This window comes from Cupressus sempervirens, chromosome 9 (genome assembly GCF_028749045.1).
Source record: "Cupressus sempervirens isolate cs-2001-9-10 chromosome 9, ASM2874904v1, whole genome shotgun sequence".
Taxonomy (NCBI): Eukaryota; Viridiplantae; Streptophyta; class Pinopsida; order Cupressales; family Cupressaceae; genus Cupressus; species Cupressus sempervirens.
Window position 1 is genome coordinate 520,921,250 of NC_143126.1, and position 142,500 is coordinate 521,063,749.

General features: G+C 34.2%; 1 pseudogene; it reads right to left on the reverse strand.

The window, feature by feature from the left end:
- Positions 1-2,713: 2,713 nt before the first annotated feature.
- Positions 2,714-46,047, reverse strand: LOC149539638 (kinesin-like protein KIN-14G pseudogene; annotated as a pseudogene).
- Positions 46,048-142,500: the final 96,453 nt, after the last annotated feature.

Sequence of the window (142,500 nt, forward strand, 5' to 3'; positions counted from 1 at the left end):
ATTCCAAGGGTTTTTTAGAAGATTGATCTATAACTCACATATGCATTGCTAGAAAAATATCAAAATTTGGAGTTCTTTAGTATTTCAAAATCTATTTCTAATTGTTCTTATTTCAATTGGATCAGTTGTGTCTATAAAGAGAAAATTGGTGCCCTAGAAAACTATTATGTCCAATTTCTATTAGTTGTGATGATAACTCACCTTTTTTTGTTAAAATTAGATCCATGTGAAGGTTTCTAGTGGTAGATAAGGTTGAATATGCTTTTGAGAGGTTCAAATATTCATCCCCACTCATTGGATAAAGGTCTTATATTGTTCCTAATGTTTGATCACAAACGTCACTGTCAAAGCTATCATAAATAGTGATAGAGATAATTGGAAATTTCTCTTTCATTCATTAAAGTTTCCTATTAGTTGTGGTTATTTTGAAAAGTTATGTTTGATTCCCCAAAGAATTGGATACTTTGTACACAAATCCTAGTCAAGAAGATGCAAAAAAAATGATACAATGATGTCATGACAATGCCACGTGATCCCATGTCAACCTTGTCATGACCACTCTAATTTTGGATATTGATCATAATGAAGTCAACTCTTTTAACTATTCATTTAATTCTTAAATAAAATTTATTAGTTCAATTAAATTAATATGTGAGTAAAAATACCTCTACATGAGTGGTACAATATCCACACTCACTATCTAATGTGAACATCAATGATCTAGCTGAGAACTAATGCACATGCATAATATCCCATGAGGTAGTCATTCATATAATTACAAAAAAAATTCAAATGTAAATTTAATACATACATTTGGATTCATTGAGTAGAGTAAAATGGAGCTGACAGATCATTACCAGTGCCAACAAAAACCTGGCCTTTGATTTTGAACATAATAAATAAGTACTAATTTAATATTTATCATTTATTTATGACATACGATCAAAACTAGTAAATATAATTATAAATATTTACCTATGTATCAATGCAAATTGTTCATTTAGATTTACATTAGTCATCTTGCTAGTATCTTCATCCCTATCTCAATCAACATCGCCAAATAAGCAAAGAGATCCACATGACCAATAGATATGGGGTCATCTAGACTGGCCATGTTGACCCTCCCTTAAAGGAGTGGTACAATGAATGAAAGTCCAAGTTAGAGCACTAATCATGCCTAGGATGTTGCATCTACATGTTCCTTCACAATGAAAGAAACACTAACATGACCCACATATCATTGTCTCATAGGTGCCCTACATTCATTAGGGTCATAATGTTTCCTCTAGTTATCAAATGAAGACTTTCCACCTTTACCTTGAGACTCTAGAATATTAAAATACTTAGGCACCTCCCCAAGGATGAACTCTTAATACAATTTCATTAAGAAATAAATAGAAACCTAATTATTGTTATAGGGAAAAACATCAAATACCATCCACTATATTTCTCACAAGTTATTTTTTATGTTATCATTGATGCACCAATTAATAGAGAACCTTCTAGTGGTAGTTTAAAGTGTGTCATTTTCACGTAGTTTCTAAAAAAACTTTCAAATGTCATCTTTTTTAATCCTTTACTTTTTAACACACTCATGATAATTTATTTTCATAATAACAATTTTTTTCTCTTGTTTTATTCCAGATATCAAGTTGCCCACTAATCAAATCTATATGAATCAAACTTGTTTCAAGAGATTCTTCAAGTTGTACCCTTTTAGGATTTGATTGAACTGAACTTTTTAACTTCCTAGCAATGCTTCTAATTTGATATTTTGGTTTTCAATTTTATTTTCTTGTAACAAAACACTATCCAAGTTCAAATATTTGATAATGATCTTAACAAGAATTTTCTTTTGCAGACTATTAATAACTCTCTGTTGGTTAACAATTTGTCTTCCCATTTGATTTGCAATCTTTGACTCTTCTTAACGCCCAAGGTGAGAAAACAAGAGAATGTCACCAACAGATGGGTCAACGTATCTTGCAATTGTTGCCCTCTGAATTTTATAGGTACAACTCCCTGATAATATTAGATATTCGATGAATTTGTTTTTATTTATCACCAGATACTCTGAGCAATGAATTTAACTAAATTACTTTGTCGACACAAGCAATTCAGGCCGGATAAAATGAAGATAATCTATAACCCTCAGTAAAATGTCGGTTATAAATCATCACATGAGTTTAAAATCTAACTAATTCTTATCCTATTTTATAAATGCTTAATCTATTGAGGAAAATAGTAGAAAAATCATACATGAAAAGTGAATGGAATCACCCTCACTGCAACCAATAACATGAAATAGAATTCAGTAGAAAATTGCAACTTCACATACAATTGTTCCATCTATTCAAATGCAGAATGAATTTCCGACAGTACAACAAACATGAAATAAAGCTAGCAACTAGAATTACTTTGCTCCAATACCAAGTTTGCCCACCTGGCGATCCTTTTTTACACCAGTATATATAGAGAAGTTCTTATCGTATGGCATATATGGGAATACATAATGTTTCAAATTCCAGAATTTGAAAAGTTTGAAATTTGAAACATATGAAAATACAATAAGAAAAATTAATTCTAATATCATTAATAACTTTATTCCCAATATGACATATCGTAGACTTATCCATTTCTTCCCAGCCTCTGCCCATGACCACTACGACTGATTCCTCCATTATTGTTGACGCCGGTTTTTATTTTGGCTTCTTCAGTAGGCAATGGGGCCTGGTATGCTATGATAGTGGAATCCAGCTCCTTTTCTTGCTAATGCTTTCTTCAAGTTATCTACCTGTTCTTTAAGCTCACGGACTTCTGCGCTTTCTTTGCTTACACGAGCAGCACCAAGTTTAATGGTAGGGAATCTTGAAGCAACTGAGTCAACTTGCTGTTTCGATATGGTACATGTGAATTTTTCTATGCCAGTGATGCAATCACATCTCCTAGAGCTGAAAGAGACTTGTTGATGTGTTGGGCTTCCTTCAACCGATCTCGAGTTACCTCAGATTTGCCTACCCTTTCACTTCTAGCGAGGTTGACTAAATGTAGGCAGCTATGAAGGGTGCATTTAGAAACACAATCCATCACACAAATGGAACAATTTCTCGAACTTGTGAGAACAGATGCTATGGTTATTGAGGGCAGTTGAGCTAATAGTGCGATTCTTTTAGCCAATATTCATCAAGTCTAAGACATCAGATGTGGAATTAACTGGCAAAACACTAGCATCTGGTACATTAAAGCTTTTGTGTCTATTATTTCCAATATCTAATTTCTTGTGTGAGGCATCTGTGCCAAGAAGATCCCTCACTTGTTCATTGTATATCTCTATCATTTGAACAGAAACCTCATACTTTGTCAAATCTTCCCTCTTCTTAGATATCTGGAAAAGATCACTAAATGCTTAATAGTTGACACTTATCTCCTTCTCAGAAGCACCTATTGGTCCACTCATGGTGTGTGTTTTCCCTGATCCTGTTTGACCGTAAGCAAATATGCAGACATTATAACCATCCATTACAGATCTGATCAATGGCTGTGTATCTAGATAAGCATCCTCTTGTGTTGCTGAGGGTCCAAAAACCTTACTAAAATTGAACATCTTCATGGCTTCTTTCCCAGGCTTTGATGTATTGAATATAACAAGTGACCACTCTTCCCCATAAAATCTCGCTGTGCTTTGCAAACCAGAATTGGCTGCATGAGATGGTCTGACTCTGCAGTATACTGTAATGTTACCTTTGAGGTCTTGCAGGGCATTATAAAGGTTCTTATTTTCTTCAACAACTCTAGGATATCCAGAAGCAGAAATGGAAAGGCGTTGGACCTCATTTCCAGTAACTCCCATTGCTTTTGTTGTTTGGTCTGCATTAACTGTACATCTTCCCTTGTTTTTTGTAATATAACTCATATATCCGTGACTTCTTTTCTTTGTGCCTCTAAACATATTTGAAACTCCATAATTTTTACCAAATGTTTTTGCATTGTTTTAGACTCCTCAATTTCTGATTCTGTAGAATTGGAACATTCCCAAGACTCTTGTTTCTAAATTTTTTTATCAGTGAATGCTTTTCTTGCTTTTCTCTAAGAGTTACAAAAATAAGATTCATGAGTGTTTCTGTTGAACCATTAAGGGTAATTGAATTTTTGTAGTGAAATGCTGCCACATTTGTATCAATTGGTTCTTTTACAAATAGAGCATTTGCAACTATGTAATAACCACTTATATCTTGATCTGTTGTCATCAAGAAATAGCTGATAAAAAAAAATTGAAATAGTGGCTATTCCAACATTGGAGATCCTGAATCAATACGTGCTTCTTTATCTTGAGAATATGAATTAAATAAACTTTTGTCAATTTGGTATTTTTCAAGCTTTTTGTTCTATGATCTCCTTATTGATGTTATGTACTGAACAAGATATTATATGCGTGCAGCATAATACTCGAAAGAGGCAAGCCCAAAATCTTTTCCTTTAGAATGAGATGATAGAGATTCCATACCACATTTTCTGATATATGTAAGAATTGCAACCAAATTACCTCCACGTGAGAACATCATCAATAGAAATATGATATCCTTGTCGGATTAGGAGCTATAACCTACCCACGCTTGACAACACTTAAACCAACCCACCCTGGCAAATAAGTGAGGGGTAAGAGGAAGGGAAATCCGACAAGGATAGCCTACCTATGAAGGACTTAGACTTAGACTCCAGACTAACTTGACATTTAAAAAAATGATAGGTGACTTTTAGTCAGGCAACACTCTCATATGCTAGGAGAGAATAATCATTGAGATCTATTAGAGCACAGGTGGTGCTTGAGATTTCTCTAGCTCCAATTGGTGATTTCCTTATTTGCAAATTGATTTCTTAAATCTCTTCTAGGATGCTTCCCAATCTTTTGGGACAACCAACATCTGTAGACTTGTAATCTTAAGAAGAGATACCATAGGGGAGAATACTAAGAGGGGTTGGGGGATAAGGGGGAAAAGGAGGTAAGGGGGCTACCACCTGCAAGGGGGGGAAAGTGAGAAAAGGAGGGGAGGGGGTAGGGAGGAAAAGGGAAGGGTCCTCAAGGGGGAGGAAATAGCTCCTAAGTGGGGGAGTGGGAAGGGAGTATGGTTAGGGAATAAGTCATGGGGAAGGGGGGTGGTAGGAACTTAAGAGGGGGCATAGAGAAGAGAACCAACTATAGACCAATACATGGTGATCCAGGTTGAGGCCCAATAGAGGGACCAAAGTCCTCTATGCCACCTCCTTAGGAGAAGGCATAACAAAAGGATTCTTGGGGTAAGCATTTGAAAGGTGGCCAATTGTAGACAAAAGTTGATAGAGTGACATAGAGATCTCATACTCTAGAAGTTGAGACACAAAACCCAACCTAGACGTGAGGACCACTAAAATAAGAAGCATAGTTGCTCGGACCACCAAAATGCAAAATCTTGCATAGATAAAGAAGGATCAATTTTGAGTCACAAAATCAACACCAAGGAACTCATAAAATGATTTTTATATGCTTTCTAGAACCTCTTCATCCCAAAATTCAAGAGGAATCCCAAGGAGGCAGACCCAGGTGGAAATAACACTAGCAAGATGGGTCACCAAGTTAAACCTCTAGCATCATTTACATTCTTGTAGGGGAAACTCACCTAGAAACCAAGGAACACCAGTGAAGATAAAGAGAAAGTATTCCTTTAAGGAAAAAGAGAAATATAAGAAACCTTTGGGAAACATAAACACTATAATTGAGCCTTTCAATGCCTAAGAGGACATGACCCATTTCCTAACAAACACTGTATCTGGTTGTAACCTACCAAACTTACTGACTAACCTGTTAGCAAACCTTGCAAGGTTAAATCATGTAGATGGATGCGTATCCCATCTACTAATTTAGTGACTAAGACACCACCTTGGAGAGGTTGAAAAAAAATTAAAGTAAAATAAATATTTTGTGATACATGACAAATTTTCTAGAAAATGAATGCAAGACTTTTGTTGTCAAACTTAAAGACTTTTTTAAATTGAAGACATAAATTAATGTAGGATACTATAAGAAAATTAATCATAAAAAAATGTCTCTCGATTAAAAATTATTTCAAAAGCCTTTGATGAAATGATAAGAAATAGTGCTGCTAGAAGAAAAGGAGAAGTAAATGTAGGCTGAAGCGACCTGTTTGCTACATAATTACACGATTTCAATTATGAAGATTTACTTAAATTACATTGTGAAGGAATATGAAGAGATACCAGTCATTCAATTGGGTGACCATATTTTGAACACATTTGATCCTAGAATAAGTAGTTTTTGTTGAAAACAAATTTTAGAGGGATGATATCGATATAAAAATAAGACGGCGAGTGATTGAGGTAAATGAAAAATATATTAAAATAAAAGAAGCAAGAGGTGAAATGAAGGGAATAAAAGTGGTTGGAGATAGATTGAAAAAATCAAATAAAAATAAAAATCATCTAACATTCTAACCAAAAAAAAAAGGTAGAGAAGAACATTACTAAATGAACAATATTGGTTAAAAAATAAGGATGATAAAGTTTTTAAATTTTTTTTGATGAATTAGGGAGAGATTGATTAAAAATTGGACAAATGCAATTTGTGCGACCAAACTATGATCCCAAAACCTACACATAGATATCTCCTATCTAGAGGGAGTTGTATATTTTTATGGAAACGATCACCTTTGAATGGGGTGCATTGGTTAATTAATAGTTTCTTGACTAATCAAGTCGGCCCTCTATGAATATTTCTTAAGTAGTTGTTGATCTTTCTAAAATTAGGTCACCTCTCCATTAAATCATTCATGTTATTTATCATTTTATTCTATTTTTAAATTTTGGTTGCCTTTCCTTATTTAGTTTTTAAGGTATCATTAGTTGTAATGGTTGGTTGAGATTTGTTCTTAGTTTCGTGGGGCATATAATTAAAACATTTACATGTAATGTTAATTCATCATGTACTAGCTTAATCACTCCTTTATCATTCATATTTAGGCTGTGACCATTGGGGCTTAACCAATATTTTTACATGTTCAACCATTAGAGGTTCTTATATGCTTAAAAAATCAACTAGTTAAGCATTTTTCCCTCATTGTCAATTAAGAAGAGCATATGGGAGATCTTGAAGTAAATCCCAACATGCACAAAGAATGTCTTTATTTAGAACCATGACTGGTCTAATATAACCTAAAAGACACTTGGCTAAGAGTTGACTGTCATGCCAAAAAAAAAAGGAAAAGAAAATAGAAAAAAGAAAATGGAAAGTTAAAAAAACATGAAACACACAAATTTATAATCATTGAATAAATTTATTAAAAAAACCCTTGTCACCAATTACTAACATAACCAAAGTACCTAAAAAATCTACACTCATAGGCAGATGTTGATGCACATAGAAGGGAGATGAAAATGATCTAAATTTCATGTCTTTCAAGAGAAAAATGCAGAGAAAAATTTGCACACATATTTTGAATAAAAATAGAAGGTTTTTTTATTATTTAAATAAAATAAAATTGCCAAATTATTTTTATCAAATCTTACAAAAAAAATATAATATGTAGATTGAAATGACTTTAAGAAATAAATATAATATAAATTGAAAGAAACAAAAATCTAAAATTCATAGAGAATATTTGAAAATGTTAGAGCTCTTCAATCAAAATTTGTGAGAGAATAAAAATCTATAACCATTTGTTTACATGACAAAAGTTAAGATATTTAAAATTTAAAAGAAAATTCAACATAAAATGATCTAATATGAAATTTAAAAAAATTTAGAACCTCATAAAAAAATAAGTATGCAAATTTAACATAAATTAATCTAATATGAAATTAAAATGCTACTATTAGAAATAAGAATTTTAAAGGATAAAAGCAAATGCAATCCCCTTATGACATTATGAATGATACAAACTAAGTGAGTGAGTAAGTGTGTGTGTGTGTGTGTGTGTGTGTGTGTGTGTGTGTGTGTGAGAGAGAGAGAGAGAGAGATTCATTTGTGTTGTGTTGGTAAATAAGAGAGAAGACATCAATTTGTGTAGTGTTGAAGAATGAGAGAGAAGGCTATTTCCTAAATAGAGATGAGGAGAGGAGTTACATGTGTAACTACCAATTTAAATAATTTTGTCATTTATAATAAGTGTGTTTGAAGTTTCAACACGTTCTCTCTTAGGGTTTTTTTACTATGAGTATTGGCCTTGGGCAAGGAGACCCTCTCTCTCCCTATCCCCTATCTATTCATTATTGTGGTGGATGTCCTAAGTAGGAACCCAAATAGACTCAAGATCTCAAACTCTATTCATATTGTCAAAGGTGCCTCTAACATTACACCCTCTACTCATGAGAAATTTTTGGATGATACTATCCTTTTTGAAGAAGCAATCTTAATTTGAATCTAATTCTTGGAAGTCGCTCTTAGCTAACTATGCCAAGTTATCTAGTCAATATATCAACTTTCATAAGAGTAAGCTTTTCTTTTTCAATACCCCACAAGACATTCAAAGAAAGATTTCTACTATGTTGGAATACCAAATCTAATGTTTACCAGATATTTTTATTGGCCTACCCTTTTTGCCGAAGAAACCTGGCCTTCTATACTAGAATATTGTCATCGAGAAATTTCAAACAAAACTAGATGGACAAAAAGGAAAACTATTAATTTTTTGGGGAAAGCTTCTCCTCCTTAAAGCTTTCCTCCAAAGCATTTTAGTTTACCTCATGTCCTTTTCCTTAATGCCTAAAAAGGTGGAAAATTTCATGGAGAAAATTCAAAATAATTTCACGTTGTCTAGAGTGGAGGAAAAGAGAAGCATTGGCATTGTCAATTAGAATCAAGTGTGTAAATATGAGGAGAATGAAGGCCTTGGTATCAAGAATTTTAAACGTATGAATAAATCTCTAGTATCTAAATTAGGCTAGCTAACCTTAGAAGGAGCTAAAGAATAGTTTAAATCTTAAGGGTCAAATACTTATCTTATGGCCCTTTCTATTTGTACCTTAGTAAGAATAACTATAATGGAGCTCTATCCTTTGGAAGAACATATTGAAAACTAAAGGCTTGATTAGAAGATTAAGTAGCATTCAAATAGGAAATGGAAGAACATGCTTATTTTGGGAAGAATTATGGAAGGATGAGGTTACTATCAAGGAGGTGGTTTATAACCAATGACTGGTGATTGGTTAAGGGTGAATGTGGGTGAGAAGGTGGAAAACTACCTAGAATGTGGAAATCACAAGGCAAGATGGAAGGACTTAATTATATTTTGGAAATGATGTAGGAGCATCATGGGTTTTCTTGGTAACTACTTTGGATTTCTTGGAGGAATTCTTGGTAGTTTCTTTGGAGGATACTTGGAGTGTTACTTAGTTAAAGAAGAGGTGCTCGATGGTCTTGGTAGTGTTTGGCCGTTGAAGGTACTCGACGTGCACTAGGAGCTTACTGATGCTTGGTTGTAGTGTTAACTGAGTATTAAGTTGTTGTGTTGACTAAGTCCCAATGTTAACCAAGTTTAGTGTTAACCAAAAATATTAACCAAGGTTACAATGTTAATCAAGTGTTCCTTATAGCTATTGATACTTAGGTGGTTTTTTGGTGCTCGATCATGTCTCGATTCTAGCTTTGCCCAAGTTGTCGATGTTCAGTTTCTAGTGTGATATTACAAACTTGAAAATTAATTTGGTTGTATTTAATTTTTGTTGTAAGCTGACTTGTGGCTTAAATGTTCATTTAATGCAAGGGTTTATTTAATTTTTAATCTTGCCAGGTCGACTTGTGTATTAGTTGGGTATAAGTAGGGGGTCTTTGGAGTCTTGAGTCATTATTGAGCGTGGGATCCAACATGGAGAAGATGGAGTAGCTGAGTGAGAAAAGTTTTCCTAAGTGTGTGGATAGAGAATTGAATGTAAGGTAGTTTACACCTAGATCTTGTGTAAAGTTTGAGAAGGGATAGTAGCTAGGGCTTGGGAAATAAGGAGTTTGCTTAGTGGGCTTGCGAGCACAAGTTTAGATCTTCCTTGGAGGTTTCTACCAGAGTGTGGTTCTAGAATAACTAAGTTTTGGGGTTGGATCTTGAGGGATCTTGCATAACTGTTATTGTAATTGCTATTGTATTTGGCCAAAATTTGGAAGGCCTTATAGCCAAACATATTGCATGTCAATGGTTATTTTATGAATCAAGTATTGTGAATTGGTGTTAGATCTTGCAATGATGTATTATTTATGTTGTGTGGTTATTTTTTGGGTTCAAGGACATCTACTTTGTGGAGTCTCCTACCTTGCATTGTGCTAGATGGTATTAAAGCACAATTATTTCTAAGCATGTAGACAGATCACCAAAGTTGAGGTAGTTTTCACCAAGACCTTGGGTTGGAGAAGTTGATCTAAGAAGATCTTGAAATGGTTAATATTATGGTGGATTGTTCTTTTTAGAGCTCTAGATATATTGGTTGTGAGGTGACAGATCATGGTTCTGACTTGCAATTGAAGAGGACTTGTAGATGGATTGATTGATGCAAAGGAAGGTTGATCTTGTTGGAGCATGATCACTGAAAGTTTGTGTGATGTGTATTATAGATATGTGTTGCTAAACTTTTGATTTTCTCCTGGTTATTTGAAGGAGGTGACAAGTTGTGATTTGACTTGCAAACAATTCAAGTTTATCACAAGGTGTGTGGTAAGGATTTATTGCAGAGGCTTTGCAAAGATCTTGGAAGATGTCTCCAAGAAGATTGGACTGTTGGATGATTGAAAATTTCCATGATGTGGTGGAGAAGAGGCTTTCAATGATGTCATCTTAATTGGAAGCTAGATTAACTGATCAAGTTAAGGAAGGAAGGGATGGTTGAGTTTCAAAGATATTTATGGAGCTGGACCTACCAATCTAGAAGAGAATTGTTTGGCTAGTTAGAAGAGTTGTTCAAGAATGAAGGCAACACGGCAAGGTCAATGAAGAGGTTGGTTTTGTTGATCATTTTGTCGAGTCTGATGCAAAACCCATAGAGAAACTTGTGGTTTTTTCTAAAGAGGTTCCTAACCTTGTCAATGCTAGGATGGAGATTTGTTTTCATGATTAGTCGGTTGAGTCTGACATGGAAATTGCATAGCACTTGGTTGTAGACGATCTCATTACTATTAGTCATCTTATTAAGAGAAATGAGATTATTGGTGATGGGAATTTGGCATTTGTAGGTGATGTTGCTAATGTGAATTTGGTTTTGGATCTGCATGGTACTATAGATCTATATGTTCTTAATTTTTCTGATGGTGTACATGGATGAGTATTTGCATGTGAATCATTATGTTCTGTTTGTTCCTAGGAGTGACATTACTAATTGGGTTGTTGAGATTGGGGATATTTTGGAGTTTGATAGAATGATGTAGATGTGGGTAATTTATAAATTGGTTTTCTTGTTGTTTATGGAGATGAAGATTGGATTGGATCTTTCTTTGAGCATCAAAGTGTGGGACATACTTTTCTATTTACCTAGGGAGTTTGATGCAAGAGCATCATGGGTTTGCTCAGTAACTACTTTGGAGTTCTCAAAGGAATTCTTGGTAGTTTCTTTGGAGAGTACTTGGAGTGTTACTCAGTCAAAGAAGAGGTGCTCAACGATCATAGAGGTACTTGGTCATCGAAGGCACTCAACATGCACAAGGAGCTTAGTGATGCTTGGTTGCAGTGTTAACCAAGTATTAACTTGTCATGCCAACTAAGTATTAACCTATCGTGTTAACCAAGTTCAATGTTAACCAAGTTTTTAGTGTTAACTAAGTGTTCCTTATAGTTGATGATACTCAAAAGTGGTTTTTTGATGCTTGATTATATCTTGACAATCAATTTGGTTGTATTTAATTTCTATTTTAAGCCAACTTGTGGCTTAAATGTTCATTTAATGCAAGGGTTTGTTTAATTTGTAATCTTTCTTGGTTGATTATAGATTAGTTGGGTATAACTAGGGGTTCTTATTAAGTCTTGAGTCATTATTGAGTGTGGAATCCAACATGGAGAAGATTGAGTAGCTAAGTGAGAAAATTTTTCCGAAGTGTGTGGATAGAGCAATGAATGTGAAGCAGTTTACACTTGCATCTTGGGTAAATTTTGAGAAGGGCTAGTAGTTGAGTCTAGGGAAACAAGGAAATTTCTTGGGGGATTGCAAGCACAAGGTTAGATATTCCTTGTAGGTTTCTAACAAAGTGCATATCTAGACTAGCTAAGGTTTTGGGTTTGATCTTGAGGGATCTTGTGGAACTATTATTGTAATTGCTATTGTATTTGACAAAACTCACAAGGTCTTATAGTTGGGTACATTATATATAAACAATTATTTCATTATTCAAGTATTATGAATTGGTATCAGATCTTGCATTTTTCTATTGTTTCCACTATGTAGTTATTTGGTGGGGGCTAGGAAATCTCCTTTGGGGAGTCTCCTACCTTGCACTATGCTAGATGGCATCAGAGAATAGTTGTTTAAGACTGTGTAGATAGATCATCAAAGTTGAGGAATTTTTTACCAAGACCTTGGATTGGAGAATTTGATCTAAGAAGATCTTGATCTAGTTAATATTGTGGTGGATTATTCTTTCTAGAGTCCTAGATATATTGATTTTAGGTGGCTATTCATGGTTCTAACTTACAATTGTAGAGGACTTGTAGATGGATTAATGGATGTTAAGATGGAAGGTTGATCTTGTTGGAGCATGGCCCTCCAAAAGGATTTTTGCAAAGGTTTTACAAAGATCTTGGGAGATGTCTCCGAGAAGATTGGACCCTAGGATGATTGCTAATCTCCATGATGTGGTGGAGAAGAGGCTTTCAGTGATGGCATATCGATTAGAAGCTGGATTAACTGATTAAGTTAACAAAGGGATGGTTGAATTTCATAGATGTTTATGGTGATGGAGTCTACTGATCTAGAAGAGAGTTGTTTGGCTGGTTAGAAGACTTGTTTGAGAATGAAGATAACGTGGAAAGGTCAAAGAAGAGGTTGGTTTTGTTGATCAATTTGTGGAGTTTGATGTGAAACATGTAGAGAAACTTTTGATTGTTTCCAAAGAGGTTCCTAACCTTATTAATGTTGGGATGGAGATTGGTTTTCATGATTAGTTGGTTGAGTCTGACATGGAAATTGCATAGCACTTTGTCGTGGATGATTTGATTATTATGGGTGATCTTATTATGAGCAATGAGATTGTTGGTTTTGGGAGTTTGGCATTTGTAGGTGATGTTGCTAATGTTGATTTGGTTTTGGATCTACATGGTACTATAGATCTGTATATTCTTGATTGCTAATGGTGGACATGGATGAGGATTTATATGTGAAGCATTATCTTCATTTTTTTCCTAGGAGTGAGCATGTTGATTGGATTGTTGAGATTCAAGAGATTTTGGTGTTTGACATAATGATGTAGATGTAGGTGATTTCAAGATTGATATTCTTGTCCCTGATGGAGTGGAAACCTTTGGTGAAGATGAAGATTAGATCTGATCTTTCTTTGAGCATCAAAGTGTTGGACACACTTTTTCACTTTACCTAGGGAGTCTGATGCAGGAGCATCATGAGTTTGTATAGTAACTAATTAAGGGTACTTGGAGGAATGCTCGGTAGTTGTTGTGGCAAGTACTTGGAGTGTTAGTCAAAGAAGAGATGCTTGATGATCCTAGAGGTTCTCAGTCATTGAAGGAAATTGACATGCACTAGGAGATCAAAAATGTGTGGTTGTAGTGTTAACCAAGTATGAACCTTTCGTGTTAACCAAGTATTAACCTATCATGTTAACCAACCACAGTGTTAATTGAGTTTGCAGTATTAACTAAGCTCACAATGTTAACCAAGTGTTTCTAATAGTTGTTAATAATTAGAAATGGTTTTCTAGATGCTCAATCATGTCTTTGTTCTAGCTTTGCCCGAGTTGTCTATGATCGGTTTCTAGTGTGAGCTAACCTTGAAAATTAATTTGGTTGTATTTAATTTCTTTTGTAAGTCAACTTATGGCTTAAATGTTCATTTAATGTAAGGGTTAGTTTAATTTGTAATCTTTCTAGGATGATTTGTGGCTTAGTTGGGTATGAGTAGGGATTCTTGTGGAGTCTTAAGTCATTATTGAGTGTAGGATCCAACATAGAGAAGATGGAGTAGCTAAGTGAGAAATTTTTTTCTGAAGTGTGCCAATAGAGTGCCAAATGTGAGGCAATTTATACTTGGATCTTGGGTAAAGTTTGAGAAGGGCTAGTAACTGAGGCTTGGGAAAAATGAGATTTCTTGGTTTTCTTGTGAGCACTAGTTTAGATCTTCCTTAGAGGTTTCTACCAGAGTGTGGATCTAGACTAGCTAAGGTTTCGGGTTGGATCTTGAGGGATCTTGTAGAACTGTTATTGTCATTGCTATTATATTTGGCCAAAACCTAAAAGGCCTTATAGCTGGGCACATTTTATGTAGATAGTTATTTTATGAGTCAAGTATTGTGAATTGGTATCAAATCTTGCAATGTTGTATTGTTTCCACTATGTGGTTATTTTTTGGGGGCTACGACATCTCCTTTAGGGAGTCTCCTACCTTGCACTAGGACAATAAAGTCCAAAGAGATGCTAGAAGAGTCATGAATATTAGTAAGGAAGTGGTCACATATCTTATGGATGTGCTCCCTGATCCTAGTCTCTATAACCAATTCTAAGAAGATAAATGGATTGGATATATAACATAAATGACCTTTTTCTCGATTAGCTCTGTCTATAGGGTGCAAGAAGACAATAATGTTGGAGAAAAATTCTAGAAGAACATTTGGATTTATAATGTACATACCTAAAATAAATTTCTTTTGGTGGATAGTGGCTCACGAAAAAATCCTTACACTTGGTAGTCTATCTAGATGTGGTATGAAGCTAGCTAATAGATGTGCTATTTGTGAGAAGGATGCTGATTCTATCAATCATCTATTATTACATTTCTCTTTCATTGTTGAGATCTAAAATCTGGTGCTCAAGGATTGTCACTTATCCATGGTGTTTCCTGATCCATGGTGTTTCCCAAAATTGTTAATGGTCTAATGATTCAATGAGCAATTTCTCCTTTCTCTCACCCTAAATCTATTAATGATTTGATGACTCAATGGATGATTTCTCCTTTCTCTCACCCTATCTCTAGTAATACTTGGGAATTAATTCTTCCTATTGTTAACTGAGGTTTTTGGAAAGAAAGAAAAAAATGATCTTTAGAGATAAGAAGAAGGATGTTTTCTCCACTTTCCAAATCATCAAAAATATCATTAGAGATAGTATAAGTTGTACTTACTTCCCAAAGATCCTCAAGTTCCCTATTTTTCTAGACCTAAGGTTTAAAAAAATTACAACATTAATCAAAGTTTGATAGATATTAATTGGCAGAAGATATGGAAAGGGAAAAAGTGCTATTGGATCATGCCTGAAAGGGGATGGATGAAATGTAATGTGGATAGATGTTCTAAGTTTCCTAACCCAGGTATCATAAGAGCTAGAGGAATTATCAAAGATTAGAAATGTGAAATGATCCTTGGCTTTGCAAAGTTTCTAAGAATAAGGTTCAACAACTATGCTGAGGCTATTGCAATGTGGTTTGGCATTAAAAATCTATAAGACTTAGAAGTTGATAACATTGAGTTAAAAGGCGACTCAAAGCTAATTATTGATTTACTTCTAAAAAAATTTAAGTGTCCTTGGAGAATTTCCTCAATTATTAGTAATAATAGAAGATGACTCTTATCCTTTAATAAAGTTACTATTAAACACACCCTTAGAGAAGAGAATAAAGTTACTAATTATTTGGCCATGTGGGGAGTGAACTACGAGGAGTGGAAGATGGTGACTCAAATGGAATGCACACAAGAGTTAAGTCTAATTTTTTAAAATAATAATAAAAAATATTTTGGCATTGTAATATGAATAACAAAGGTGATAGGTGGATCTTTAAGCTGCCGAGTCATGAGGGTTCATTTTCTAAGACTATTAAAAGATGTAACTTGAATGAGCCTTTGTTGAGTGTCAAGCTCAATAAATGCATCAATAATGAAAAAGTTTAAAAGCTTAATAAATAGTTCAAAATTAAAGTTATTGGTTTTGAATTGGGGGTGGTTGTTTCCTCCATTTACAAAGTGTAGAAAGAAATGGACGAAGAATCTTATTTTGGGAATGTTTTCATTCTGATTTTTTTGAATTCATTGTACAAGATGGACTGTTGTTTAAGGGCAACCAACTATCTATTCACAAATGTAGTTGGTGCAACCAGACTCTGAGCCCAAAACACACACATAGATATCTCCTATCTAGAGGGAGTCATACATTTTTATGGAAACTATCACCTTTGAATGGGGTGCATTGGTTAATTAATAATTTCTTGACTAATCCAGTTGGCCCTATATGAATATTTCTTAAGTAGTTGTTGGTCTTTCTAAAATTAGGTTACCTCTCCATTAAATCACTGATGCTATTTTTTATTTTATTTTATTTTAAAATTTTGGTAGCCTTTCTTTATTTAGTTTCTAAGGTATCATTATTTTTAATGATTGGTTGAGATTTGTTCTTTTCTTGGTAGGGCATGCAATTACCACATCTACATTTTATGTGAATGCAACCAAATACTAGCTTAATCACTCCTTTATCATTCATATTTAGGTTGTGAACATTGGGGCTCAATCAATATTTTTATATGTTCAACCATTAGAGGTTCATTTATGTTCAAAAAATCAACTAGTTAAGCATGTTTTCCTCATTGTCAATAAAGAAGAGTATTTGGGAGATCTTGAAGTAACTCCCAACATGCACAAAGAATGTCTTGGTTTATAACCATGACTAATCTGATTTAAACTAAAAGACACTTGTCTATGAGTTGACTGTCAGGCCAAAAGAAAATAAAGGAAAGAGAGAAAAAAATGCAACTCACAACTTTATAATCATTGAATAAATTTTTTTTTTAAACTTCTCACCAATTACCAGCATAACCAAATTGCCCACAAAATCTACACTCATAGGTATGCGTTGACACTCATAGAGGCGAGACAAAAATGATCTTAATTTCATGTCTTTGAAGAGAAAAATGGAGAGAGAAATTTGCACACATTTTAACAAAAATAGAAGATTTTTTTAGATTTTAAATAAAATAAAATTGTTAAATTATTTTTGTTAAATCTTACAAACAAAATTTAATATGTAGATTGAAATGACATTTTTTATATATATTTCATATCAAGAATACAAAAGAACAACAACTAGTGAAGAGTATCAAAAAATAGCCATTATGGTTGTCATGAACCAGTCAACAATATTTTGAATGTCAAAGGAAAAACCCAAAAAGAATTACATAACTTCAAAGATTAGATGATCAATAAAAATAGGACTAAGAGCTACCAGTCTTCATCACTGGAATCCGAAGTGGTAAACCTCACAGGTGAAGGTATTGAACTAAAGGTTTGTTTTTCATTCTATGGAAGCCATTTACCTTCCTCATGAACCTTCTTCAACAGCTAAGATAGTGGGATGTTGAAGACATCCTCAGGCTACTCCTATTATCTGCCAATCACAAATGTAAAGTCATAATGCAGATCCTTCTTGGTAAGAATTCCTTGTCCATCTTCAAGAAACTTACAGAATTGATCCTCCTTTAACTTGAAAATTGCCATGACCTATAGGACAATATCCACTTGGATGAGCCTCATACGAGACCTAGTAAGCACAACTCCAACCCCTTGAAATATATAATTATTCCTAATTTTTTAAATATGACAGATAAAACAAGAAGATAAAATAGGCCAGAACACATTGAGAAAGCTATTATTGTTACAAAATTTTCCATAAATGATGTTCCCAACAAAAAAATTAATCCCAATAGTGAACCCAAACATATGCCAAACTTGAACTTCAAATAGACATTCAAAAAACACATGCATAATATATTCAGGCTGAGTGCACATAGAGCACCTTTTCGGCTCTCCACCTAGTTTAGAGAAAGGGAGTTCATTAAGTAGGAATCTCTAGAGGAAACATAGGTCTCTTCCACATATTGACAAGCACTTTTTTCCATTCTACATGGGGCAGACAGAGGTTCCAACAACTATTAAGGTGGTTGTTAGTGAACAGATTGTCCTTCGAGAAAATGCATGCAAATCTGACCCCGAATGCCCAAATGAGAGGACAAACTAGCACCAACAGTTGGATAAGTTATTATTAGATTAATAACATTCCTCTGAATTTTATTGGGTATAGATCCCCATGCAAGATTTACAGTGAATTAAATGTGGGTGCTTTTACCAGAAAGCACGAAAGGATATCAAATATCTATCCATAAACACAGAATAGATGTGAAACCTAAGAACTAAAAAGAAAGGAAACAAAATAAAATAGATTACACAAAGTTAATCTGTTGTAAACTGCATTACAAAGGACAAAAGACAATGAAAATTTTCATTCTCCTGAGAAAAGACAAATCAAAGCTTCCAGAAGATCTTGATATCAAATGCATTTAGAAAATAGCACATCTGATGCGCTTAAAGAAAACTGAAAGTTACAGCAACATAAGCATCAGTGGAAAGAAAACTACATAGACTCAAAGTTCTAATTTGCAGATGTCTTTCAAACCTCCCTTCTTTAAGATGTAAAAGACTACAAAGATCCTATTACACATGCATCAGAAAATGAAAACCATCTCCCCTACATTACATTTCAAAATCAAATTCCTCTTTAATCACTAACACAAATTTTAGCAAGTAAAGCTCTGTTCTACTACAGCTCCAAAGTCTACATTCTTTTCCCTTAGGATTGAAAAATCTCCCCTACTAATAGCACACAGTCTGTAGCTTTCAGAAGAAAAAGTGGAATCCCCTGTTTCCTCTGCCATTGGCTTATTTAACCTTTCTTTTCCTGTGGCTTTTCAACTTCATAAATGATTCTTGGTCTTCTCCTTTAAGCATAGCATCATGTTTTTAACAAAATTCACCAGACCCCCATGACTTCATTTACTTTTCAGTTATTAAAACTAACCCGTAACCTTCCATCTTTCATGTTGGGCTTATAATATTTTATAAGTTTTAAAGTCATGAGTGACTTTAATTCACCTATCATTTTAAAGATGTGCAGATGCTCCTTTACACAAATGACACGTCAAATCTTTAAGATGGGTGATGACTCACCATTCTTAATTTGATAAATACGTGGAATATATCTTCCTCCTCATTATCTTCGCTTAATTCACCAGTACAGAGACTTCATCTAGCATAGTTTATAAGACTTTGAAGCATTATTTATATGTCATATAATATTTCCATCATACGTTTCCAATAATATCATTCTCTTTGAAACCCATGGATGGCATATAAATATATCACCCAATGCTTTTAAATTTATTAATTTGCACTTCATTGAATGTTTACCACTTGGGAAATATTTCTCCATTGCTAAACGTGACCCTGAGCTCTTCTCAATTAACTGGTGTTCAAACTGATTATGAAAGCACGAAGGCTTGTTTGGGCATATGATCATGGTGAGAATAATATGCCATCTCTTATTTTGGGTAACTCCTTCACACTACCACAGGACACGCGGGCTTCCATCCTGAAATGCTTACTGGTTCTCGGCATCTTCTCATTCTAATATCTCTTCTAGCATTTATCATTCGTTCCACACATGTCTTTCATGTCTGCACACACGTTTGTGGAGGAGAAAAAGTATTACAAATTTGAAAGTAACATCAAGGTGACCCTTCACCAAACTTGATGAAAAACCCGAGCCACATAACTTGTATTAACCTCCATCGAAAATGATCTTATGCTTTGAAGGTGGGGGGAAACACCTGCGGCTTCTAATACTTTCGTGCATGCTTGATGGCGTATGATGATGACAAACATAATATGTTGTCTTTCGTTTGGTGACTCTTTCACATTGCTACGAGTCCTGTGGGTTTGGCTCTTCATTTACTTTGATCATGTGCAATCTACTGAAACTCAGGATTCTTTTCGACAAGAGGTTTTGTAGACAGCGCCATCCTATCATAGCTACCTTGGATTGCTAGGCTGGATTCTTCTCCTTCACTTCATGGTGTTTAATCACAATATTGACCAATCGTTGCTTCAGAAATCATCTCCTACCTTCTCTATATGAGAAAGAGAAATCCTTGGGACAAATCGGTCTGATAAAAATAGTGAATTGCCAAGTTCACGCCTTTTGATTTTTCTACTGCAACCTTATATGTGGGAAAGCAACATGTAATTCATGGAAATTGGAGCTTGTGACGACATTTTTAACCACCCATAGAAATTATTACCATGAATCGAGATGCATCTTTATAATGCCCATGTCTAAGCATGGATTCAAGAATTTCCCCACGTGTATACATGCGACTAAAGTCAGATCTGTAAGCTCTTTGCGCATTAGATGAAAGGGGAGCATGGGTTACATATTGCTTGGCAAATGTATCTGTTCTTTCAAACATGATTCTTGGGTCTCCATGATTCTGGTATTGTCGCCTTGACTTGCACGAATGGGCCTGTGATAGATTCCATTATTATCCAAATGTTGATATTTCCTTTAGGGAGGTCGATGATCTTCAAAAAATCATAGCTCTTGGCCATCCAATATCAAGTCAATATAAGACATGGTCAAAATTCTTCTATGGCATTATAGAATGTTTATTTTACAAGAGAAGAGTCAATCATTGTCATCTAGGCTTGATGAACCAGACTGCATTTTGGAGCACTTCAATCCCTAAATTGTATTTCTGCAATTTGAGTCTACATTCAAACCTTAGACTATTGAACTTTTCTGAGTTGACCATTCTGCACTCTAGGCCATGTGTTCAGACTATGCTCGTATTGGACCTATAGGATAGATTACCTGAATCTTTGAACCTTTGATCTTTGGATCATTGGAACAAATCTCCATTTTGATCTGCACTTCTGCACTTTCTCAAAACTAATGAACTAACAAAATTTGAACTTAGATTATGAATCTACAAGTTGAACCAGTGAACCACCTTGTGCCTCTGAACCCTTTGAATTTAAAACTAGAGTGAGAATTAAGCGCTTGAAATTTGACTCTAATAACTAACAAACCATCTTGAATCAACTAAGTTCAATTGAACATGAAATATTGAATGGGGCTAAACAATGCATATGAAGGCCACCAAAATCATCTAAAATATTGAGATTACTAAGCCGCCAAACTGGATTCTGAGTTTGTGAAACTTCCTATGTACCCTAATACCGAATATAATAGTTTCAGCACTTTTGAAGTTTCGCAGCTAAATCCATCAGATCGAGTCTTTATCTTGTTTTGCATCTCTGCATCTTTTGAAACTATTGAGCTAGTGGAATCTGATTAAGCTGACGAAGTCTGAGCTTGAAACATGAATTGAGATTGAATTCGGGTACTAAACTGAACATGGGTTCTGAACCTTATGAACTGAAAAAATCTGCATTTCAAATCCAGAATCTGAACTTCGCTTGTATTGAACTTGTTGAACGAATAGTTTGGACTATTAGACCATTTTGAACTGCCTTGAACTGTCGAACTACTTTGAACCGTTGAACTACTTTGAACTACTTCGAACTTCAGTTCGAAGTGGTTCAAAGAGGTTCAACCTATGAAACTGAAAGTTTAAAAACTGAGACCACCTTGGGTACTAACAGTGGTCTAGGATGATGGAGTCTAAGGTGAGCAAGAAATATATAGTTTTAGATTTTACCATGTGCAAGGGAGAGGAATCTGGATAGCAAATGGTAAAGGAACATGAATTAGAACAACACTTCTCACCCAATCCAACCTTGACCACTATTCTTGACAAAATAGAATAAGTTTTTTTTTGAGACTCTTCCAAAGAGAATTTTTTTTCAACAAAACCCAATTAGCAAGCCTTCCATTTGACATAATGTCACTAGAAGTTCTAACTCCTAGACCAACCCACTTCTTAGCCAAACACCCTTGCAAAAGAGTCAAGGGTTTACCACTACTCTTAAGATTCGACCAAATGGAGAAATTTCTACGAGAAATTTCTACACCAAACATTACCTTTTTCCACCCTTTGAACATCCCCCAATAGAGGTCTAACATACACCCAAATTTTTCGTAAAGCTTTGAAAACATTGGACCTAGGCACCCTTGTTTTACAATCCAAAGCAAGAAAGTCCAAAATATTCCACTCCTTCCAAGATTTAGCACCTCAGAGATAACCCTTACTAAGGTTATTCCATATGAGAACCTTCCATGGCTTCTCCCCAACAATGGCTTTAGTAATCCACTTAGCTTCCAGAGCAATGCCCTGTAATCTCAAGTCCTTCAGACCAAGACCCTCCTAGCCTTCTCTTTAATACACCACTCCCATCTAACTGCATGAGTCTTATAAGTCCCCTTACCATCAAACCACAAGAAATCTATGATGATTTTCTAAATGTAGGAAATTTTATTTACATTAAACAACCAAGCCAAGGAGAAATATGTGGTGTAAGAAGAAAGAATATTTTGACAAACCTATACCCTTCCTACTAAAGATAGATACCTTTTATTCTGTTTGCATAGTTTCACATTGATCCTATGTTTCAGCCAGCCCCACATGTCATTTATATTTGGGTTAATGGCAAAAAGGATGCCAAGGTATCTTACAATATGGCTAGGACCTCCCCAACTGATGTCATACTTACTACACCACCCAAGAGGAGATAGATCCCAGTTTAAAAGTAGAGACTTAGCCACTAAGATTTTGCTACCAGAGACCATACAAAAGAAGTCCAATTTTATCAGAAGCCATCTCATATTATCCTCCTCCAATATAAATAAAATAGAAGTGGCATCCACAAACTAAACATTAGAGATTTCTTTGCCATTAGGAAGGTGGGGACCATGGACCCTTGGGGAAAGGGAATCATCATGAAGAAGATAGTGTAGTGTCTCAGTTGTAATGATGGAGAGTGATGGGGCTAGGGGACATCCTTGCATGATGGACCTAGAAAGCCCAAATATTGTGACTTGAGCCCATTGACCTCCACAAATGCATTGGCATCCTTCATCAAAGTTTTCATTATAGAGAGAAAGGAACTAGGAAACCCCAAGGCATTCAACATCATGTAGATAAAGTCCCACTCAATCCTATCATACGCCTTTTCATAATTCTAGACGCTCAAAAATTGTTCGCATCTACAGTTTCATCACTTCTTCATACTAATTTGTCCCATTTTCTCATTTTACTAACTCTGATCTTTTGGCCAAATTGACCATATTTTGTCATTTGTATCCTCTTTCACATCAATTTCATGTCAACTCAGAATCATATCAAATCAACTCAAAACAATTTCAAATCAACTCAAAATCACCCCAAATCAACCCAGAATCACTCAGATTCAATCATAATCAACCTGAAACATATCAAACATCTCAAATCAATCATCATTTATCTTATCCTAGGTATTTTTGTGGCTTTTAGTACCTTGGAAACCTATCAACCTATCAATCTTATCAATTTGACCTTAGTACTATCGTGGCTCTCAGTGCTAGGTCAAACTATCATTCATGTCATTCAATCTTTGACGTTGTGGAGGCTTTCAATGTTAGATCATGGCATCATCAACCATTTTAATAATATTGACAGTGTCTGTTGATGTTATTATGATCAAACCTTATCAATCAATTTCAATCTTGTAGCATTTACAATGTTAGTTAAATGTTACATATCAACCAATTCATGTCATGTGTCCTTGGCATGTTATCAATTTTGATCTATCAATCAATTTGACCATGGCTTTGGTCTATCTATCATCATCTTATTTGATATCTATATCATCGTCACATTTTCATCAAAGGATATGGTCCCATTCATTTAATCAATTTGGCCAATCATTTCCTAATTTTTTCTATAGGATTTAATAACCCATAATTTAATCCTATTATTCTTTCTAATTATTCTTCCTAATTATCATCCTCAATTAATAAATTTAATTAGTTAATTGATTTATCATTCGAAAACCATGGAAATCTACAATTTCCTAAGTTCCATTTTCCATCATTAATTCCATTTTCTACTAATTCTTATTTTTTGGAATAAAAGGATTTTTAATTAAAATATTCCATAAAATATTACATCATCGTGACACTTGCATGTGACACCTCGTGGATTCTTCTTTGACACTTGGATAAGATATGTCATAACCAAATATTCTTATTCTCTTATGCATGTCTCTATTTGGCTTATTTGCCATAGATTCTTGGCTTTAAGTGGGCTTGAGGTGTCTTATGATGCATCATAGATCTTCTTTCACATTTAGCCAAGTTTGACTTCCATGTGTCATAGAATCTTACAATTGGCATATTTTTTCATACGCATCATGGATTCTCAAAGGAATCTCTTGCCACATCACATATCTATGGGTGACAAATTCAATGCTCTCACCCTCCATTTCAATTATAAAATGGACACCCTTTCTCTCATTTCGAATCTTAATGCTTAAGTCTTGAAAATCCAAATTCTTGAAGTCTTTGAGTCTCCACTTCTTTGCATTTACACTTCTTGCTCTCACACTAAAATCACACTTCTAGTATTCTCATGGAATTATCCATATCATAGGCTTTTGCTTCAATCTTGTGTGCACTATAGGCAAATTGGAGCTACAATCATTTTGAGAAGAAAGAAGGAAATGGGAGCTACAAATGAAAAAGGGGGTTTCTATTGCTTTCTTTATTAGTTTGGCTTTCATGGTAGACTAGTGGGTGCTAATATATGATTATTGAGTTTTGTGATTTTCTCATAGTATGTTATGCATTTAACCCATTTTCTTCAGTCATCAAGGAGCTTCTATCATGGGTGTGCATCCATCATTGAGGGGAGGTGACATTACTTCTCTTCCTTCATCTTCCTATAAGGATGCTTCATCATCTTTGGAGCCTAATTCATTTTCATACATGGACATGTTTCTTTGTTTGCCACCTTCTTGTGGGCATTCACCAGATTGGTTCATGGCATCTACATTCATCAAGGACATGTCAACATATGAGTAGACTTCGAAGGCAACATCCACAAGATACTACATATGGATCCCTCTTCCATCTTCTTATCCAGAGTGGGAAGCATACTAGGACCTATACTTGGTGTATCTTCTTCCTAAAGGGAGAAATATTGTTTGTCAATATTGGATTCTCTTTTTTCTTCAAGCACTTATCATTTGGAGATCCTTCACTAAGGGGGGGGATTTGATCAAGGGATTCTCTATTGTATATGTATGATGTATGTCATAATGGGGGGGTCTTGATTACTCCATCCATTCATACATCTTTCTTTCTTGTACTTCTCTTTCTCCATTTGTAGAGGGATTTCATTGCATTTCCTTATATGTACATCATTTCATTTGTACATGGGTACCTAACATGGCCTAGTAACCAAGACCCAGTATGCATTTCATCATAGCTTTTGTGAGCTTAAGTGCATTCCCCTAAGTTGCACTTAAGGGGGGTGTTAGTGTAAATAATTATTATTTACACTTTGCTTAAGTTTACTTAGGTTAAATGCATTAATTTATTATTTATTAGGTTAGACACTTAGGAGTTTGCATACTCATATGAGTTGTCATGTTGACAACATAGTTGTTCACACTCTAAATTAAGCACATGGTGTCTACAACATAATTTTACATGACACACCTTTATAGGATTATCCTCTGATCATCACACTAACTCTTATGTGTAATGGATGATAATCCACTCTTGGTGGGCATGTGCTTAGTTGTGAGGCTTATCTTATTGCTAACTCCTAGCCATTCTAGATGCATCTTAGAGGCCTTTATATACAGGCACCTCTAGTGTACTATATAGTCGATTGAATATCATATTGTTATTCTGATCTACTCTATTGGTCTATTTTGTGCTAGGTATTGTGCTTCTTGGTCTTGGGTGAATTTTTACCTAAGGCAAATTCTTACATGAGTTAGATTACTTTTAGGGTTTTTTGGACTTACAGAATTACTTTTGATTATTGGATTGATATCCTGTTTGGGACTTGAGACTATCTCCTCAATGCAATAGAAGTGGGCCTTTTTGGGTTACCATGCGGTTGGGTGGTAGTGTTTTTTACTCTTACCATTGAGATCTGTCCATTGATACCGTGGCTGGAGTTCTTTGTCTGCTTTTCCTTTCATTTTATCTTTGTGTATTATGATGGATGGTTATATATTTATGATGGATGAATTTTACTTATTGTATTGTATTTTTTTTATGGATCCAAAAGGATGATGTAATCTACTTTTATAATTGTATATTCTTTTAGCCTTTCATACCTTGTGACATGTATAGTGGATGATTGAGCATTTCGAACTTTATTGCCAAGTGGAATTTGGAACAAATGTATATCATTTAAATGGACTTTGGACTTTTAATTGTTCTTTCATGTGGATGTGTTATTTATTAGACTTAGTATTAATTAAAAATTAAATGTGACTCAACATCTTGGGATCCTTAAGGAATGTAATATTTTATATTTTCTATGTATGATTGTATGTTATTAGTTTCGCTACTCTATGTTTGACATGTATGTTATTCTTTCTTTAAAAAATATGTTTGGAAAACTTAGTAAAAATTTAGGTTAATTCTTTTGGATCCCTTGGCAGGGTGTTACAATCTAAGTTCAAATATTTAATAAGGTTCTTAACCAGAATTTTTTTTGTAGACTGTTAAGAACTCTCATAGGCTAGGAGACAATAATCATTAAGATCTATTAGAACACAAGTGGTGATCTAGAGTGATTTAGCTCCCATTAGTGATGCCTTTTGCAAACTGATTTCTAAAATCTCTTCCAGAATGCCTCCCAATCTTTTGGGATAACTAACATCCATTGACTTGCAAGTTTCAAAAGAGAGACCACAGGGGACAGTACTAAGAAGGTTTGGGGAGAGGGGAAAAATGAGCTACAAGAGATATCACCTACAAGGGGGAGAAAGTGAGAAGAGGATGGGAGGGGGAGTTTCAAATAGAGGGAGGGGATAGGGAGGAAAAGGGAAGGACTTTTTTAGGGGAGGAAACAACTCCTAAGCATGGGAGGGGGAAGGGAGGATGATTGAGGAAGAAGCCTCAGAGGAAGAGGGGTGGTAGGGACTTGAAAGGGGACATAGGGAAGAGAACCAACTCCAAAATAATACATGATGATCTACATTGAGGCCCAATAGAGGGACCAGAAACCTCTCTAGCCATCTCAAGATAAGCCATAATGAGAAGCATAGTCCCTGAGATCACTGAAATGCAAAATCTTGAATAGATAAAGAAGGTCTGACGTTGAGTCACAACATCAACATGGAGGAACACACAAAATGAGTTTTATATTCTTTCTAACACCTCTTCATCCTAGAATTCAATAGGAAGCCTAGGGAAGTAGACCTAGGTGGAAACAACACCAGCAAGATGAGGCACCAAGTAAAACCTTAGGCACCATTTACATAGTTACAGGGGAAAATTGCCTAGAAACCAAGGAACACTAGTGAAGATAAAGAGAAAGTCTTCCTTGAGGGAAAAAGAGAACCATAAGAAACCTTTGGAAAAAACATACACCGTAATCAATCCTTTCAATTCCTAAGATGACATAACCTATTTCCTAAAAAATATTGTATCTGGTCTTATCCCACCAAACTTACCAACCAACATGTTAGCGAACCTTGTAAGGTTTGTGTCTAACGGTAAATCCTGTCGATGGACACACATCCCATCTACCAATTTAGTGACTGAGACACCACCTTGGAGTGGTTTAGGCCCAATACTATAGCCAAAAATGGATTTCCAATCCCCTTAGGACTAGGATTGAAAATCACCGACCTCTGGGGAATATGCACCGGGGTCTTCTCACCCAAATCCCCAACAATTTTAGGGAAAAGTAGAGCTAAAATATAAGAAGCATGGGAAAAATCACCAATAGGCCTCTTGCCTTCATCCTCTAAAGACCCATCGAAACCTTATTTTGTTGTATTGAGCCCCTCCATGTTTTTATCCACACACTTTTTAAATGTCTTTAGCTCCTCATCTAGCTAGCTCCCACTCAATGATTGTTGAGAATTTTTTTTAGAAAAATTAATAGTTATTTCATGCAAATGTGTCTAATCTTAAGTTAAACCTTAATACCAAAAATAAAAGGGTAAAAGAGAATGAGCTTTAAAAATTAATAACAGTAAGGATGAATAACATTTATGAGCTACATGTCATTAAAACTTTGTTATTAAAACAAGCTAATCTTTATTTAAAAAAATTTTAAAGAAAATTTATGTGTTGACAACAAATTATAAAAGGTTGTACTTTGATAGATAACGTATAGTTTGTTATAAATTTAAATGGAATACAGGTATTATTATTTTTTGAAGGGAAACTAAATTCAAATTGAATTTTCATGAGAGAAAAAAATTAAAGTAAAATAAATGTTCAATGATACATTACAAATTTTATAGTAAATGAATGCAAGACTTATTTGAATTGAAGATAATAATTAACATAGGATATTATAAGAAAATTAATCATAAAAGAATGTCTCTTGATTAAAAATTATTTCAAATTCCTTTGATAAAATGATAAGCAATAGTTTTGCTAGAAGAAAAGGAGATATAAATGTAGGCTAAACCAACCTATTTGCCGCAAAACTACATGATTTCAATTATGAAGATTTACTTATATTGCATCCTGTTGTGAAGGAATATGAAGAGATAAGAGTCATTGAATCAGGTGACTATATTTTGAACACATTTAATCCTAGAATGGCCACCTTGAAACATTTGGTGGTGGTCTGCTTGTTTTCATGTCAAATCCTCAATAAACTAATGTTGTAGAAAAAATGTATGTTGAATCCATGACTTCCTACATGGAGAAATAATCATGATGTTTGGCTTCTTATTTACAATAATATAAAAGGGAAATGGAAATGCAATACTATCTGTGAAAGACTTGAGCAGAAGTAGTATCAATTAGACAACTTAGAAGAATGTCAAACACAATCTCTATGAGAGAGGCCAAAGAGGAAACTATATGACCTGTGCTAAATAGTGTACGTATGTGATCAACATTGTAAAATTTATTTCTAACAAAGAAGAAAAAAAAAAATTAAAAACATTTTCTTCAAATGTTTTCCTTGTGGTATCATTGAATATTTGTTATATGTCATGTCTTGACACATGATGAGATATTGTGTTGTATTTACTTATCTACATATCTCCTAAGGGATTTACCACTCCTTTTTATTGCTTAACATTGCTTTTATAAGGTCCTTTCAATGTGGTGCAACTTAATACATGTAGCACAAATTTCCTCCTTCTAAAGCACACTCCATTTTCTCTCTTGTAGGTCTACCTAATAAACGTGCTCAATTACACAAGGTCTGCTTTAACTATTTTATTCTAAATCTATTTTTCTTTTATTATCTTTGTATAATAGTTGATTTCAATAGAAAATATTTAATACATATAATTATATAAGTATCCCATAAAATCAATGAGCAATGAATGTGATTTTGTGGAGTGTTTGCCAAGAATTACTTGCCTCTAAATAATGTATACTAACATATTGTGAGTATGATCTTAAAATCATGCCTAATAACTCACAACATTATGTAGAAGATTGCAAAATGATGATAAGAAAATCCCCATTCTGTGGTTCATGAGTATATTAATTATGAAAAAATATAAAAAATAACTTACCAATTGATGATAATCAAACCCCCCTTCAGTGTGACCATTCTCTCAACAATGCCTCTTAGCTATTTTGATTTTGATTCTTCTCGTCTTTAAGCCATTACAATGCTTGCAAGGACAATAACATTTGTCATTGTTTGCTCTTTGAAAGTTAGACAACAATCTAGCAATTGTCTCCCTATTTTGATCAAATTCCCTTGTATTATCTGACATGATCCTTCTTCATAAGAATAACTTATTCGTGTTGTTAGAATTCTTTAGAATAACTGAGAGGGGGAGGGGGGGGGGGGGGGGGGGGGGGGATGTGAATCAGTTATCCAAGGTCCAATGATGTCCAATACAACTTTTTCTACAAATCCTTAATGGCACATAACTGAAACCATCATGCATGTAATTGAACATAAAACAACCATGAAAAGTAAACATGCATCACACCATAACACTAAGGATTTGATAACCCAGAAACCCTCCAAGAATAAGAAGGTAAAACTAGAGTGGCGATGATACCCACAAAATAACTGCGCAATTAATTTCAACCACTTCTGATGGTCTGCCTTGTTAAAGGCTACAATACATTGTTAAATGTGACCTTTTTGAACGATTTAAGAACATTCAACTTGGAATGTCACCCTGTTAAAGGATTTACATAGAGCTGTTAGGCTCACCCAAATCCATGGGATTTTTAGTCACCTTCTCAAAAGAATCTTTCATCCCTCTCTAAAGATCTCCTATCCTCCTCCTAAGGATCTCTTTATCCTTCTCTTGGGGATCTTCTATCCTTTTCCTGAGGCTTGTCCACCTAGCTGTTAAGCTAACCTAGCAATGTAGGGTTTCAATATCTAATACAATGATAAGAAAGTATTAGAAAGGTTTTGACCTAATACAGATTGAAATCCTAACTGTGCAAATTTCAGATCACTCTTTAGTTCCTTTCTTTGGTTGTAGGCTTTTCTCCTTTGTAGCACTGACAGCTTGTTCACCCTTCAAGATCTGTCTCCTTAAGTTCTTCCACTCATTATGCCAATTCAATCTATGGTCACTTGATCAACTCAGAGTGTTGATGCTCTGTTCTTACTCCTCTTGGCTTCTTCACATGATCACACTTAAGACCAACTCCCTCTCATGCATGCACACTTGATCACTGACTTGTAGCTCCTTATAAAGAAGTTATGTTGTTGATTTCCCACTCAAATCTTCCTTTCAAACTTTAGGGTTTCAATGGATTAGGTAGGATACAATGTATTTTTCCCATATCTTGTTTCTATCTAGAAATTTCATGATAAATCCATTAGCATTTGACAAAAACATTTTACATAGTGTGTTGTGCCACCAGCTCATCATTCTTATCTTCTATCTAGTTGACAAAATTCTAGATAACTATCATGTCAGCTCAAATCTGGCGAATCTTTGACTTTTCAAAATAATGTAGCAACTCGACATCATTGGTTTATTGATGCTCGACACCTTCTGTATTACTCAGCTCCTTAATGTTATTTACTGGCACTCGGCACCTGTATCTTGCTCGGCACCTAAAGAACTTCTATGTTACTCGACACCTGATCTTCACTTGGCACCTGAAGACTGCTCGACGTCGAAAGATCACTCAACACATACTAAGTTGTACTTTCTTGGCTTCAACTAAGAATCTATTCGACACCAACTAGAACTTAGTTAATCCTTACATCATGTGTCTCTGTGTGTCCATCCTCTGTGTCTTAGAGTATGTCATCAATACACTATTTTATCAATGGCTTACCTGATCCTTATACTTCATTACAACATCATAACATCAACCTTTCTCTAGGTACTCTAGTTATATCTTATTGATTTCCATCTCTTTGTCAATCAACCAATTGATAGTATTTGGATCACTAAAGCAATTATCATTCCTACAAGTAGCAAGTTTGACATCAATGACAAAACAATGATTGAAAACATTCTTTACCAGTTCCATTATTCTTCATTCATGATCTTTTCAATCATTTCCAACAATCTCCCTCTTTGGCATTGATGGCAAACCAAATTAATCAAATGATTAAGCTGATCAACTTAGTTACCACCAAAATCTTTTTTTTGCTTCTCCCTCTAGACTGTTGCATCCTTACTCTATATTCCTGTTCCTTCGTATATATCTCCCTCTTTGTATTCCTGATCAATTTCTCATATATCTCCCTCTTTGACATAAATGTCAAAGATGTAGCATCTTCAACATGCTAAATATAAGCTTTGCATTTTCATGTTTTCTCCTTTTGTCACCATGCTTCTGACTGATCTGGAGTTTCTACTCATGTTGTCATCCTTTGCATCAGTATTGATGCAGGGCAATTTCTTTGTTCCTTTAGACTACTTGAGTTAGGGGCATTACCCCCAACTTGCCTCTAAGATATTCATAAGCATCCTTGGGCAATGGTTTGGTGAAGATATCTGCAATTTGTTCCTTTGAGTGAATGTACTCCATCTTCACTTGTTTGTCTTCCACCAATTCTCTAACATGGTGATACTTGATTGCAATATGCTTGGTTTTTGCATGCATTACTAGATTCTTGGATATGTTTATAGCACTTGTATTATCACAATACAGTATCACAGGTTTGGTTACTTCTTCTTTCATTCCTTTCAATAGATGTTTGAGCCACACAATGTTTGTGCAATTGACTGCTACTACCACATATTCTGCTTCTGCAGTGGACTGAGATGTGCATGTTTGTTTCTTACTAGTTCAAGTAACTAGCCTTTTACCTAAGAATAATGCTCCTCCACTTGTGCTTTTCCTGTCATCAATGTTGCCTCCCTAATCTGCATCTGTGTATGCATTGAGCTCAAACTTCTCATTCTTTTTGTAATATAGGCCAAAATCATCAGTTCCTTTGAGATACCTCATCATTCTTTTTATTGTTATGAGATGATTTTCTCTAGGATTGGCAGAGAATCTAGCCACTATTCCAACTACTAGTGCTATGTCTAGTCTGCTATGTACAACATATTGTAGTTTTCTAATCATGGATCTGTACATTATTTGATTGACTTCAGTTGATTCATCATTTTTAGATAGCTTATGTCCTATTGCCATTGGTGTGCTAATAGGTTTGGAGTCTTCCAATCCAAACTTCTTGAGTATCTCTTTGATGTATTTTGATTGTGTCACAAATATGCCATGTTTTAGTTGATGTACTTGTAATCCTACAAAGAACTTGATTTCTCCAAACAGACATTTCAAACTCATGTTTCATTTTGTCAACAAAACTTTTGCACAGTGTTTCCTTTCCTCCAAAGACTATATCATCCACAAATATTTTAGATACAAGAATATCCTTACCTTCTTCTGATTTGATGTACATGTTACATTGTCATCAGTTCTTTCAAATCCTATTTGCACCAAATAGTTGTGAAGTCTCTCATACCAAGCTCTAGGGGCTTGCTTTAATCCATATAGAGCCTTATCCAGTTTACATACCTTATTTTTGTTCTTTTCATCAACAAAACCTTCTAGTTTCTCTATGTAGACTTCCTCTTCAGGTATACCATTCAAAAATGTGGACTTAACATCCATTTGATAGACTTTAAATCCTTTGAAGGCTGCATATGCCAATAAGGTCCTTACTCCTTCCATTCTAGCAACTGGAGAAAAAGTTTCTCCATAATCTAGTCCTTCTTCTTGTGCATATCCTTTGCAAACTAGTCTTGCCTTGTTCCTTGTGATTTCACCATTTTCACCTAACTTGTTTCTAAACACCCACTTAGTTCCAATCACATTTTTGTCAGCTGGTCTTGAGACTAAGGTCCATGTCTTGTTCTTCTCAATTTGTTCTATTTCTTCTTTCATAGCATTATACCAGTCATCATCTGTTATGGCTTCACTTACTATTTTTGGTTCCATTTTACTGAGTAGACGTGTTTCACTTCTGATTCTATTCCTTGTCATTGGTCCTACCTCTTTATTTCCAATAATTTGATCTGCAGGATGATATCTTTTCACATACTTTGCCAATATAGGTTCTTTCCTTGTTTGCATATTATCTCTTTTAGAATATGAATCTTCATGTATATTTTCATCAGACATTTGTTCATTTTCTTCTTGTTGGTTGTTCTCAGAGTTTGAATGAGCATTTTCTGTATTCTGCAGCTTGGCTTTTGAATGTGTCTGTTGTTCAGCATTCACTATCTGTGATTTGGTAGATACTGGATTCTATTGTTGATTGTCATTCTGAGTTGCAGCTTCACCATTATTAAGTATACCTTCATAAAATTATACAAAGGTCTTGTATTCTTCTGCTTTCTTGGTGTTCTCAACACTTTGAACTTTTGCAAGCTCATCAAACTTCGCATTTGTGCTTTCTACTACTTTTTTAGTGTTAACATTCAAGCACTTATAAGCTTTGCTTCTAGTAGAATAACCAAGAAATGTGCCTTCCTCACTCTTTGCATCAAACTTTCCATTCCTAGACTCTTTATATATATAGCATTTGCATCTAAATATTTTGAAATGTTTAACATTAGGAGAATGCCCATACCATAATTCAAAAGGTGTCGCATTTGTACCTTTCTTGACTTGAACTATGTTGAGTGTGTAGACTACAGTACTTATAGCTACTCTTCAGTACTTGAGTGCAACATTTTTCTCCATCATTAAGGTCTTGGTAGAGTCAATAACTAATCTATTCCTTCTCTTAGCTATACCATTCTGAGTTGGAGTCCTAGGTGTTGATGTCTGCCTTTTGATTCCTCTTTCATTGTAGAACTCTTCAAATTATCTTTATGTGAATTCACCTCCTCTATCAGATTTGAGACATTTTAGGCTCTTTCCAATTTCTTTCTCTACTCTGGCCAAGTACCATTTGAACATCTAGAATGCATCTGATTTTAGTTTCACGAACATGACTGTCATCATCCTTGAATAGTCATCTACAAATAGCATTATGTATCTGTCACCTTTGTATCTTTGTACTTCAATAGGACCACACAAGTCAGTATGAAGTAGCTCTAATTCTTCATTAGAAGTATAATTCTTTCTTTTGAAAGTTGACTTGGTCATCTTCCCTAGTTGGAATTGTTTGCACATGATGTTATCAAGTTTCTTCAACTTTAATAGTCCTCTGACTTTCTTCATCTTGTTGATGCTTATCAGATTGTCAAAATTTACATGACATAGCCTCTTGTGCCACAACCATACATCATCAGTTTGAACTATGAGACAAGAAGCATCTTCCATATCAAGGTAAAACAAATTACTCTTAGTTTGATCACCTTTTCCTATTAGACTTCCTTGAGAGTCATAAATCTTAGCAATTCATTTTTCAAATTCAACCTTACATCCTATGTTGCCTAACTATGAGACACTTAACAAGTTATAATTTAGGCCTTCAACATAGTATGCATTATCACATGATATCTTTCCAGTAAGCTTGATACTGCCTTTCCCTTTGATCTGACATGGTGCATTGTTACCAAATCTAACACTATTTCCTTCATATTGAGTAAAGGTAATGAACTTACTTTTGTCTCTAGTCATGTGATGAGAGCATCCACTATCTATGATCCATCTATCATTCTTGTTCATGTAGGTTACCAGGGTAGTTGCTTCATCTTCATCTGATTCATCTTTCATAGCCACATAGACTACTTCATCATCATTCTCGTCAGAGTCTTCTTCAACAATGTAGCATCTTTTGCCTTTACCTTTGTAGTCCTTGTTGTCCTCTTTCTTGTTCTTGAAGTTTCCTCCATCCTTGTAATTTTTCTTTTGTGTGCATCTGGCTGCAATGTGACCGACTTCATTATAGTTAAAACAAATGATTGGTAACTTAACTTTGAATTTGCCTCTTCCTCTGTGAAATCTTCTTGCTAGTAATGCTTCCAATTGGTCTACATCATCTTCATTAGTGTTACTATCATTGGATACATACTTTCCTTTTCCATTATTTTTCTTTGTTTGCATCTCATCATTGTCTTTTATTGTCATCTTGGCTTTGAATGCAGATTCAAAGTTTTCTGGCTTGTAGTTGTCAAAGTTGGATAGCTCAAAGGTAGTGAGTCTTCCAATTATTCCTTCAAATGATAATGCATTGCCTGGTACACACCTTAGCTCTTAGATGGCTGATACTCTTATAGCATAGATAGGAAGAAAAGTTCTAAAGTATTTGCTACATACTGTTTCTTCTGCTAACTGTCCTCCTAGGCTTCTTATGGCACTAACTACTTCCTTCATCCTTGCACCATATTGAGAAGCATTCTCTCCTTCTTCCATTTTCATATCATCAAATTTTCCTCTTAGGCTCTCTCTTTTAGCTCTCTTGACATTGTCATCTCCTCCATAGATCCTTGATAATGTTTCCCACATTTGATGTGAAGTATCACATCCTTTGATGTCATCATACTCGGAATAGCTTAGTGTTGAAGCAATATCTAACATTGCTTGATTGTGCTCCTTCTTCCTGCTCATGTCATCTATAGTGAGGGGTCCTACAGGGTCTACATGATCAACTGTGATTAAGGTTTTTGCATAGTCGCCTATTGATCCAAGATGTAGCTTCATTAGACTTTTCCATGCAACAAAGTTGTCTTTGTTTAGCTTGGGAACTTCTCTCTTGGACATCTTGATCTTCCTGCTGCTAGTACCTTGAAGCAAATCAGCAGTGGGCTCTTATACCAATTGTTAGAATTCTTTAGAATAACTGAGAGGGGGGGGGGTGTGAATCAGTTATCTAAGGTCCAATGATGTCCAATACAATTTTTTCTACAAATCCTTAATGGCACATAACTGAAACCATCATGAATGTAATTGAACATAAAACAACCATGAAAAGTAAACATGCATCACACCATAACACTAAGGATTTGATAACCCAGAAACCCTCCAGGAATAAGAAAGTAAAACTGGAGTGGGGATGATACCCATAAAATATCTGCGCAATTGATTTCAACCACTTCTGATGGTCTACCCTATTAAAGGCTACATCACATTGTTAAATGTGACCTTGTTAAAAGATTTAAGAACATTCAACTTGGAATGTCACCCTATTAAAGGATTTACATAGAGCTATTAGGCTCACCCAAATCCATGGGATTTTTAGTCACCTTCTCAAAAGAATATTTCATCCCTCTCTAAGGATCTCCTATCCTCCTCCTAAGGATCTCTTTATCCTTCTCCTGGGGATCTTCTATCCTTTTCCTGAGGCTTGTCCACCTAGATGTTAAGCTAACCTAGCAATGTAGGGTTTCAATATCTAATACAATGGTAAGAATTAATAGAAGGGTTTTGACTTGATACAGATTGCAATCCTAACTGTGTAGATTTCAAATCACTCTTCAGTTCCTTTCTTTGCTTGGCTTTTCTCCTTTGTAGTGCTGACAGCTTGTTCACCCTTCAAGATCTGTCTCCTTGAGTTCTTCCACTCATTATGCCAATTTAATCTATGGTCACTTGATCAACTCAGAGTGTCGATGCTCTGTTCTTACTCCTCTTGGCTTCTTTGCATGATCACACTTAAGACCAACTCCCTCTCATGCATGCACACTTGATCACTGACCTATAGCTCCTTATAAAGAAGTTATGTTCTTGATTTCCCACTCAAATCTCCCTTTCCAATTTTAGGGTTTCAATGGATTAGGTAGGAACATTGTATCTGTCCCATATCTTGTTTCTATTTAGAAATTTCATGATAAATCCATTAGCATTCGCCAAAAATGTTTTACATAGTGTGTTGTGCCACCAGCTAATCATTCTTATCTTCTATCTAGTTGACAAAATTCTAGATAACTATCATGTCGTCTCAGATCTGGAAAATCTTTGACTTTTCAAAATAATGCAGCAACTCGGCATCATTGGTTTATTGATGCTCAGCACCTTCTGTGTTACTTGGCTCCTTAATGTTACTTACTGGCACTCGACACCTGTATCTTGCTTGGCACCCGAAGAAATTTTGTGTTACTTGGCACTTGATCTTCACTCGGCACTTGAAGATTGCTCGCCACTGGAAGATCACTCAGCACATACTAAGTTGAACTTGCTCGGCTTCAATTGAGAATCTGTTCGGCACCAACTAGAACTTAGTTAATCCTTACATCATGTGTCTTTGTGTGTCCATTCTCTGTGTCTTAGAGTATGTCATCAATACACTATTTTATCAATGGCTTAGTTGATCCTTATACTTCATTACAACATCATAACATCAACCTTTCTCTAGGTACTCTAGTTACATCTTATTGATTTCCATCTCCTTGTCAATCAACCAATTGATAGTATTTGGATCACTAAAGCAATTATCATTCCTACAAGTAGCAAGTTTGACATCAATGAAAAAACAATGATTGAAAACATTCTTTACCAGTTCCATTATTCTTCATTCATGATCTTTTTAATCATTTCCAACACGTGTACCCTTATTGAGTTGGTTATAGTTAATGCTTATATCTGCACATATGGTTTTGAAAGAAACATTTGGTGTAAATAATGTGTATATCTACAATTATATTTGCACATATGGTTTTGAAAGAAAAATTTGGTGTAATTAATGTGTAAAATTTGGTGTAATTAATGTGTATATCTACAAAAATATTGGACATGTTGTAGTTAATGTTTATATCTGCACATATGGTTTTGAAAGAAATATTTGGTGTAATTAATGTGTATATTTATAAAAATATTGGACATGTTGTACTTAATGTTTATCCACACATATGGTTTTGAAAGAAACATTTGGTGTTGAAATAGTATAAAAAAATTTACAAAATTAATGTTTTACAAGAAAATGCACCCGAAGAACTGTTAACTTAGAAGCAAGAAAATGGTATATCTGCAAAAATACTGGACACATTATTTATATCTACACATATGGTTTTGAAAGAAAAATTTGGTGTAATTAATGTGTATATCTACAAAAAGATTGGACATGTTGTACTTAATGTTTATATCTAAACATATGGTTTTGAAAGAATCATTTGGTGTAATTAATGTGTATATCTGCAAAAAGATTGGACATGTTGTAGTTAATGTTTATATTTGCACATATGGTTTTCAAAGAGAAATTTGGCATAATTAATGTGTATATTTGCAAAAATATTGGACATGTTGTAGTTAATGTTATATCTGCACATATGGTTTTGAAAGAAACATTTGGTGTAATTAATGTGTATATTTGCAAAAATATTGGACATGTTGTACTCAATGTTTATATTTGCACATATGGTTTTGAAAGAAAAATTTAGGTAATTAATGTGTGTATCTGCAAAAATATTGGACATGTTTATATTTGTGCATATGGTTTTGAAAGAAACATTTGGTGTAATTAATGTATATATTTGCAAAAAGATTGGACATGTTGTACTTAATGTTTATATCTACACATATGGTTTTGAAAAAAAACATTTGGTGTAATTAATGTGTATATCTGCAAAAAGATCAGACATGTTGTAGTTAATGTTTATATCTGCACATATGGTTTTGAAAGAAACATTTGGTGTAATTAATGTGTATATCTGCAAAAATATTGGACATGTTGTACTTGATGTTTATATCTACACATATGGTTTTGAAAGAAACATTTGGTGTAATTAATGTGTATATTTATAAAAATATTGGACATGTTGTACTTAATGTTTATCCACACATATGATTTTGAAAGAAACATTTGGTGTTGAAATAGTATAAAAAGTTTTACAAAATTAATGTTTTACAAGAAAATGCACCTGAAGAACTATTAGCTTAGAAGCAAGAAAATGGTGTTGAAATAGTACAGAAAGTGCTTGACATGAGAGCTCCGCGAGTGAGGGTGTTGACCAATCTTAAAAACTTGAATGTTGAAATGAAAGCTATCGAGAATGAAACACATATGCCCCTTGTCCTCTATCCCCTTCCTCTTTATTCCTCTTGTTTGTAACTCCTTGTCACACCCTCCATTCTTCTTCTTGTTTTCTTGAACATTTGGGGAGTCGTTCACATGATTTCTCATTAGTTCATATTTCAATCAAATTCTTTTCTCCAACTTAGCCATCTATTGGTTTATCCATGTGCGAGTGAATGGTGTTAAACATGAGTCATTATTGCGTCAAAATTTCATCTTTGTTTAACCAAACTATAGCAAGAATTACATTCTTTCTTGTTCTGTCATGACCAACTTGGAAATAGCATCTGCATTTTCTTAAACTAGCATATCCTAATATCTTAAGTGCTAGTTTCTTAGGATTTTTTGTTTCAAGAATTTTGTTGGTTTTTCTATACGTTCTTTATCTATTTTCTCCTTTAAAACTTTGCGTACATGCGATCTTTAAAGAAAATACATTTCTCACAAGATCATTACCCTCCAATTTATTGCATTTAAGATATTAGGATTTGTCATGATCACCTTGGAATTTTTCATGTATTGCATGTACATTTGCTTTGCCATTGCTTTTAAGAGTGTTTCAAGGTTGGAAACCACTTCAACATCCTTTCCATGGTTTAGAGGTAATGTCATTGTGGCAGAGGCTTATGTAAGGGAGTCAGCCTCATGATTATGCCATTTACATAGAAGTAAAACTTTCTTCTTCAACTCCTTTCACTCAAATCTTGACTCAAGTTATTCTTCCAACAGTGAGAATAACTACTACAAATTCTTGGGAGCCAAGGGATCCTAAACCTATGCTACATTTTCTGGAGAGATGGGAGAATTTACTACTGAATTTAGTACTTCATAACATTTTGGATCATATAGTGATGCCCAAATAAACAACAACAATAGATGCTTGTGATCCTGACAAGGAGACTATGCCAATACATGCAAGGTTACATCCTTGGCTTCCATTGTTGGGCCATCGTATGGAGCCTTTATATTTGACCATTCGTTATAATTTGGGGAACACACTTCATGCTTGGCATGTAAGTGATGCATCTATATATGCAATTTTATCACCTTGAAAAATTACATTTGATCCTGCTAGCTAGGAACAGTTGATTGTTTAAATTATTTTCAATTGAAAAATTATTTCTCCATCTTCAAGTAACCTAAATCCTTGCTTCTCCTAGCTGTATTGTTTCTCTATTGTTATATATTCTATAATAGATTTTCAATTTCTTTCTCCATATTTTTATGATGCATAGAAAAACCCATATCATCTTAGGATAACACTAAAGAAAGTGGTTGAAAATATATGAATAAAGAACTCAAAAAGTATTTCAACTAAATAAATAATTTGTGTTTCCAATGTTATTTATGAAATACTAAACTAGCTAATCATCATATAATTACAACGATCAAAGTATGCACAAAGTAAGATCTTGGTACACAAAATTTCAACAAAAAAATAGAGGGAACAAAATTCAAATAGGGAGTCATATAGTATCTAACTATAATTATGAATTAAACATAATATCAAATACAACCTTGTTTACAATGTAATATCATTCTGTGTATTTTTTTAGTCCACGCCAATATCAATAACCTTGTTTTTACTATACAAAGTTTTTTTAAGTCAGTAACCTTTTTCTGTTTTAATTTGGGAAGTAATCCCCTTGAATTGGGCATACCATGTTTTCTATCCAAGTAGTATCAGGACAAGCACAAACAACTCCTAGAATTGTTGTTCATAGACCTAGTGGATATTCATGCACACCCAATTCTAAAGATGCCACCATTAGATATCTTAGTTTTAGATAATCATATAAGAATTTGGGTTATGGTGCTCAACCTATGAGCACTCTAAGCCTTATCTTATCCTAGATGTCAACTAGGTACGTTCTATCAGAAAAAAGACTTAATCCCCACGTGCCTTTCAAGAATCAATTACATTCAACATTGAGATCATTGCAATTATTTTTATTAATGGTGGAATTTATTTTTTATGATCACAAAGGAAACTATTGGAGTGAATGTGTTTCTTGATCAACATCAATAAGCTAGAGAGTAAAAACTCATCCATACCCCAAAATGACAAAGGAAATCAAAGGCATAACAAAACAAAAAATGGAGTATATCTTAGATGTAGAAGATCACCTAGCATTTGGTGGAGCTAAGAAAAGAGTCCAGGGTTGATAAAATTGAACTAATATTGCATAGCTCATGCTTTCAACTCTATTTATTTTTCTATTCAACAAAATAGGAAGAGTTTGTATAGTAAAAATATCATTCTGTGCATTATGTGTATTTTTTAATATTTTCTATGATATGTTTCTATAAAATTTCTTGCGAACTCTACCCATTTTTCATGGTCTGTATTATTTTTGTGTAGGATCTTGAAGTAATTCACTTAGCACAAGTTGAGTGAGTTTTATTGTTTTATTATTTAGATTTCTGAATATGTATGTAGTTGGATCATTCTTTCTATTGTGTATATAATATGTAATAAGCAACTTTAAAAAGATCCCTTTGAATATATAAAGACATACATGTTTAGAAGGAAAAAAAAAAGAACATTTACATATGTACCTCTTCCCTTCCTAGAAGAAAATTGTAGAGAAAGGGCACGTAGATCACTAGGGCGCACCACGACAATGAAATTGCAGAGCAGGGACATGACACAACAATGAAATCGCATAGCAAGCGCATGACATGACAATGAAATCACAGAGCAAGGGCACAACAATGAAATGCAAAGATCACGAGGGCACAACAACCAAATGCACTGATCACAAGAGCCATGACAACTTTCACAACACTACACCTCTTTCACACGCAGCTATCCACAATCAAAATCAAATAGGAAATGATTATCATGTTTTCTTTTTTTTTGGTTATGCTCGTGGGGGCGTCAATTATAATTCCAATGTCACTATTACAAGGATGTCGAGGACAATTGCAAAAATAAAATAAAAAAATCACCAAAAATTACACTGCCATCACAATTTGAACCCAAATGTTATAGTACAACTAGTTAAGCACATTTGCCTCATTGTCAATAAATAAGAGCATATGGAAGATCTTGGAGTAAATCCTAGTATGCACAAAGAATGCCTTGGTTTAGAACCACGTGACTAGTCCAATTTAAATTAAAAGACACCTGGCTAAGAGTTGACTGTTAGGCCAAAAACATAAGAAAAGATGAAAGAAAAATGAAAACAAAAAGAATAAAAAAACATGGAATACACAAATTTATAATAATTAAATAAATACAAAAATAGAGCTTCTCATCAATTACCAACATAACCAAAGTACCTACAAAATCTACACTCATACGCATGCATTGATGCACACAGAGGGGAGACAAGCATGATCTAAATTTCATGGCTTTGAAGAGAAAAATGCAGGGATAAATTTGAACACATATTATGAATAAAAATAGAAGGTTTTTTTGCACATTTTAAATAAAATAAAATTATCAAATTATTTTTCATTAAATCTTACAAATGAAATCTAATATGTAGATTGAAATGAATTTGAGAAATAAATATAATATACGTTGTAAGAAATAATAAACTAAAATTCATAGAGTATATTTGAAAATGTTAGAGATCTTTGATCAAAATTTGTGAGAGAAAAAAAAAATTTAACCATGGGTTTACATGACACAAGTTAAGATATTTAAAATTTAAAAGCAAAATTAACATAAAATAATTTAATATGAAATTAAACATAATTTAGAACCTCATTAAAAGATAAGAATGCAAAGTTAGCATAAATTAATCCAATATGAAATTAAAATGCCACCATGAGAAATGCAAGAAATTTTAGTTGTACTAAGAGAGCCAGCAAAGAGACATAAGAATTTGAAAGGATAAAAAAAAAGGCAACCCCTTTGTGACATTATGAATGGTGCAAATTCAGAGAGAGAGAGAGAGAGAGAGAGAGAGAGAGAGAGAGAGAGAGAGAGAGAGAGAGAGAGAGAGCATCCATTTGTGTAGTTTTGGAGAATGAGAGAAGGTTATTTCTTAAATAGAGACAAGGAGAGGAGTTGCACGTGTAGCTGCTAATTTTATCAATGTTTTAATTTATAATAAGTGTGTGTGAAGTGTCAATAGGTGTTCCCTCATGGTTTTTTACTATGAGTATTGGCCTTAGGCAAGGAGACCTTCTCTCTTCCTATCTACTTATAATTGTGGTGGATGTCCTAAGTAGGAACCTGAATAGACATAATATCTCAAACTATATTTGTGGTGTCAAAGTTACCTCTAACATTGTTCCCTCTACTCATTAGCAATTCGTTGATGATATTGTCCTTTTTGGAGAAGCATTTGTATCTCAAGCTAATGCTTGGAAGTCATTGTTAGCTAACAATGCCAAGTTATTTGGTCAATATATCAAATTTGATAAGAGTAGCCTTTTCTTTTTCAATACCCCATAAGACATTCAAAGAAACATTTTTGTTGTATTGAAATGTCAAATCCAATGTTTACCAAATATGTATCTTGGCCTACCCTTTTCGCCGAAGAAACCTAGTCTCATTTACTGGAATAGTGTTATTGAGAAATTCCAAAAGAAACTAGCCAAATGGAAAGGAAAAATATTAAGTTTTGGAGTCAAGCTTCTTCTCCTTAAAGTTGGCCTCTAAAGCATTCTTGTGTACCTTATGTCCTTTTAATGCCTACGAAGGTGACAAATTCCCCACAGAAAATTCAAAATAACTTAATGTGTTCTGGAGTGGAGGAAAAAAAGATGACCCTTATCAACTAGAATCAAGTGTGTAAATCCAAGGAGAATGGAGACCTCAGTATAAGGAATTTTAAAAATATGAACAAAGCTCAAGTCTCTAAATTGGGCTAGCTAACCTTGGAAGGAGATAAATATTGGTCTAAAATCTTAAGGGCCAAATACTTATTTTATGGCCCTTCCTATTTTTATCTTAGTGGGAATAACTCTAATGGCATCTCTATCCTCTGGAAGAACATATTGAAAACCAAAGGCTTGACTAGAAGAGGAAGTAACATGCAAATAGGAAATGGAAGACGAAACTTATTTTGGGAAGAAATATGGAAGGATGAGGTTCCCATCAAGGAGGCGGTTGACAACCAAGGACTGATGGACTAGTTTATGGTGAATGTGGGTGAGAAGGTGGAGAACTACCTAGAATGGGGAAATGACAATGCAAGATGGAAGGACTTAACTAGATTGTGGCAAGTCGAAAGAGATTCTAGAAGAAGTAGGAATATTAGTAAGAAAGCAGTCACATATCTTATGGATATGCTCCCTGATCCTAGTCACTTTAACCAATTCCAAGAAGATGAATGGATTTGGAGATATAAAATGAACAACTTATTCTCGGTTAGCTCTACCTACAGGGCACAAGAAGACAATCTTGTGGGAGAGAGATTCTAGAAGAACATTTGGATTCATAATCTACAACCTAAAATAAATTGCTTCTAGTGAGTAGTGGCTCACACTTGATAATCTATCTAAATACGGTTTGAATCTAGCTAATAGATGTGCTCTTTGTGAGAAGGATGTTGAGTTTATCAATCATATATTGTTACATTTCTCTTTCATTGTTCAAATCTGGACCCTTAGAGAACAGAAGAAAGCTACTAACTATTTGGCCACATGGGGAATGAACTACGAGGAGTGGAAGATGGTGACTCAGATGGAGTGCATGCAAGAGTTAAGTCTAATTGTTTTAAATGATAATAAAAAAATATAATGACATGTAATAGGAATATTAAAGGTGGTAGGTGGATTGTTAAGTTGTTGAGTCATCATGGCTCATTTTCTAAGAGTATTAAAAGATATAATCTGAATGGGCTTTTATTGAGTGTCAAGCTCAATAAATGCATGAATAATGGTTTTAATCTTGTTGGTGTAAATAAGTATTTACTTAATACACTTACTTAAGTTTACTTAGGTTAATGCATTATTTAATTATTTTGCATTATTTTATTATTATTTTAGGTGAGACACTTAGGAGTTTGTGTACTCTCATTGAGTTACACAACTCTAATTATGCACATGGTGTCTACAACATAGGAGTATGCATCATTCACTGAGTTGTCATGTTGACAACACAATTATTCACACTCCTCATTTAGCACATGTTGTCTACACCACTAATTTGCGTGCTACACCATTGTAGGCTTATCCTTACATCATCGCACTTAATCTTGTGCTTAATGGAGGATAACCCATATCTGGTGGACATGTGCTTGGTTGTATGACTTGTCATGTTGCTAACTTCTATGCATTCTAGAAGCTCTCCTAAGGCCTTTATATGCAGGCACTCCTACTGTACTCTCAACTAGTTATTGAATGAATATCATCATTCTGATCATACTCTATCTATTTTGGTCTACTGTGTGCTTGTGTTGAGTTCTTTAGTTCTTGGGTGAATTCTAGCCTAAGCCAAATTCTTACATGGTATCAGAGCTCGGGGAGATTATCATCACTAGCCGTTCAAGACCATCATCTTGCTTCAGCACCATAGCCCGAATCCGGAGTATCGCTACCATCAGGAGCATCTAGAGCCATATTTGACCTTGCCATTGCGTCTGGAACACTAATTCAGTGAAGATTGACTATAAATTTGGTGAAATTTGATTGTGAGGCAAAAAAATTTGCAAATCATAACCCAAAGGCCCCGATTTGCAGATCGGGTATGATCATTTTATTGATTTGCAGATCAGGTATGATCATTTTATTAATCTCATGAAGCCAAAAAGTACTTCCCATATCGTTTCATTAATCAAGCTTTGTTGTGCAAATCATACCCCATATCTTTACCTGTTATTTCCCAAGGTGGTTGGTAATACCAATATCAGATATTTATGGAGGTGAGTTGGGAAGTGGTCTACTCAACTGAGGCTTTAGATGTGGCATGTCATCATGATTTATCACATATTTCACATTGATGGTAGAAAGAAAACCCAACTATGTGAAGTGGTATGAAACAAAGATTGAAAGTAAGATTTGTGACAATATTTTAGACCTATTAATGATTATGGCTTATCTTTTGCGTCACCCTTATTTGGAAACATAATTTCCTTCTATGTCCTCTAAGTTGGACTCAATAATATTCATAATCTTTAGTTGTTAGAGGAAGGTGCCATGATGAGTGACATTGCAGAGAATACCATGAGAGACCTGTTGAAACATGTTGAACCTAGAGACTATAAAGAGCTGAAGTAGAATAAAGAAACTTGGGGATATTTTTTTAAGGAGGGTCTACATTTCTATATCCAGGCCATAAAGGTTCACAACATTGTTCTCTCCACTATGTTTGTTGATTCTTGGAACAAAGGACCGATGGAGATTGGTAGTATCAAATTTGTGGTGATGCCATAAATCATTGGAGAAGCGACAGGCCTAGAATGTGTTGGTGTTAGAGTGGAAAGGAAAGGTACGTTGGACTATAGCAAATTTAGGTATAAGTTCTTTGAAGGAACAAAAGAACATGTTCATGTGAGTTCTAGAAATGAGTATGATAGGATCTCTATCCCTAGCCCTTTTGGTGCCATTTTCTACTGGTTAATCATGTATTTTACTCTTGTAGGTCGTTACACGACCTATCATGGTTATCATTTTCTATTGCTTAATATGCTTAGACATGGGGAAAAAGTTGACATTCTATTCTTCTTATTTTCCCCTCTAGTCAATAGTATTATCCTGGGAGAAAATCCTCCTATCCACCAAGGGCTCATTTTTTTCCTTTATCACCATATTTGTGCTCATCGCCCAGGTTTTAGTAGATGTATCTCGCCCATAGATAAACCCATAACCCCTAGAGCTCCTAATTCCTCAGTGGTTATCAAAGAAATCTATGCTGATAAGCTCCAATTGGAGTTCCCTCAAATTTTGGATAACCCTCATCACACTAAATCTAAGATTTTTTTTAATCTTTGGGACAATCCCTTTTTATCGAGGCCCCCAAGTAGGGAAAACATGCAGCTTTTACGAAATTTTTTAATTATTACATATGCAAATTATTCCATCTAACATTTTTAACATTAAGAGGATGTCATAAATACTGTAGTCTAAAGATTCTTTATCCCCACAGATTACTAATTTTCAATATGGGTCTAAATTTCACTATGGGCGCTCAACCACACCAGACAGTCCTAAGAAGAACAATCTAGACATAAATGCATCATGAAACTAATCATAACTTTTTCTGTAATAAGTGTTACCTAGTGGCTTCTGTTTGTCTTATGAACAAGTGATTACAATAGTATATTGCTTACGACAAATAGATTAAGTAAAATCTATCTACTACCATTACTTAAACAATTAGAAAATATAAAAATCTTGTATGGCAATTCGCAAGAGACTAACACCAGTTTAAGTAGGAGACCAGCTTTAAACAATAGGTATGTCTAAGAGGATTTTAGGACAGTTTTATATGGTAAATCGAAAGAGAATATATATCAATATAAAGGTGTATGTGGTTAAGTCGTTGGGTCTTCATAAAATCCCAAGCTCAGATTCTTCCAATCATATCCCATATTGTGTTCACACAAACTAATGAATGATTATCTTATTTTTATGTGTTAAAGAGATTTTTGTTTTCTTCAATATGTTTATTTTGATTTGAGTCAAAGAGAAGTCTAAATAGAAACTAACAAAGAACATATGCATCTAGAGAGTTCGAGTCATATATGCATGTAACAGTTGGTCTTGATGGAAACAAAGCACAGAGTTAATGTGTTGTCATGTTCTACACAAACATTCTATTTGCTTCGCTATCTTGCTCGCCCTATTTTCATTTCAGATTCTATAGTAATAAGTCCACCATATAATCATAATAGAGTATATCTTACGTCAGATCATGTGTTAAAAGAGTTAATAATGGATGGGGCCAGGTAAGGGAAAAGGGTTTAATGAGGATGTGTGGGAGAAGTAGAATGGTGTGTTGGTGAAGTGACTGAAGAATCTAAGTATGTTAATGGCAAAGTCTTGGCACTAGCTAAATAGCAAAATATTTGCACCGTTATAGTCCGTGCCACGTACGTGCCCATAGGCCAATACGACCGTCCTTCCACTGCACACACTCAACATGACAGAAATTCACAGGATTGTATTTCTCTAAAGTTTTAGATATTTAAATATTTGAACTTTAGAATGTTGAATAATTTATTTAAAGTTATTTGGTTAGTTTATAAATTAATTTTAATATTATGTAATCAATGTTTTTAATAGGTATTTAAGATTTTATTAAGTAAGTCTATTTAATTGAATTTTATATCAAACATTTTGTTTAATTTATAGATAAATTATAATTTATTTTTGAATTCTATCTAATGTAAACTATCAAACATATTATAATATAGGATACTAAATATTAATATTTAAATATATGTTTAAATTCACTAAAATTCAATATTGAATAGGAAATATTTATTAGGAACAAAGAAAATATTAAGAAAACTCTTTGATTTTTCATTATGTATGAATTATGATTATTGTTTATAAAATATTTTGAATATTTAAAATAATATATACTATTTTTTTAATTTCAATCAACATGATTAAGAATATATATTAACTTAAATTAAATATTTATTTGAAAATAATATGACATGAGTTTAAAATATTATAATTAAACAAATTATCAAAAAAGATAACAAAATATTAATATTAAATTTATTATAAATATATTTTATTATTTAAATTAACGTACATAATAAAATATAGATAATGTAACATATTATAAATTTTATCTTATTTTAAATTGAATTACTAAAATCTAACAAATTTATAAAATAAATAATATTTAAATAATACATATATAATTAGATAAAATAACTAATTTAATTATTTGCATTTAAATTATTTATAAATTAACAACAGTATAATAAATAATTATAAATTAATAGTGACAATTTTTTTCCAAAATCATTGAAATATTATTCTAGATTATATAAATATTAAAATTAATTTATAAATTAAATCAATAACTTAAAATAAAATATTTAAAGAGATGCATTATATATTTTTAATATTGAAACTTCTAGACTTAAAAACAAAATATAAAAATATAATCAATTGCATTGAAAAACTTTAAAACGTAATCATAATATAATCGTTTGAGAGAAATACGATCCTTGGCAATTTTCGTCACGTTCAGCGAGTGCAGTGAAAGGACGGTCGTATAGGTCTATGGCCTCGTGATCAGGACGGCCATGGAACTCATACGGCTTCGACTGCTGTGGGCTCTGAGGTTAATGGGGCCAGTCTTTTGGACTATGCTAATGGAACCGCTAGAGGAATGGCCCCCAAAGCGAGGATTGCATTATGTTGGGTCGGTGGGTGTTTTAGTACTGATATCTTCAAGGCCATTGATAAAGCTGTTGCAGATGGCGTTAATGCCTCTCGATGTCTCTCGGCGGTGGGATTGCACCGTGTTACAGAGACAGTATTTCTCTCGGAGCATTCGGAGCGATGCAGAGGGGAATTTTTGTGTCTTGCTCGGCTGGTAACAGTGGCCCGGATGCGGTTAGTTTGTCCAATGTTGCGCCGTGGATTGCAACTGTGGGAGCTTCTACCATGGATCGGAACTTTCCTGCCGAGGTTGTGCTCGGAAATGGAGTAACCTTCAGTGGAGTTTCTCTCTACCAGTGCTCGGGAAAGCGGTTCCCCTGGTTTACCAGAGCTCAAACACGATTTCCGCAGGAGGAAGCCCGATGAATCTGTGCCTCATCGGGACTCTGGATCTCAAAACCGTGGCGGGTAAGATTGTTGTCTGTGACAGAGGGATTACGGCCCGGGTAGCCAAAGGATCAGTGGTGAAATATGCCGGTGGAGCGGGAATGATCCTGGCGAACACAGAGGCAAACTGTGAAGAACTCGTAGCAGATTGTCACATGTTACCGGCATCTGCAGTCGGGCGGAAAGAGGGGGAATTGATCAAAAAGTACATAAAATCGACCCCAAATCCCACAGCAACAATCCTCTTCAAGGGCACAGTATTGGGCGTCAAGCCATCCCCTGTTGTTGCAGCTTTTTCATCCCGAGAACCCAATATTGTGAAGTAAAGATATTATTTCCTTCCAATAGGATCATAGTTAATGACTAGAATTTATTTTTTAAAAAGAAAAATCAAATAGTATCTAAAAATAATGCAAGATACTAGAGGCTTCTCTTAGTTTCATAATTTCTACTCCTTCCTTTTAGCCCTAGTTGCACTTCTATGGAAATTTAGACCCATATTGAAAATTAGTAATATGTGGGGATAAAGTATCTTTAGACACAGTATTTGTGACATCCTCTTAATGTTAAAAATGTTAGATGGAATAATATGCATACGTAATAATTAAAAAATTTCATAAAAGATGCATGTTTTCCCTACTTGGGGGCCTCGATAAAAAGGGATTGTCCCAAAGATTTAAAACAATCTTAGATGTAATCTGATGAACTGATGATGGGCCAACACCACCCGTACCAACTCACAACCAAAAATGCAACAAGATGAAGACAAGAGAGATGACAAAAATGCTTCATAAAGCTTCCATTAATTAATACTTGAAATTCATTACAATATTCTCCAAATGGAAAAACTCCAAATTCTTACAATATAAGAGATATTTGCTTACTAAGAGCTTCTACTTTCCCAAACTTATACTTCTCGAGCTTCCTTACAAGAGATTACATACAAAGAGCTTCACTACAAGAGCTTACACTTGAAGAGCTTTTACTTGAAGAGCTTCTATTTCTCAAACTTGATTACAAATGATAATAGGCCTTTCTTAAATAGGCACTTCTAACCCAAGACATTACAAACACAACCAATGTGGGATAAAAGGTAAATACAACTACCTATAAATAAATATTAAATTTCCACCCAAATACAACTAAGCACCCAACAAATATTAAATACATGATTTAAGGAACTTTCCACAAACTTCTAAAATGCCACCTACACACCTCGATTAATGGAATGACAACAATTTTTATTATTTTCTATTTACGCCACCTATGCACCTTGAAAATAGAAATTCTTCTTTTCTCCCTTTTTCCTATTTTTCAATTTTTAATTATTTTTCTTCCTATTTTCATCACTTTCTCTCTCCTCCATAATCTTTTTTTTTCTAATAATTTAATTTTCCCATGCAAGATGCTCCTGCATCATGAGGGTTATCCAAAATTCGAGGGAACTCCAATTGGGGCTTATCAGCACATATTTCTTTGATAACCACTACGGAATTAGGAGCTCTAGGGGTTTTGGGTTTATCTATGGGCGGGATACATCTACCAAAACCTAGGCAATGAGCACAAATATGGTGATAAAGGACAAAAATGAGCCCTTGGTGAATAGGAGGATTTTCTCCTACGATAATATTGTTGACTAGAGAGGAAAATAAGAAGAATAGAATGTTAACTTTTTTCCCATGTCTAAGCATATTAAGTAATGGAAAATGATAACTAGGATAGGTTGTGTAACGACCTTCAAGAGTAAAATACTTGATTAACCAGTAGAAAATGGCACCAAAAGGGCTAGGGAGAGACATCCTATCATACTCATTTCTAAAACTCACACGAACATGTTCTTCTATTCCTTCAAAGAGCTTATACCTAAATTTACTATAGTCCAACGTACCTTTCCTTTCCACTCTAATGCCAACACATTCTAGGCCCATCACTTCTCTAATGATTTATGGCATCACCACAAATTTGATATATATCTGAACAATGAAAGAGAAATGTAACAATAGATGATTGATAAGCTCAACATCCTTCTAACACAGAGCACATTTGTTAGCTAGCTTCAGACCGTGTTTAGATAGATTGTCAAGCATGAGCCACTACCCATAGGAAGCAATTTTTTTAGGTTGTAGATTATGAATCCAAATGTTCTTCTAGAATCTCTCTCCCACAATATTTTCTTCTTGTGCCCTGTAGGCAGAGCTAACCGAGAATAGCTCATTGATTTTATATCTCCAAATCCATTTATCTTCTTGGAATTGGTTAAAGAGACTAGGATCAAGGAGCATATCCATAAGATATGTGACCGCTTCCTTACTAATATTCTTGCTTCTTCTAGCATCTCTTTCAACTTGCCACAATCTAATTAAGTCCTTCCATCTTGCATTGTCATTTCCTCATTCTAGGTAGTTCTCCACCTTCTCACCCACATTCACCATCAACCAGTCCATCAGTCCTTCATTGTCAATGGCCTCCTTGATGAACCTCATTGTTCCATATTGCTTCCCAAAATAAGTTTTTTCTTCCATTTCCTATTTTTATGTTACTTCCTCTTCTAATCAAACCTTTGGTTTTCAAAATGTTCTTCCATAGGATAGAGCTTCCATTAGAGTTATTCCCACTAAGATAAAAATAGGAAGGGCCATAAAATAAGTGTTTGGCCCTTAAGATTTTAGGCCAATATTTATCTCCTTCCAAGGTTAGCCAGCCCAATTTAGAGACTTGAGCATTATTCATATTTTTAAAATTCCTTATACTGAGGCCGCCATTCTCCTTGGATTTACACACTTGATTCTAGTTGATAAGGGTCATCTTTCTCTTTTCCTCCACTCTAGACCACATAGAGTTATTTTGAATTTTCTCTAGGGAATTCGTCAACTTTGCAGGCATTAAAGAAAAGGACATAAGGTACACAAGAATTCTTTAGAGACCAGCTTTAAGGAGAAGAAGCTTGCCCCAAAAACTTAATATTTTTCCTTTCCATCCAGCTAGTTTCTTTTGGAATTTCTCAATAACACTATTCTAGTATGTGAGACTAGATTTCTCCGGTGAAAAGGGTAGGCCAAGATACATATTTGGTAAACATTGGATTTGACATTCCAATACAACAAAAATGTTTCTTTGAATGTCTTATGAGGTATTGAAAAAGAAAAGGTTACTCTTATCAAAGTTTATATATTGACCAGATAACTTGGCATAGTTAGCCAAATAACTTGGCATGGTTAGCTAACAATGACTTCCAAGCATTAGCTTCAAATATGAATGCTTCTTCAAAAAGGACAGTATCATCAACAAATTACTAATGAGTAGAGGGAAGAATGTTAGAAGCAACTTTGACACCACAAATAGAGTTTGAGATAATGAGTCTATTCAAGTTTTTACTTAGGACATCCACCACAGTTATAAATAGATAGGAAGAGAGAGGGTCTCCTTGCCTAAGGCCAATACTCGTAGTAAAAAACCATGAGGGAACACTTATTGACACTTCGCACAAACTTATTATAAATTAAAACATTCATAAAATTAGTAGTTACATGTACAACTCCTCTCCTCGTCTCTATTTATGAAATAACCTTCTCTCATTCTCTAAAACTACACAAATGGATGTCCCCCCTCTCTCTCTCTCTTACACACACACACACACACACACACACAATTTGCACCATTCATAATGTCACAAATGGGTTGCCTTTTCTTTTATCCTTTCAAGTTCTTATGTCTTTGTGTTGGTTTTCTTAGTACATCTAAAATTTCTTGCATTTCTCATGGTAACATTTTAATTTCATATTGAATTAATTTATGTTAAATTTTCATACTTATCCTTTTAATGAGGTTCTAAATTATTTTTAATTTCATATTAGATTATTTTATGTTAATTTTGCTTTTAAATTTTAAATATCTTAACTTGTGTCATGTAAACACATGGTTATAGTTTTGTCTTCTCTCACAAATTTTGATCAAAGATCTCTAACATTTTCAAATATACTCTATGAATTTTAGTTTATTCTTTCTTACAACTTATATTATATTTATGTCTCAAAGTCATTCAATCTACATATTAGATTTCGTTTGTAAGATTTAATAAAAATAATTTGATAATTTTAGTTTATTTAAAATGTGCAAAAAACCTTCTATTTTTATTCAAAATACGTGTTCAAATTTATCCCTACATTTTTCTCTTCAAAGACATGAAATTTAGATCATGTTTTTATCCCCTCTATGTGCATCAACACATGCTTATGCGTGTAGATTTTGTAGCTACTTTGGTTATGTTGGTAATTGGTGAGAAGCTCAATTTTTGTATTTATTCAATGATTATAAATTTGTGTATTCCATGTTTTTTAATTCTTTCCATTTTCATTTTTCTTTCCTCTTTTCCTATTTTTTTGGCCTGACAATCAACTCTTAGCCAAGTGTCTTTTAGTTTAAATTGGACCAGTCACGTGATTCTAAACCAAGGCATTCTTTGTGCACACTGGGATTTACTCCAAGATCTCCCATATGCTCTTATTTATTGACAATAAGGCAAACGTGCTTAACTAGTTGTTCTACAACATTTGGGTTCAAATTGCGACGACGATGTAATTTGTGGTGATTTTTTTTTGTAAGTATCGCCGACATCATCGTAATACCGACATTGGTGTCATAATTGACACCCTCATGAGCATAAACAAAAAAAAGGAAAACACGACAATCATTTTCTATTTGATTTTGATTGTGGAGAGCTGCATGTGAAAGAGGTGTAGTGTTGTGAAAGTTTTCATGGCCCTTGTGATCAGTGCATTTGGTTGTTGTGCCCTCGTGATCTCTGCATTTCATTGTCATTCCCTTGCTTTGTGATTTCATTGTTGTGTCATGCACTTGCTATGCGATTTCATTGTTGTGTCATGTCCTTGCTCTGTGATTTCATTGTCATGTTGTGCCCTTGTGATCTACGTGCCCTTGCTCTACAATTTTCTTCTAGGGAGGGAAGAGGTACATATGTAAATGTTCCTTTTTTCCCTTCTAAACATGTATGTCTTTATATATTTAGAGAGATCTTTTTTTAAGGTGCTTCTTACATATTATCTACACAATAGAAAGAATGATCCAACTGCATACATATTCCAAAATCCCAATAATAAAACAATAAAACTCACTCAACCTGTGGTAAGTGAATTACTTCAATATCCTACACAAAAATAATGTAGACCACAAAAAAGGGGCAAAGTTCGCAAGAAATTTTACAAAAACATATCATAGCAGATATTACAAAATACACATAATGCACATAATGATATTTTTACTATAAAAACTCTTCCTATTTTGTTGAATAGAAAAATAAATAGAGTTGAAAGCATGAGCTATGCAATATTAGTTCAATTTTATCAACCTTGGACTCTTTTCTTAGCTCCACCAAATGTTAGGTGATCTTCTACTTCTAAGATATACTCCATTTTTTGTTTTCTTAAGCCTTTGATTTCCTCTGTCATTTTAGGGTATGGATGAGTTTTTACTCTCTAGCTTATTGATGTTGATCAAGAAACACATTCACTCCAATAGTTTCCTTTGTGATCATAAAAACTAAATTCCACCATTAATAAAAATAATTGCAATAATCTCAATGTTGAATGTAATTGATTCTTGAAAGGCACGTGGGGATTAAACCTTTTTTCTAATTTAATCAAAAGAGAAATAGAATGTACCTGGCTGACGTCCAGGATAAGCTTAGAGTGCTCATAGGTATAGCACCATAACCCAAATTCTTATATGATTATCTAAAACAAGGAGATCTAATGGTGGCATCTTTCGAATTGGGTGTGCATGAATATCCACTGGGTCTATGAACAAAAATTCTAGGAGTTGTTTGTGCTTGTCCTGATACTACTTGGATAGAAAAAATGGTATGCCCAATTCAAGGGGATTACTTCCCAAATTAAAAAAGGAAAAGGTTATTGACTAAAAAAAACTTTGTATAGTAAAAACAAGGTTATTGATATTGGTGTGGACTAAAAAAATACACATAATGATATTACATTGTAAACAAGGTTGTATTTGATATTATGTTTAATTCATAATTATAGTTAGATACTATATGACTCCCTATTTGAATTTTGTTCCCTCTATTTTTTTGTTGAAATTTTGTGTACCAAGATCTTACTTTGTGCATACTTTGATCATTATAATTATATGATGATTAGCTAGTTTAGTATTTCATTAAATAGCATTAGACACACAAATTATTTATTTAATTGAACTCCTTTTTGAGTTCTTTATTCATATATTTTCAACCACTTTCCTTAGTGTTATCCTAAGATGATCTGGGTTTTTTTATGCATCATAAAAACATAGAGAAAGAAATTGAAAATGAATTATAGAATATATAACAATAGAGAAACAATATAGCTAGGAGAAGCAAGGATTTAGGTTACTTGAAGATGGAGAAATAGTTTTTCAATTGAAAATAATTGAAACAATCAATTGTTCCCAAGTAGTAGGATCCAATACAATTTTTCAAGGTGATAAAATTGCATATGCAGATGCATTACTTACATGCCAAGCATGAAGTGCATTCCCCAAATTATAACAAATGGTCGGATATAAAGGCTCCATATGATGGGCCAACAATGGAAGCTAAGGATGTAACCATGCATGTATTGGCACAATCTCCTTGTGAGGATCCTAAGCATCTATTGTTGTTGTTTATTTGGGCATCACTATATGATCCAAAATGTTATGAAGTAGTAAATCCGATAGTAAATTCTCCCATCTCTCTAGAAAATGTAGCATAGGTTCAGGATCCCTTGGCTCCCAAGAATTTGTAGTAGCTATTCTCACTTGCTGGAAGAATAACTTGAGTCAAGATTTGAGTGAAAGGAGTTGAAGAAGAAAGTTTTACTTATATGTAAATGACATAATCACGAGGCTCATTCCCTTGTAGAATCCTCTGCCACAATGACATTACCTCTATACCATGGAAAGGATGTTGAAGTGGTTGCCAACCTTGAAACACTCTGATAAGCAATGGCAAAGAAAATGTACATGCAATACATGAAAAATTCCAAGGTGATCATGAAAAATCCTAATATCTTAAATGCAATAAATTGGAGGGTAATAATCTTGTGAGAAGTGTATTTTATTTAAAGATCCCATGCACCCAAAGTTATAAAGAGGAAACCAGATAAAAAACATATTAAAAAAACCAAAAAAATGTTTCAAACAAACAAATATGAGAAACTAGCATTTAAGAAATTAGGATATGTTAGTTTAAGAAAATGTAGATGCTATTTCAAAACTGGTCATGAGAGAACAAGAAAGAATGTAATTCTTGCTATAGTTTGGTTAAACAAAGATGAAGTTTTGACACAATAATGACTCATGTTTAACACCATTCACTCGCACATGGATAAACCAATAGATGGCTAAGTTGGAGAAAAAAAATTGATTGAAATATGAACTAATGAGAAATCATGCGAACAACTCCTTGAATGTTCAAGAAAACAAGAAGAAGAATGGAGGGAGTGACAAGGAGTTACAAACAAGAGGAATAAAGAGGAAGGGGATAGAGGACAAGGGGCATAGGTGTTTGATCCTCAATAGCTTTCATTTCAACATTCAAGTTTTCAAGATTGGTCAACACCCTCACTTGTGGAGCTCTCATATCAAGCACTTTCTGTACTATTTCAACGACATTTTATTGCTTCTAAGCTAATAGTTCTTCAGGTTCATTTTCTTGTCAAACATTAATTTTGTAAAACTTTTTGTACTATTTCAACACCAAATGTTTCTTTCAAAACCATATGTTTGGATAAACATTAAGTACAACATGTCCAATATTTTTATAAATATACACATTAATTACACCAAACATTTCTTTCAAAATCGTATGTGTAGATATAAACATTAAGTACACCATGTCCAGAATTTTTGTAGATATACACATTAATTACACCAAATGTTTCTTTCAAAACCATATGTGAAGATATAAACATTAAGTACATGTCCAATCTTTTTGTAGATAGACACATTAATTACACCAAATGTTTCTTTCAAAACCATATGTGCAGATATAAACAACATGTCCAATATTTTTGCAAATATACACATTAATTACACTAAGTTTTTCTTTCAAAACCATATGTGTAGAGATAAACATTAAGTACAACATGTCCAATATTTTTGCAAATATACATATTAATTACACCAAATGTTTCTTTCAAAACCATATGTACAGATATAGACATTAACTACAACATGTCCAATATTTTTTTAGATATACACATTAATTACACCACATTTCTCTTTCAAAACCATATGTGCAGATATAAAAATTAACTACAACATGTTCGATCTTTTTGCATATATACACATTAATTACACCAAATGTCTCTTTCAAAACCATATTTGTAGATATAAACATTAAGTACAACATGTCCAATCTTTTTGTAGATATACACATTAATTACACCAAATGTTTCTTTCAAAACCATATGTACAAATATAAACATGTCCAATATTTTTACAGATATACACATTAATTACACTAAATTTTTCTTTCAAAACCATATGTGTAGATATAAACATTAAGTACAACATGTCCAGTATTTTTGCAAATATACACAAAAATTACACCAAATGTTTCTTTCAAAACCATATGTGCCAATATAAATATTAACTACAAAATGTCCAATATTTTTGCAAATATACACATTAGTTACACCAAATTTTTGTTTCAAAACTATATGTGCAGATATAATTGTAGATATACACATTAATTACACCAAATGTTTCTTTCAAAACCATATGTGCAAATATAAGCATTAACTACAACCAACTCAATAAGGGTACGTGAATAAGTTATTCTTGTGAAGAAGGATCATGTCAAATAGTACAAGGGAGTTTGATCAAAATAGGGAGACAATCGCTAGATTGTTGTCTAACTTTCAAAGAGAAAGCAATGACAAATGTTATTGTCCTTGCAAGCATTGTAATGGCTTAAAGACAAGAAGAATCAAAATCAAAATAGCTAAGAGGCATTGCTGGGAGAATGGTCACACTGAAGGGGGGTTTGATTATCATCAATTGGCAAGTTATTTTTTATATTTTTTTCATAATTAATATACTTATGAACCACAGAATGGGGGTTTGATTATCATCATTTTTATATAGGTCGATCTCCTTAGAGTAGTATGTGATATGGACCAACATATCTCAGAGGAACATTGAGGAACATGGAGGTGTGAATATGAAGGAACATGGAGGTGTGAGTATTAAAGGAGAAGATCATGATCCCATAGGAGATGATGATCATGTGCCACAAAACATATTTGAAGATGATGGTATGAATGCATTGATCCATGACACATTTGGTAATTGTGCTAATGATGATGATGATGAAATTGAGGTCATCCATGATATACCTCTACTTGAGAAGGCAAACATGGCCCTTTATGAAGGATCCCAATCAACTGTTCTCTCTATTGTATTTTTGTTGGTGAATTTTAAGGTTATGAATGGTTTATCCAACATAACAAAGTCATGTATGCTAAGGTTTGTGATATACATCATTATAGTCTATAAAAGGTCAACTATGTAGCATTAAAATTGTTTATACTAATGACTAATATTTTTTTCTATAGATTGATAGGTGACTATTTGTTACCACCATCAAATGTTCTCCCTCGCTCGTACTAAGAATTATGTGCCATTATAAAACATATTGGAATGGAGTATCAATCAATATATGCTTGTCCTCAAGATCATGTAATTTATCATAAAGAACATGAAAATGCAACCAAATGCCATATAAGTAGATATCAAGATGATCAAGTGACAAAAAAAGGTTTCTTGCAAGGTTCTTCATCACATCCCATTATTCTACATCTCAAATGATTATTCAGGTGCAGTAGCTTGGCACAATTTATGGATTACCGTGCACGCAATAGAAGTCAACATAACATTATTCAAATTCTTGCAGATGGTTCAACATTTAAGGACATAGAGGAAAATTGGTGACACTTTAAAGAAGAACCTTGAAATCTTAGGCTTTCTTTGGCAACTAACAATGTCAATCCATATGGAGAGATGAGATCCGTTTAGTCAGTCTGGCCTATTTTTGTTATAAAAAATAACCTTCCTCCATGGATGTCAATAAAGAGGGAGCACATTATGTTGGCAATGATCTTTCCAAGTATTTAATTATTTTATTGTTACCTACATTTAATTATAAGTCTTGGAGTGAGATGATCACAATAATTATATGATGTTGTTCATTCAACTAGGTAAGTACGAAGTGAAAGATATGAATGTATATATTTTGTCTCTTATCAACGAGTCGTTGGTGTTATGGAATGGTTTAACCATGTATTATATCTCTAGACCAATTGGGAAAAAAGAATTTTAATTCTATGTAATGCTTGTGTGGGAATTACATGATGCCCTAGGTTTGACACATTTATGTGGTATGTTATGTTGAAATCTAGTTGTACACAATAATACTAATTCCAAAAATGAACATATTTAATCCAATTGTATCATTTTCTTGTAGGTCTACAAATAAAGGGAAAACTTGCATGTCTAATGTGTGGTCCAAAGATGAAATCTCATCATTCTAAAAGTTTAAGAAAGTAGGTGTTTGATGAGAATAGGCACTTCCTCCACAAAAAGCATAAGTTTTGAAGTGTCGAAAAACATCTTTTCAATGGGAAAGAAAAGACTACATCAAATCCATGAAGAATGAAACTTCACCTATGGCAGATAGAATATAATAGAATTTGATGTCATCAAGGCATTAGTACTAACCACCTTCCAAAGGGACTAAAATGTTAACCTAGAGAATTTAGTAGGCTGCCCTACTACGAGTAGCTAAAAATTGTGCATTTGTCTGATACCATGAATACATGAAAGAATGTAACTGAGATAATGTGGAAAATATTAGATAGAAGGCATGACAAAGAAAAACTTGCCAAAATTTGTAGTGGCATTCATCATTCCAATCATGCAATGAAAAATATCATTGAATCAAATAGAAATGGAGACTAGATTAATGCAAGTGTCCTTCCTTAGTTATTAACAGAGAAGCAAAGTAATGCCATAAAAGAAGTCATACAAAAAATGAGATTTCCTATAGGATTTGCAATGAATCTAAGCAATCTCATATCGAAGAAAAGTGAATTTGGCCCAGGGCTGAAAATGCATGATTGGCATACCTTTATCAAGGTAAGTCACGGTCTTTTGTATTTACAATATATTTGTGAAACTGCATTGAATTTTCATTATATTATGTTAGAAAAGAATGAAGTGATCAATTGACAATTGTTGCAGTATGTAGTACCCTATCACTCCCAAACAACTTTGACAATAATATCAAACAAGCGATATATGATCTTGGAAAATACATGAGGTAACTAGTGATATTTGTTCAATATATCAAACAAGTAATATATTGTAAAGTCTTGTATTTATATGTTTTTGTGTCTTTATTCCCTTGTAGGCAGTTGTCATCTAAATAAATCCAGAAAGAAGATTGGAAGAAAATAATTACTCTACTAATGTGTGAAATGCAAAAGTGTTTACCTTAAACTTTTTTCAATGCATAAGAACACTACCTCATACACCAAGTTGAGGAGATTGAATTGTGTGGACCTATACAGCCTAGGTCAATGTGGATGGTTGAGAGACACTTGAAATTTTTGAAGGGTTTGGTTCAACAAAGAGCATGTTCTAAGGGTTCTATGATTGAAGGAAATATGGCATACCAGATGATGGTGTACATTACTCAATATCTTCCTAATCTTGCAACAAAGGCCCATATAGATTACATTTGGGATCTCAACTCCATTAAAAAATTCAAAGGGAGTACTCTATGGGGAAAGGTATATTTACGAAATTGAAAGGTAATAAATTATGAGATGTTATTGTAGTTAATTAATTCTTAATATTCTAAATAAATCTATTCTAAGTCATCTATTTACTTTTGTACAACTGTTAAAGAGTTAGATGTAATACATTTTTTTATTGCAAACAATCAAGATTGGATGATGGTATAGATTGAATGATGTCAACATTCTGGTCATGGATTAAAATGGGAATCTGTGTCTTTATTGGTTAAACAAGCTCATTTTAATAGAGATCCCAATGTTACACAAAAAGAAGTAGATTTAGCATATGGTTTAAGAAATCTCTAGGTACTTATAAGTGTGTTAATCAAATGTATGTTTTTGAACTCATGATGGAATAATTTATACATGTTTGATATTATTATAGGTAAAACATCACAAGTCTATGCTTAATAATGATATTGTTTTTTCTTTCTGCCTCAAAAGATCATGTTTTTTCTTTCTTTCCAAACACCCCAGCTAACAATAGGAAGAATTAATTCCTAAGTATTAATAGAGATAGACAAAAAGGAGAAATCATCCATTGAATCATCAGATCGTTAACAGAGTGAGGCTTAAGAACATGGATAGTTGACAGTCCTTGAGCACTAGATTCCAGATCTCAACAGTGAAAGAGAAATGTAACAATAGATGATTGATAGACTCAGCATCCTTCTCACAAAGAGCACATATGTTAGCTAGCTTCATAACACATTTAACTATTGTCATGAGCCCAAATTAAAAGGATATGTGAATATTCAAATAACATATTATATAATGATAATAATTTAAAATAATAATATTAAAGTAAAATATATTATAATCTATTATACAATATGATATATTTGACAATATAAAAAATAAAACAATATATAAGATTATAGCATAATTGTAATGTAAATATTATATTGCAATTATAATATTAATGAGTTAAATAAATTAAATAACAAATAAATATTTTGATTATAATTCATAAATAAATATAATAAATTCATTAAGAATGTTATAAGGTTATATATGATACCATAATATAACATAATTTTATATCAACATATTGATATGATAATGATGTTATATTAATATAATAATAAATGTAATATAAAATAGTAATACATCTAATACTATGGTGTATACTTATTTGAAAAAGAATAAATAATATTTTTAGATAATATTTAAGAATTCATAATAGAAATAAATTAATTAAGATACACCAATAATAAGATAAAATTATATTATTTAATAATATAATAATTGATAATAAAATATTATTTATATAATAACCAATATACAAAAACAGGTAATATATAAATATAATAATAATGTGTAATATATGGTACACTAAGTCAATATATGATTTATTACTATTTAGAATAAATAAATAAAATATTATTATGAAATATTAATTCTAAATATCCTTATGAATATTTAAATTAACTTAATATGATAATAACAAGAATACAAATATAAATGAAATATTATAATCAAACTATATTAGTATGCTTTCTAATAATATTTTTAATAACTAAATCTACCCTTTTGAGAAGAGACGTATCTCTTCATGTTTCTCACAGTATTAAAGGAGATTAGACGTGAACAGAGTTAAAATACCCTATAGAACGACTTGATAAAGATATACAATTAGAATGATTAAGTTAATGACCATATGCACAAAAATTTAGCTGGTGACAACACCAGATAATCCCTGGATTTGACATCTAGGCATAAAAGGTTATGGTCAATATCTGATCACCGATAACAGAGGAAGGATCAGCAGTGAGGTCAATCAGAAGTCATATGCATCAGATAATGGTTCGGTAGTGGGACTATATTCAAACAAAAACAAACACCACAACACCTACATGGCAGAGTTGAAGTCGAAGGGATCCCTGATAGGCAGCGAAAGAGAGAATCGGAGAAAAGATGGCAAAAAAATGAATGACCTAAAAAGGGGTCATTACAATTATATTGCCAAGCGTAAGGATTTTTTTGAGATCCATTACCCACCAAAAGCAAATTTATTTAGGCTCTAGATTATGAATCCAAATGTTCTTCCAGAAATTGTCTCCCACAAGATTGTCTTCTTGCACCCTTTAGGTAGAGCTGCCCAAGAATAGGTATGTTGGTGTTTGAAAACGTTATCAATTTCCAATTACCCCGATGAGAATATGGTACATCTAGGGGCAGCTAACTCCTATCTTCAACATACTATTTTAGACACCGGGCCAACTATAAGGCTTGACTCTTCTTCACTTCAGGCTCTGCAAAACCTAGGCAGGTATACCTTGGATTCAATCAATATGGTACCAGTGAAAAAACACATTCCTGAATCTATTCAAAGCAAATAAAAGCCTTTATATCTCCTAATGACTTATGAAATGACATAAATCTACAGTAGCTAAATGCAAAACCATGGAGTTCATAAGCTAAGTGGAGGGCATCATATTTATGTCATTCAACATGAAAGGGGAAAACATGTTTGATTAATAATGTTGAATTCAGAAAAACCCCTAATATTCAGCAGTAGGAACTAATGATCCTTTAGCTGATCAATGTCTTAACCATTGGGAAAATCCATGAATCAAAAACATACATATGGATATCTGAGACATATTTATATCTTCAGATATCTGACCTATCTATTTAACTTGTAAATAGACATCCATGCTCAATCTAAACCTCATTCTTACATGATATCCCCATTAGTAAATTCACAACCTTATTGATTTCCCTAAAGCATTTACATAACCCTTTGAGTTATAGGCAACAATGAAATAAAATACAGCCTTAAGAGACTGCAACTACAACCTAAGCTCTTTGTTAAAAAATTGTAAAACATTGAAGATCACTAATAAAGGAGACAAGATTCAAGATGAAACTCAACTTGTTGTTCTTTGTATTAATTTCCTTGAAACAATACATTCATATGCATGAAATGAAAACACAGAAAAATCTAATAGATCTGAACTATCTGTATTAACCTTCCTAATGTTGTTCATACAAGAGAGAATATGCTGAAAGAAATGGTGTCTCGGTATTGGGAATGCATCAAGATTGGAACTAGAACATGGTATCACAGTAATGTGCCAATTTTCTCCAAAAAAATTGGAACCCTACTAGTTCATAGAGAAAACTGCCAACCCTTACAATGAAAGAAAAAAGAAAGATATAGAAGAAGATGAATTCCCAGATCTGATCTATGCCTGACATGTGTCCACTTGGAATTCCATCTTTTGCTGTTGAAAACCTCTTCCATCTTTCTACCATTCTGATCTGATTTTGTTTTCATCATTACTTTGTAACAAACTTGTAAAAATCTCCTATTTAATGATGAAAACCCCTTTTGTTTGCCAAAATATCTAATATGCATCAAGAATTTTGATAAAACCTTGATTCAACTGACTTGAAAGTGGTTAAATTCGACCCCAAACTAAATTTTCATTGTCTTTTACCCATATTCAAGTCATTACTTTACCAGAAATGAGTTTTGATCTTCAATGTCTGAATATAGTTGCAAATTGGGAATTTGAGATAAAATCTTGAATAACTCCAACAGACTGCTTCCTATGCAAAAACTAACCTCAGAATCAAAAATCTTGTTCTCTCCTAGATTCAAAAATATATAACGTCACATATTTAGCCTACCGAAAACCTCCAAATAGTTGATTTGAAAATCACTCCCTGGTAGAGCTCTGTAACTTGCAACTAAATTTTAAATTTTAAAATTTCTAAAGTCAAAACTTTAGAAAAAGGCCCATTCTAAATTTTAAAAAATTTGACGTGCATTCTACATTCTTGAGAAATAATAAAAATATTATTTGTTATCATTTTTCAAATTTCTCGCTACCCCTCTGAATTTGATGGACATGGCACATCGTGATTCATTGGCCTCTACACACACTGCCACTGGAATGCCACATCATCAACTTAGGCGCAGTGCCATGTCATCATCTGAGAGGGGTCCACTACCACATGTTAGCATCCTGCTTACCTGCTTTCCTTAACCGGTGTACATCTTCAAAATGTGGGCATGCACTAACCGTCGAATCATGACACATGTCGCGATCTGGTGTGTCCATGTTGGTCCAAATCTACGACACCACCTCATCACCAGCTATGGCCCATTGCCATGTGGTGGCATCTTTGCATTCCCGCACTTTTTAACTAGTGTGCATCTCCATCTTGCGAGTATGCGTTGATTGTCCATCTCGCCACGTGTCAAAATCTCATGCAATGTCACCACATGATCACACTTGCTGGTTTGTTCAAAATTTTACTTACCTCACCCTTTAGTTGTCTTCCATATTTAGCACACATAGGGCCCACCTTGCAACATTCGACTTCCAAAAGCTTTTGTTATTAAGACATTTCTTTTGGTGTGTGGTTTTCTATTTAAAGTAAAAAATAACCACCCACAAAGAATGTGGGATAATTGATTTTTAAAAAGAAACCATGCCTTGTTGATTGTGTGAGAGGTTGCTTTAAAACATATGATCTCTACCTCTTTGCATGCAAATCTCGTTTCAAAATGATGCAGGCTGCTAAGTATTTGGCGTGATCTTTGATTCAATGTTGGATCCCCTTTCAATTTGCACAGGTCTGCTCTTTTTATGATGTATGTTCTCCATATTTGCGTGGATTCTTCTAGCCTTTGCATGGGGCTTGAAATGTGAGTCTTCTTGCTGCTGGCGTGGTTTCTTTTGCCGACGTGGGTGCCCTCTTTTATGTGAGCTCTCATCTGCTTCCTCTTTTGTCTGCGTGTGGAGCTTTCAAACTTATGCCGTCCTTTTTAGACTGGCATGTTCTTTCTTTTGTTCTCCTTGGTCTCTTATCTTAGTTGGTTGCTCCTCATGACATTGACTCTGTTATGGCATTCATTAAATGCTGGTGGCTTTCCTTGTGCATGCGGCTTTGTCTTTTCATGGAGCTTGCTCTTTTGCAGGTGCGGGATCTTTTTAAACACGTCTACTCTCCTTTTTATCCTTTGACTGCCTTTTAATGCGTGCAAAATATGGTGTCTCCCTCTCTTGACTTAGCCGTGGGTTTTGTTGTTGTTTGGCAGCTATATTTAGCTTTGAATGCGTAAGGCATTGAATTTGGGTGTCATCGTTTTATTACTGTGGGATTTCTTTTTAAATCATGCTACCATCTTCCTTTTTTACATTGCATGGGTTCCCTTTGTGAAACTGGCGGCTTCAAATGCAGGGTCTTCTCTGCTTGACTATGGCTGCTTGTGATTTGCTTTACTCAGCACTTGCTTACGTTGGGTTTGTTCTTTATTTAATACGTGGTTAGCTCCCCTATTTGTTACATGAGCTTCTGCTGTGGGTGGTCTCTGGTCATTGGCGTATTCTGATTCGCAGGCCTTTTCCCTCTTGATGCACTTTTTGCTTTTTTCTCACTTTGATTGACATCAGATCTTGTTTATCCTGCAAAGTTTTTTGAGCAAACAACACTCTCTTGTGGTAGGATTTGCAAAGGACTGAAAGCAAGAGGCACGTCACAAGTCACTTTAAATTCCTTCAATGGTGACTCCAATTGCAAAGAAACAGAATCTGAAAGCTCTCTGTCAAAAGAAATGCTACATGAAGAATTTTGACTTGTAACAGTTTCACTGCCTCTGATAAATTCCTTGCCAAAAATTTTATTTTCTTTCATGTTTTGCAAGGTTTCATTTCTAGCGACATTCCCAGTAAAGGTATACCCCTCTCTCTCTAGATTTGAAAAGGATTGTTCAACATACTCCGATCTTTCTAGCTAGCCAAAAGCAAGACGTAATGAATATTCACTAATCATTTTAGAAAATTGTCCCTCAAATTCACTGACCTGCGATCCTTTAGGAGTTTCGAAGGAATCTGACTTGTTCCTATAGTCTTGAAAACCAATAAAAGGCTCTGTGAGAGTAGAACTCACAAATGGCAATGTAAATGGCCAATCGCTTTCAGTAACAACCAACTTAGAGTTTGGATAAGATGGAACCCTGTAAGAAATGTTGTCCTGGCAAGCTTTATAAATTGGTACCTGGATACTTCCACGAGAAGAAAGGTTGTCCACTTCTTCTTTTGCTTACTGCTTACAAACATTGACCTCATTGAAATCCATGAATGCTTCTGTTGGGGTAAGACTCGTACTATAAGTTTTTTACAATTTTCCAATTAGTTTTATGGTTACTGGAATCTAAGAAAAAAGCCATGTTTTAACGGTTATCATCTTGATATCCAGTATTTAGTTGTAGAAAACTTATAATTATAATTTATAATTTCCAGAATTATAACCAGTTATAGTAAAATCTTGCTATGGCCTTAACTCCTATAGGGAAATCATAAGCCTTTTTGTGAGTTCCCAAGCTTGTCCATCCATTGCTTTTGACTCAGCTCCCACTTATCTAGGAACACTGCTCCTTCATTTTTCTCATGTAGATGCACTTGAAAATCCCAAACAATGGAAGAGTCGAAAACAAACCATTCTCTCATAGAAATGCTATATGAACTTGGTTATGGACAGGGCTCTATGAAATGAAATTTTGCAATGACATCTATCAATGATCTAACCATAGTTATCTTTTTTCTTTTGAAAACCTTTGAAAATCATTATACCAAATATATTTTCATGCTTTGACTCGCTTTGCCTGATGTAATCAGTCGGGCCCCAACATGGGTCCGGCTAAAAAAAATTTACCTTTCAATATTCAATGGAATTGATTTCGAGCATTAATTTATCATTAAAATCTCATTCTATCATTTTCTGCTAACCATCAAATTTGAGCCAGGAGGTCTATTGACTGGCCTTAAAAACTGACCAAAATACCTAATCAAGCTCTGAAAATTGGCACACTGGCTCTTTCTTCAACATTCTTGCATTCTGTCGAATCTCATCTTATGACAAATTCGAGGACAAAAGATATTCACTATCAAAGTTGACCTCCAAAAATTACCTGCAAGTAAACACGTCAGAAAACACTAAACTGGGTTCGGATTTGACTTTGAAAACTGGGTAGATGGACACTTGGGGGCATGAAAATTGGAGCATTGGTTCTCTGTCATGAGGACAATATGAATCTACAATTTGGGCTCATTATGAATAACAAGACGCATTTGGCGAGCGGTCAAAGTGAGCTACTTAGAATTGCAGACTGGAAACAATGACAGAAAAGTGATTTTCGCAAATGGAATGGACCTAGAAAAGTGTGCAAATGGATTCATCATGACTTGCAAACTAGCACACTTGAAGTATTTTCGGAGGAAAACATAATGGTACAATCCATTCAATCTCAACTATCACAGATCTCAAGTTATAACATCTCAAACAAGGGTACTAAACAATCTGCACATGCTAACACCAGTAAAAAGATAGAAATTGCGTTTGGAATTGTGTTTGAAAACTGATCAAACGGATTCGTCATAAGCTAAAACTTGAAACATAACAAGCCTCTAATCTCTACAATGTAATGCAAAAGGAAATTTAACATTTTGATCAATTGAGTCAAAATTATAACATGTCAAACAAGGCCTCCTAGAAGTGTGAACAATTACACAAATGCACAGAACAGTAAATGACCAACTTTGAGGGATTCAAAACGTAGTCAAACGGATTCAAAATGACTCAAAATCTAGAACATAGGCTCTCTGCTATGGACACTAAATATTTCCAAAGTGGCAAGTCATGAAGCATTTCTGGGTGCAAAATATTCAGATACAAACAAGGCCTCCTATTACTATTTGACACTCAGGTGAAAATGAAAATTTGACTCTAGCTCAAAATGGGACTTCACAAAATGGCTTAGAATCTCAATTTAACTTCACGGAACAAGTGGATAGGCTGAATGAAAGGTGTTAGAAACATTGAACACCTCTTAGGCCTCAAAGGTACATTCAGGTACATGCACATTTATGGGCATTCATAGGGGTTGAAATAACTCAAAATTTGAAATAGATGTTCAAAATGGAGATGCAATTTTGAGCGCCAACAAGGTCATTGACGTTATATCTCCAGATCCATTTATCTTCTTGGAATTGGTTAAAGAGACTAGGATCAGGGAGCATATCCATCAGATATGTGACCACTTCCTTACTAATATTCCTATTCTTCTGGCATCTCTTTGGACTGTCCTGGCACAATGCAAGGCAGGAGACTCCCCAAAGAATATGTCCTAGCCCCCAGCAAGTAACCACACAATGGAAGAAAGCACAACTTATATTGTCTCTAATGATATTTTTGATGATTTAGAAAGTGGAGGCAATATCTGGAATTGGTTAAAGAGACTAGGATCAGGGAACATATTCATGAGATATATGATCACTTCCTTAATAATATTTTTTATTCTTCTAGAGTCTCTTTGGATTGTCCCAACATAGTGCAAGACATGAGATTCCCCAAAGGAGATGTCCTAGCCCATAGAAAATAAGCACAAAGCGGAAGCAATACAACAATGCAAGATTTGATACCAATCCACAATACTTGGTTCATAAAATTATTGTTTACATGCAATGTGCCTAGTTGTAAGGTCTTCCAGGTTTTTTCCAAATACAATAGCAATTACAATTATAGTTCTTTAAGATCCCCTAGGATCCAACCCTAAAGTTTAGCTAGTCCAAATCTACACTCTAGTAGAAACCTCTAAGGATGATCTAAACTTGTGCTCGCAAGCCCACCTAGCAATCTTCTTCTTGCCCAAGCCTCAACTACTAGCCCTTCTCAAACATTACCCAATATCTAGGTGTAAATTGCCTCACATTTGACACTTTGCCCACACACTTAGGAAAGCTTCTCTCACTCAGCTTCTCCATCTTCTCCATGTTGTATCCCATACTCAATAATGACTCAAGACTCCACAAGACCCAATAATTATAACCAACTAAGCCACAAGACAACCTAGAAAGATTATAAATTAAATAAACCCTTGCATTAAGTTGCCTTATAACATAAATTAAATACAACCAAATCAATTTCCAAAGTCATCTCACACTAGAAACTAAACATGAACAACACTAGAGAAATTGGAACCAAGACATCGTCAAGCATCAAAAAATCACTTCCGAGTATTGACAACTGTCAAGAACACTTTGTTAACAACACAAACTTGGTTAATATTTCTAGTTAACACTAAACTTGGTTAACATAATGGGTTAATACTCAATTAATATTGCAACTTAGTTAACATGACAGGTTAATAATCAATTAACATTGGAACCAAGCATCATCGAGCTCCTAGTGCATGATGATTGTGTTTGATGACTGAGCACCTGTTATTTGACTGAGTAACACTCCAAGTACTCTCCAAAACAACTACTAAGAATTCCTCCAAGAACTTCAAATTAGTTACTAAGACAACCCATGATTCTCCTACATCATTTCCACAATCTAATTAAGTCCTTCCATCTTGCATTGTCATTTCCCCATTCTAGGTAGTTTTCTACCTTCTCACCCACATTCACCCTCAACCAGTCCATTAGTCCTTAGTTCGATGGGAATCTCATCCTTCCATATTTCTTCCCAAAATAAGCTTCTTCTTCCATTTCTTGTTTGCATGCTACTTCCTCTTCTAATCAAGCCTTTAGTTTTCAAGATGTTCTTCCACAGGATAGAAATTCCATTGGAGTTATTCTTACTAAAGTAGAAATAGGAAGGGCCATAAGATAAGTATTTGGCCTTTAAGATTTTAGACCAATGTTTAGCTCCTTCTAAGGTTAGCCATCCCAATTTAGAGACTAGAGCTTTGTTCATGCTTTTAAAATTCATGATACCAACGCTTCCATTCTCCTTTGATTTACACACTTGATTCTAGTTGACAGGGGTTGTGTTTTTCTTTTCCTCCACTCTAGACCACATGAAGTTATCATGAATTTTCTGTATGGAATTTACAACCTTCGCAAGATTAAGGAAAAGGACATCAAATACACTAGAATTCTTTGGAGGCAATCTTTAAGGAGGAGAAGCTTGCCCCCAAAACTTAATAGTTTTTTTCCATCCAGCTGTTTTCTTTTGAAATTTATCAATGACACTATTCTAGTATAGGAGACTAGGTTACTCTAGCAAAAAGGTTAGGACAAGATACATATCTAGTAAACATTGGATTTGGCATTCCAACATAGTAGAAATGTTTCTTTGAATGTCTTGTGGGGTATTGAAAAAGAAATGTTTACTCTTGTGAAAGTTGATATATTGACTAGATAACTTGGCATAGATAGCTAACAGTGACTTCCAAGCATTAGCTTCAGATAAGATTGGTTCTCTGAAAAAGATAGTATCATCCACAAATTGCTTGTGAGTAGAGGGAGGAGTGTTAGAGGTGGCTTTGACACCATAAATAGAGTTTGAGATCTTGAGTCTATCTAGGTTCCTACTTAGGATATCCACCACAATAATAAATAAATAGGAAGAGAGAGGGTCTCCTTCCCTAAGGCCAATACCCGTAGTAAAAAAACCCCAAGGAAGCACTTGTTGACACTTCACACACACACACATCTTATAAATGATGACATTCATCAAATTTGGAGTTACACATCCAACTCCTCTCCTCATCTCTATTTAAGAAATAGTTTTCTCTCTCATTCTCCAACACAACACAAATGGATCTCTCTCTCTCTCTCTCTCTCTCACACACACACACACACACACACACAAAACAGTCTCAATCACTCACTCACTCAGTTTACATCATTCATAATCTCACAAGGGGATTGCATTTTTTTTTATCCTTTCAAATTCATATGTCTCTTTGTTGGCTCTTTTAGTACATCTAAAATTTATTGCATTTCTCATGGTAGCATTTTAATTTCATATTAGATTAATTTATGTTAAATTTGCATACTTATCCTTTTTATGAGGTTCTAAATTATTTTTAATTTCATATTAGATTATTTCATGTTGAATTTTCTTTTAAATTTTAAATATCTTAACTATTTTTGTGTAAACACATGGTTATAGATTTTTCTTCTCTCACAAATTTTGATTGAAAAGCTCTAACATTTTCAAATATACTTTATGAATTTTATTTTTTCTTTCTTGCAACTTATATTATATTTGTTTCATAAAATCATTTCATGTCTATATTATATTTATTTATTGTATGTTGATGAATGTATCTTACAAGGTTTTGACAAAGATTTTGGCTTCCAAACTGTCCTCCTATCTACCCAAGATTATTAGCCCCACACATACTAGATTTGTCAAAGGTAGGTATATTCTGGAAAACTTGATCACTTGCTAGGAAACTATGGATTGGGCAAGATCTTCAGGATAGAATGTTGGGATGTTTCTGATTGACTATGAAAAGGCATATAATAGGATTGAGTGGGACATTATCTACATGATGTTGAATGTCTTGGGGTTTCCTAGTTCCTTTCTCTCTATAATGAAAACTTTGACGAAAGATGCTAATGCATTTGTCGAGGTCAATGGGCTCAGGTCACAATATTTTGGGCTTTCTAGGTCCATTAAGCAAGAATGTCCCCTAGCCCCAACACTCTCCATCATTATAGCTAAGGCACTACACTATATTCTCCATGATGTTTCCCCTTCTCCAAGGGTCCATGGTCCCCACCTTCCTAATGGACAAGAAATCTCTAATGTTTAGTTTGCAGATGCTACTGCTATTTTATTTATATTGGAGGAGGATAATATGAGATGGTTGATGATAAAATTTGACTTCTTTTGTGTGGTCTCTAGTAGCAAAATCTCAATGGCTAAGTTTGCACTTTTGGGATGGGAGCCATCTCCTCCTGGGTGGTGTGGTAAGTATGGCATCAGTTAGGGAGGTCCTAGCCATATTGTAAGATACCTTGGCATCTCTTTTCCCATTAACCCAAATATAAATGACATGTGGGGCTGGCTGAAAGATAGGATTAGTGTGAAACTATGTAAATAGAATAAAAGGTATCTATCTTTACCAGGAAGGATATGAGTTTGTCAACAAATTCTTTCTTCTTACACCACATATTTCTCATTAGCTTGGTTGTTTAATGTAAATTAGATTTCCTACATTTATAAAATCATCAGATATTTCTTATGGACTAATGGTAAGGGGACTTATAAGACTCATGCAGTTAGATGAGAGTGGTGTATTAAAGAGAAGGCTAGGGGGGTCTTGGTCTGAAGGACCTGACATTATAGGGCATTTCTTTGGTAGCTAAGTGGATTACTAAAGATATTGTTGGGGAGGAACCATGGAAGGTTCTCATATGGCATAACCTAAGTAAGGGTTATCCTTGTGGTGCTAAATCATGGTGGGAGTGGAATATTTTTGACTTTCTTGCTTTGGATTGTAAAACAAGGGTGCCTAGGTCTAATGTTTTTAAAGCTTTATGAAAAAGTTGGGCATATGTTAGACCTCTATTGGGGGATGTTCAAAGAGTGGAAAAAGGTAATGTTTGGTGTGGAAATTTCTCCATTTGGTGGAATCTTAAGAGTGGTGGTAAACCATTGGCTCTTTTGCAAGGGTGTTTGACTAAGAAGTGGGCTAATCTAGGAGTCAAGAATTCTAGAGACATTATGTCAAATGGCAGGCTTGTTAATTGGGTTCTGTTGAAACAAAGATTCTCTTTGGAAGAGTCTCAAAAAATAACTTATTCTATTTTGTCAAGAGTAGTGGTCAAGGTTGGATTGGGTGAGAAGTGTTGTTTTGATTCATGTTCCTTTACCATTTGTTGGCCAAATTTCTCTCCCTTGCACTTGGTAAAGTCTAAAAGTATATATTCCTTGTTCACCTTAGACTCTGTCATCCTAGACCACCTTAATAGTTGTTGAAACCTTTGTCTTCCCCATGAAGAATGGAAAAAAGTGCTTGTGAATATATGGAAAAGGCCTATTGAACCTAAAATTATATGTTTCCTCTAGAGATTCGTACTGAACAAACTCCCTTTCTCTAAACCAGGTGGATAGCCAAATAGGTGCTCTATGTACACTCAGCCTGAATTTTCCATGCATGTGTTTTTTGAATGCCCATTTGAAGTTCAAGTTTGGCATATGTTTGGGTTCACTATTGGTACGAACTTTTCTGTTGGGAACATCATATATGGAAAACTTTGTAGTAACAATAGCTTTCTTAATGTGTTCTGATCTATTTTATCTTGTATTATCTGGCATATTTCAAAAATTAGGAATAATTATATATTTCAAGGAGTTGGAATTGCACTTACTGGGTCTCGTATGATGCTCATCCAAGTGGATATTGTCCTATAGGTCATGGCAATTTTCAAGTTAAAGGAGGATCAATTTTGCAAGTTTCTTGAAGATGGACAAGGAATTCTTACCAAGAAGGATTTGCATTATGACTTTACATCTATGATTGGTAGAAAATAGGAGTAGCACAGGGATGTCTTCAACATCCCATTGTCTGAGCTGTTGAAAAAGGTTCATGATTAAGGTAAATGGCTTCCATAGAATGAAAAGAAAACCTTTAGTTTAGTACCTTCACCTGTGAGGTTTACCACTTTGGATTCAAGTGATGAAGACTGGTAGCTCTTAGTCCTATTTTTATTGATCATTTGATCTTTGAAGTTATGTAATTCTTTTTGGGTGGCTCCTTTGACATTCAAAATACTATTGACTGGTTCATGATAGACATAATGGCTATGCTTTGATACTCTTCACTAGTTGTTGTTCTTTTGTTTTCTTGATACGCAATATATATATATATATATATATATATATATATATATATATATATATATATATATATATATATATATATATATATATATATATATATATATATATATATATAAAGTCATTTTAATCTACATACTATATTTTGTTTATTAGATTTAACAAAAAGAATTTAACAATTTTATTTTATTTAAAATCTAAAAAACTCTTCCATTTTTATTCAAAATATGTGTGCAAATTTCTCTCTCCATTTTTCTCTTCAAAGACATGAAATTAAAATCATTTCCGACTCACCTCTGTGTGTGTCAACTCATACCTATGAGTGTAGAGTTTGTGGGTAATTTGGTTATGTTTGTAATTGGTTAGAAGTTTTTTTTTTTTTAATTATTATTCAATGATTATAAATTTGTGAGTTACATATTTTTTTCTCTTTCCTTTCTTTTTTTGGCTTGACAGTCAACTCATAGACAAGTGTCTTTTAGTTTAAATCAAACTAGTCACAATTATAAACCAAGACATTCTTTGTGCATGTTGGGAGTTACTTCAAGATCTCCCAAATGCTCTTCTTTACTGACAATGAGGAAAACATGCTTAACTAGTTGATTTTTTAAACATAAATGAACATCTAATGGTTGAACATATAAAAATATTGATTGAACCCCAATGTTCACAACCTAAATATGAATGATAAAGGAGTGATTAAGCTAGTATTTGGTTGCATTCACATAACATGTAGATGTGGTAATTGCATGCCCCACCAAACAAAGAACAAATCTCAACCAATCATCACAAATAATAATACCTTAGAAAATAAATAAATAAAGGCTACCAAAAGTTAAAAATAAAATAAAATAATAAATAACATCAATGATTTAATGAAGAGGTGACCTAATTTTAGAAAGATCAACAACTACTTAAGAAATATTCATAGAGGGTCAACTGGATTAGTTCAGAAATTATTAATTAACCAATGCACCCCATTCAAAGGTGATAGTTTCCATAAAAATGTATGACTCCCTCTAGATAGGAGATATCTATGTGTGTATTTTGGGCTTGGAGTCTGGTAGCACCAACTACATTTGGGAATAGATAGTTGGCTGCCCTTAAACAATAGTCCATCTTGCACAATGAATTCATAAAAACTAGAATGAAAACTTTCCCAAAATAAGATTCTTAGTCCATTTCTTTCTACACTTTGGAAATGGAGGAAACAACAACCCCCAATTCAAAACCAATAACTTTAGTTTTGAACTATTTATTAAGCTTTTAAACTTTTTCATTACTAATGCATTTATTAAGCTCGACACTCAAAAAAGGCTCATTCAAATTATATCTTTTAATAGTCTTAGAAAATGAACCTTGATGACTTAGCAACTTAATGATCCACCTATCACCTTTGGTATTCATATTACATGCCAATATAATTTTTATTACTATTTTAAAAAATTAGACTTAACTCTTGCGTGCATTCCATTTGAGTCAACATCTTCCACTCCTCGTAGTTTATTCCCCACGTGGCCAAATAGTCAACAACTTTATTCCCTTCTCTAAGGATGTGTTTAATAGTAACTTTGTTAAAGTATAAGAGTCATCTTCTATAATTACTAATAACCAAGGAAATTCTCCAAGGAAATTTAATTTTTTTAAGAAGTAAATCAATAATTAGCTTTGAGTCACCTTTTAACTCAATGTTATCAACTTCTAAGTCTTATAGATCATTAATGCCAAACCACATTGCAATAGCCTCGGCATAGTTGTTAAACCTTATTCCTAGAAACTTTGCAAAGTCAAGGATCATTTCACATTTCTAATATTTCATAATTCCTCTAGCTCTTATGATACCAAGGTTAGGCAACTTAGAACATCTATCCACATTACATTTCATCCATCCCCTTTCAGGTAGGATCCAATAGCACTTTTTCCATTTCCATATCTTCTGCCAGTTAATATCTATCAAACTTTGATTAATGTTCTAATTTTGTTTAACCTTAGGTCTAGAAAACTAGGGAACTTGAGGATCTTGGGGAAGTAAGTACAACTTATACTATCTCTAATGATATTTTTGATGATTTAGAAAGTGGAGGAAACATCCTTCTTCTTATCTTAGAAGATCATTTTTTTCCTTCTTTCCAAACACCTTAGTGAACAATAGGAAGAATTAATTCCCAATTATTCATAGAGATAGGGTGAGAGAAAGGAGAAATCGTCTGTTGAGTCATCAGATCATTAACAGATTTAAGGTGAGAGAAAGTAGAAATTGTTCATTGAATCATTAGACCATTAACAGTTTTGAGAAACACCATGGATAAGTGACAATCCGTGAGCATTAGATTTTAGATCTCAACAGGGAAAGAGCAATGTAACAATAGATGATTAATAGACTCAGCATCCTTCTCACAAATAGCACATCTATTAGCTAGCTTCATATCACATTTAGATAGACTGCCAAGCATAAGGATTTTTCTATGAGCCACTACCCACCAAAAGAAATTTAGTTTAGGTATGTACATTATAAATTGAAATGTTCTTCTAGAATTTTTCTCCCACATTATTGTCTTCTTTCACCCTACAAGTAGAGCTAATCAAGAAAAAGGTCATTTATGTTATATATCCAATCCATTTATCTTCTTGGAATTGGTTAAAGAGACTCGGATCAGGGAGCATATCCATCAGATATGTGACCACTTCCTTACTAATATTCATGACTCATCTAGCATCTCTTTGGACTTTATTGTCCTTGTGCAAGGTAGGAGACTCCCTAAAGGAGATTTCCTAGCCCCCAAAAAAACCACATAGTGGAAACAATACAACAATGCAAGATCTGATACCAATTCACAATACTTGACTCATACAATAACTATTTACATGCAATGTGTTTGGCTATAAGGTCTTTCAAGTTTTAGCCAAATATAATAGCAATTACAATAATAGTTCTATAAGATCCCTCAAGATCCAACCCCAAACTTTAGCTAGTCTAGATCCACACTCTAGTAGAAACCTCCAAGGAAGATCTAAACTAGTGCTCACATGTAAATACTCATCCATGTACACTATCAAAAAATCAAGAACATATAGATCTGTAGTACCATGTAGATCCAAAACCAAATCCACATTAGCAACATCACCCACAAATGCCAAATTTTGATCACCAATAATCTCATTTCTCTTAATAAGATGACCAAAAGCAATGAGATCGTTTATGACCAAGTGCTCTGCAATTTCCATGTCAAACTCAACCAACTAATCATGAAAATAAATCTCCATCCTAGCATTCACAAGGTTAGGAACCTCTTTAGAAACAACCACAAGTTTCTCTATGGGTTTTGCATCAAAGTCGACAAACTAATCAACAAAATCAACCTCTTCCTCAACCTTGTCGTGTTGCCTTCATTCTTGAACAACTCATCTAATTGGCCAAACAACTCTCTTCTAGATCGGTAGGTCCAGCTCCATAAATATCTATGAAACTCAACAATCCATCCCTTCCTTAACTCAATCAGTTAATCTAGTTTCCAACAGAGATGACATCATTGAAAGCCTCTTCTCTTCCACATCATAGAAATTTGTAATCATCCAAAGGTTGAATCTTCTTGGAGACATCTTCCAAGATCTTTGCAAAGCCTCTTTAGTAAATCCTTACCACACACCTTGTGATAAACTTGAATTGTTTGCAAGTCAAATCACAACCTGCCATCTGATACAAATAACTAGGAACAAATCACAACTTTAGGAACACATATCTATAATACACATCACACAAACTCTCAGTGATCATGTTCCAACAAGATCAACCTTCCTTTGCATCAATCAATCCATCTACAAGTCCTCTTTAATTGAAAGTCAGAACCATGATCTATCACCTCACAACCAATATATCTAGGGTTCTAAAAAGAACAATCCACCACAATATTAACCATATCAAGATCTTCTTATATCAACTTCTCAAACTTGAGGTCCTGTGAAAACCACCTCAACTTTGGTGATTTGTCTACATGCTTAGAAACAATTGTGCTTTAGCACAATGCAAGGGAGGAGAATCCCCAAAGGAGATGGCCTAGTGCCCAACAAATAACCACACAACATAGATAATACATCATTGCAAGATCTAATATGAATTCAAAATACTTGATTCATAAAATAACCATTGACATGCAATATGCTTGGCTGTAAGGCCTTCCAAATTTTGGCTGAATACAATAGAAATTACAATAAGAGTTATGCAAGATCCCTCAAGATCCAACCCTAAAACTTAGCTATTCCAGAACCACACTCTAGTGGAAACCTCCAAGGAAGATCTAAAATTGTGCTTGCAAGCCCAACAAGAAAAATCTTTGTTTCCCAAGCCCTAGCTACTACCCCTTCTCAAACTTTACCCAGGATCCGAGTGTAAACTACCTCACATTCAATTCTCTATCCGCACACTTAGGAAAACTTTTCTCACTGAGCTACTCCATCTTCTCCATGCTGGATCCCATTCTCAATAATGACTCAAGACTCCAAAAGAACCCCTACTTATACCCAACTAACCCACAAACTGACCTAGCAAGATTACAAATTAAATAAACCCTTGCATTAAATGAACATTTAAGCCACAAGTTGGCTTACATAAAAAATTAAATACAACCAAATTAATTTTCAAAGTTGTAATATCACACTAAAAACCAAACATAGACAACTTGGGCAAAGCTAGAACCGAGACATGATCAAGCATTAGAAAACCACCCGAGTATCAACAACTATAAGGAACACTCAATTAACATTGTATCCTTGATTAATATTTTTGGTTAACACTAAATTTGGTTAACATTGGAACTCCATTAACATGGCAACTTAATACTCAATCAACACTACAACCAAGCATCACCAAGCTCCTAGTGTATGTTGAGTACCTTCAATGACCAAGCACTACCAAGATCGTTGAGCACCTCTTCTCTAATTGAGTTACACTCCAAGTACCCTCCAAAGAAACTATCAAGCATTCCTCCAAGAAATCCAAAGTAGTTACCAAGAAAACCCATGATGCTCCTGCATCACTTCCACAATCTAATTAAGTCCTTCCATCTTGCCTTGTGATTTCTGCATTCTAGGTAGTTTTTCACCTTCTCACCCACATTCATCCTTAACCAATCATCAATATTTTTTTATCAACCACCTCCTTGATAGTAACCTCATCCTTCCATAATTCTTCCCAAAATAAGCTTGTTCTTCCATTTCCTATTTGCATGCTACTTCATCTTCTATTCAAGCCTTTGGTTTTCAATATGTTCTTCCAAAGGATAGAGATCCATTATAGTTATTCTTACTAAGGTACAAATAAAAAGGGCCATAAGATAAGTATTTGGCCCTTAAGATTTAAACTAGTCTTTAGCTCCTTCTAAGGTTAGCCAACCCAATTTAAAGACTAGAGATTTATTCATATGTTTAAAATTCCTGATACCAATGCCTTCATTCTCCTTATATTTACACACTTGATTCCAATTCAGAATGTCCATGCTTCTCTTTTCCTCCACTCCAGACAACATGAAATTATTTTGAATTTTCTCCAGGGAATTTACCACCTTTTTAGGCATTAAGGAAAAGGACATGAGGTACACTGAAATGCTTTGGAGGTAAGCTTTAAGGAGGAGAAGCTTTCCCCCAAAACTTAATATTTTTCCCTTCCATCCAGCTAGTTTCATTTGAAATTTCTTGATGACAGTATTCCAGTATAGAAAACCAGGTTTCTTTGGCAAAAAGGGTAGGCCAAGAAAAATATCTAGTAAACATTGGATTTGGTATTCCAACACAATATAAATCTTTCTTTGAATGTCTTCTGGGGTTTTGAAAAAGAAAATCTTACTCTTATGAAATTTGATATATTAACTAGATAACTTGGCATCATTAGCTAAGAGCGACATCCAAGCATTCGCTTCAAATTAAGGTTGCTTCTCCAAAAAGGATAGTATCATCCATGAATTTCTCATGAGTAGAGTGGAATGTTAGAGGCACCTTTGACACCAAGTAGGGCTTATCAGCATAGATTTCTTCAATAACCAATATGGAATTAGGAGCTCTAGGGGTTTTGGGGTTATCTATGAGTGGGAGACATCTACAAAAACCCAAGTAGTGAGCACAAATATGGTGATAAAGGACACAAATGAGCCCTTGGTAAATATGAGGACTTCAAGGATAACTTTAGTTTATAATATTCGCTAATTGGATAATCTCACTCATCAAGGACCCCAAATTTGGCTTTTTTTTTGCACTTTTGGGGTGGTCGTGTCACCTTCACTTTACAAAATTTGGATCCCATGCTTAGGTCAATCACCAATAATAATATAGATGGATATCTATTTTTTCCACACTATATATATATGCCTATAATTTCTAATTCTTATTTTAATTGATGTCATATTAGCCAATATTTGGTAAAAATTGAAGTTAGGTTACAGAATAAGTATGTAGATTTGACATACATCTCTATTCCAGATAATCTTTATGAAACTTCTTATTATTTCTCACTTTGGCCCAAAATAGATTTCATTGGGAATGTGTGCCTTTACTTTTGAGATTTTCTTTAAAACTTGGTATCCTTTTAAAAGTTTGGCTCAAGATAGGATTTAGGCCATTGATTTAGGATCCTCAAAAGATTATAAATGATAGGGATGTTGCATAGCACCATTCAATAATTTTGAGGGAAACTATAATGATAAAAGTGGGATAAATTTAACCTTCAACCTTGATGATCAATTAGAATCCATATTGTAATTGTAGATACCCAAAAATTGGCAAAGACCTGAATTACACACTTTCAATCAATCGACACAAATTAAGGGGAAAATTAGAAGAACACAATAGACTTTCAAATCAAAAATCACATTAGGTCATTAATCATCTATCAAATCAACAAGACCTAAATCAACTTTAAAAAGAGGAGAAAAACAATTCAAAATCATAAAATGAAATTCAAAAAGGGAGGAAGAAAAAGATAAAATGTTGAAAATAAATAGAACATTTATTGAATCAATAAAGTAATTTATCCTCACAAAAGTGAAAATCTCCCTTTTACATTTAAAAGAATTGGAAAAATTCTCATTTATCCTCAAAACCAAGTATGTTGGACTCTTCCTCTTGGTCTCTTATGAGATATTTTTAATTTCACCTCCATCCATTGGTCAAAGGTAAAAATTCTTATTCTTTCCCCAACCCCTTCTGAAATCTTACAAATAGGAGGGAAATCCAATAGCTAAAGGACCCAAGTTTTAGGCATCTACACTATAGGCACATTGTAAGTTATCATTTTAGCATTATCATTGTAGCAATTTTATAGCATTTTAGCACTATTTTCATGTTATTTAGTATCATTTATTACATGTTTAGCTCATTGCATGTCCATTTTGATAGCATTCTAAAAGTTGTTACTCTCATTTAATCTACATTATAATCATAGATCTTGCATGCATTCTTGTAAATATGCATTTTAAGCATACTCCCATTCTAGAACTATCATTGAGACACTAGTCTAAGAGCTTTCTTAGCGTTAATCCTCTATGGTCTAAGAAATCTACTTTTGGCATCAAATTGGGCAAGCTTCTAGGATACATCATCTCGGTCAAAGGGATAGAAGTTGATCCTGAAAAGGTACAGGCCATAGTCAACATGCAACCTCCAAAGAACCTAAGCCAACTACGCTCTCTTCAAGGCATACATCAATTAGTTCATCATTTCATTTCCCAATTAGCATAAAAGTGTGTCTTTCACCCACTTACTACACAAGGACATAATTTTTAAATGGGATGATGAGTGTCAAAAGGCTTTTGACTTGCTGAAAACCTACTTGATGAACCCACTAGTGTTTGTACCTCTAGTATCACACAAGTTGTTGCTGCTATACATTTCCCTAATGGATAAATCAATTGGGGCCCTCTTAGCTCAAGAAAATGACCAAGGAAAACAAAAGGCCATTTACTATATCAGTTGCACCCTAGTCAACTATGAGCTTAATTACTCCTTTATTGAAAATGCTTGTTTAGCTGTAGTTTTTGCTTCCCAAAAACTACACTATTATCTTTTGACACATAAGGTCAAGCTCATCTCCAAGACTGGTCCCATCAAATATCTTCTCAGCAAAACAATATTAATAGGGAGATTGGCCAAGTGGGTGATGATCCTAAGTGAGTTTGATATTGAGTATGTCGATAGGAAAGCAATAAAAGGATAGGCCATTGCTGATCAATTGGTAGATGCACTTATAAAGAGCTCAAATCCTATCTTAGCTAATTTTATAGATATGTACATTCTTTATACAGTGCCAATAACTTGGAAGTTTTATTTTGATGGTTCTTACACACACCATGGATTAGGCACCAGTATTTTGTTCATCACACCATTGGGTGTTACCATCCCCAAATCTTACAAACTACTTTTCCCTTGCACCATCAACATGGTAGAATATGAAGCTTTGGTCTTAGGCCTCAAACTAGCTTTAGAATGGAAACTAACACTACTAGAGGTTTATGGAGATTCCTAGTTGATCATCAACCAAGTCACCAAACATATTAGACCAAGGATGAAAAGTTGTTGCCTTACAAACATATGGTTGACACAATTAAGGCATGTTTTGTTCATATTAATTTTCAAAACATTTCCAAAGATAAGAATAGATTAGTAGATGCTATGGCCACCCTTGCCTCCTTACTCTAGTTACCAGAGCAACACGAGTGGTATGAGTTCTTAGTAGAAGAGGTGGTTCAACTTGTGTTTACTCAACCGAATTCCCTTATCATTTGTCATTTAAATGCTCTCGATTCCCTTTGGTATAACCCTATCATCACTTACCCCCATGATAATACCATCCCCTTTGATCTCTCATGCAACCAAAGACATAATTTTATTCAAAAAACCTCACGCTACATGTTGGTGGCTAATATGTTGTATAGGAAGGATCTTGATGGTACTTTGTTTAGATGTCTTGAAAAGGACAAGTCGAGAGTCACTCTATAGGAAGTCCATGCAGGGATTTGTGGGTCACACTCTAGTCAGTTTGCGCTAGCAAAGAAAATTCTTTGGATGGGTTATTTTTGGCCAACCATGGAAAAAGATTCTATCGACTGTGTTAAAACTCGCAAAAAATGTCAAATCCATGGTAACCTTGTTCATGAACAAACCTAAGAGCTCAACCCTTTGGCCACACCATGGCCTTTTTATTAGTGGCATTTTGATTTTATTGGAGCTATCCATCCATCTTCCTCTTGGGGACATAAATGGATTATCACTGCCATAGAATACTTCACCAAGTGGGTCAAAATGGCAACCCTTGCCGACTCTAGAGGAAAACAAATCTCTTCATTCATTTTAAACCATATCATTTGTTAGTTTGCTTACCTCATATCATTCTCACGGACAACGCCTTGTACTTAAAAAATCAAATAATTGATGAATTATGTGAAAAAATTCACATTATATGCCACTCCTTGTCAATTTATTATCCCCAAGGCAATGGCCAAGTCGAGGCCACCAATAAAAACCATTATCAACATTCTCAAAAAAACTATCAATGATATTGGTAGAGATTGGCATTTATAACTAAACTCAGCCCTCTAGGCCTATAGGACAAGTCTTCGGACACCTATAGGCACAAGACCCTTCTCCTTGGTTTATGGTTGTGAAGTTATTCTTCCTTTAGAGGTTGAGATCCCATCCTTGAGAGTTACTCTTTGTGACATCCTATTAGATGAGGACTACAGAGTGGCCTATCTAGAGTAGCTAGAATTATTACAAGAATATTAGCGTGTAGCACATGAACACCTCAAAGTGTATTAGAATAGGTTATCAAGACATTACAACAAAAATTTCAAACCCCATGTTTTTTAGATTAGTGACCTAGTACTCTAAGAAAACCCTAAGAACTAAGTTGCTAGGGAAAAGAAAGGAAAATGGGAGGCCAATTGCATTGGCCCTTACATTATCACAGAGTCTTTTGGGATTGGTACTTACATACTTTTAGATTGTGATGACATAGACCTAGCAGAGCCCATTAATAACATCCATCTCAAAAGGTTTTATATCTAGAGCTTTGATAAACACATCATCACCAAAAATACCAAATAAATCAAAAATATCAAAAAATACCAAAAAAAAAAAAAAAAACTAGTACGAAAGAAGTAAGAAATGCCACCTTTGGTTTGAATAGGAGCAAGAGATAGCTCCTTTGGACTTCCCTAAACAACACAAGTCCTTCAATGCTGAAAAACAATCAAAACATTCCTTAAATAACTTCCTCTATGATAAATTTTGCTTGTTTGAGGCTTATCTAGCATAGTTGAGTTAATTTTTCACACATACCCAATTGAGAAACACTTGTGGGTTACACTCCAGTAGTACCTTGACATTTGGCATAGCCCATAGTAGCAGAAATAGTCAACATCATAGCAACAAAGGGGAGAACAATAAATTGGGAGAAAAATGGGTTAGATTATGTATGGAGATACCATAGACATGAATTGCAAGAAAATAATTGCCCATCTCAGCTATCTATCATGACTAATGACCCCCAATGTCCATTTTAGCCCTTGTTGAGATCTAATTGAAAAGATCATTGTTGAAGAAGGGAGATTGTTGGATCAAAACATATGTTTCAGTCATTGTTTTGTCACTGTTGTCAAACCTACTATTTGTGTTAGAATTCTTTAGAATAACTGGGGGGGGGTGAATTAGTTATCCAAGGTCCAAATGCCCTAATAATACTTTTTCTCAAATTATAGTGAATCCATAAACTTTTCATCCATCCAAGCTTAAAATAATCATCCTAGCAAATTATAGTAAATCAATATGCAGGAATAAAACATACAAGATCAACACATGACACAATGATTTATGTGGAAACCCAATTTGGGAAAAACCACTAGTAACATGCTACTTGATTTTCACTCTTCTAAAGTGATGCCCTGTTAAAAGTATGCCCTATTAAAGGCTTACAACACACTGTTAAATGTGACCTTGTTAGAGGATTTCACCATACTGTTAGGAATGGGCCTGATCAAAGGACTTTAGAACATTCACTTGGAATGTCACCCTGTTAAAGGATTTATTACATGGCTATCAAACCAACCTAAGTCCATAGGATTTAAACTATCTATTACAATTGCTAGAAAGTAACAATAATGGCCTTTTGATCTGATACAAATTACAACATACTTTGCAGATTTCATATCACTCTTTAGTTCAGTCCTTTTGCTTGGCTTTGATCACTTCAACTCCGACAGCTTGTCATCTCAAGCTTTGTCTCCTTGAGTCTTCTTACTCATCATACCAATGCAACCATATCTGTGGTCATTTGTTGAAGTAGAGTAACTGTGCTCTCTTACTCCTTAGCACCTCCTTCAGCAATTACGCTTTCATACTTGACCTCTCCTCTCTCGCTCTTGCTTCATGACCTTATGATTCCTTAAATAGAAATTTGGTTTTCCTTTGCCGCTCTATTCTCCCTCTCCAATTTTAGAGTTTCAAATGGATTAGGTAGGATACAATGTATCTACCCCATATCTTGGTCTTTATCTAGAAACTTCGTCTAGAGTCAGTTGTATTCTCCAAAAAATGTTCTACATGGTGTTTTGTGCCACCAGCTCATCACTCTTATCTTTTATTTAATTCGCAGACTTCTAGATAACAACCTTGTCAGCTTAGATTTGGAAAATCTTCAAATTTTGCAATAATGTAGCAACTCGGCACTATTGGTTTACTAATGCTCGACATCTCTGTGTTACTCGACACTTGTATTTGCTTGGCACTTGATTATGCTTAGCACTTGATTTTATTCGGCACTTTATTTTACTCGGCACTTGTAGTTGAACTTGCTCAGCTTCAACTAGGAATCTGTTCAGCACTTAATAGCTTTCTCGGCTTCCTCTACTTAGCTAGGCTTTACAAATGACTTAGCTAAAACCTTACATCTCTGATATGTTTCGGTGTACCCATTCTCTGTGTCTTAGAGTTTGTCATCAATACACTATTTCATCAATGGCTTAGTTGATCCTTTTACTTCATTACAACATCATAACGTCAACCTTTCTCTAGGTGTTCTAGTTACATCTTTATTGATTGCCTCCTCCTTGTCAATCAACCAATTGATAGTATTTGGATCATTAAAGCAATTGTCATTCCTGCAAGTAGCAAGTTTGACATCAATGACAAAACAATGATTGAGAACATTCTTTACCAGTTCCATATAATTATTTCCAACAATCTCCCTCATAATATTTTCAATCATTCTCAACAATTTGATGGTAAGACAATTGATTATAAGATCTAAGTACTATCACTTAGTTGATTGATGAAGAGGATTTAATCAATAAAGATGTAACAATAGAACCTAGAGGAAAGGTTGAGTTATGGTTATGTAATGAAGTACAAGGATTAGTTAAGACATTGGTGAAATAATGTATTGATAATCTACTTGAAGATACAAAGGTTGGCTACACTTAGAAACTCTAGAAGAATAAGTAATACTAAGACTATTAGCAAAGCTTGATTGAAGTTGATAGTAGGTGCCAAGAAAGATTAATTTAAGCTGAGCAAAAAATTAGTAGCTACCAAGCAAAAAAAATTCTAGTGTGTGTCGATTAACACAGTTGGTGTCAAGAAAAATTCAATAGATGCCGAGCAATGCAATATGTGTCAAGCATCAAAATATTAATAATGTTGAGCTGGTGCATTATTTTAGAAATCAAAGAATCACCAAATTTGAGCTGACAAGTTTTTTTTTTGAAGTCTATGAACCAAGTGGAAGATAAGGATGATGAGCTAGTGGTACAAATTTTGAGGTTAACTATTTTTAGGGGATTTCAAATGGATTCTAGGAGAAGTTTCTAGAAGAGACAAGATAAGGGGTAGATACATTGTATCCTACCTAATCCATCCAAACCCTAAAATGGATGATGGAAAATAGGGCAGGAAAAGTATTCTAATTTCTTATTTAAGGAATGATTGGTCATGAAGCAAATAAGTCTAAGAGTGTGGTGTCAAGGAGGAGACATTCAGAACGTCAGAGAAGACCAAGGAAGAATAGAGACAGAGACTTTGCTTTGTCAAGTGACTGCATTGGCACAACAAGCAAAAGGCTTATGGAGACAAAAGCTTGAAGAATAAACAAGCTGTTAGAACTATAGAAATTGAAAGCCGAGCAGAATTGAGGACTGAATTGTGATCTGAGATCTACAAGATAAGTCATAAGTTGTATAAGATCAAAGCTCTACTATTACTCTCTTACAATTGTATCAATTAGGGTAAAATCTTTTGGACTAAGGTTGACTTTACAATCATTATAAAATCCTTTAATAGGGTGGCATTCCAAGTGAATGGCCTAAAGTCCTTTAACCAAACTCACTTCTAAAAGGGTGATTGAAATTCCTTAATCGGGTCACATTTAGCAATGTGTGTTGTAACCTTTAACAGGTTTGGCCTTTCACAAGGCATCACTTTAGAAGAGTGAAAAAGGAGTAGCATGTTACTTGTGGTTTTTCCCAAATTGGGTTTCCATGTCAAATCATTGTGTTATGTGTGTTGATGTTTCATGTTTTATTGTTGCATGTTGATTTAATAGTAACCTGCAAGTTTGAGTGATTAGCTTTGATACATGCATGGTTATGAATGTTTAATGGGTTCACTAAGCTAAGTGAAAGGTTTTATTGGTACATCTGGACCTTGAATAACTGATTCACCCCCCCAGTTATTCTAAGGAATTCTAACAATGCAAACCCATTTGACATCCCAAATTTCCCTTTTGCCTCTCACATCTCAAACATAGCTATCTAAGCCCACTTTTTGCCTCTTGGCCCCTTTTTGGTCTCCTTGACTCTTTAGGTGCCTCCACACGATCTTGGTTATCCCCATATTCCAAAAAATCTCACTCGCATCCTCATCCCACTCCCATAGATCAAAAAATTGTCCAAAACTTATCATAAAAAAATTCAAAAATTGTCAAAAATTATCAAAATAAATAAATCTAGAAATCATCAAAAATTATCAAAAAATATTCAAAAATAGTCAAAATTTATGGCTCACTCAAGTAACTTTTTAGGCCAAAGTACCTTTTTCAAGGCCCTATTTCACCATTTTCATGGATCACATGTTCTCATTGGGCCCTCAAATGCCTTTTTAGGCCAAAGTTCATTTTTCAACGCACTATTTTGCCATTTTCACAACTCGAATGTCCTTTTTGGGCCTCGAAAATGCCTTTTTAGGCCAAAACACCTTCTACCACTAATACATTTGGTAGTGTTTTGTGACGTCAATTTGTGACATCAATGTGTATTTGGCTTTTTTTTGTCTTATAAATCAACAACGTCACAATTGCGACGTTATTTTTTTATAACGTCGCAATTGCGATGTCATCGGGTTATAAGACCAAAAAAAAAGGCGTGTTGCTCACAATGTTTAAGAGAAAGGGCCCAATGAACCAGATCTCCTAGCTGAGCAAAAAAATCCCTTAGGGTCGGATTGATGATTAGTCAATGTCCTAGCTAAGCGAAAAAATCCCTTAGGGCCGGATCGATGATTAGTCGAGCGTAGCTTATCTACCTCCGAGCACAGCTTATCTACCCCTGAGCACAGCTTATCTACCTCAGAAGAGTCATCGAACAAATGGAATGAATGCAATTAAAGGGAGTATTCCAAGGAGATAATTGGTTGGATGAACCTCATTGGTAATGCTTCATCTCGACAGAGTGTATGGTAGGTACATTGATTTTTAACTAGTTGCTTTGTTTTTTTGCAGTCTAGGGCAATTGTCCCCCAAAGGGTTTCTCTAGAAAATCATACTCTCTTCAACACCCTTTATAAATTCTCAATAATGGGGATAGATCCCTCACACAATTCTTCATGAATCCTCCAAATTTATTCCTCAATTTAGTTTGCAGAAATGCTCAATGATGGAGGCAGATTATTCACAGAATTCTTCCTGAATCTTTCAAATCAAATACTGAATTCACTTTAGAGAGTTTTTTTTAAAAAAAAATTATTTCCTCCTCCACTACCTCTACATCACCATCATCCTCTAATTTCTTTGAGATCTGAGTACAAACACCACTGTCATCGTGCTTAGTTTCTGCAGCTAGGGGGACCATTATGAAGTGACTATTTGGAAGCAATGCACCCATAATGAATGGGTGTTTTGTAGAATCCACATTCTTTCCAGCCATCTTCCCTTGTATGGAAAACTCTATAGAAGTTTCCCTTTTCATATAGGGTTCCGTAAATATTGCACAAAATAGCCAGCTCCCCGGATGGGAACAACCAGCTGCTTCTCCATCGGCTGCTCTCTTTTGCTCCACAATATCTATTCATACATTTTTTCTTTTTATTTTCTTTCATTCTTTTCTTTTCTATAAATCTTAAGTTAATTTAAAATAATATAGTTTATGTGAGTTTCAATATTTTTAGGAAAAAATTATAGAAATAAGAAAATGTGGTATGATGAGAAAAAAACACAGTTCCATGAAGAAAATCTAATATAAGTACATAGCTATAGACAATTTTATATGTTGATAAATATTGGTCATTTGGTAGATAGTGGTTCAGGTGCGCAGTAAATGAGACTAGTTTTGACGGACTAGCCCCTAAGAAAGCTTTGGTCCCCCTCCACTCACAGTGAGCTATTGGTCACATAGGGGAGGCAGTGTGTGTGGGTGGGTATGTGTGAACCTATTTTTACAAATAATTTTTTTATTTATTTTTCCTTATCTTTGTTATAGAAGTTATTTATCATTTAGAATTCTTATAAAAACTTAGAAGACCACCATGAAAAAAATACACATACATACATACATGTATGATGACATAACATATAACATACCACTTGCCCAAAAGTTAGCACAAGGTTAAAGCCACACATAACATAATGATTCTATCTATCAAGAAGACCCATGGGGTTTGGAAAGGCTCCCTAAACCTCATCATTGGGTTTTGACTTGGCTCCCATAGCCACTACTATGGGTTTTAACATGGCTCTCAAAAACATCATCACCCACAACCTTAGAAGATCAATCATCAAAAATCCAACTAAAACTTTGGGGTTTTGGAATGCTCCCAAATTTTGAATTGGATTGCATAATTATTTTGATAAGATTCCCAAGTCTTTTAAAAATCTCATACCTCATAGAAATGATCATTAGAAAGTGATCTGAAACTCTAGGGTTTAAGAAGACTCCCCAAACCTCCATGGGATTTATTTTGGATCCCACAACCATAATGGGATTTTTAGAGGATCTCCAAAAGAACACAATTTTTTTTAAAGGATCCCCAACCCTTCAAAATGGGATTAAACTTGGCTCCCATAACCAAAATGTCACCAGCAAAAAAGAGACCCCACCAATCATCCATAGTTGTAATGTGTATTTGGCATTTTTTTTTCAATAAATTCTCTATGTGAGCAAAATCATGACTGATTTATCATATCTCTGTTTTATGCAATCTGAGACAACTTTTCATGGTTTTGTTTGATCAAATACACATGGATTCTTGTCCATGGGTTCCTACAAAGAAGAGGGAATATGAGTACGATTATAGTTAAAAGTCTAACTATCTGTCTCAAACTTACAGGTATGTTTCTACATGTGACCTAGTATGGTACCTATGTTATCGATTCAAAGCATTCACCCTTGCACCTCATCAACCTTGTAAAGTTTCCTCCACACTGATATTTTATTGACAGCAGTAATATAGCATGAAGTTCAAACAACCTTTTAAAGATAAAGATTCTATACAAATAAAGCATATATGTTACAGTTTAGACTTTGCTAAAAGAGATTCAAGATATACAGAAGTTCTAAACAAGGGAAAATAATTTTATTTAAGAGACACAACAGGCTAAAAAGTAACATTACCTACACAGTTATGCTTGGGACTGAATGGCTCAGTCGCCACCTACTCCTTGTAGCTTTTAAAACCTTCAATGATCACCTTAGTTCATTACTTAGTGATTAGCCTATTGCATAATATAATACAAGTGTTTGAACTTAAACACAACATTGTTGGAAATATTGATGACACATGCACATCAATTAACATGCTTCTGAACATGAACAAAGAAGCAACCCAAAGCAAGCCACATAAACATAGCACCACCAAAACTACAAAATAAAATCGCTGGCAATTATTTTAAAGCTATATCATGCTAAAAACTTATGCAAGGTAGTAGCAAAATCCCACTTGTTGCTTTTAATCCACAAACACAACCCCAGAAACTCAAAATTTATTCTTGAATGAATTTTTGAAAATAAGCAAATACAAAAACAAAAAAATAACGCAGAATAGGTCAGAATGTAAAACTCAAAATACATTGTATTAACAAGGCATAGTTTTGAATATTGGGATGCTTAGAAGGATAATTATGAAGTTAAATAAGCAATTTAATGCATAAAAATAGTCTAGAAGGTGAAAGCTGAAAAAAGATCATATTATATTTATTGTAAATTTCAAAACTATATCTTTAATTTGATTAGAACAGTGAAATAATTTGTAAAGAGTCAAGACTTTGACAAAGCTTAGTTTTGTTAACTTTATATAGCATCTTGACATTCAATGCATGTATGTTTGATGTTGAGCTAAGCTATATGTAAGCATGATAATTTGTGCTGCACATGGATTAGAATAAAAGTTAAACCCACATCACTTTGCAAATGATTGTTTGGATTCCTAGAAGAAATATGTAAGTGTGATGCAAATCAATTTGGAATTTTCATATTGATAACTTTACCCAGCCTTTTGAGGGAAAGCCAACATCATTTGTGCAAGTTCTTCTGATACTCAGGAATGAAAGTGCATATTTAAAGTGAGTAGAAGATTGGGAAAATATTCCCTCCTAAACTATATCTCTAAACCAATAGCCAACCCATGATTATAATAAAATCAAGGTTCAGTTGAGCATCTGAAGAAAGTCCATGCAAGGCTCTGTTAATTTAGACAACACTGAAGCAAATTAACATTCTGCTTTTTCATGACTATGTAATTTATCTTAATTTTTCGACTGTGTTCAAGAATTATTTTGTTTTCTTGCAATTTCAGGTATGGATTTTACGATGAATGTCTAAGAAAATATGGAAATGCAAATGTATGCAAGTATTTTACAGATCTCTTTGATTACTTGCCACTGACAACCCTTATTGAAAGCCAAGTAAAGAAAAAGATATTATACACTATTTTGTCGGTACTCTGTGCAGCACAACAAACTTGTTCTTACTATAAGAAAATTTTCTTTTCTTTTGTTTCATTGTAGATCTTCTACTTGTACAAAGGTCTCTCCCCATCATTGGACACACTTGATAACATACGAGCTTTGGATCACATACAGGAAGTGCATCTATACACATAAGTATAATGTTTTGTGTTGCATAGATTTGAAAAGAAGATCACAACCATAACATTCAGTTCTATGGATGATAGTGTCTTAGATCTAGTTCTATGTAGTGTTCTCTATTACAAGAATTCGCTGTCCTGGTTACTAAATAGTTTCTATTTGAAAGTATTTTGGTTGTACTGGCTATGTAGTGCCCCGCCAAGGAACCCTTGGAAGTAAGCGTAAAACATGCAAGAGATTTTGTTAAAGCAATTGCATCATTACACACTTAAATTAGGACAACAATGCTAACAACATTAACAAAAATGAACAAAAAATCACTTTCACTTTGTGCTTGTGCACAAGTAGAAGTCTTGACACACTTCCAAGGGTCACTTGACACTCTACTAAACAATTGTAATGAAATTCTCACATTCCATTGTTTTGCCTGACACAAATGGCCTGTTATAAGACCAGTAGGGATGAAGGTGCCAAGTACCATTTGGAGGCACTGATTAATGTATGTTTTGAAATATTGGTGGAGACATTAATCTAGAAAACTTTCCCACAAGTTGAGTTAATATTCATCCAAGACTGTGCTAACTCCAACATATGGCTGAATACATAACATCCTCTTCAGTTAGGGTCCAATAACATGATTATTGAGGCCAAATCACTTGAGTATAACAACATACATATACATCAATTTGCTGCATTACAATATCCATGAATACATGCATGACTCTTACTAAAATTGGAAGAGAGAGAGAGAGGGGGTGGTGTAGAAGGAACTCATGTAGGTGCCACTAAATCCAATTTAATACTTGTACACTGGTCCCCAATAGTGCCTTGTCACACCACTCAATCATGTGGTACTCTTAGGTCCACCTCACTATGCTTGTGGAGATAGTCACATAGCCCAAAAAAGAACACAAGGCATACAAGGAGGTATAAGAATACTCACACCAATCAATGTATATAGAGTGCAAATAAATCATTGGCTTATTTAAGAGAAAACATGGAGCAACACAACATGAAGCAATGGCCACAATGCAATATCTAAACACACTCAATGAACCAATACCCAAGAGGTGCTATTCATACTACTAGGACTTCGGTGGTTGAGTACAGTGCATAGGGAATGTCAATTATTGGTGAAGAGAAAATAACATTAATGATCAATGAATAAGTCTTTTAAGGCATCAACATTTCTTATAATAACCCCATCCCTTCCAAAAAGTTTAAATTCTTCTAGATTATTTAGAATGGCAACATTTGGACAATGTAATCATTCTTATATATTCAAGTGTGGCTATATACATTGATGGAAGGCCAAAAGCAAAAGGGAATATTGCAGGTTTTATAAATAGTACATGACCCGAGTCAACTATAAAGCAACCCAATTGCATATTTGAGGCACGCGAGGGAAATCGCTTATTCATCTATGCAATAAAATCAATACGTGTAGGGGAAGAGCTTCTTATTGATTACAATTTGAACTGCATAGATACAAACGATGCTACTATCATGGGGGTGGTACATACTATTAAACCAACTTCTAATCAATGACTCCAACATACCATTTAGTCAATAAATTTTTGGCTAACATTTTTATACTTGATCTTTGACACAGGGGCACAATATGGAGCAACTGCCTGGAGGGGATGCTGGCGATGTTCCCGGCTCATCTACACATGAGCAGGTAAAACTCATTGTAATTATGCAAACTAGATAGAAGCAAATTTTTATTTTTTTAATGTTTTTTTCTTCATTTTTTTGGAGTAATTTTGATAATACTAATACTATTGTTGTCACAAAGGGCCAGTGGTCAGAGGGAGGGAAAGGAATCTACAATCCCTCAGCAGCCCACCCCTGAGGAGGACCCATTTTATATTGATTTAGCAGAGACCAATGACCCGATCAGTTCGATTAAAAAGTTGCTAAAGAAAATTGGAAAAGAAATTATACGTTTGGCAACCATTAAGCCTACTACTCAGGAAATAAAAAATAGGGCATCTGAATTGTTGCACACCTTTGAAACCTTAAAAGTAAGTATTAATGAAATTTTTAATTATAAAAAGAGTTCAATAATGGTTTTTATGTTATGCTCTTTTATTACATTAATTAATATATGGATGCATTGTCTTTATAGAGTTTTTTGCGTGATTTCAAGCCCCATTCCCATGATGAGGGTGTTGCAGGTGGTTCAGGTAGATCGCATGTTCCATTCCTCGCTTGTGTTTTCCATTGAATATAGATAGGAATTATCATAATCATTGACAATACATGAAATTAAGACTGAATTTATGCACGCGTTCTATATTTATGCATGCTCTAACAATTTTATTCTTCAGCTTCAAATTCTATGATGATGCTGCCTCCATCCACAACAACCACAGATCTCTTTTCGATTGCTGAGTTGACAACACATAGCTTATAGGTATCGACTGTTGCACCATCTACTGATACACAAATCCCTCTTTTTCTCTCTTTTTTTATGTGTTTAAGTGTTATGTGTTTACGATGTAGATTGTAATGACCCCCCTTTGATAGTCACTCAACATTTAAACTTTTTCACAATTTTTTTACAACTATTTATTTGATATGCCTTTGGTTTTTATAATTCACATGAATGATTAACTAGACTCACATGTCTACTATCTTTGAACTCAAACATTACTTTTTTGTGTATTTTTCACATCTTCTTGCATGAATCATCACCTTCTTTTGACTGTTACAATTGTCAACTCCTATTCAGTTGCTATTTCAATGAGTACACCAAGCCTGCACAAATTATACTTGTTCACTACAACCTGAGCAAATTTACACTAACCACTAAGCCTGCACAAATTATTCATCAAAAGAGGATGAATGCACATCATAAAATCTACACTTCCCTCAACCCATTTATGAGACAAAATATGGTTCTAGATATTATTTTGTATTCTTTAAATGATAGACCTTATACAACTTGATGTTTGCATCTTAATGAAACAAATAAAATAATAACAGCATAAAGTATCCAAAATCATAACAATGCATAGTGGCATGGATCTCCCACCTACGTCATAAGACAGTTAAAAGAGTAGTTGGCATCCAAGGGGACTTTAGTTCAATTTTATGAGTTAGTTAGATGGGAAAACATTTAGAAAAGAAATGTCTTTATAAGACACAAGGGCAGAAGTTGAAGAGAGGTGTATGTAACAAGAAAATAAATAAATCAAAGAAATCTGCTATTCACTGTCATAGTGACAGTTTCCTAATTGCAAGATTCAACTTGGTAATCCAATAAAGTTCTTTATATTCAAGATTTATTGTTGTTGCTCCTTGAAAAGATTGTCATGATTTGTTAACTCTTGGCAAGGACTCTTGTTAACTCTTTTCTAAAGTTTAAATCACAAATCACAAATGCCTTATTGGTGTAAAGCATGTTACGTACTATTTTTATTGCTAGATAGTATAAATTATCACTCAAAAGTGGAGACTACATTCCTGGCAGGGTATTTGGAGTAGCATGATTAGTGGAACATTGCTACAAACAATAATTCTTTTGATCATCACATGGAGGACAGACTGGAATAGAGAGGTATTACCATATTCATATTAGTGATCTAATTTTAAATAAAATTGTTGTTTATTTCTCTCACTTGAATATCACTAAACCATTTATTGCCATTTGTGTTTACTTTTAGGCATTAGAAGCAGGAGATAGGATTAAGGTTTGGGGAGGTTTAGTAGCTCCCATCAAAGACAATTGAATGGAGGTAGAACAGTTAACCCTTTTTTGAGGTTTATGAATGAATATGGGCTTTTTTGTATTAGTTTGAAGAACCTATGGCAAGATATGCTCAAGGAGATCAAGAGTTGGTCGTGTTTATGGTTTGATTGTACTGCATATCCTAGTTCAAGGATTTTATTTTTAACCATTTTTAGTTAACATTGGTTTAATTTCTCACCTTTTTCTTTTACTATTTTTTGTTTAGTTACTTTCATGGCTCAGGCTATTCTTACTTGAGGTCGCAATTTTCTTTGTATTTGGTTAATAATTTTGGAGCAATTTTCAATTCGTGGGCCTAAATTGGTGACCATTCATAAGAAACATTTAAGCTTCCTATTCAATTTTCACATCCAGTGACAAAAAACCCTTGTTCTTTCAAAGATATTAAAGGAAAAAAGCTCTCTTGGAGTTTCATTACTAGAATTGCGAACAAATGTCGTCATCTCTATCTAGGACATCTCCACATGAGCATTGCATTGGAGCAGATTTGACTAGTTATCTTAAGTTTCAGATATAGAGCAACTAGATTTGCAAGAGAATATTATATTTAGGATTTGGATAGCTTCCTTGTTGATTTATAAAGTAATAGTTGTTGATCAAAATCATTTCATTGTTAGATCTTGAGGGCCATACTTTGAAAAAATTGTTAACATCATAAATTGTTGCCAGTATTTGCACACATCATTTTTTGTAAAGCATTTATTGAAAACTTCTAGCATTTTGGGGGTTTGTTGCAGAGTTCCTAGTAACAAATGAACTGAGCAAAAAAAAAGAAAAATTTACTTTGTTTGCCGTCACAATTACGACGGCCCACCGACGGGGTTGTCGTCGCATCTACAGAAACCCCATCACAATTTCTCAAGATTTTGTCGCAATTGCGATGCCTACCCCAAGCATTGCAACGAGATTTCTATAGATGTGATAGCAACCCTGTCGGTGTACACGTCGCAATTGCTACGTTAGTCAAAGAAATGGTGACGGGTTGATGCCATAATAAGGTGATTGCATAGCGATGGATAGGTGTCACAATTGCGACAATAGAGGACAGACATCATATTTTGCGACTAAAATACAATGACATCTATTACTGTCGCAGTGGCGACACATAGTTGTCTTAATTGCAACACATAGCCATCGCAAATTGATGCCAAATGTATTAGTGTTCAAAGCCATGTAGCACCTTTTTAGGCCCTCAAAATGAATTGATGCCTTTTCATAGGGCTCGTGAGCATCTATCTTTATACACACCTAAAGAAAAAAAAATGCTAAATTTGGTCTTTTAATTGTCTATAAAGGTTATTAATATACACATAATTATTCCTTAAAACATCATGGCTCTCCAAATGTTACACAAATATGTACTCATCTTTGGATCCCCCAAAGATATTTAGTTCGCTACATACCAGCAAAGGTTTTTCTTACTCTATAGATTTTATTGTTCCCACCTTTACGAAGATTGAAACCTTTCCAAATATCTATCACAAATCCCAAAAATGTTCAAATATCTATTAAAAATCCCAAAAACATTCACATATTCCTCAAAAATCTAAAACAAACATCTAAATACATTCTAAAAATACCAAAATCAAACATGACAATGTTTATTCGATGCATTACAAACAACACTAGTTGTCCTTTTGCTTGCCACAAGACAAAACACAACTTTTATTCTACTATGATGACAACGATAGCATTACATTCAAATAACATTTGGCAGATTATTTATTCTGGCCTCCCTAGGGGAGGTGGCAAGACACAGTGTCCAATCAATGGTGTTTCTTCTAACCGTGCTCTAGAAGACAAAGCCCCTAGCATTAATCCTCTATGTACCCACACCGCATCCATGGGAATAAAAAATCTTCCACTATGTAATTGCGCATTCAATAGTTATGTAAATTCCCTATCCACAAATTGCGTCTCTTGTCAATCCTCATCAAGGAATGCCTGATGATAACATCCCATATAATAAGAGAATTCACAATGTACCTTCATCATCTGGTGCATTTCCATGAACACATTCTCCACTAGCTTGTTTACTCTTGGTGCAGTGATCGCTCATTGGGCCACATCCCGGTCTTGTTGCATTTGATCAATCACCATTCTCCAATGCTCTGCATATACTTTTGCCTCACCCAACTATTGTTGCAACTGTCTCACCGTCACCCCACTCAATGCTAATTGCTCCTACAACTTCAATGATAGGGAATTCAATTTTGTAATCACCTCCCTAAATGACTCAGATTGTGACTGCAATAACACCAACTTATTTTGCACACTCTCTAAACCCACTTGCACCATCTTAAGAGATTCCTACAACCTTTGAGCCCATGACCACTCTGCCCACATCCTCGTGTCATTTCCCTTTGCTCATGACTACTCCACATGTAGTTCCACTTCTAGTGATTGTACCCACACCCACTCTACATCCACCTCCACTTGAATTCATCTTGCCTCCATTTGCACTCCATCTTCTTGTGTCTTCTCCATCAATCTTGGCAAAAATGTGACTTCATGTTCTACATTCTTTGCTTGGACTCTCTCTATGGCTAATAGTCTCCATAATTCTTTCACACCCCTTGATGATTGATCTCTACCCCCCAACTCTAACTATGGCTCCTCTGTATTTACACCACTCTCTTCCCCTTCCATTGACCCTTGTCCCAGAATCCCAAGGATAATCAACCAAAGTGCTCCACTCATCTCCTCACCCACATTAACATCTCCTACATCCCTCAAAGCTTCTCCCATAGACTTTTCAGGAAATTTTCTCTCCCCCCTCCTCCTCCTCCACTCCTAACATACTCTTCATCATCCCAAGTGAACTATTATTTGCCTACATCATTAGCTTATCATCCAACACCACCTGCAATGCTTGATACATTGTAGTCCTTGACAACATCATTAACATTGACAAGGGTGTCTCTTCCGCCCTAATCCCTACATCTCTAGGTTGTATCAACCCCCATCCTGCATGACTTGATTCACCTTGATTTGGAACTAACACTTAAAGTTTAGACTGATACACCAGCTTTTTAGAGGTTCACCAAATGCACTTTGCTCCTTTCCCTTACCTAATCCACCTTCCCTAGCTAGCATCACCCTCCTATTGCAACTCATCTAATGAGCCCAACATGCTTTCACTTATATTCTTCCTCAAACTTCTATTAAACCTAATGGCCACATTCTACTCTTCATCTTGCTTTTTTCCATCCCCATGATATTCGCTTATTTATAGTTGTTTCTCACTCGAGACTCATTCTTTATTGGTCTTACCACATATCCACTCTCTACATCCTACCATATTGGTACTAGGTATACTTGACCCTCAGCTCTAACACTTAGACACCCTAATTCTTGCCAACACACATCACCCTATAAAATTTGCTACTAAATTACTGCTGACACATCCCATAATTTATTATTTGACTAGTACAATAGTTGCTCCTAGATAGAATTGAACAAACTTGACACCATTACACACAACTGTCAATATGCCTGGTTTGAAAATAATGGGTTTTTCCACTATTATGTACTTCTAGTACCTCGATGATGTGTTTGACTAGAGGTACTGGGATAAGGTCATGATATTTTATTTTCCCTTGGTTTTTCACTATTTAACTCCAGTGATCCTTTCATATCGTGCATTATTGGGTTCCACTTGTAAGAGACTCCTCTCATTTGGGAAGCCATGTGTACCTCAACTAATTTTTTACAATATCTTAGGTGAGGTCTTTCATCTGACATTTGACTATTTTCATGCCTATTTTTATTCTTTTGCAGTAGTAACTTTTTCCAATATTTTTCATATACATTGTTCATGTTTGTTGGTACTTCTCGACATGACATAGTAGTCATATCACCATAGCTAAGCTAGTGATGGTTGTAATTCATCACTTTTTATTAAACACTCTAGGATGATAGTTAATTTGCATCTCTTTACAAAAAAAAAGGTGACGGGTAGTTGCATTCATTTAGTTTTCATTTTCATCTTGGGTTCCTTGAAAACAAATAGTTGGCACATAAATTAGGATTACACAAGAAAGCTGTCACAACATCATTTGACAAATTTAGGACTGGTTATCCAATAATAGACAACAACATCAACATCAAGGCAAGCTTTTAACACTCAACTATTATGGACTTTGTCTCCTCACAACATTTCCACCATGCATCACACTTTATTGTCTCATATTTTCATTCCACTTATTGCATTATGTGGCTTTTGAATCTCAAACAATTTCATTTCATCTTCCTTTCTTTCATTCATCACAATTCACTAAGTCACATTTCATTACATCTAATTTCATTTTATTACATTCCATTTTTGCCCATCACATTACATTTAATTCATGCATTTCATCTTTTCAATTTGTGACTTTTCTAGCACATTCATTTCCTTCCATTTTCACTTTCATTCACCTCATTTTCACATCTCCTTTAAACATTTCATTGCATCCCCTTTTCTCACATTTCTTTTCATTTCATTCCATTATATTTTTGGAAATACAAATGGGAAATGTATACTTCTGATGGGGGGGAGGGGATTGTGGGGGGTTAAGCAAAAGTACTAATCTCTAACCAATAAAAATTTTAACTTTAAAACAATACATGCATAAACACATTGAAATAACATGTAAAGTAAATGCATCCACATAAACACTTGACACCATATGTGATTATCCAAAAACCCTCCAATGAGAAGGTAAAACTAGGGTGGGAATGACACCCACAATTCTTCACTGCTATAGCAATAAAGATCACCTGTTAAGGTGACATATTTTGACCATTCTCATGATCTACCCTATGAAAGGCCTACCCTTTTAAAGGCTTACAAAGGATTGTTAGATCCCACCCTGTTAAAGGATTTTAACACCCTATAAAAAGTGTACCTAGCTAAAGGACTTTAGAACACTCACTTGGAATGTCACCTTGTTAAAGGATTTCACTATGACTGTTAAGTCAACCTTAATACAAAGGATTTCATCCTACGGATACAATTGTTAGAAATTATAGTAGAATGTTTGATCTAACTACTTATAATTGATCTAACTACTTACAATCTGGTATTGCTGATTTCAAATCTCAATTCAGTCCATCTGGATCCTTTCTAATCTAATATGAAATTTTTGTATCCTCAATCCTCTATTCTACTAACTGATTCTGCAATTTTGTGCTTCTAAGTCACCTTGAATGTATATTGATCAATCCACCCCTTTCACTTCCTTCAAATCTTTGCTAGCATCACCTCCTCACATACATTCTCTAATGCTCTCTCTCATACTAAATTATGGGGCTTTTTCTCCCTTTAAAAAGACTTTGGTGGATTAGGGTTAGGTATGAATCTATGATTGAGATTCATTCATTTTTCCTATTCAATTCCTTCCATTTTTCTGATTAGTTGCATGTTGATCGCATAGGGGATCCAAATAGATTTAATCTGATCTTCAATGCTTCGAGATCTATCCATAATTCAGCTTTAAAAATGGTTTAAATAGTTGTTTGTGCCATCACAAACAACTAGGTTCATTCTATGTTACTCGGCACTTGTTAATACTGATGCTTAACACCTACTATAATTTTGTCTTGCTCGGCATCAACTGTTCACTTGGCACTTGAACTTCTCAGCACTATCTATTATCTCTGCACTTGATTGACTCAACACATGAGTGACTCAACACTCATTACAACTCAACATCTATACATATTATACTCGGCATATATTACTAGCTCGGCATGAACTTAGAAAATATCTTAAGTGTGTTGAGACTCAATTGTCTAAACCAATTTGAGATCACCATATATTTCATGAAGTTCATATTATATGTCATCACATCACATTTTATCACATTTTCATTTCATGTGATCACATCATATTTTATCACATTTCCATTACATTGTCATTTCATGTCATTACATCCCATGTTATCACATTTTCATTATATTATCATTTCATATCATTACATTTTATCACACTTCCATATCATTACCATTTCCTTCCATTTTATCATATTCTCTCCATCACATCTCCAATTCACCTACAATTTTCATTTTATTTTATCACATTCCTATTTCATTTCATTTACCATTTTCATTTTATTTACACATTCATTTCATTTGATCACATTTCTCATTTCATTCTGCTTTGTCACATCACATCTTATTCATCACATTTCTTTCCTTACATTTTCATTTATCACAATCCACTTCCTCATATCACATCACCTCAACTTTCATTTCATTGCATTACATTACATTGCATTTACGTTAAATTTCATTTATTACATCCAATCTCATTTCATTACACCACATATCATATTTCCTCTTATTACATTAGATTATTTTCTTTCATATTTTCATCACATTTCTCATTCACTTAAAAATTTCATTTAATTCCATTTTCTCTACTTTCATTCCATTCTATCACATTCATTTTTCAAATTCATTCCATTCCATCACATTTTATCACATTTTTTATTTCATTCCACTTTGATACATTAAATCTCATTTCAAAATTCATTTCATTACATCTCATATCATTACATCATGCCACATTACACCAAATTTGATTTCATTTATTGCATTACATTACATCACACTACATTACACCAAATGTCATTTCATTACATTTGTACCATCACATAACATTTTTATTCATTACATCATTATTCTCATCTAACTATTTCAATCGTTATCCGCATATCATGCTACATTAATATTCATCTATATATATATATATATATATCAATATCTACTACTACCATATCTATCAAATCAAATCATCACATGCATACATGAGTCCATGATATAACAAATGCACACGTCTAAATATCAATAAACTTAGATATATCGTAAAGAAAGAACGAATAATGTATCAAAAGGATAAAATAAACATGAATGTAAGATAGTCTGCATCAACAAGAATGTCCAAATGATCAAATCACATGAACATCAAAAGGTCACAATGTCTATGCACATGAACATCCAAATATCACCAAGTACCTCAGCATGAATATCAAATGAACATCAAATGAATAATAATACATAATGATGAGTAATACCATAACACATAATATACACTCATCCATGAGTAGGTGGTTGACATGAAGGTGTGTTCTCACCAGTGGCACCCCTATCCTCTTATGGTGCCTGCTCGATTTCATTTGTCATCAGTGTGACACATCTGACTATGGCTTTCTAACTCATTGGCACCCCATCTGTCCTTGGTGGTGTTGGCGGCAATGGTGGCCTCGATGTCATAGTGGCTATAAATGCCTGTAGTGTACTCGTCAATTCACCCATCCAAGCTTCCATGGCACTTATCCAAGCCTCTAAATCAGTAGATCCCCTTGGCCTCTTTGGTGGTGGCTATGCATCTAGGAACACCCACTACTTCCCCCATAGTTGTACATCCTATGGATATCTGATTAGAGCCTGTACCCATGGCCTCTATCACTGGATAAACTAAATATCATTAGGAAATCTAGCTCTCACCTACTCTATCTTTCCCAATCCAACACCTCCATCCCACTGACCAGCTCCCACACCACCACCCATCCCTCCTCTCACCCTTGCACCTCCATGGCCCTAGATCACTCCAACTCTCCTTGCACCTACTTCTCTTGGTCTATGCACTGGACCTCATGCAACACCCCTCTATAGTAGTACCATAACTACTCGACTTCACCCTCCATATCTCCCCCCTACTCTAACCACACCTCTCCCTCTCACTCATGCCTGTTGTATCCCTCTATGTCTCCCTAGACCACCCTCATCATCCCCATCCTCTTTGCCACTTGGCAGCTCATCAATCCCAAGAATAGGCTCTGTTGAATCTGTGTATCTTGGAAATGGATGTTCATGAAACCATCATGCATAATCCCCTCCATCCCTGCATCTTCCTTTGCATCCTGCAATGCCCATGGCTGTGATGTATCTATCATCTAAAGAAAGGCCTCTATTCAAGCCTCATACTCAAAGGTTGGCCCCCACATTGACCTCTTTGACTACACTCAAGCTTAATGTGCTAACCCTTGTGGCATGCCTTGTTGCTGCCCAAATTGTCTCATAACCTACCTAACACAAAATTGCTCTATCATTGTAGGCACCCAGCCAAGAAAATATCTTGGACCAAAGAAATATACCATCTCATCATCATCCTCAGCCCATGGCTCTATAAACCTATATGGTCTACATATAACCTCATCAATGTCATCCAATATCTGCCACCAATACTCCATCTTTCCAAAATGGGGTTGCATGATCATACCAAAGTAAATGTGTATATAAGGCATACCTTGAGGACATTGTCACACACATATTGGATGATTAATTGGTAGATGCTCCTATGTCCATAGCTATAACAAAATTACCCCTGCTGATAGCAACGAGGCTCCAGAATATACAACCTGATGCAAGTCATGGTATAAGAAAGCCAATATGTAGCTATCCCATGCAAATATTTGTGGCTGATCAATCATATCATGTATCAACTAGCCCCACCCACTAGAAATCCTTGCCCTCGTTAGTCTAGCAACAAAAATCCTCCTATCAATCGAGCCAAAATTGTCGAAAATGGCTCATACTGCAACATTTGGAACCATGATACATTGTCATCCCAATACTATGATATCTAAACAAATCCCTAAAGGCAGTACCATCTATAGTCTAATCATAGCATACTAAATCCCCCACTGTTAGGATCCACAATAACTAATATACATCCTCTGGAGTCATAGTCATCTCACCCATAGGCAAATGAAAGGTGTTGTGGTCTGAGTGTCATCACTTGGCCACAACTATCAATAGCCCTCTATTCACTTGGAACTGGGGCATTTATAGTAAATAAGTGAACCCACATCTATCTATCACCTAGCGATTTGTGGCTCACAATCTGCCTACCGCCTCTAGGGGCCATGGATACAACCCTTGTACCATGAGCTTTCACCCATGTACCTATTTTTCAACAAACAAATAAACAGCATCAGTTCTCATCCCAAGTGATCATCATGCATCAGTCTACTATCTATATCTAGCTACTCAGCTACCAATTCTATCTTGGACCTATTACTTGTCGTTCTCTATCTTGAGCCAAACTTGTTTGTTTTCCCTACTCTGTATCCTAAGTTGGGACATCATTCTTTACCTATCTATCATCATACTGATCCTAAAACATCACTTCATGACTACCTAATTACTATTATTTACTCGATATCGTGAATCCTTGGCCGATAGACCTAGAATCTAGCCTTTTGCTTTATCTTATGCTTGATTAAGGCTTTATAATTTGTTTGTACTCTTCAATGTTCATTTGTGCTATTTCATATGACATATGCACTACCACATTAATCAGATGTGCTAGAACTATCATATGCACTATTAAAACATTAGAATGTGCTATTTCCTATATTAGATGCACCATAACATACATAACCACTATCAAAATGATCATTTGCATTGTTTCATAGTGCATAAGCACTATTTAACAAAAATGTGCTACAACATCATCTATATGCACAACAAGATTAATAAAATGCACTAAAATAAGCAAATGTGCTATGACAAACACTATATGTGCCACTTTTTCACTGTATATGCTAATTGACTTCAAAACTAGGTTTTCATATGCATTTTTTTGCCCTACATATATGTTAAAGGAATTCTCAAATGCGCTAAAAGAATTCAAATGTGCTAAAAGAAAAGCTAAATGTGCTAAAATACCTAAACTATCAATTATACCACAAAAATTCACGTGAAATTCAAAAAATACTAAGGTACACATGCAAAAAATTTAAAATTGAAGATCTTGATGGCTTATAGGGGCATCATAATCCATTGGATGCTAATACCTACAACCCCTCTCAAATTTGTGCTCTTGTAAAGGGACCACCATCCTCACTAGCTCAAAGCTCTAAAGTGTCAAATGTGGGGAGGGTGAAAATGACAAGGGTAAAAGGTCTTTTGACCTATTTAACCCTCCATAAGGGTATTTATATCCCTTTTTCACTCTATTTACCCAACATTGGAACCTTTTTTTTCACTTTTACGAATTGGGTATTGTATTAAACCACCTTGATCACCTTTATTTGTCAGTTATCAAACCTTTGAGAAATAAAATTGGAAACTCCTTAATTTTTGCACATTCATTTTTATTTTTCCAATTTCATTTATGAGGGGGCAGTATATCCATATCAAACTGGGGCATAATTTTTTTTTGAAAAATCAAAATGTCCTACCCCAACCAAAATTTCAAAAAAAAAAGTAGGGTATCCAAGTAAAAACATTGCAACATCAAAATCAATGGTCAAACATCAAGTCATCAATAATCAAACACCACGACAACTATGAAATGTCAAAATATCATCAATTAGACATTCAATCATCAAAACTTGACCTAAAATCAGAGAATCAAGATAATCTTTGAACTAATATGTTTCACATATTAGCTCAAAGAGGGGCATTTGTAGACACTAAAAATTTGGCAAAGACCTAAATTACGTAATTTCAATCAATCAACGCAAATTAAAGAGAAAATCAGAAGAACATAATAGACTTTCAAATCAAAAATCACATCATGTCATTAATTATCTATCAAATCAACAAGACCTGAATCAACTTTAAATAGAGGAGAAAAAAATTTCAAAATCATAAAATGAAATTCAAAAAGGGAGGAAGAATAAGACAAAATGTTGAAAATAAATAGAACATTTATTAAAACAAAAAAGTCATTTATCCTCACAAAAGTGAAAATCCCCCTTTTACTTTTAAAAGAATTGGAAAAATCCTCATTTATGCTCAAAACCAAGTCTGTTGGACTCCTCCTCCTGGTCTCTTATGAGATATTTTCAATTTCACCTCCATCCACCAGTCAAAGGTAAAAATATTGATTCTTACTCCAACCCCATCCGAAATCCTAGAAATAGGATGGAAATCCAAGAGCTAAAGGACCCAAGTTTTAGGCATCTGCACTGTAGGAACATTCTAAGTTATCATTTTAGCATATCATTATAGCAATTCCATAGCATTTTAGCATCATTTTCATGTTGTTTAGTAACATTTATTACATGTTTAGCTCATTTCATGTCTAGTTTGATAACATTCTAAAAGTTGTTACTCTCATATAATTTACATTATAATCATAGATCTTGCATGCATTCTTGTAGATCTTCATTTTAAGCATACTCCCATTCTAGAACTAATGCTGAGATGTTGGTCTGAGAGATTTCTTAGCAGTTGTAGTTAGGGAAACATGAGACACTCATAGAATTTACATTTTGACAATGATTTCTTAGATTTAGTCTAGTTCATTGTCATTTTATCTGCATTCTACATTAAAGTCTCATGAATATGCAATTATATTGTGTACAATAATAATAATAAATCATGGTTTCTAGGTATGTGTACTTATTTGCACTTATTTGATTTCATTTTCACTTTTATAGTGATTAGAAAAGTGCTTTAGGGGTTGGAGCAAATGTATTGAGGATGTGAGTGTGCTACATCCTTTTCGTCAAGTTTTTCGTTGTTGCACTATTTCAGGTATGTTTATATGTGATTATTTCAATATTTTTAATATTTTCTAAATTTTCAATAAATATTTTAGTGTTAATTTAATATTTTTATTGCTTATTAATGTTAGTTAACTATATTAAATTTTTCTTTATAATTAATTTTTATTAGTTAATTATGTGCTAGTGTTATTAGAAAAATATTAGAAAAGATTAGAAAAATATTAGAAAATATTTTAAAACTTTAGAAAATATCAAAAAATTGCCTTTGCCTTCGAAAATTCACATTTGCCTTATAAAATTAGCCTTCACCTTCAAAAATTTGCCTTCAATTTGAAAATAAAATAAAATTATATGGTTCAATTAGGTGTTCAAGCAAACATAAAAATAATTAAATCTGGTCACCGAATTTTTCCATATATATGTTTGCACAAACATGTGTTTGTATAGATATATATACATGTTCACATGAACACCATGTTCGTGTGAGCATTTTTAAAAAAACTTTGTTCTTTTTCATAAAGAAAATGAAAAAATGGCCTTTTGACCCTCAAAACTAGGATCAAATGACCTCCTACTATAAATATAAAATTTTTAAATTGTGCTGCTAGGAGAAAACTTTCCAATGACTGTAATTTTAATAGGTATCATATTCATTAAGACTTCCAAATATGAGTTTAAGTCATTATAGGTTGATTAATGATTAAACATCTACTGACTTCGACATTTCGGGAAAAATTGTAAATTAGGTCAATTTCTTTTCAAAAATCTCGAGATATGTTATTGAATTAAATTTTTATTAAAAAAAAATATAAATTGATTTATGATATATTGAGTTCAAGTTATCCTAGTCAAAATGAATGTATGTGTGAATTACGATTGATGTCACTTTAAAATTTCATAAACTATACAATATTCAACCAAATTGAATCAAACCAACTGGATCCTCTAGATATTGATGTTACAAATCTAACATCAAAAGAGTTACCTCATTATCATTTGTAGAAAAAAAAAAGTTAGTCTTTTCAAAATGACTATCACTCTTTAAAAATATCTATTTCTCATATGTACCATTTTTTGGGGGAGAAGAAAAATTTGAGTTGAACAGTTTGTTTTCCTAAATATGGTTACAAAGTAGGAACAAAGTACTATAAATTAGTAGTTTATGTCATCTTCAAATTCTTAATAGTTTTAGAGTAGAGTCACTCGAATGTGAGATTTGTTTCAAAAATGTTGATATCACTGTCAAAATTGGTCAAAAAGTGTCACCCACTATTGTGGGCTCACCCAACAGTACTATGGGATTTCATCACATGGAAATATAAATGTAGACTCTCCTTAACAAAATATCCCCAAATTTCTTTATCCTACTCTAAGTCTTTATAGTCTCTAGGTATAACATGTTTTAATGGGCCTCCCATGGTGTTCTCCTTCTCAAACAACTGCTTGGAATTCTGAGGACTCAAGTTCAAATCAGCAATAGTTTTCTCTACAATATCACTCGTCATGGCACCTTCCTTTCACAACTAAAGATTATGGATAGTGTTGAGGAAATTGGAGGGCATAGAAGGAAATTATGTTTCCAAATAAGGGTGATGCAAAAAATAAACCATACTCATTAATAGGTCTAAAATATTGTCATAGATCTTAATTTCAATCCTTGTGTCACATCACTTCACATAGCTTAGTCTTTTTCTAAAATCAATGTGAGAGATGTAATAAATCATGATGACATGCCTCATGTAAAGCCTGAGTTGAGTAGAGAACTTTCCAACTCACCTCCATAAATACCTTACATTGGTATTATTAACCACCTTGCAAAATAACAGGTTAAGATATGGGGTAGGAATCACACAAAAAAGCTTGATAAATGAAGCGATATGGAAAGTACTTTTTGGCTTCATGGTATTAAAACCATTATTGGTGCATTTATTGAGACTGACACTCAATAAAGGCCCAATCAGATTATATCTTTTAATACTCTTAGAAAATGAACCTTGATGACTCAACAGCTTAACAATCCACCTATCACCTTTGGTATTTCTATTACATGCCATTATATTTTTTTGCTATCATTTAAAATAATTAGACTTAACTCTTGCATGCACTCCATCTGAGTCACCATATTCCACTCCTCATAGTTCATTCTCCACGTCACCAAATAGTCAACAACATTATTCCCTTCTCTAAGGGTGTGTTTAATAGTAACTTTGTTAAAGAATATAGGTCATCTTCTACAATCATTTATAATAGGGGAAATTCTCTTGGGCACTTTATATTTTTTTAGAAGTAAATCAATAATTAGCTTTGAGTCACCTTTCAACTCAATGCTATCAACTTTTAAGTCCTATAGAGTTTTGATGCGAAACTATATTGCAATAGCCTCAACATAGTTGTTACACCTTATTCCCAGCAACTTTGCAAAGCCATGGATCATTTCATATTTCCAATCTCAAATAATTCTTCCATCTCTAGTGATACCAGGTTTAGGTACCTTTAGAACATTCATCCACGTTACATTTCATCCATCCCCTTTCAAGTAGGATATAGTACCACTTTTTCCTTTCCCATATCTTTTGCTAGTTAATATCTATTAGACTTTGATCAATGTTTCAATTTTTTGTTAACCTTAGGTCTAGAAAATTGGGGAACTTGAGGCTCTTGGAGAAGTAAGAACAACTAACACTATCTTTGATGATATTTTAAATTTTTTGGAAAGTTGAGGCAACATCCTTCTTTTTATCTCTGAAGATCATGTTGTTTCTCTCTTTCCAAGCACTCCAGCTAATAGGAAGAATTAATTCCTAAGTATTAACAAAGATCTATGAGAAAGGATAAATTATCCATTGAATCATTAGATCATTAAGAGAGTTAGGGTGAGAGAATGGAGAAATCATTCATTGAATCATTAGATCATTAATACTTTGGGGAACACCATGGATAGGTGAAAAATCCTTGACCACCAGATTCCATATCTTAGTAGTGAAAGAACAATGTAATAATAGATTATTTATAGACTTAGCATCCTTCTCACAAAGGGAACATATGTTAGCTAGACTCATAACACATTTAGATAGATTGTCAAGCATAAGCATTTTTCTATGAGCAACTGCCAACCAGAAGAAATTTATTTTATGCTCTAGATTATGAATCCAAATCTTTTTCAACAATTTGTCTCCCACAAGATTGTCTTCTTGCACCCTTTAGGCAGAGCTAATTGAGAATAAGTCATTGATGTTATATTTCTTGATCCATTTATCTTCTTGGAATTGGTTAAAGAGACTAGGATCAAGGAGCATATCCATAAGATATGTGACCACTTCCTTACTAATATAACTAATTTTTCTAGAAACTCTTTTGACTTTCAGATGCAGGAGCATCCTAGGTGTAAGAGAAATCTTACATCATCCAAAAATAATTTATTTTGTCTTTTCTATTTTAATAAGCACTAGTAGATAGGGTGGTTACTATTTATGGGAACTTTCTATTTTTAGTAAGTTTTCATATGAGCTCTAAATGTTCTCATTTTCTACAAGAAGGTTCATTTTTGAGTTATAAGCTTACCATAAAAATCTCATTGCTCAAGCTTAAGTATTAGAGAAGTTATTGCAGATTTTTGGTGAAAAAAATTCTAGAAAAATCTTTAGGCTCGTGATTGGAGGGCTTAGACTGCCCGAATGAGGTTCAAAAACTCAACAGAAGGGCACTTGTGTTGTTTTGAGCCTATAGATCAATAACTGGTATTTTTGAAACATGGTTATAATAGGCAATCAGAGCAATAATTTGAGAGTTATGCCCTTCTGAAGTTGGGTTTCTGAAATTTCTAAAATAATTTGTCAAAAATGTATTTAGCTGACTCTATATGTATTGTTAGGTTCTATCAGCCCTAGGTATTAAGTTTGAGCATTGAGAACCTTCCTGGGTAGCATAAAATTGGCTATTTAAGAAAGGCCCAAACATTGTCTAGAATAACTCTAGGTGATAGTTCGCAGCTTGTCTTGTAGATAATTATAATGAAGGCACCCATGTGGGTTAGCATATTGTATTTGTGAATTTTGTAATCCCACATTTCAAAGACAAATAAGAATTCCATATTTTGTTCTCACATTTAATTTTGTTTCTTTTTCTTTCTATTATGAGTCTATGGTATTAAGGGGAGTACCCTTCATCAAGTAGTATCAAAGCTAGAGTTCTTGAGTGTGTGGATAGATTGCCAACTATGAGGTAGTTTGCACTAGGACCATGGTTTGGGCTGATCATATAGATAGATCATCGATTGTGAGGTAGTTTACACTAGGGTTTCAATGGAAGCACAAAAATTTCTCCAAGAAGAGAGCATGTTGGAAGAGCTATAGGTGTTACACCTAAGGGTTTTTTAGCCCTCCAAAGACAAATGCAAGCATTGGAAGAACAAATGCATAGAGGAATGAATCTTCTCATAAGAGATGAAAGTGAGGATAAGGATGAAGTAGGAGAAAATGTTGAAGTAGAGGCAGTTCTAAACCTAGAGGAAAAGAGGATTTTTAGGGCCATCTCCAAGATTGGAAAAAGACCTAAGTTTGAGGTTCCCACATTTCTAGGAAATATTAACCCATAGGAGCTTATCAATTGGATCAATGAACTAGAGGAGTACTTTGAGTATGAAGATATTGAGGATCCTAATAGGGTCAAGTTTGTAAAGGCAATACTGAAGGGACATGTGAAGATTTGGTGGTAGGAGGTTTAGTTTGAGCGAAATAGAAAGGGAAAGGACAAAATCACCGAATGGGATCAAATGAAAGCTAAACTAAAGTGACAATTCATTCTCGTGGATTATGAGCTTGATCTATTGAAGAAAATGCAAGGTTTGAAGCAAGCAAGAAAATTTCTACTCGTATACCAAAGAGTTCTACTAAGTTCTTATTAGAACTGGCCATGTAGAAGCTAATAAGGAGAAAGTGGCCTTTTATCTTAATGGGTTAAAGCTAATTATTCAAGATGAGTTGAGTTTGGTTTGAGTGAATAGTATTGAGGAGGCATACCAATTTCCCCTAAGAGTTCAGGAAAAACTAAGCAAGAAGTTTGACAACAAGAATAGTGGAAGAGCTCATGGTGGAAGATTTGGTGGACGATCATATGGTGGTCATAATGATGATTAGGAGAAAAAGGATGAGGCTAGAAGTATCACTTAGAACCAAAGGGGAAATAATTCCAATCATTTCCATGATCAGAATAATAGAGATTAGAAAGGAAGAGGAAGAGGTAGAGGAAAAGAATCTGGAAGAGGATGCTTCCATGGGAAATGTTTTCACTACGGAGAAGAAGGGCATAGAGAATTTGAATTTACCTAGCACCAAGGAAGGATAGCTTGAAGAATAAAAGGCTAAGCCAAAGTTTCACATGTTGATGAAGATGCCAGATCATCACATTTTGAAGATGTTGAAAGAGGAGAAATCCTAGTTAACAAAAGAGTCTTGCTAAGTGGTAAGAATGAACTTGATCAAAGAAGGATTTTGTTTTGCACAAGATGTAAATGTCAAGATAAGTATTGTGATGTGATCTTTGATGGTGGAAGTATTGACAATCTAGTGTCTGAAACGATGGTCATCAAGTTGAAACTAAAGAGATAGAAACACCCACATCCATACCGTATTGTTTGGGTGCCAGATGACCACAAGGTCATGGTCAATGAGTAGTGCTCTATGAAGTTCAAGATTGGAAGCTAGCAGGATGAGATACTATATGATATCATACCTATGGATATATGTCATATGTTGTTGGGTAGGCCATGGTAGTTTGATAGGCATGTTGTAAATGATGGGTGAGAAAATACCTACACTCTGACTATGGATGGAGTGAAACATAAGCTAAAAATGTTCAAGGATGAAGAAGAAAGGTTTGTAGTGCTGTCAGAATATGTCTTGTTGATGGAAAAGAGTTTCTCAAAGGTATGAAGTGTGAGCATGTGTGTTTTGCTATAATTCCAAAAGATAGTAAAGAAGAAATAGAGAAGGTACCTATAGAAGTTGCATATCTATTGGGAGATTTTTTGATATTGGATCAGATAATGTACTTGATGGATTGCCCCTAATGAGGAAGATCAGTCACCAGATGGATTTGGATCCAAGAACTAGTTTTCCAAACAAGGCAATGGATAGAATGACACCAATAAAAAGTGAAGAGTTGAGCAGGCAAGTTCATGAGTTATTGTAGAAGGGGTTGATTCAAGAGAGTTTGAGTCCATGTGTTGTACTAAAAGTATTAGCACCAAAGAAGAATGGATAATGGAGGATGTGCATAGATTCTCATGCTATCAACAAGATCACAACCAAGTACAGATTTGCATTGCCAAGAATGGATGATATAATCGACTATTTGAGTGGAGCTGAGTATTTCACAAAGATAAATCCAAAGAGTGGGTACCATCAGATTCATATTAGAGAAGGTGATGAATGGAAGAATGCTTTCAAGAGTAAAGAAAGATTTTATGAGTGGTTATTCATGCCTTTTGGGCTAACCAATGCACCGAGCACTTTCATGAGGCTCATGAATGAGGTACTGAAGGAGTTTTTGGGTAAGTTTGTCATTGTTTACCTAGATGATATTTTGATCTTTAGTAAGACATTGGAGGAGAACTTGATCCATATTCACAAGGTGTTTGATAATTTGAGTTAAGAAAAGTTGCTAGTAAATGTCAAGAAGTGCAGTTTTGTAAAGGAGTTGGTGTACCTGGGATTTGTAATTTTAGCAAAGGTCAAAAAATTGACCCAAAGAAAGTGAAGGCTATCCTTGAATGGCCTACTCCAAGGAGTGTGACTAAGGTAAGATCTTTTCATGGGCTATCTAGTTTTTATAGAAAGTTCATAAGAGGTTTTAGTAGTATCTATGGACCCCTAACTAAAACAATGAGAGGGAATAGGAAAGAATTTAAGTGGACTATAGGAGTAGATAAGAGTTTTAATCTATTGAAATAGAAAGTTACTGAACAACCTATTTTAGCACTTCCTAATTTTAACAAGGTGTTTCAAGTAGATTTTGATGCTAGTGATACTGCAATAGGAGCTATTGCCCAAGAAGGTAGACCTATTGCTTATTTCAGTGAGAAATTGAATGATGCAAAAAGAAAATATTATGTTTATGATCAAGAATTTTATGCTATAGTTCAAGCATTGAAGAAGTGGAGACACTATCTTCTTCCTAAGGAGTTTTTTTTGTATACTAATCATCAAGCTTTGAAATATTTGAATAGTCAAGGAAAATTGAACCAAAGGCATTTGAAGTGGGTTGAGCTTTTGCAGAGTTATACATTTATCTTGGTTGTCCTCTAAACACCTGAGACGTGATGGAGTCACTTCTCAAATTACCCAAGTGTCTAATGCAAGAGCATCTTGGGTGTAAGAGAAATCTTGCATCATCCAAAATTATTTTATTTTTAGTCTTTTTAATTTTAATAAAGACTGGTAGATAGGGTGGTCGCTATTTATGGGAATTTGCTATTTTTAGTAAGTTTGTCATATGAGCTCAGAATGTTCTCATTTTCTACATGAAGGTTCATTTTAGAGTTATAAGCTTACCATAAAAATATTTGTAAAAAAATCTTTAGGCTCATCATTAGAGGCCTTAGAGTACCTAGATGAGGTATTAAGTTTGAGCATCTAGAACCTTCCAAGGTGGCATAAAATTGCCTATTTGAGAAAGGCTTGAACATTGTCTAGAATAGCTTTGGGTGATAGTTCACAGCTTGTCTTGTAGATGATTATAATGAAGGTGCTCATGTGCATTAGCATATTGTACTTCTAAATTCTAAAATACCACATTTGTGGTGCAAATAAGAAGTCCATATTTTGTTCTTGCATTTTTTGTTGTTTCTTTGTTTCTGTTATGAGTTTATGGTATTAAGGGGAGTACCCTTCATCACTTTCATAGTATAGTGCAAGGCAGGAGACTCCCCAAAGAATATGTCCTAGCCCATAGGATTATTTCACATTTCCAATCTCAAATAATTTCTCCATCTCTAGCAATACTAGGATTACCTTTATAACATCCATCCACATTACATTTCATCCATCTGCTTTCATGAGAGATCCAGTAGCACTTTTTCCTTTCCTACATCTTATGCCAGTTAATAACTATCAAACTTTGATTAATGATCCAATTTTGTTTTAACCTTAGGTCTAGAAAATTAGGAAACCCAATGCTCTTGGGGAAGTAAGTACAACTTATACTATCTTTGATCATATTTTTAATGATTTTGAAAGTGGAGGCAACATCCTTCTTTTTGTCTCTGAAGATCATGTTGTTTCTTTCTTTCCAAACGCACCAGCTGATAATCGAAAGAATTAATTCCCAAATTTTAAAAAAGATAGGGTGAGAAGAAGGAGAAATTGTTCATTGAATTTTCATATCATTAATAGTTTTTAGGAACACCATGGATAGGTAACAATCCTTGAGCACCTAATTCCAAATCTCAATAATGAAAGAGCAATGTAACAATAGATGATTGATAGACTCAACATCCTTCTCACAAAGAATGCATCTATTAGCTAAGTTTAGACCACATTTAGATAGATTATCAAGCATAAGGATTTTTTCGTGAGATACTACAAACTAGAAGCATTTTATTTTAGGTTGTAGATTATGAATCCAAATGTTCTTCCAGAATTTTTCTCCCACAAGATTATATTGTTGCACCCTATAGGAAGAGCTAACCAAGAATAGGTCTTTGATCTTATATCTCCAGATACATTTATCTTTTTTCCTCAAGGAAGACTTCCTCCTTATCTTAGTTGGTGTTCCTTAGGTTTTGGGCAAGTTTCCCTTGCAACTATGTAAGTGGTACCCAAGGATTGACTTGGTGGTTCATTTTGCTGGTATTATATCAACCTCCCTAGGATTCCTTTTAAATTTTGGGATGAAAATGTGTTGGAAGGCATATAAAACTCATTTGGTGAGTTCCTCAATGTTGATGTTGTGACTCAAAGTCATGCCTTCTTTATCTATGCAAGGTTATGCATTTATTTTATCCCAGGGACTATGGTTTCAATGGTCCTCAAGTTTAGGTTGGGTTCTATTTCCCAATCTCTAGAATATGAGAACATTATGTCATTATGCTAACTTCTATTTATAGTTGGTCACCTTCTGAACACTTTCCACAAGAATCATCCTCTATATGTCTTCTCTTAAGGAAACTATAGAGGGTTCTAGTCCTACCATATACCTCAAGTTGGTTCCACAGGTATTGGTTTGGAGTTGGATCTCGTCTTTTTGCCCCCTCTTAGGTCCTTAACACCCCCTTCCTTTTACCAGGAACACTTCTAATAGGGTGTTGAAATCCTTTAATAGGGTAAGATCTAACAATCTCGTAAGCCTTTAAAAAGGTAGACCTTTCACAAGGTAGATCATGTTTCATGATCATAACATTGTAACCTTCATTGGATACACTTTATTTATGTAGTGGTCGAGATTTGTAGGTGTCATCCCCACCCCATTTTTACCTTCTCCTTGGAGGGTTTCTAGGTAACCAAATATCTAGTGTCATACATTTGTGTGAATATTTACTTATTCACATGCTTTAGATGTACATGCTTGATCTAGTATTTTAGTTTATATATATATGTAATGATTTTAAGGTTGAATTTTTAAGTGTCGATTCACCCCCCAACCCCTCCCCTCCCCTCTTGGTGTTTACTTTCCCTATTGTATTTCCAACAATTGGTATTAGAGCATAGTTCTTTGGAAGTAAAGCTTTACAGCTTTGAGGAAATATCTTGGAAATGGAAGTCTACAAGTTGGGAAAGACTATTGAGAACTATAAGACTTAAACAAAACTTGCCCCACATCAACTAAATGAAGCAAGAAGTGAGTTAAAGTGATCACTGAAGAGAAGGAAGGAAATAGCTATTGAAGAGAATGGCACACATTACCAAGAGATTGACACTATTGAATTGTTTGGAGATGGAAACACAAGTGAATTTTGATGCAACAATTATAGATCTAATGGAAAATAATGGAACCCTAACTAAAGAGGTCAAAAATATCAAGAGAGAACAAGAAGTCCAATCAGTATTGCTATGTGAAGTGACTGAGAAAAAGAAAATAGTTGAAGAGGACAAAGTCATGATTGAGGATGAAAAAAGGATATTGACCAATAGACTGGAGGAGAAAACATTAGAAGTACAAAGAATTTCTAGCATGCAATTGGAGACAATGAATCAAGTCATGATTGCAAATTATGAACTAAATGGAAAATATATTTACATCACAACACTAAAGTTGTAGAATAAACAATTGAGAATGATCTAAAAAGAGAAAAGGAGTTTGTTGAAAGATTCAACAAACCTAGTGAAGCTATCAAATACTTTGACCAATTCATGAGATCTACTAGATCCAATAGTAATACTACTAGGTTAGGTTATACTAGTACTAAAGAATGAGAATCATCTAAAAGTGGTGAACAAAGAAGTAACAAAGCTAAGAACTCCAAACTTGCTTGTCATAATTGTGGTAATGGGTCATACTATCAATATTTGCATAAGCAAGATTGCAAATCATAATCCTAAGAAGAAGTTCATGGGTCACTACCACAAATGCAAAAAACAAGGACATTAGGCACATGAATGCAAAGCGAAGACCATAAGCACACAAATATTTGAAGGATACTATTATAATTGTCAAGAATTATGGACATAGAGCATATGAGTGCAGATCCAAGCCTAAATGGTCATCAAATAAGTAGACAAAGGTCAAGCACAATTACAACTCTTATAATTGGGATTATAATACTAGGTATAGTTGTCACTATTGTCAAGAGTATGAAGATGTTGCTGAAAATTACATAAGAACACATTTCAGAAGAGACTACAAAAGATGGTTGAGTCAAACTAAATGTTTTAGTTGTTTGAAGACTAATCACATAAGTAGGAAGTGTCCAACAAGGTCAAAGGCACCTAGCACTAAATTCAACAAAGGAAAAGGGAAGGTAGATATTGAATATGTCAAAGGTAAGATGAAAAAGACATGGCAGAAAAAGGAAGATTATAGCACACCAAGTTCAGATGAGGTCACTTCATCCAATGGATTAGGTGATCACATCATCTCCAACAAAGATATCAAGAGGTATGTGTGGGACTAATACTTAAAATATATACTATACATCAGTTCCAAGGATTCAATTTTGATAAGATTATATATGCATGAAGAAAGATGCAAAGTGTTGATTGTAACTTGGAAGAAATCTTTAAGTTGTCATAGTTTTCATATTACTGTCAAGCATGAAGAGTTTTACTTTAGCTACTAAGTTAAATGTTAGTTGGTGTCAAGCTATCATAAGTGATAGTATTGATCTAACTCATAGTGGTTGCCAAGCATAAAGGAAGCTTCATGGAAGCTGAGTGAGTTGAAATTTCTATTCAAGTTGAGCTTACAATTGTGTAAGCACTGAGCATTAAATGCAAGGTTTTAAGCTCTATGTAATCAATTTTTGACTCATTTGACATCATTAAAAACTAGAGAGAGCATGAAGAGATAAAGTAAAATTGAAGAGATCATTCAAAGCATTTGCAAATAGGATACAACAGTTGCTTGACACCATCATAGTAGATTTACAAAGGTATTTATCATGTGTCTAGCTATTTAGTTTGAATTTTTACAAGCCCTTATTTTTTGTAATGGTGTCTAGTTCTTTAGCTACTAAGCTTAAAGAGGGTAAGGAATTTTTGAATCTACAATTTAAGAAATGAGATCAAACAACCAAACTTTAGAGCTATTCCTAATATTTCCTACAAGTAAGATCCATCTGCTACATTATCAATGATACCACCACAAGTTTTAATTATTCAATATGTGAGATGTTGCTACACATTCAAGGTGGGTAGCATGGGTGACATGGAGATCAGAGAAACTTATGGGAAACTATGCAAAAATAGAGTATTGAAAGTTGAATTGAAAATGGTAAAGACCATAGGGTTAACAAGTGCCTTAGATTTCCCCAACATCTTCAAAATACTAATGGATAAAGATAGTTATGGGTAAAATTCATGATAATTCTATATGGTTTAAAAATGGACCAATGAATATCACAAAGAAGATTTTCCACAGAGTAATAGGGTATCCAACCCTAGACTAACCTGAAATAATGAGGAGTGAAGCAACAGAAGTAACTGACAAGAATACAGGACAATGTGGAACAAAAGAGGAATGATCATTGACACTATCTTAAATCCCCTAATTGCTTTTGCAATAAGGATTATAGTAGACAAATTATATCAATCTAGTAGGCTCAACAGTGTACCTTGTAGTGGTGTTGACATGGGCTACAAAATAGTTAAGAAGGATCATACTTATGACCTTGTCAAGTTGCAGTTGCAACAATTGATAGAAAATTTGGGAGCAATAAGGAAGACCAAGAGTGCACAATGAAAATTTGGTTCAATTCTTTTATTTATGTTCTTCTGCATATAGAATATAATCCCTACTTTTTGTAAAGTTACATGGAAAACAAATAGGTCTATTACAGTGCAAATAAGTGAATTTATCAAGCAACCTGGAGAAAATTTCGAGTCTATAATGACTAGCTACTTTGAATATTTTAAGCAATCAATGAAGAAAATATTGAGGATCCAAGTTTCACTATTTGAGAAACATTTCAATGATATTTTCTTTCTAGTTGACACTAATTTCACATATGTTCAAGTTGTTGTTCCAAGGGTAAGATGGCTAAAACCACTAGGCTATGAGATTAATGTGGATGAAGCCTCTACAACTATTATAGCTTTGCTTGCAGAAGATGTAGTTACTAAGGCTATAACCTTTGGAAATTTTTATGTGGCTAAATCTAAAATTACAATGAATTTAAAGACTACCTCAGTCATAAGAAAGAAAAATAAAATTGTCAATAAGCCTAAAGAGAAATTTGGCTAAGGAGCAGAAAAAAATGAAGAAGAGGAAGGAAATTAAGATGATGATGCAAAAGATGTTCCTCCTCAAGCACCACTAGCCCTAACTCAAGGTCAAGGTGAAGAACAAGAAGAAGAGGTAGAAATTGAAGAAGGTGATGAGGGAGAAGAAGCCAATGAAGCACCTACAACCACTAAGAAAAAGAAGAGAAAAGTTAAGACTCCAATAGTGAGCAAGAAAAAGAAGGTTGTAAAATTCACACAACCTAATCTTATGGTTCTTATAACTAAGTAAAGCACAAGAGCTACTACTAAAAAGGCTCAAGAAGTAGAAAAGCCAAAAGAGATGAGGGCTGGATCAGCTAGTAAAGAAGAAGAGTCTGAGAAAAGACCGAGGAGAAAGTATATAGCTTCAACTAAATCTGATGAAGAGAGAACATAATCTAATGAAAAAAGCCAAATTTACAAAGTGATTAGTCATAGTCCTTCCTTAGATTTAGACAATATATGTGAAAACATAAAGAATAATGCTGACTTATCTAGTTTCAAACATATTTAGTTTGATAAACTTGGAAAAATTAAGATGAATCAAGTAGAGGAGTCAATTTATGCCATGATGGAAAAATTCAAATAGACTCATACTGAGATTGCAAATTCATTACCAAAAGAGATATATGATACAGTTGAGTAAAAGTGGCAATATAGTCTCAATATAGAAAGATAAATTAGAGAGACTCCACTTGCACAAGTGATGCCAGAATTGAATAGGGAAATAATGATAAAGACAATAAAGAAGCTCATAGGAAAATTTGCACCTAAATACAAAGCATTTACCATATTGTAGAATAATATTGAGGATGTTGTACAAAAGACCACCTAGTTGTAGAAGTCATTATATGGTTTGACAGCACCCAAGGAAATAGAGCAGACACCTATTGATGTAGGTGAGGAAAAAGATGAACAAAAACAAGTAACTGGGGTTACTAGGATTGACACTGAGATAGTTGCACATGTGGAAGGCAGTGAGACAAAATAAGATGCACAGGCTATAGTTGAGGTAGAGCAGCAGTCAAAACAAATTGTACTAGATACACGAGTGTTGAGTGCTAGCCCTCAACATGAGTTGAATACAAATATTGATATTGTAAATATTAAGGATGTTTCTAATACTATCACTCAAAACAACAACCCCCTTACAAAAGAAGACTTTAAGAAGATACTGATAGATTCCACTACCCAAACAAAACTTTGTAAAAATCCTATATTTGTAAGTATTGATGAGATTGAGAAGGTAGACAAGGCATCTATAGGGGAGGAAATTTAGACATAAGAGACATCTATAGCCCCTCCTTAATCCACCATGATATACCCCTTTTAGTATATCAAAGAAAAGAGCCATCCATGGCCAATATCAGCAAATTAGTACACACTATGTCAGTACCAAAAGTTGCTACAGAAGCATAGGATACAACACAAGTTCCAACAGGTCAGGTAGATACTCATGCACCTACAACACAAAATCAAGGTGCAACTAATAATGTAGAGCAAGCAAAGGATAGGATTGAAGAACTAGGTTTAGCTACAAAACCTTAGGAGAAACCAGCAGTACAAACATTAGTGACTTTTCTAGGAACTACTACTCCTCCAAATCAAGCTCTTCATAGGTCAAGTATAGAAGCTATACCTTTACAATCATCAAGGCTGAGTCCAACCATATCCAAGGTAGATGAAGTCATGATTTTTTGATGTGAACTTGGATGAAGTGATTGAGTTTCCAAAGTTTGATCTTGCAACCATCACTATTGAACAAATGAGCATATTACAGGATGCTCTTGGAAAGAAGAAAAACCACAAACTACTCAGAATGGAGCATAAGTAGAAGCAAGATTTTCTAAATATCATGGAAATATTTCTTGATGCATTTATCTTGCTAGCACCAAAAGCAACAAAGCCTATCATAGAGTAGTTAACCAACTTAGTTGAGAAGGTTAATGACACATATCTAGATTCAAATGTGAAATTACTTGAATGGTCTAAAATAAAATTTCAAAATAAGGTTAATGAAAGGATATCAAGTTCTATTACACTATCACAGGTTGAGTTTGCAACCAAAATTGACAATGTGAAGAAGGTACTAGAGAACATTTTCTCTTTATACACCAAATTGTGCAATCCAACACTTTTCACATAGCAAGCCAGGAGCCACATAATTAATTTGAAGGGTCGTATTTAGTCAATTGGCATAACTCTACCAAGGTCTCCAAACGAGAGTGAGAAACATTTTAGGAATCTCCTAAACTCCCAAATTCAGTTAGTAGTGCTACATGCAGATGAAGAAAACATAGAGGTTAAACTGATCAACATCCAGTCTTTTCTAACTCCACATATGGAGATATTGCACAAGGAACTAGCCTTTGTTGAAACACTCATGAAGAAATATCTACATCTTTCTCTACTCATGAATTCTTAATATACCTTTTTGTTGAGTTGGCCATCCAAATCAAATCATTGGAGTTATCTTGTGACTTTTGGGATGCTACTTTGAAAATTACGCTTGAGATCCATAAAACATTTTTGGACAAACACATTATAAGTGTATAAACCTTTGACATAAATATCAAAAAGGGGGAGAAATAAGAGAAAAATAAGTATGGGAGAGATACTGAAGGAGATATAATATTTTTGGGGGAGCTACTATTTTTGAGAAAGGGGGAGTCAATGACAAAACAAAGTACACAGATCAAATTATACTACTTAGTAGGAGGAATGATTTTGGTTCAGATACAGAATGGCACAATTAACTTAGGGGGAGTTATGATTGTATAATTGACAAGTCGTGTTTATAAAAATTTAGAAATTTTATATATAAGTCGAACAAAGATATTGAATATATGAGTTATGCTCATAAGTAAATATCATTCATGCATGACCAAGTGTTTTTATCACTCATGTCAAAGGGGAAGATTGTTGATCTCAAATTTGTTTTGACAAATGAGTGTTTATACACTTAAGTTATTTATAAGTTATGTGAATAGTTCATGCTAAACAAGTAATTCATGTCGAGCATAATATTTTAGATAGTACATGTCGAGTCACTCAAGTGCTGAGAAATAGTATGTGATGAGTGATTCAAGTGTCGAGTAAGTAGTAACTTTTGAGTCACTCAAGTTTTAAGAAGATGGTATGTGCTGATTTATACAAATACCAAGTGATCAAAGGATATTGAGTCATTTAGGGGCTGAGTTACAACATTGAGGTTGTAGTTGATGATGACCATCAAGTACTTCAAATGCTGAGTTATATAGTTTTGGTATAGTTGTTTATAATGACACAAACTTTTATGTAAAGTATTTTTGAGCTTACTTAAGGATTTTTTTATGATATTTAATGATAAGAATGAATCTTTATTGTGAATCCCTATGTAGGACATACATCCAATCAGATTAAGGGAAGGATTAAGAAGTAATATAGGTGAATCACAATCATTGACTCATACCTAACCCTAAGTCACCTAGGTCTTCTTAAGGAGGACAAACCCTAAAATTCTTATGAATGTGTAAGGAGAAAAGAGAGAAATTTTGCATGTGCAAATAGAGCATTCAACATGACTAAGGAATTGTAATATGAAATACATTATATAATTAGTTAGAGGATAATAGTGGAAAGGAATTAGAAGACAACAAAGATACATTTGATTAGAAAGGATCAAGTACACGTCAGAAAAGAGGTGATCTGTCATAAAGAAACAAAGTGCTAACCAAAAGATCATTGATAAGACATTCTAATAGGTGAATTAGTTAAATCTCTAAATAGAGTAGTCATAATAGGCTATTATAAATCCTTTAACAAGGTGCTTACTTAATTGTAAGTCAAAGTCCTTTTACCAGGAACACTTCTATCAGGGTGGTTAAATCCTTTAACAGGGTAAGATCTAACAATCTTGTAAGCCTTTTGCAGGGAAGACCTTTCATAGGGCAGATCATATTTCATGATCAAAACATTGAAACCTTCATTGGATACACTTTATTACCACAATAGTAGAGATTTGTGGGTGTCATCCCCACCCCAATTTTACCTTCTCCTTGGAGGGTTTCTAGGTAACCAAATATCTTGTGTCATACATTTGTGTGAATGTTTACTTATTTACATATTTTAGACATACATGCTTGATCTGGTATTTTAGTTTGCATATATAGATTGTGAGATGGATGTGTGGTGAATGATTTTAAGGTTGAAGTTTTAAGTAGAAGATTTGGAAAGATTGATGAGAAGGCAATGGCATAAAATTTTCTTTCACTGTCTCAAAATGTCTTGTTCAATGTATTGAATGAAAAGACAATAAAGGAAGTTTGGGATAAACTTCAAAGCATGTATCAGTTGACATTGATTGTGAATAAAATATTTATTATGAAAAATCTCTACAAGATGAAAATGAAGGAAGAGATTATAATTTCAAATCATATAAATTATTTGAACACTTTTTTATGTCAATAAATCTCAGTTGCTATGACTCAAGATGAAAAATTTAAATTATTATATTGTTCTGCTCCTTACTTGATAGTTGGGATCCTGTAGTTACACCAGTTAGCACTTCAAATTTCATAAAGAAAATATATTCTATGATGAAGTTGTGGCCACTTTACTAAGTGAAGATATCAGAAGTAACAAACACTTCTTATCCAGCGATCTCTTACCAAGGTCAACACCAAGATAAGGGGAAGAATCCATCATAGAGACAAGAATTATAACCAAAAGAAATCTAAATCAACCAATAGATCAAGATTAAGAGGTAGGAATGGAGAGTGTTGATTTTGTGGTAAGCCCAGTCACTCAAAGAGAAAATGCCTAGCTTACAAGAAGGCACAATAAAAGGTGAGAAATATTGATGCAAATATAGTATATGAAAAGGATAAAAGTGATTTAATTCTTTCTACAAGAAACACCGAATCAAATTCTTGGGTGATGGTTTATGGAGTCCCTTTTCATGCCACTTCTTGTATGAATCATTTTACAAACTATCACAAAGGATAGTTTGGAGAAGTATTTCATGGAGATAATAAGTCTAGTGAGATAGTTAGTAAAGGTGACATTATGCTATAGGTGGAAGGAGGAAACCAATGGTTTCTAAAGGATGTTCACCATGTTCCCAAATTAAGGAAAATCTGATTTATGTTAGTCAATAGTTTACTCAAGGATGTCATCCATTCTTTCATCTCAATTCTTGCAAAGTCTTTAAAGGTTCTATGATTATTTCTAAGGGCAATAAGGTTGGTAGTTTATAACCTTTTCAAAGACCTACTAAACTAGGTGCTACTATGACAATTGTGGGAAGCAATGTGGCACTTTGGCATGAAAGATTAGGCCACATGAGAAAGAAATGAGTTGAGGTAATTCTCAAAATGGATTAACTATCGGGTCTCTAATTAGCAAACTTGGGGTTTTGTAAATATTGTCTCTACAGAAAGAAAATATGGGTTATCTTCTTAAAAGATGGGCATGATATGAAGATAATACCATTAGAACTTGTGCACTTAGATGTTTTTGGTCCTATCAATGTAAGTTCTTTAGGAGTGCAAAGCATTTTGTTACTTGCCTTGAAGATTGTACTAGGAAAGTTTGGATATATATTGATGGCCAATAAATCTAAAGTATTTTATAAATTCAAATTTCTCAAATCTTTTGTTAAAAACTAAAGAGGTCACAAAATTAAATGCTTAAAAAGGAATGATGGAGAAGAGTTTTATTCACTAGAGTTTGATAATTATTATGTAGATAATGGTATTTGAAGGGTGAAAGTTGTTCCCTACACCACTTAAGAAAATGGGGCAGTAGAAAGGCTTAACAAGACCATAATTGAGAAAGCTCAATGTATGCTTTCAAATGCCAGTTTGGAGAAAGAGTTCTAGGCTTAAGCATGTAATAAAAATGTTGGATACAATTAAGTAATTGTGTATTGTCTTTGATGTTACACAAATTCCATATCAGTTATCAAACAGAGTCTACCGAGTTCTATCGGTCAGGAAAACAGTTTACAGAGTCTACCGAGCTCAGTCGGTCAGTAAAGCCTTTTGCAGTGTATACCGAGCGTTCCTGTATGTCACACAGTGAGTTAGTGATAACTGAGTTCGCACGGTAAGCTAAGGAAAGTTTAGTTCTTACCGAGATCACTCGGGTATCAAAGGATTTTATAGCGAATGGTTAGCGTTTACCGAGTTCGCACGGTAAGCTAAGGAAAGCTTAGTTTTCACCGAGCTCACTTGGTAATCGAAGATAGCTTTTACCGAGTCTAGTCGGTTTTCAAAAGAAGTGGCAGGTTTACCGAATTCCCCAGTAACTGTAGTTTTTACCGAGTTCTACCGGTTAACACAGGAAGCAATTTTTTTTTTAGCAGAGTCGGCCAGTGAAGAATTTTGTTTTGATTATTAGTTCAAGCCAACTTTTGGAATATGTTTTGTCAAGTTGGTTGGGCCGACCTGGTATCATGTATAGTATATAAAGAGAGGCTCAAGATGTGGAAAAGGGTGAAAAAAAAGGAGTGTATACGAATAGTGCAAGGAAATGCAAGGAAGAGACTTGTGTGTGCCTAAGCAGAGTTGAGCAGAAGGAAATCTTGGAGCTGCAAAGATATATTTAATCAGAAAGGATCTTGTGGAGCTAAACTGAGATCTGTATTCAGCAAGATAAGTTGCATGTATTTTCAGATCATTCATTGTTGCTTTCTAACCATTGTAAAAGTGATTCCAAAATCTCCTAACAGAGTTGGTTTAACAGCCATTCCATAAATCCTTTAACAGGGTGGCAATTCAGTTGAATTGTTCTAAAGACCTCTTACAAGGCCACTCCTAATAGGGTGATTAAATCCTCTAACAGGGTCACACCTAACAGTGTGTTTTGTAATATTTAACAGGGTTGGCTCCTAACAGGGCTCACTTCAGAAGAGTGAAAATTGGTGACTAGTTGCTGGTGGTTTTTCCCATATTGGGTTTCCATGTAAATCTGGTGTCTACTGTGTTCATGATTACTTTCTTTTGCATGGTCGCTTATTTCAGTAAATGCTTAATAAATTAACTAAACATCTATCAAGTTTTAAGCAGTAATTTATGTGTTTACCCAGTAGCAGCAGCAACTAAGTTTAAGGCATCTTTGGGACTGTTGAATATGTTTTTGTGGTAACTGATTCACCCCTCCCCTCTCAGTTATCCCATCTTCATTTTCCAACAATTGGTATCAGAGCTTTTGGTGCTTGTGGAGGATATTTCAAAGATCTAAGCCAAAGATCAAGATGTCTTACAAGAGGGAAATCCCAAGGCTTAACCGAAACAACTTCTCAGCATGGCAGGGATTAATGAGACTTCATCTAGCTTCTATTGGTGACACTGGTCTGAAATATCTTGATGAGAAATATGTAGAACCATCAGGTACATTATCAGGCAATGACATTGCTATAAAGAAAACTCATAACATTATGTTGATTGATATTGCATCTGCCTTGAGTTATGAAGAGTTTGATGATGTCAAGGACTGCACTACTGCCTATGAAATGTGGGAAAGACTGAAAGAGATCTATGGTGGAGATGACAATGTCAAAAGAGCCAAAGCTGAAAGTCTGAGAGGACAGTTCGATCAGATGAAAATGAAAGAAGATGAAAACATTGCCAAATATGTTGAAAGAATTAAAGCATGTGTCAGTGCTATCAAAGCTTCTGGAGGAAGTATCAGTGAAGAGACAGTCATAAGTAAAGTTCTTAGAACTCTACTTCCAGTTTATGCCATCAGGGTATCAGCCATTCAAGAAAGAAGGTGTGAGGCCAATCACAAGATAAACCTAGAGGCCATAGTTGGAAGATTGACAGCATTTGAACTAGATAATTTTGATAATTATGTTCCAGCTGCAAAGAACATTGAGTCTGCATTTGAAGCCAAGTTTTCACTCAAGGACAAAGGCAAGAAGAAGAAGGAATCTTAGTCAGAGAGTGAAGATCAATCAGATCAGAGCTCTGACAACGACCTTGAAGTAATTGAAGCTCTACTTGCAAGGAAATATTCAAGAGGAAGAGGTAAATACAGAGGTAAAGTACCCCTAATCTGCTTTTCATGTGAAGAAGTCGGTCATATTGCTGCAAGGTGTCCAAACAAGAAAGATAAAGATGAAAAGAAAGATAATAAATGGAACAGTAAGAAAGATCTCAAATCATTTAAGGATAAAAGTAAGAAATCATGTTTTATGGCTAAAGATTCTAATGATTCTAATGATGAAGAAGAGGATGAGATTGTTTACATTGCTATAAAAGATGAATCTGACAATGAAGAAATGGCACTCATCTCTCACATAAGTAAGAATGATACATGGATCATTGATAGTGGCTGCTCACATCATATGACTAGAGATAAAACAAAGTTTGATCAATTTGAAGAGTATGATGGTGGCAGTGTAAGATTTGGAAACAATGAACCTTGTTGCATCAAAGGAAAAGGAAGAATCACTCTAACCCAGGAACTTGTATGTGATAATGCTTATTGGGTAGAAGGCCTAAAGCACAATTTGTTGAGTGTGGCACAGTTACTCAACAATGGACTCAAAGTAGAATTCATCCAAGGCAAAGCAAGACTGCTGAACGGTAAAGGAAAGCTGATTGGATCTGGTACTCAAACTAAAGGTAACTTGTTCTATCTTGAACTTGATGAACATTCATGTTTTATTGCTCAAGTAGAAGAGAGTTGGTTATGGCATAAAAGGTTATGTCATGTGAATTTTGACAATCTGGTAAAGATAAGCAAATTCAAGAAAGTGAGAGGCATTCCTGATTTAAAGAAACCAGAGGTCGGTTTATGCAAGAATTGTCAAATTGGAAAGATGGGTAAGTCTAGTTTCAAAAGCAAAAATTATCAGTCTGAAGATTTATTAGAAATTGTGCATATTGACTTATGTGGACCTATTGAAACTGAAAGCTATACTGGTGAAAAATATTTTATTTTTTTTGTTGATGATTATTCAAGAATGATGACCGTCATGTACCTAAGGAACAAATCAGAAGCATTTGAAAAGTTCAAATGGTATTTGGCAAGAGTAGAAAAAGAAACAGGGAAAAGATTGAAATGCCTAAGGTCAGACAAAGGTGGTGAATTTATTTCACATGAATTCAATAACTTTTGTATTGAAAGAGGAATCAAAAGACAGGTTTCAGCACCAGGTACTCCTAAACAAAATGGCATAGCTAAAAGAAGGAACAGATCCATCATGGATTGTGCAAGAACCTTGATGATAGAAAAGAATGTTGCTATCAAATACTGGAAAGAGGCTATCAGTATAGCAGTTCATACCTTAAACCGAGTACAATTAAAAAAGGACTCATTCAAAACTCCCTATGAAATATGGTATGGCTATAAACCCAATGTAAGTTATCTGAAAGTATTTGGAAGCAAATGTTATATCTTGAAAGAATCTAGAAAAGGTAAATTTGATGTAAAAGGTGATGAAGGTATATTTCTTGGATACTCATGCAAGAGTAAAGCATATAGATGCTTGAACTTATCTACTCACAAAGTCATAGAAAGTATACATGTGAAAGTTGATGAGTTTGCAGAAAAGACTGAAGAAGAAATCAGAAAAGAACCAGAAGATTACAAAAGATTCATCTTCAGTGATCCGGATATAATATCAACAGCATCTGAGAATCAGAAACCTTCTTCTACTGAGTCATCACTAACCGAGTTGCAGGAAACATCTACCAAGCCAACATCTACCGAGCCAACATCTACCGAGTCAGAAAATACCGAGTTAGAGATTACCGAGCCAGAGGTAACCAATCATGTGCATACCGAGCCAATTGATACCGAGCCAGACCAAACCGAGCATGAAGGAGAAATGCAAGAAGATAATGACAAGATTCATCCAAAAGGAAAAGAACCTGTTCTAGCCAAATATGTCAGGAGACATCATTCAGCAGATCAGATCATTGGAAATAAATCTGAAGGAACCATCACAAGAAGTAAGTTGAAAGGTACTTGTTTACTTGCTGATTTTGAACCTAGAACTGTCAAAGATGCATTAGAAAATGATAATTGGATTGAAGCAATGAATGAAAAAATAGAGCAGATAGAGAAAAACAAAACATGGACTCTTGTACCCAGGCCTAAAGACAAAAATGTAATCGGTACAAAGTGGGTTTTCAGAAATAAGTTGGATGAAAATGGTAAAGTATCAAGAAACAAAGCTAGATTAGTGTGCAAAAGATATTCTCAAGAGGAAGGCATAGATTATGGAGAAACTTTTGCTCCCGTTGCTAGATTGGAAGGTGTTAGAACCTTATTAGCATATGCTACTTACAAAGGATTTAAATTTTATCAGATGGATGTCAAGTCAGCATTTCTAAATGGTATATTGGATGAAGAGGTCTACATTGAACAACCTAAAGGTTTTATAGATCCAGATAAAAAGAACATGGTTTGCAAATTGCACAAGGCATTGTATGGTCTGAAACAAGCCCCTAGAGCATGGTATGAAAGATTGCATAGCCATCTTATTCAAATTGGATTTCAAAAAAATAATGATAACAGTAGTTTGTATATCAAGGAAGGACCAGAAAATAAGATTGTCCTAGTAGAAATATTTGTAGATGATACTATTTTCACAGGGAATGATGATCTTTGCAAAGAATTTTTAAAACAAATGAGCAAGGAATTTGAAATGACAATGTTCAGTGAAATCAAATTCTTTGTTGGACTTCAAATTCAGCAGAACAAGAATGGCATCTACATCACTCAAGCAAAATACATCAAAGAGATATTGAAAAAGTTTGGTATGGAAGACTGTAAACTAGTTGGAACTCCCATGTGTACTGGACTAAAACTTACCAAAGAAGATGATTCAAAGGAGATAGACCAAACATTGTACAGATCTATGATTGGAAAGTTGCAATATGTAGTTCATACTAGGCCAGATATTGCTCTTGCAGTTGGAATTGTGGCAAGATTTTCAGCCAAACCAAGAGAAAATCACATGATGGCAATCAAGAGAATAATGAGATATCTGAAAGGAACTGAAGATTATGGATTATGGTATAAATTTGGAGGAAACCTAGACTTAAAAGTGTTTACTGATGCTGATTGGGCAGGAAACCTTGACGACAGAAAAAGCACAAGTGGAGGTGCATTCTTTCTTGGAAAGAGGTTAGTTTCTTGGACAAACAAAAAGTAAAATTGTACAGCTCAATCAACAGCAGAGGCAGAGTATGTTGCTGCAGTAGTAAACTATTCTAATATTGTTTGGTTCAAGCAAATGCTACAAGGCATGAAGATGGAAATCAAGGAACCAGTCGTCATGTTTTGTGATAATACAAGTGCAATCAATATATCTAAAAATCCAGTAATGCATTCTAAGACTAAGCACATTGCAATCAAGTATCACTTTGTCAGAGAATTGGTGCAGGACAAGGAAATCAGATTGGAAGATGTCCATACAAAGGAACAGATTGCTGACATATTCAGAAAGCCTTTACCTAAGGATGCATTTTTGTATCTCAGAGGTAAGTTAGGGGTTATTCCCCTATCTGAAGTTTACTAAAAATAAGTTTTAGTGATGCATCAGCTCTTACAAAATTGAACAATCATCAGTTGATGCAGCAAATCAAGAAAATGTTGCATATGAATCAGTACTAAAGGTACAATGAAATTCATTGAAATTGGATTGTCTTTGGCATGTGTTGTCAAAGAGGGAGAGTATTACTGTCATATCTTTTCCAAAATTTGATTTCTTCACAGAGGGAGATTACTGTAAGAGGGAGAGTTCTCTATCTTAGAGGGAGAATTGTTAATTGTGTTGTGTTGCTGTAGACTTGCTTTCAAATTTCATTTCTGCTATGACATGTTGTGTTGCCATCAATGCCAAAGAGGGAGATTGTTGGATACAATTAAGTAATTGTGTATTGTCTTCGATGTTACACAAATTCCATATCAGTTATCAAATAGAGTCTACCGAGTTCTATCGGTCAGGAAAATAGTTTACAGAGTCTACCGAGCTCAGTCGGTCAGTAAAGCCTTTTACAGTGTATACCGAGCGTTCCTGTATGTCACACGGTGAGTTAGTGATAACCGAGTTCGCACAGTAAGCTAAGGAAAGTTTAGTTCTTACCGAGATCACTCGGGTATCAAAGGATTTTGTAGCGAACGGTTAGTGTTTACCGAGTTCACACGGTAAGCTAAGGAAAGCTTAGTTTTCACCGAGCTCACTCGGTAATCGAAGACAGCTTTTATCGAGTCTAGTCGATTTCCAAAAGAAGTGGCAAGTTTACCGAATTCCCCGGTAACTGTAGTTTTTACCGAGTTCTACCGGTTAACACAGGAAGCAGTTTTTTTTTTAGCAGAGTCGACCAGTGAAGAATTTTGTTTTGATTATTAGTTCAAGCCGACTTTTGGAATATGTTTTGTCAAGTTGGTTGGGCCGACCTGGTATCATGTATAGTATATAAAGAGAGGCTCAAGATGCGAAAAAGGGTGAAAAAAAAGGAGTGTATACGAATAGTGCAAGGAAATGCAAGGAAGAGACTTGTGTGTGCCTAAGCAGAGTTGAGCAGAAGGAAATCTTGGAGCTGCAAAGATATATTTAATCAGAAAGGATCTTGTGGAGCTAAACTGAGATCTGTATTCAGCAAGATAAGTTGCATGTATTTTCAGATCATTCATTGTTGCTTTCTAACCATTGTAACAGTGATTCCAAAATCTCCTAACATAGTTGGTTTAACAGCCATTCCATAAATCCTTTAACAGGGTGGCAATTCAGTTCAATTGTTCTAAAGACCTCTTACAAGGCCACTCCTAACAGGGTGATTAAATCCTCTAACAGGGTCACACCTAACAGTGTGTTTTGTAACCTTTAACAGGGTTGGCTCCTAACAGGGCTCACTTCAGAAGAGTGAAAATTGGTGACTAGTTGCTGGTGGTTTTTTCCATATTGGGTTTCCACGTAAATCTGGTGTCTATTGTGTTCATGATTACTTTCTTTTGCATGGTCGCTTATTTCAGTAAATGCTTAATAAATTAACTAAACATCTATCAAGTTTTAAGCAGTAATTTATGTGTTTACCCAGTAACAGCAGCAACTAAGTTTAAGGCATCTTTGGGACTGTTGAATATGTTTTTGTGGTAACTGATTCACCCCTCCCCTCTCAGTTATCCCATCTTCATTTTCCAACATAAAAAATATATTTAATCAATCAATGTCCTTCATCATGAATGAATTTCATAATTTTATAAGAGAAATGGAAAGTAAGAAGAGTTTCACACTCTCATCTCAAGTTCTTTGGTTGTCATACATTTGTGAATGTTTCTAAGGAGAAGAGAAGAAAGATGGGTCCCAAATTATAGCCTTGTATATTCCTCAGGTACGAAGAAGTTCAATTTAGTTTTAGACATTGGAGTCAAATTGACAAGAAAGTTATTCGTAGCAAGGATGTTGTCTTTAATGAAAATGTATTTCCATATTTCTAATTTCAAGAAGAACCACTTAATGAATATGTAATATTGGAAAACATGAGTCATTGACAAGTTCAACATACTAATACGTAGATATTACAACCCACAAATAAATTTCTCCTACATCAGTTCTCTCCCCTAATCATGTATCTTCCTCATCTAAAGAGGATACATGGAATATTGAGGTAGAATATTTCATCTCCAACTTAAGAAATAATGGTAGTGGAATATTAGATGATAGTTTGAGAGTCTCAAAGTAGTTTACCAATATAAATGAAGAAGACTTCACAAATTCTGATATTTTGCATGTCACACCATCTATTCACAATCACAGTGAAGTTGAATATAAACCTAGATGCCATTTGCAACATATTACACTGCAAGACTATCATCTTTTTGTTGATCACAATATCCCTTGTCCATGTGGGTCTGAAGAAATGTGTAGTCCTCCAAACATTTTTACTTTCCACGAAATTCAAATCAATTTTGTGCATGTTGATAAGACACCTGGACCATAACAATGACCTACTCTATAAATAGTATTACACTTGAAGTTGTTTTTGAGAAAAAAAAAGAGTAATTCTCTACAAAGGCAAGAACAAAAAAAATTGTTACAACTGGGAAAGTTTCTCTTTTGAAACTATTCTTCTTGCCACTTAGGAAAAAAAAAACATGGAATATATATGGTTGAATAAACTTATGAAAATTTGACATAAAAGTCAAGGGGTTTAGCTTAGTTAGTTAAAGCAATGAGTTCTTACGTTGGAGACCCTGGTTCAAATCTAAAGAGGGACATCTTTGTCAAATTTTAGGTTGTGACTCTTGGTTTACTATTGGTTGTATTTGTCTCATTGTAAAAGGTGGATTCTATGTTGTGACTCCTGGTCTTCCAAATGTTGTTTCTAGTGTGGTTCCTCGAAAGGAGCTTCAATAATCTTGTCATTCTTATGTTGTTTCTTGAATGATCAAAAGGTTTATAAATAATTTTAATATTAAAATTTGACATAAATTCTCCAAAAGGTATCTCATCCTCTACATATTTCAACTTTATTGATTCTTTCCCAACTTTTTTTTCAGACCTTATGTGCTTATATCTCTTACATTTGACCATCCTCATCATATCAATGTCTTCATCTCTCAAAGAAAATTTAGTTAGATTACCACATGTTTCACAATATTCTCTTATACAATCTATTTCACATATTACACAATCATATGATTTGTTACATAAGTTTGATGTTATGAATCAAAGGTCATTTAGAAAAAGAATTTTGAGAATCACCACTTTCTTCTATCATCTTTCAGTACCCTTGATAGTACAGATCAAATTCATTATGATATCAACAACAACAAGTTTCAAAAAATCTATTTATCTTCACAAAACAAGGCTTCAATCTTTCAAACATTGTTTGTCCAATCTTAATGTCAAGATTTAAGTTTTAAAGTGAGTGATACAATTCATGTTGTGTGACATCCAACCAATGTTTTTTGTTATAAATATTTCTTGGGACCAACACTCTAATTCATGATATCTCTTCTATTTGGTGAAGGACAAGTATTATCGTTCCAAAATTGAATAACTAAGTTCTTAACGATTTACCCAATCCTATTAGATCAAGGAGTTCTACACATTAGTGTCCAATTGCATTCTAACGTACTGTTATCTAATTTTTTTCTCTTTTTCAGATAATGTGATTTTGTCTTTCAACTATACCTAATATGGGATAAAAGTGAAGATATCTACCTTTTTGGGATATTTTCTTATTTAAAATAGATGTTGGTATGACTCTTAGTGAAATGGACTATCTACAAATCTAGTTGTTTTCCCAATGGAATGCAATCCTTTCTTAACAGTTTTAATAATATATTTTAGTAGGTTATAAGTCCTCTTTTGATAAGGGCACAATCCAAGACCAAGATGAACACAATAGGAAAAGAGAAATATTATTATCAAAAGTGATATGATATTACATTTAGTACATTGAAAATAAACTCAAAGACATGCCCTATGGGCTTACAATGTTGTCTAAATCTAGAGAAAATCCTCCTCATAGTACCCTCTCCCATACTCCACCAAAATTTACCTTTACAATGCCAGAAATGTCCTTAAGTACCCAAATTAGGTTTAGGGTTGGGAATAAATTCTAGAATATGCCATTTGAAATCCATTGCCAGAAGAAAAGGTTCTAGCAAATACATCAAAAATTGGTGTAAAATTAGAAGTATCTAGAAATGGTAGTCCAACTTTCGAGAGGCATAACTTTGATTTGGGACTCTGATTAACGAACTATTTACATTTTTGGAAAGCTCTCCAAGTGCTCTATAGCCCTATGGATAATATTTTCTCATTACCCATTTTTTGGCCTATAGGAGACTATTTAGTGCCTCAAATCTAACTTTGAATTGCTCTTAGCAGGTCTCTGGGTAACTTAAAATTGTAATAACTTTCAAACTGTAAAGCATTTTGACCCGATTCTTTTTTTGGAGTGCTTTAAATTACAAGTATAATCATCCCTCCAACTTAAATCCTCTAACTCATTATAATTATGGCTTAATTAAAAAATAACCTATTTTTTGCATTGGAACATATCCCAAGGTGCTCGAAAACTCTAACCCAAAAAACCAATGGTGGAACTATGAGAGTTGGAATCCTTATTTGATCCAAATGGGTATCCAGAAATGGAAACACTTTAAACAAAAACAAATACTAAGTATATTTTTCAGTGATATAGGATTTCCCTTACACCACTAGATGCTCCTGCATTAGACACCTAGGGTAGATTGAATAGTGACCCTGTCACTTTATAGTTGGTAGAGGAAAACCCAAATGTGAAACCTCCATTATGGATATCCAAGTTGAGTCTTCTATTGGTTGTCCTTTTTGCTTCACTGGGTATTCTTCATACTGTCTATTTCTAGTACTCTGGCCCACATGACTATCTAGCATTTCTTCAATCTCTTCCTTCGTAGAAGTAGAAATTGGACATCGCTCTAGCATCAACCCCTTATTTGCACCATCATCATGATATTCTGTTAAGTTTGCAATATTGCAAATAGGAGAAATGTGAATCTCATCTATCAACTTCACCTCATATGCATTCACTGAATCATGTTTCTTCAAAATTTTATAGGGGCCAAATTTCCTCATCTTCAGCTTCTTGTAGGTACCCATCGAAAATCATTCCTTCCTCAAATATATCATAACCTGATCTCCAACTTGGAACTCCTTATGTCTCATTTCTTTATCTGCCCTAGCCTTATACTATAGGATCATCTTGGTAATATGTCTCACACCTCCTCATTTAGGTTCTTGACATGTTCAGCAAAGAAAGTTTGTGGTTGCTTTAATTATGCAAATTTAACTATTTTCTAGTCTTACATTTGGTGAACCTTATGTGAAGATGCAATACTAATGTTCTTCTCTCTTCTTATGTGTGTAGGTACAAGGAAGAAGCTTGGAGCATTATTCGAGTCTAACTTTGTTGTTACATATTTTCTTACTTTTGAGAATCTAAAATGGACAAAGAAGTCACATAGATCTAATTAGGGGGATCAAAGAACTCTTATGCTTTGTCTTATTTTTTAAGATAATTTTAATGTCTTGCCTCTAATTTTTTCATTTCATTATTTATAAATGATATAGAAAATAAATCTTCATCATGAGTTGATTTATGTCACATCAAATATAAATATGAAATTAGAGTCAATTTGGTCATCTTTATTAAGTCAAAGGCTAAAATCTACTTGTCAAAAATCTCAAATCCACTTGTCATAAAATCTAAAAACTCCAAATTTTGACAAAAAAAACTGAATTTTGTTTATTAAAATTTTGTCCCAAAAATCTGAAATTATATGTCTAAAAGCTAAAATTTCTTTGTCAAAAATCAGAATATATTTTCTCAAGAATCTTGTTTGTCAATACAAATGTAAAAATCCACATCATAATATTTTTCCTACACACAATTTAGATTAGATTTTGCTAATTTAGATTAGAATATAGTTTTTAATTTAGATTATATTTTAATTTACTAATTTAGATTAGAATTTAGTTTTCAATTTAGATGAAAATTTTAATTTACTAATTTGGATTATAATTTAGTTTTTAATTTAGATTAGATTTTTTTTGTTTGATTTATAATTTGGTTTAATTTTGTTAACTTCTTTTTTTCACCTAGATTAATTTAAGCTTTTTATTATTATTTGTAGAATAGATTTTATTTTGTTGTTAGAAACTAATTTTTTAAATTTTAGAAACTAATTTTTGTGTTTTTTATGCCAGAAGGAGGAGACATCTATTTTTTTCATTTGATGAAGACAAATGCTATAAACTACTAATAAATTTGATGTAGGATGCATGACGAAGACCTTGTGTGTTTGTCAAAATATTGTGTGTGATTTTTAGTTGATTAGAAAACACCTAGTTTTGTGCTCTAAAATAAATTTTTTGATTTTGTTTAGGATTTTAGCAGTGTTAAAAAAATCCCAAAGGGTTATACAAACGTATCATCTCCCCTCACCTTCATGGACATTGGGTGTAAGAGAAATCTATATAATTATTTTAGAGAAGCTTGCCTTGGACCAAGATATCTAATCTTGGGTATGTCAGGGGAGGACTTTAGAGGGGTAACAGGCCAAAGCCAGGTCTCCACTCTAACTACTATATAAAGGCTGGATTGTGGGTAATACCCAATCAATAGTATAGCTAGGTGATATCTCTCCTCTAGCAGCCTTAGAGGTGTATCAAACCTTAGTTCTTAAGGCTGAGATACCTCTTGCAGGAGTTTATCATCCACCTATTGAACAAAGTGTCCCAAACTAAAAACCTTTGTTGTAATAGCCAAAATCCATCTATCAACTAGCTCAAGGGGTCGCCCATGCCTGTGAAGACATCTAAAACTTTTGTAGTCCGTATTAGAGACAATAGTCCCTTGGGAAGTGATGCTCCTTGGGAAGTGGATCTTGGTATGCTTGAGAAGTGAGTGCACTGTGAGGGGGAGCCTACGCTACCAAAATTCTAGGTTGTCTGCTCTAGATAAGTGCGGTTGAACTCCGATTCAAGTGAGAATTTAATGGATACTATCCTTTCAACCTTGGTTGTGGTGTTTTTTTTTTTCACTTTAACAACAACCATTCTATTTATTATGTCTTGCATGAGTGTTTCACATTAATCAAGATAATTGCCAAATTGATAAACTTGCAAACACTTGTCAAAAACTTTCAAAATATTTTGCAAACACACGATTGTCAAACTTGTCCAAAACATTGCAAAACCATGGAAAATTTTTTCCTTATGATCTTATGGCATGTCTCTTAGAAATCATTTTTCATATCATAGTCCTTGCATAATTTTTATTTTATATTTAGGATCATTTTTGCATATTTCCTAATCCTCATTTTGATATCAATATTACTCTCATTTTATACTTAGGCCTTTGAATTTTTCATAGCCCTCATTATCATCATTTTGATCCTCATAGTCCTCATTTTGATCCCATAATAATCTTCATTTTGCATCTAGGTCCTTGCATAGCCCTCATTTTGATCCCATCATAACCCTCATTTTTAACCTTTTGTTGAAAATCCAAACAAAATATGAGTCCTAGATTATTCTCTTGTTTCGATGAATAAAGGATCTTAACCTTTGTCCTTTTATAATTTGTCCTTTTATAATTTTCTTTGAGTCAAATTTTATCTATGTCCTAATGGATTTCACTTGGTCCTTTTTATCAAAATTGTCCTTTTGATTTTTTCCTTTCTTTCTTTGTCAAGATCCAATATTCATCCTTGTAAGGTTAGACTCTTAGCCTTGTATTTTCCAATGATTTTCCTCAAAATTCAAACCTCCTTTTTTATGTCCTTAGTTTTCATTTCATTTACTTAGCCCAAAAATCCAAATAAAATTGCATTTTGCATTTGCATATCAATATCCAAAACATCTTCATATCAAATCCAAAAAAATTCTCCAAACATCAAAAGCTTCCAACGTCCAAGGAGTATTTCCAAACACCAACTTTTTCCGAGTCCATAAACATTTCAAAACCAACATCATTTCTCATAGTCAACCTTTGCATAGCCCCCATTTTTCACTTGAAACCTTTCATATCCTAAAATTTTATTAACCCCTTTGCATACTTGTGTACATATATCCTTAGTCTCATTTTCATAATCCAAAACATCTTGCATGCACATGCTCTTAGTTTCATTTGCATAATTCAAAATTTCAAAAACATTTTCCATACACCACCTTACGGTGCATTTTAATACTTACATTCCAAAAAAATCCAAAAATACTTGCATTTCCATACCTTAGTGAAGAATCCAATGAACACTTGTGTTTGCATTACATACCTTGCTTTCATTTGCATCCCTTAATCAATTTTTTTTTTTTTTTTTAAAGTGTATTTTGCATACATCCCTCATACTTAGGTGCATTTGCATACATCCTTAGACATAATGTCAATCTTTTCAAGTTCACAAACTCTTCCAAGTCAAAAAGACTCATACCAATCCATGTACATTTGAAGTGACAACAACACACAAACATCCATTTACGACAACAAGACTTTGACCCAAACATCACGGATACTTCACAAAAAAAATTTGATTCAACACAAGATTTTGACCCAAACATGAGATACACCTCACATGGTGTTACCTCTTTTGATCAAACATAGATGAATCCTACATATTATGATCAATCACTTGAACATCACATGCTCCTTATTGAAAAATTGCAAAAGAAACTGGACAAGGAGTCTGAAAAGGTTCAAGAGAAAATGGTATCCATTATAAAATGAGGCTAAGACATGGCTAAACTTTATAACTGTCCACTACAAACTTTTCCTGAAGCTCATGTAAAATATCTCATGGATAGATTAAAAAATGCCAAAACTTATTGAACAACTTATAG